This window comes from Ranitomeya imitator, chromosome 1 (genome assembly GCF_032444005.1).
Source record: "Ranitomeya imitator isolate aRanImi1 chromosome 1, aRanImi1.pri, whole genome shotgun sequence".
NCBI lineage: Eukaryota > Metazoa > Chordata > Amphibia > Anura > Dendrobatidae > Ranitomeya > Ranitomeya imitator.
In genome coordinates this window covers 7,073,174-7,217,352 of record NC_091282.1, presented here as the reverse complement: position 1 = coordinate 7,217,352, position 144,179 = coordinate 7,073,174, and the positions used below count along the sequence as shown (strand labels likewise).

The window sequence follows — 144,179 nt, the reverse complement described above, 5'->3', positions numbered from 1 at the left end:
TGGGGCAACATAGTCTCATCAGGGTCTGATTCTTGATCATTACCCTGCGAGGGCAATGTTGTGGTCTGAGTCAAAGGACCAGCATAGTAGTCTGGCTGTGGCTGTGCATCAGTGCACTCCATGTCAGATTCAACTTGTAATGGGCATGGCCTGTTAACTGTTTCACTTTCTAAGCCAGGAACGGTATGTGTAAAGAGCTCCATGGAGTAACCCGTTGTGTCACCTGCTGCATCCTTCTCTGTTGTTGTTTTTGCTGAAGAGGACAAGGAAGCGACTTGTCCCTGACCGTGAACATCCACTAACGACGTGCTGCTTTTACATTTACCAGTTTCAAAAGAGGAGGCAAAAGAGCTAGAGGCTGAGTCAGCAAGATAAGCCAAAACTTGCTCTTGCTGCTCCAGCTTTAAAAGCGGTTTTCCTACTCCCAGAAAAGGGAGCGTTCGAGGCCTTGTGTAGCCAGACAACGAACCTGGCTCCACAGCTCCAGAATTAGGTGCAATATTTTTTTCCCACGACCACCTGATGCTCCACTACCACTACCATCATTACCAGATGACAATGAACGCCCACGGCCACGACCTCTTCCACCAGACTTCCTCATTGTTTTAAAAACTTAACCAAAGTAACGGTATTTGTTACTGACAAACAACTTACAAGGTGAACTCTAACTTCAGTATGATTTAGATATCCCTTTACAGGTGGGTGAGACCGCAAGGAAAATCAGGCACAATGTTACACACTCTGTTTTCGGTGGCACCAAATGAGAGAGATGCCACACACGCAGGACTGTCACTCAAGCACAAATGTCAATATTGATCTCCCACTTTTTTTTTTTTTTTTTCAGGGAGAATTTAGAAACCAAATAAAAAAAATTGATTTTTTCAGGGAGAATTTAGAAACCAAATAAAAAAATAAAAAAAATAGGCTTTCTATGGCCTACTATTTGAGAGACAGAGATGGCACACCCAGGAGTCAGGAATGGCACACAAGCAGAAAGGCCAATATTAATCTCCCACTGATTTTTTTTTTATTTTTTCAGGGAGAATTTAGAAACCAAATTAAAAAAAAAATTGGCTTTCTATGGCCCACTATTTGAGAGAGAGAGATGGCACACCCAGGAGTCAAGACTGGCACACAAGCAGAAAGGCCAATATTAATCTCCCACTGATTTTTTTTTATTTTTTCAGGGAGAATTTAGAAACCAAATAAAAAAATAAAAAAAAAAGGCTTTCTATGGCCCACTATTTGAGAGACAGAGATGGCACACCCAGGAGTCAGGAGTGGCACACAAGCAGAAAGGCCAATATTAATCTCCCACTGATTTTTTTTTATTTTTTCAGGGAGACTTTAGAAACCAAATTAAAAAAAATGATTTTTTCAGGGAGAATTTAGAAAGCAAATAAAAAAAAAATAGGCTTTCTATGGCCCACTATTTGAGAGAGAGAGATGGCACACCCAGGAGTCAAGACTGGCACACAAGCAGAAAGGCCAATATTAATCTCCCACTGATTTTTTTAAATTTTTTCAGGGAGAATTTAGAAACCAAATAAAAAAAATAGATTTTTTCAGGGAGAATTTAGAAACTAAATTAAAAAAAATAGGCTTTCTATGGCCCACTATTTGAGAGAAAGAGATGGCACACCCAGGAGTCAAGACTGGCACACAAGCAGAAAGGCCAATATTAATCTCCCACTGATTTTTTTTTATTTTTTCAGGGAGACTTTAGAAACCAAATTAAAAAAAATGATTTTTTCAGGGAGAATTTAGAAAGCAAATAAAAAAAAAATAGGCTTTCTATGGCCCACTATTTGAGAGAGAGAGATGGCACACCCAGGAGTCAAGACTGGCACACAAGCAGAAAGGCCAATATTAATCTCCCACTGATTTTTTTAAATTTTTTCAGGGAGAATTTAGAAACCAAATAAAAAAAATAGATTTTTTCAGGGAGAATTTAGAAACTAAATTAAAAAAAATAGGCTTTCTATGGCCCACTATTTGAGAGAAAGAGATGGCACACCCAGGAGTCAAGACTGGCACACAAGCAGAAAGGCCAATATTAATCTCCCACTGATTTTTTTTAATTTTTTCAGGGAGAATTTAGAAACCAAATAAAAAAAATAAAAAAAATTGGCTTTCTATGGCCCACTATTTGAGAGAGAGATGGCACACTCAGGACTGGCACACAAGCCCAAAGGCCAATATTAATCTCCCACTGTTTTTTTTTTTTCAGGGAGAATTTATAAACACCCCCCCAAAAAAACAGATAAATAAAAAGGCTTTCTATGGCCCACTATGTGAGATGGCACACACAGGGATGGCACTCTAGCAGAAATGCCAATCTTAATCTTCCACAACTTATTTTTTTAGGGAGAATTAAAAAAAAAAAAAAAAAAAAAACAGGGACTGTCCTACAATTACTGTCTCCCTGCAGTAATCTCAGCCAGGTATGGCAGGCAGCAATAAGGAGTGGACTGATGCACAAATTAAATAAAAAGTGTGGACAAACAAACAAGAAAGCTGTGCAGAAAGGAAGGAACAAGAGGATTTGTGCTTTGAAAAAAGCAGTTGGTTTGCACAGCGGCGTACACACAGCAATGCAGCTATCAGGGAGCCTTCTAGGGCAGCCCAATGAGCTACAGAGCTGAGGAAAAAAAAAAAATGTAGCTTCCACTGTCCCTGCACACCGAAGGTGGTGTTGGGCAGTGGAAATCGCTACAGCACAAGCGGTTTGGTGGTTAATGGACCCTGCCTAACGCTATCCCTGCTTCTGACAAAGCGGCAGCAACCTCTCTATGCTCAGATCAGCAGCAGTAAGATGGCGGTCGGCGGGAACGCCCCTTTATAGCCCCTGTGACGCCGCAGACAGCAAGCCAATCACTGCAATGCCCTTCTCTAAGATGGTGGGGACCAGGACCTATGTCATCACGCTGCCCACACTCTGCGTTTACCTTCATTAGCTGAGAAATGGCGCTTTTCGCGTCATTGAAACGCGACTTTGGCGCGAAAGTCGCGTACCGCATGGCCGACCCCGCACAGGGGTCGGATCGGGTTTCATGAAACCCGACTTTGCCAAAAGTCGGCGACTTTTGAAAATGAACGACCCGTTTCGCTCAACCCTAGTGACGGGCAGTCCGCAGATACTGATGATGGAGGAGACAGGCGGTCACCAGATACTGATGATGGAGGTGACAGGCGGTCACCAGATACTGATGATGGAGGTGACAGGCGGTCACCAGATACTGATGATGGAGGGGACGGGCGGTCACCAGATACTGATGATGGAGGTGACAGGCGGTCACCAGATACTGATGATGGAGGTGACAGGCGGTCACCAGATACTGATGATGGAGGGGACGGGCGGTCACCAGATACTGATGATGGAGGAGACGGGCGGTCACCAGATACTGATGATGGAGGTGACAGGCGGTCACCAGATACTGATGATGGAGGTGACAGGCGGTCACCAGATACTGATGATGGAGGGGACGGGCGGTCACCAGATACTGATGATGGAGGTGACAGGCGGTCACCAGATACTGATGATGGAGGTGACAGGCGGTCACCAGATACTGATGATGGAGGGGACGGGCGGTCACCAGATACTGATGATGGAGGGGACGGGCGGTCACCAGATACTGATGATGGAGGTGACAGGCGGTCACCAGATACTGATGATGGAGGAGACGGGCGGTCACCAGATACTGATGATGGAGGTGACAGGCGGTCACCAGATACTGATGATGGAGGAGACGGGCGGTCACCAGATACTGATGATGGAGGAGACGGGCGGTCACCAGATACTGATGATGGAGGAGACGGGCGGTCACCAGATACTGATGATGGAGGAGACGGGCGGTCACCAGATACTGATGATGGAGGTGACGGGCGGTCACTAGATACTGATGACGGAGGAGACAGGCGGTCACCAGATACTGATGATGGAGGAGACGGGCGGTCACCAGATACTGATGATGGAGGAGACGGGCGGTCACCAGATACTGATGATGGAGGAGACGGGCGGTCACCAGATACTGATGATGGAGGAGACGGGCGGTCACCAGATACTGATGATGGAGGAGACGGGCAGTCACCAGATACTGATGATGGAGGTGACGGGCGGTCACCAGATACTGATGATGGAGGCGACAGGCGGTCACCAGATACTGATGATGGAGGAGACGGGCGGTCACCAGATACTGATGATGGAGGTGACAGGCGGTCACCAGATACTGATGATGGAGGAGACGGGCAGTCACCAGATACTGATGATGGAGGTGACGGGCGGTCACCAGATACTGATGATGGAGGCGACAGGCGGTCACCAGATACTGATGATGGAGGAGACGGGCGGTCACCAGATACTGATGATGGAGGAGACGGGCGGTCACCAGATACTGATGATGGAGGTGACGGGCGGTCACCAGATACTGATGATGGAGGAGACGGGCGGTCACCAGATACTGATGATGGAGGAGACGGGCGGTCACTAGATACTGATGATGGAGGAGACGGGCGGTCACCAGATACTGATGATGGAGGAGATGGGCGGTCACCAGATACTGATGATGGAGGAGACGGGCGGTCACCAGATACTGATGATGGAGGAGATGGGCGGTCACCAGATACTGATGATGGAGGAGACGGGCGGTCACCAGATACTGATGATGGAGGAGACGGGCGATCACCAGATACTGATGATGGAGGAGACAGGCGGTCACCAGATACTGATGATGGAGGAGACGGGCGATCACCAGATACTGATGATGGAGGAGACGGGCGGTCACCAGATACTGATGATGGAGGAGACGGGCGATCACCAGATACTGATGATGGAGGAGACGGGCGGTCACCAGATACTGATGATGGAGGAGACGGGCGGTCACTAGATACTGATGATGGAGGAGACGGGCGGTCACTAGATACTGATGATGGAGGAGACGGGCGGTCACTAGATACTGATGATGGAGGAGACAGGCGGTCACCAGATACTGATGATGGAGGTGATGGGCGGTCACCAGATACTGATGATGGAGGAGATGGGCGGTCACCAGATACTGATGATGGAGGTGACAGGCGGTCACTAGATACTGATGATGGAGGGGACGGGCGGTCACCAGATACTGATGATGGAGGAGACGGGCGGTCACCAGATACTGATGATGGAGGCGACGGGCAGTCACCAGATACTGATGATGGAGGTGATGGGCAGTCACCAGATACTGATGATGGAGGAGACGGGCGGTCACCAGATACTGATGATGGAGGGGACGGGCGATCACCAGATACTGATGATGGAGGGGACGGGCGGTCACCAGATACTGATGATGGAGGTGATGGGCGGTCCCCAGATACTGATGATGGAGGTGACGGGCGGTCACCAGATACTGATGATGGAGGAGACGGGCGGTCACCAGATACTGATGATGGAGGTGACGGGCGGTCACCAGATACTGATGATGGAGGAGACGGGCGGTCACCAGATACTGATGATGGAGGTGACGGGCGGTCACCAGATACTGATGATGGAGGAGACGGGCGGTCACCAGATACTGATGATGGAGGAGACGGGCGGTCACCAGATACTGATGATGGAGGTGACGGGCGGTCACCAGATACTGATGATGGAGGAGACAGGCGGTCACTAGATACTGATGATGGAGGTGATGGACGGTCACCAGATACTGATGATGGAGGAGACGGGCAGTCACCATATACTGATGATGGAGGAGACGGGCGGCCACCAGATACTGATGATGGAGACGGGCGGTCACCAGATACTGATGATGGAGGAGACGGGCGGTCACCAGATACTGATGATGGAGGGGACGGGCTGTCACCAGATACTGATGATGGAGGAGACGGGCGGTCACCAGATACTGATGATGGAGGAGACGGGCGGTCACTAGATACTGATGATGGAGGTGACGGGCGGTCACCAGATACTGATGATGGAGGGGACGGGCTGTCACCAGATACTGATGATGGAGGGGACGGGCTGTCACCAGATACTGATGATGGAGGAGACGGGCAGTCACCAGATACTGATGATGGAGGAGACGGGCGGTCACTAGATACTGATGATGGAGGTGACGGGCGGTCACTAGATACTGATGATGGAGGTGATGGGCGGTCACCAGATACTGATGAAGGAGGAGACGGGCTGTCACCAGATACTGATGATGGAGGTGACAGGCGGTCACTAGATACTGATGATGGAGGGGACGGGCGGTCACCAGATACTGATGATGGAGGAGACGGGCGGTCACCAGATACTGATGATGGAGGCGACGGGCGGTCACCAGATACTGATGATGGAGGTGATGGACGGTCACCAGATACTGATGATGGAGGAGACGGGCAGTCACCAGATACTGATGATGGAGATGATGGGCGGTCACCAGATACTGATGATGGAGGAGACGGGCGGTCACCAGATACTGATGATGGAGGAGACGGGCAGTCACCAGATACTGATGATGGAGGTGATGGACGGTCACCAGATACTGATGATGGAGGTGACGGGCGGTCACCAGATACTGATGATGGAGGTGACGGGCGGTCACCAGATACTGATGATGGAGGTGACAGGTGGTCACCAGATACTGATGATGGAGGTGATGGGTGGTCACCAGATACTGATGATGGAGGTGACAGGTGGTCACCAGATACTGATGATGGAGGAGACGGGCGGTCACCAGATACTGATGATGGAGGTGATGGACGGTCACCAGATACTGATGATGGAGGAGACGGGCGGTCACCAGATACTGATGATGGAGGTGATGGACGGTCACCAGATACTGATGATGGAGGTGATGGACGGTCACCAGATACTGATGATGGAGGTGACGGGCGGTCACCAGATACTGATGATGGAGGTGACAGGTGGTCACCAGATACTGATGATGGAGGAGACGGGCGGTCACCAGATACTGATGATGGAGGTGATGGACGGTCACCAGATACTGATGATGGAGGAGACGGGCGGTCACCAGATACTGATGATGGAGGTGATGGACGGTCACCAGATACTGATGATGGAGGTGACGGGCGGTCACCAGATACTGATGATGGAGGTGACGGGCGGTCACCAGATACTGATGATGGAGGTGACAGGTGGTCACCAGATACTGATGATGGAGGTGATGGGTGGTCACTAGATACTGATTATGGAGATGACGGGCGATCACCAGATACTGATGATGGAGGAGACGGGCGGTCAGCAGATACTGATGATGGAGGTGATGGGCGGTCACCAGATACTGATGATGGAGGTGACAGGTGGTCACCAGATACTGATGATGGAGGAGACGAGCGGTCACCAGATACTGATGATGGAGGAGACGGGCGGTCAGCAGATACTGATGATGGAGGCGACGGGCGGTCACCAGATACTGATGATGGAGGTGATGGACGGTCACCAGATACTGATGATGGAGATGATGGGCAGTCATTAGATTCTGACGGGATTTACCTTTCTCTTCTCCATTCTCTTTGTATTCTGTTAATTGATATAAATAATCTATGAATTCTTCTGTTTTTTAAGTCATTTTTACGTTGCAGCATTTGTTCCACACCTGCTGAAGACTTTTGCACAGAGCTGTATATGACCATAAAGATAGAAGAGGAACAACTTTCAGTGGGTTTTTTGCTCAGACGATTACCAGCATTACTATTTTTTCACACTTATTTGCATTTCAACTTTCAGTAAAAGTTATTGAAACAAGATTTATTGTGTGAGCGGCCGTCGGGGGAGGGGTGGGTGGATCATTTTCCTGTAGCACGCTGTCATACATTAGTGTTCTTACATCTCACTACAGCGTTGGTTTTCAGTATTTGATAGAAATGAGTTCACCTGCTTGCACTTTTTTTTCCTGAGATATTGTACTGCATTCCCCTCACCGCTGTCCTCGCCGCTACTCACCGCCACGAGTCCTCGCATCTTCTGATCCCTTGCGGCTGGTGTGGGAATTTTCAGTCCTCCGCTCTGCTGTACTTTCCGAAGTCATGGCATCCGAGAGGCTTTCATGACCGCACAACATATTCCGTGACCTTGGCACGGACCCACACAGAACCCTGCCGGGTGCCATTACATCCAAAAACTATAAGAGGACTGACGATTCCATTGCGTGCGTCGCTGGATCGGTAGATGCGGCAATGACCAGACAAGTCACAGGTGAATAGGATGATTTTTTTTTAGATTTTTTTAACCTTTTGATGGCTGGTTATGGTTCAGAAGAACGGCTGATGCAGGTTGCCATTTTTCTGAGTCTGTGGGGAAGCAAATTACAAAAATATGCTGTGAAGAGACGGGCGTCAGCGGGGGCCCTAGTCCGCTAGCCGAAAACACATGGACCAGGGGTCATCCCACCGAACGCCTGCTCTCCTTTAACGCTACTCAAACAACACAGGGTGAGGGTAGAACAGTGAGGCAATGCTTTATTGAATCACAAAACATGCAAATGACACATAGAACAGTCCCAGGCCAGTACCCCAAGATGGCGCACATTACAGTCCCAGCCTTCCGCTGACCCCCCTGGATAAGAGCAGCTCTTACTTCAGAGCTTCCAGGGCTTCTCTGAATATCTCCATGGAGCCAGGTGACCGGTAAGTCCCAATTCTGGCTTTTTCCAAATGTACCCATGGGGCTCAGGTGACCGGTGGGTCCAAACCCTGACTACTCCAAGCGTTTCCATGGTTCAGTGATGGTCGATGGAGCAGATCTGTATTCCTTCAGCCAGAGCCATAATCCCCTAAGCCGCCTGTTGAATGTCAAATCTGGGGTATTTTTGGTTTTGCATTTTCATTTTTTGCTCCCCTTTTTCCCAGAGCCGTAACTTTTTATTTTTCAGTCAATATGGCCATGTGAGGGCTTGTTCTTTGCGGGACGAGTTGTACTTTTGCTTGACATCATTGGTTTTACCATATTGTGTACTGGAAAATGGGAAAATAAAAATCCAAGTGTGGTGAAATTGCCAAAAAAAGTACAATTCCACAATAGTTTTTTTATTTGCTTTTTGACTAGGTTCACTAAATTCTAAAACTGAGCTGCTATTATGATTCTCCAGGTCATTACAAGTTCATAGACACCAAACATGTCTAGGTTGTTTTTTATCTAAATGGTGAAAAAAAATTCCACATCTTGTTAAAAAATATTGTGCCTTTTTCTGATACCTGTAGCGCCTCAATTTTTTGTGATCTGGGGTTGGGTGAGGGCTTATTTTTTGAGTGCAGAGCTGACGTTTTTAATGATACCATTCTGGTGCAGATACGTTCTTTAGATCGCCCATTATTTCATTTAATGCAATGTAGCGGCGACAAAAAAAAACAGAATTCTAGCATTTTTAAGTGATTGGGTTAATTTTTTTCATTGATCGGGCAATTCTGAATGCGGTGATACTAAATATGTGTATGTTTGATTTTTTTTATTGCTTTATTTTGAATGGGGCGAAAGGGGGTGCTTTGATATTTTGTTTTTTTATATTTTGAAAACATTTTTTGTTACGTTTATCATGCTTCAATAGTTTCCATGGGAGACTAGAATCTGCTATAACCGGATCACCTCTGCTACATACAGGCGATGATCAGATCGCCTGTATGTAGCAGAATAGCTGACTTGCTATGAGTGCCGGCCACCGGGCGGCGCTCATAGCAATCCTGCAGTGACAATCATAGAGGTCTGCTGGAGACCTTTGGTTGTCATGCCAACTTATTGGTGACTCGTGCGCAGATGGGCGGGATTATCAGCACAATTGCTGTAAGTGCGTGTTAAATGCCGCTGTCAGAGTTTGACTGCAGCATTTAATGGATTAACAGATGCTGGTTATGCTTTTCCTCCGGAGGCTGTTAGAGGCACATGTCAGCTGTTCAAAACAGCTGACATGTGCCAGAAAGATGTGGGCTCAGCACCGGAGCCCACATCAAAGGGAAGGTGTCCGACATTGGCGTACTACTATACCTGATGTCGGAAAGGGGTTAATCTATTTGCATAGTTCTTCCCTCTCAGCAAGCTATCTGGCCTAGACAATGTGTAGTCAACATATCAGCAAACATCACTGTTCAGTTACCCTGCGTCTCTGTCATCCAGGATAACAGCACAATATGTTACATGAAATGGAAACTTATAAGTCAATATTACATGAACAGTCTATAACTTTAAGGGTAGTTTAATTTTAACATTGAGAGATAGAATGTCCAATATTAATCCAGAGAATCGCATTGTATTAATTATATAAATGTATTTGCATTTTGCAGTGAGAAATAAGTATTTGATCCCCTACCATCCATTAAGAGTTCTGGCTCCTACAGGCAAGTTAGACTCCTAATCAACTCGTTACCTGCATTATAGACAGCTGTCTTACATAGTCACCTTTATAAAAGACTCCTGTCCACAGACTGAATCAGTCAGACTCTAACCTCTACAACATGGGCAAGACCAAAGAGCTTTATATGGGACAAGATCCTAGACCTGCACAAAGCTGGAATGGGCTACAGAACCATAAGTAAGACGCTGGGAGAGAAGCAGACAACTGTTGGTGCAATAGTAAGGAAAAGGAAGAAATAGAAAATGACTGTCAATCGACATCGATCTGGGGCACCATGGAAAATCTCACCTCGTGGGGTATCCGTGATCATGAGGAAGGTGAGAGATCAGCCTAAAACTACACCGGGGAACTTGTTAATGATCTCAAGGCAGCTGGGACCACAGTCACCAAGAAAATCATTGGTAACACATTACGCCGTAAAGGTGTAAAACCCTGCAGCGCTGGAGTCCTGGGTTCAAATCCCACCAAGGACATCTGCAAGTAGTTTGTATGTTCTCCCCGTGTTTGCGTGGGTTTCCTCCGGATACTCCAGTTTCCTCCCACACTCCAAAGACATACTGACAGGGAATGTAGATTGCGTGAGTGATATATCACTTCTAGAGTTGTGTAACCGTTTCAATAAAATCTGTGTTTTATCAGCAGGAGATTATCACCAGAGGACTTGCTGCCTTCTGCCATGTAGTCCTCTTGCTTTTTGCAGCCCTCTCCTCCCTCACTTCTGATTGGCAGCCTTCTGCCTCTGCACAGCGTACACAGAAATCTGCCAATCAGTGGTGCAGATGGGTTTACACAGTGCTCAGCATTCCGAGCTCTGCTACATCTGCAGCAGAGAAAATAGTGATTTTATCATAACTGCTGCACCCTGTAAACTAAGTGACACATCGCAGGAATCAGGGTCTCTGACCCAACATCATGTTGCTGTCAGATGGGTTAGCAAAAACCTGTTGCCAGATTCTCTTTAATGACGGGGAGTGATGAGTAAGATGCACCTATTTCATTCAGAGGCCTCCGCGCTCCTTGTCCCTAGAGTCAGAGTCTGGAGGACATTTCTGGCACAAGTTACGTCACTCCAGTAGCGTAACCGCTGAAGACTTTGCTGTGTAGATGTTACTCCTTTCCGTGATGGGACCGGTGACTTTTTCAGAGCATTTTACAACAGAATTCAGGTGAAATATTTTGATGGTCGGCGCCATGGTCCTGGCTGGCTTAGAGGTCTGTTTTCTTCCAGCAATGCAGCCGGTGGCCGGTTCCTCTGGCCGTGGATCCTACAGCACGAACCCAGTGACTGGTTCTGTGTTGTAATCGCAGAGGATCTCATGAGAGGACTCCCTGAGACTGAGGTCCATCATCGTCCCGTGCCACCTGCCCCACCACTACAAACCCTCCGTAACCAAGTAGAAGGTTCTGCTCCATGTGAGGAAGGAAGTGGCTGAGATCTAATTCCACCGTCTGGCCTCCTGCGCCCTCCACGAGCCGCGGTTTGTAGCTTCAGTGCCCCCATCAACCGTTGACAAAACAGGAACATGTGAGAAAATACATTTCATGGTAAATAAGGTGATAAACTAAGAAGGAGGAAGATAGCATAAAGGGGCACAGCCGCCTCCGTACTCAGAGATGTCTGCAGCACTGGGTATATGGAATATTACCGCTATGAAATGAAGGGTCTTACCAATGCATGAAAGCCCACCAGCCATGACAGGGCGACCGCTCGCTGACAGGACCTAATATTTAAAATCTAATATTTAATATCTAATGTAACGGACCGGTAGGATCCAGTACTGATTACACACAGCCTGAGACGGATATGCGGGGGTCAGTCAGCACTTGTTATCAGAAGGAGCCAGAAGAAAGCAGCATCTGATTAATCCTACTCCTGCTCTGAGAAGAAGCACTTCACCTTATTTTAAATGGTGTTCATTTCTTTGCAGTACAGGGGTTAATCAGCCATTTTGGAGCTCCGGGAGTCTGAGCTCTTAGCTGAGCTCGGTTACCCACTCCTATCCACTTTATAATCTGGGTCCTGACTGACATGCAGTGTCAGAGATAGCGTTTGCTGCATGGCTGGGAGGAGAGGTGCTTATATGAGGAGTTTGGAGGACTAACTGTGACTGTTGCATGGTTTGTAAGTATGGTAATTCCCTTCCCTCCTCTTAATTTGTTTTTTCTTCATCCTCTACTCCCAGATGCTTTCCTTTGTTACATGTGAGTGAATATTTGTATGCCTGGCATTTTCAGTTGCCCTTGTACGTGTTGCCTTGTTCATCTGGTTGGTGTACTGCGGTGCACAGTAGCGCCCCCTCTTCCCTGGGTGGGGAAAGGGTACAGACAGAGGGTGGATACAGGAGATAAGGCAAGGTTCATGGCCCTGGTATCTTCACCTTCAGAAGTATCTTGGGGAATAGGGTGAGCTAGGGCACCCCCTAGAGTTAGGAACAGGGTAGGAGCCCCTGGTCTTGGGTCACCTGACATCCGAGTCGTGACACTTGCATTCTATGTGAGCGAACCCCAACTGTAAAGTTCGGGGTTAGTACCGGACTCCTAGCATCCGTGCACGGACCCCAAACACAGACTTTTTCCCGGAAGTCCGTCAAAATGTTTGAGTTTGCCTACCGAATAAAGCTTGTTGAAAGGCTGCTTCACAACCAATCAACAATTTTAGGCTGTAGGCACTTTTGGAGCCATCACAGCCATGACAAGTACTGGTATGGCTGTGAGTGGCCGACGCACCATGTGACCTTGTCTGTATAAAGGCCTGGTCACGGGTTGTGACGCAATTCTGTTTCACTTGCATTGTCAGTGTGGTCCTCTGTGCTATATAAGCCTCATGCTCTGTGCTCCAAAAATCTGTTCCTGTATGCCTTAGCAGAGCCTATTACATACAGAAAATATTATAGCCGAAGTCGGATCCTGTGTATCTGGCCTGCATTTTAATCAATTTTGGGTGGAGGTACAGTACCTGGCCGAGGCCCCAAGCAGCTGACAGAGCTGGCCGACGCCGGCACCGGGAGCAGGTAATCAGCGGGGGGATCCCAGTGTCGCACCCTTCACCCTTCCTCTGCTAAGGATAAGTCACCAATATAAAAGTCCTGGACGACTGCTTCAATATATTTGATGATTAACAGTTAATGAAATTAGCAAAAACCATTTCCTCCACGAGCACCGACTGCGGTTAACCCCTAAGGCCGGGGTTACACTTGCGTGAGTCTCTTGCATCAATACCCGGCACTGCCACCGGCACTCGGGACCTGAAGGTTCAGCTGCATAGAAATACAGGTGTAATGACCAGGCCGAACGTTCCCTGCATAGAAATACAGGTGTAATGACCAGGCCGAACGTTCCCTGCATAGAAATACAGGTGTAATGACCAGGCCGAACGTTCCCTGCATAGAAATACAGGTGTAATGACCAGGCCGAACGTTCCCTGCATAGAAATACAGGTGTAATGACCAGGCTGAACGTTCTCTGCATAGAAATACAGGTGTATGACCAGGCTGAACGTTCCCTGCATAGAAATACAGGTGTAATGACCAGGCCGAACGTTCCCTGCATAGAAATACAGGTGTAATGACCAGGCCGAACGTTCCCTGCATAGAAATACAGGTGTAATGACCAGGCCGAACGTTCCCTGCATAGAAATACAGGTGTAATGACCAGGCTGAACGTTCTCTGCATAGAAATACAGGTGTATGACCAGGCTGAACGTTCCCTGCATAGAAATACAGGTGTAATGACCAGGCCGAACGTTCTCTGCATAGAAATACAGGTGTAATGACCAGGCCGAACGTTCCCTGCATAGAAATACAGGTGTAATGACCAGGCCGAACGTTCCCTGCATAGAAATACAGGTGTAATGACCAGGCCGAACGTTCCCTGCATAGAAATACAGGTGTAATGACCAGGCCGAACGTTCCCTGCATAGAAATACAGGTGTAATGACCAGGCTGAACGTTCTCTGCATAGAAATACAGGTGTATGACCAGGCCGAACGTTCCCTGCATAGAAATACAGGTGTAATGACCAGGCCGAACGTTCTCTGCATAGAAATACAGGTGTAATGACCAGGCCGAACGTTCCCTGCATAGAAATACAGGTGTAATGACCAGGCCAAACGTTCCCTGCATAGAAATACAGGTGTAATGACCAGGCCGAACGTTCCCTGCATAGAAATACAGGTGTAATGACCAGGCCGAACGTTCCCTGCATAGAAATACAGGTGTAATGACCAGGCTGAACGTTCTCTGCATAGAAATACAGGTGTATGACCAGGCTGAACGTTCCCTGCATAGAAATACAGGTGTAATGACCAGGCCGAACGTTCCCTGCATAGAAATACAGGTGTAATGACCAGGCCGAACGTTCCCTGCATAGAAATACAGGTGTAATGACCAGGCCGAACGTTCCCTGCATAGAAATACAGGTGTAATGACCAGGCCAAACGTTCCCTGCATAGAAATACAGGTGTAATGACCAGGCCAAACGTTCCCTGCATAGAAATACAGGTGTAATGACCAGGCTGAACGTTCTCTGCATAGAAATACAGGTGTATGACCAGGCTGAACGTTCCCTGCATAGAAATACAGTTGTAATGACCAGGCCGAACGTTCCCTGCATAGAAATACAGGTGTAATGACCAGACTGAACGTTCCCTGCATAGAAATACAGGTGTAATGACCAGGCTGAACGTTCCCTGCATAGAAATACAGGTGTAATGTCCAGGCTGAACGTTCTCTATATAGAAATACAGGTGTAATGACCAGGCTGAACGTTCTCTATATAGAAATACAGGTGTAATGACCAGGCTGAACGTTCCCTGCATAGAAATACAGGTGTATGATCAGGCTGAATGTTCTCTATATAGAAATACAGGTGTAATGACCAGGCTGAACGTTCCCTGCATAGAAATACAGGTGTAATGACCAGGCTGAACGTTCCCTGCATAGAAATACAGGTGTAATGACCAGGCTGAACGTTCTCTGCATAGAAATACAGGTGTAATGACCAGGCCGAACGTTCCCTGCATAGAAATACAGGTGTAATGACCAGGCTGAACGTTCTCTGCATAGAAATACAGGTGTATGACCAGGCTGAACATTCCCTGCATAGAAATACAGGTGTAATGACCAGGCCGAACGTTCCCTGCATAGAAATACAGGTGTAATGACCAGGCTGAACGTTCTCTATATAGAAATACAGGTGTAATGATCAGGCTGAACGTTCTCTATATAGAAATACAGGTGTAATGACCAGGCTGAACGTTCCCTGCATAGAAATACAGGTGTATGATCAGGCTGAATGTTCTCTATATAGAAATACAGGTGTAATGACCAGGCTGAACGTTCCCTGCATAGAAATACAGGTGTAATGACCAGGCTGAACGTTCCCTGCATAGAAATACAGGTGTAATGACCAGGCTGAACGTTCTCTGCATAGAAATACAGGTGTAATGACCAGGCCGAACGTTCCCTGCATAGAAATACAGGTGTAATGACCAGGCCGAACGTTCCCTGCATAGAAATACAGGTGTAATGACCAGGCTGAACGTTCCCTGCATAGATATACAGGTGTAATGACCAGGCTGAACGTTCTCTGCATAGAAATACAGGTGTATGACCAGGCTGAACGTTCCCTGCATAGAAATACAGGTGTAATGACCAGGCCGAACGTTCCCTGCATAGAAATACAGGTGTAATGACCAGGCTGAACGTTCCCTGCTATCCCCCCCACTCGGTGTCCACAGCCGAAGGAATTATGGCACACACCGGTCTCAGGGATACTGGAAATATAACTTGGAACAAATAAGGATCAGTCTCTCATGGATGGTCCACGGCAATTACAGTCACACTGAGATGCTGAGATGTGATTGGGGTCTGGAGCTTTGAGCGCTGGACAGAGTCTTTTGGTAGTTTACAGAAGGAGGTAGATGCAGCAATTAGAGGTTACAGACCTGTGCTTGGGGTTAACTCCACAGTGTGTCACGGCACGGGCACAAATACTTATAGGTGAATGTAAAAACTGAGGTGATTCCAGTCAAAAAGACTTTAGAATGATGTCTGTACAGGTAAGAGAGGGAACCCGGGCTCTTAGGCCTGCACCAGATCTTGTAGTGAAAACGGCCTCCACGTGTGTTCTGCTCTCCCTCAGACTAAAGAACATTCTAGACTTGCCTGGAAAACAGCTCCTCTTACTGACCATGTGACTAGGAGCTGGCCAATAGGACACCGGATTCACATCTCAGATCCTTACAAAACAATAATTATGAGTCATTGTACACTGTCACCATCAGGTGGCGCCAGATCACAGCAAATGAGAAATGCATTGCGTCTAAAATGGAGGTGACTATAAGTGGAGAATTACAGCTCATAAATGCAGTGGATAATATAGAGGGGCAGTGAGAGAGTGAGCTGCAGTGTACAGAAGCTACTCGCAATCCAGGATTACTTAAAGGGAAGGACACACTGTGGACTGGGTCACTACATACATGCTTCCCCTCTGAAGATAAGCCGTCCTCGGCGACAGCACAAATGGAGGACTAAAGAAGGAAATATGCAGGTAACATAAAGCAACACCAAGGCAAGCATACCCAGATATATGGGAGAACAATATGCAATAAACAACTGCAAAACATGAAGGTGTAAGAGCCTGTGTGGAATAGAGTTTCTTTCCGCAATATGCCATATTGTTCGGACTATAACACACACAGGTTTTAAAGGAGGAAATTAGGAAAAAAAATTGTACTTAATATCCCCCATCCCGCTTTACATGGCTCCCTCATCCCCATTCTGATACATATGGCCCCTCATCCCTATGCTGGTGTGCATGGCCCCATCCTGTTCCTGGTATGATTGGCTCCATCTTGTTCCTGGTATATTGGCCCCATCCTGCTCCTGGTATGATTGGCCCCATCCTGTTCCTGGTAGATTGGCCCCATCCTGTTCCTGGTATGATTGGCCTCATCCTGTTCCTGGTATGATTGGCCCCATCCTGTTCCTGGTATGATTGGCTCCATCTTGTTCCTGGTATATTGGCCCCATCCTGTTCCTGGTAGAGTGGCCCCATCCTGTTCCTGGTATGATTGGCCCCATCCTGTTCCTGTTATGAATGGCCCCATCCCGTTCCTGATATGATTGGCCCCATCCTGTTCCTGGTATGATTGTCCTTATCCTGTTCCTGGTATGATTGTCCTCATCCTGTTCCTGGTATCATTGGCCCCATCCTGTTCCTGGTATGATTGGCCCCATCCTGTTCCTGGTATGATTGGTGTCATCCTTATCCTTGTATGATTGGTCCCATCCTGTTCCTGGTATGATTGGCCTCATCCTGCTCCTGGTATAATTGGCCCCATCCTGTTCCTGGTATGATTGGCCTCATCCTGTTCCTGGTATGATTGGCTCCATCCTGTTCCTGGTATGATTGGCCCAATCCTGTTCATGGTATAGTGGCCCCATCCTGTTCCTGGTATGATTGGCCCCATACTATTCCTGGTATGATTGGCCCCATCCTGTTCCTGGTATGATTGGCCCCATCCTGTTCCTGGTATGATTGGCCCCATCCTGTTCCTGGTATAGTGGCCCCATCCTGTTCCTGGTATGAGTGGCCTCATCCTGTTCCTTGTATGATTGGCCCCATCCTGTTCCTGGTATGATTGGCCTCATCCTGTTTCTGGTATGATTGGCCTCATCCTGTTCCTGGTATGATTGGCCTCATCCTATTCCTGGTATGATTGGCCCCATCCTGTTCCTGGTATGATTGGTCTCATCCTTATCCTGGTATGATTTGCCCCATCCTGTTCCTCTTATGATTGGCCTCATCCTGTTCCTGGTATGCTTGGCCTCATCCAGTTCCTGGTATGATTGGCCCCATCCTGTTCCTGGTATGATTGGCCCCATCCTGTTCCTGGTATGATTGGCCCCATCCTGTTCCTGGTATGATTGGCCCCATCCTGTTCCTGGTATGATTGGCCCCATCCTGTTCCTGGTATGATTGGCTCCATTCTGTTCCTGGTATGATTGGCCCCATCCTCCTGATCCTGGTATGATTGGTCCCATCCTGTTCCTGGTATAGTGGCCCCATCCTGTTCCTGGTATAGTGGCCCCATTTTGCTCCTTGTATGATTGGCCTCATCCTGTTCCTTTTATGATTGGCCTCATCCTGTTCCTGGTATGATTGGTCCCATCCTGTTCCTGGTATGATTGGCCCCATCCTGTTCCTGGTATGATTGGTCCCATCCTGTTCCTGGTATGATTGGCCCCATCCTGTTCCTGGTATGATTGGCCTCATCCTATTCCTGGTATGATTGGCCCTCATCCTGCTCCTGGTATGATTGGCCTCATCCTGTTCCTGGTATGATTGGCCCCATCCTGCTCCTGGTATGATTGGCCCCATCCTGTTCCTGGTATGATTGGCCTCATCCTGTTCCTGGTATGATTGGCCCTCATCCTGTTCCTGGTATGATTGGCCCCATCATTTCCTGGTATGATTGGTTTCATCCTGTTCCTGGTATGATTGGCCCCATTCTGTTCCAGGTATGATTGGTCCCATCCTGTTCCTGGTATGATTGCCCTCATCCTGTTCCTGGTATGATTGGCCCCATCATTTCCTGGTGTGATTGGTCCCATCCTGTTCCTGGTATGATTGGTCCCATTCTGTTCCTGGTATGATTGGCCCCATCCTGTTCCTGGTATGATTGGTCCAATTCTGATCCTGGTATGATTGGCCCCATCATTTCCTGGTATGATTGGCCCCATCCTGTTCCTGGTATGATTGGTCCCATCCTGTTCCTGGTATGATTGGTCCCATTCTGTTCCTGGTATGATTGGCCCCATCATTTCCTGGTATGATTGGCCCCATCCTGTTCCTGGTATGATTGGCCCCATTCTGTTCCTGGTATGATTGGCCCCATCCTGTTCCTGGTATGATTGGTCCCATTCTGTTCCTGGTATGATTGGCCCCATCATTTCCTGGTATGATTGGCCCCATCCTGTTCCTGGTATGATTGGCCTCATCCTGTTCCTGGTATGATTGGCCCTCATCCTGTTCCTGGTATGATTGGCCTCATCCTGTTCCTGGTATGATTGGTCTCATCCTGTTCCTGGTATCATTGGCCCCATCCTGTTCCTGGTATGATTGGCCTCATCCTGTTCCTGGTATGATTGGCCCTCATCCTGTTCCTGATATGATTGGTCCCATCATTTCCTGGTATGATTGGCCCCATCCTGTTCCTGGTATGATTGGCCCCATCATTTCCTGGTATGATTTGCCCCATCCTGTTCCTGGTATGATTGGCCCCATTCTGTTCCTGGTATGATTGGCCCCATCCTGCTCCTGGTATGATTGGTCCCATTCTGTTCCTGGTATGATTGGCCCCATCATTTCCTGGTATGATTGGCCCCATCCTGTTCCTGGTATGATTGGCCTCATCCTGTTCCTGGTATGATTGGCCCTCATCCTGTTCCTGGTATGATTGGCCCTCATCCTGTTCCTGGTATGATTGGTCCCATTCTGTTCCTGGTATGATTGGTCTCATCCTGTTCCTGGTATGATTGCCCTCGTCCTGTTCCTGGTATGATTGGCCCCATCATTTCCTGGTATGATTGGTCCCATCCTGTTCCTGGTATGATTGGTCCCATTCTGTTCCTGGTATGATTGGCCCCATCCTGTTCCTGGTATGATTGGTCCCATTCTGTTCCTGGTATGATTGGCCCCATCATTTCCTGGTATGTTTGGCCCCATCCTGTTCCTGGTATGATTGGTCCCATCCTGTTCCTGGTATGATTGGTCCCATTCTGTTCCTGGTATGATTGGCCCCATCATTTCCTGATATGATTGGCCCCATCCTGTTCCTGGTATGATTGGCCCCATCCTGTTCCTGGTATGATTGGTCCCATTCTGTTCCTGGTATGATTGGCCCCATCATTTCCTGATATGATTGGCCCCATCCTGTTCCTGGTATGATTGGCCCCATCCTGTTCCTGGTATGATTGGTCCCATTCTGTTCCTGGTATGATTGGCCCCATCATTTCCTGGTATGTTTGGCCCCATCCTGTTCCTGGTATGATTGGTCCCATCCTGTTCCTGGTATGATTGGTCCCATTCTGTTCCTGGTATGATTGGCCCCATCATTTCCTGATATGATTGGCCCCATCCTGTTCCTGGTATGATTGGCCCCATTCTGTTCCTGGTATGATTGGCCCCATCCTGTTCCTGGTATGATTGGTCCCATTCTGTTCCTGGTATGATTGGCCCCATCATTTCCTGGTTTGATTGGCCCCATCCTGTTCCTGGTATGATTGGCCTCATCCTGTTCCTGGTATGATTGGCCCTCATCCTGTTCCTGATATGATTGGTCCCATCATTTCCTGGTATGATTGGCCCCATCCTGTTCCTGGTATGATTGGCCCCATCATTTCCTGGTATGATTGGCCCCATCCTGTTCCTGGTATGATTGGCCCCATTCTGTTCCTGGTATGATTGGCCCCATCTTGTTCCTGGTATGATTGGTCCCATTCTGTTCCTGGTATGATTGGCCCCATCATTTCCTGGTATGATTGGCCCCATCCTGTTCCTGGTATGATTGGCCTCATCCTGATCCTGGTATGATTGGCCCTCATCCAGTTCCTGGTATGATTGGCCTCATCCTGTTCCTGGTATGATTGGTTTCATCCTGTTCCTGGTATGATTGGCCCCATCCTGTTCCTGGTATGATTGGCCTCATCCTGTTCCTGGTATGATTGGCCCTCATCCTGTTCCTGGTATGATTGGCCTCATCCTGTTCCTGGTATGATTGGCCCCATCATTTCCTGGTATGATTTGCCCCATCCTGTTCCTATTATGATTGGCCTCATCCTGTTCCTGGTATGATTGGCCCTCATCCGGTTCCTGGTATGATTGGTCCCATCATTTACTGGTATGATTGGCCCCATCCTGCTCCTGGTATGATTGGCCCCATCCTGTTCCTGGTATGATTTGCCCCATCCTGTTCCTGGTATAATTGGCTCCATCCTGTTCCTGGTATGATTGGCCCCATCCCGTTCCTGGTATGATTGGCTCCATCCCGTTCCTGGTATGATTGCCTTCATCCTGTTCCTGGTATGATTGGTCCCATCATTTCCTGATATGATTGGCCCCATCCTGCTCCTGGTATGATTGGCCCTCATCCTGTTCCTGGTATGATTGGTCCCATCATTTCCTGATATGATTGGCCCCATCCTGCTCCTGGTATGATTGCCTCCATTCTGTTCCTGGTATGATTGGCCCCATCCTGTTCCTGGTATGATTGGTCCCATCCTGTTCCTGTTATGATTGGTCCCATCCTGTTCCTGGTATGATTGGCCTCATCCTGTTCCTGATATGATTGGCCCCATCCTGTTCCTGGTATGATTGGCCTCATCCTGTTCCTGGTATGATTGGCCTCATCCTGTTCCTGGTATGATTGGCCTCATCCTGTTCCTGGTATGATTGGCCTCATCCTGTTCCTGATATGATTGGCTCCATCCTGTTCCTGGTATGATTGGCCTCATCCTGTTCCCGGTATGATTGGCCCCATCCTGTTCCTGGTATGATTGGCCCCATCGTGTTCCTGGTATGATTGGCCTCATCCTGTTCCTGGTATGATTGGCCCCATCCTGTTCCTGGTATGATTGGCCTCATCCTTATCCTGGTATGATTGGACCCACCTGTTCCTTGTATGATTGGCCTCATCCTGTTCCTGGTATGATTGGCCCCATCCTGTTCCTGGTATGATTGGTCTCATCCTTATCCTGGTATGATTTGCCCCATCCTGTTCCTGTTATGATTGGCCTCATCCTGTTCCTGGTATGATTGCCACCATCCTGTTCCTGGTATGATTGGCCCCATCATTTCCTGGTATGATTGGCCCCATCCTGTTCCTGGTATAATTGGCCCTCATCCTGTTCCTGGTATGATTGTCCCCATTATTTCCTGGTATGATTGGCCCCATCATTTCCTGGTATGATTGGCCCCATCATTTCCTGGTATGATTGGGCCCATCCTGTTCCTGGTATAGTGGCTCCATCCTGTTCCTGGTATGATTGGCCCCATCCTGTTCCTGGTATGATTGGCCCCATCCTGTTCCTGGTATAGTGGCCCCATCCTGTTCCTGGTATGATTGGCCCCATCTTGTTCCTGGTATGATTGGCCCCATCCTGTTCCTGGTATGATTGCCCTCATCCTGTTCCTGGTATGATTGGCCCCATCATTTCCTGGTATGATTGGCCCCATCCTGTTCCTGGTATAATTGGCCCTCATCCTGTTCCTGGTATGATTGGCCCCATTATTTCCTGGTATGATTGGCTACATCATTTCCTGGTATGATTGGCCCCATTATTTCCTGGTATGATTGGCCCCATCATTTCCTGGTATGATTGGCCCCATCATTTCCTGGTATGATTGGCCCCATCCTGTTCCTGGTATAGTGGCCCCATTCTGTTCCTGGTATGATTGGCCCCATCCTGTTCCTGGTATGATTGGCCCCATCCTGTTCCTGGTATAGTGGCCCCATCCTGTTCCTGGTATGATTGGCCCCATCCTGTTCCTGGTATGATTGGCCCCATCCTGTTCCTGGTATAGTGGCCCCATCCTGTTCCTGGTATGATTGGCCTCATCCTGTTCCTGGTATTATTGGCCCCATCCTGTTCCTGGTATGATTGGCCCCATCCTGTTCCTGGTATGATTGGCCCCACCCTGCTCCTGGTATAGTGGCTCCATCCTGTTCCTGGTATGATTGGCCCCATCCTGTTCTTGGTATGATTGGCCCCATCCTGCTCCTGGTATGACTGGCCTCATCCTGTTCCTGGTATGATTGGCCCCATCCTGTTCCTGGTATGATTGGCCTCATCCTGTTCCTGGTATGATTGGCCTCATCCTGTTCCTGGTATGATTGGCCTCATCCTGTTCCTGGTATGATTGGCCCCATCCTGTTCCTGGTATGATTGGTCTCATCCTTATCCTGGTATGATTTGCCCCATCCTGTTCCTCTTATGATTGGCCTCATCCTGTTCCTGGTTTGATTGGCCTCATCCTGTTCCTGGTATGATTGGCCCCATCCTGTTCCTGGTATGATTGGCCCCATCCTGTTCCTGGTATGATTGGCCCCATCCTATTCCTGGTATGATTGGCCCCATCCTGTTCCTGGTATGATTGGCCCCATCCTGTTCCTGGTATGATTGGTCCCATCCTGCTCCTGGTATGATTGGCTCCATTCTGTTCCTGGTATGATTGGCCCCATCCTGTTCCTGGTATGATTGGTCCCATCCTGTTCCTGGTATAGTGGCCCCATCCTGTTCCTGGTATAGTGACCCCATCTTGCTCCTGGTATGATTGGCCTCATCCTGTTCCTGGTATGATTGGCCTCATCCTGTTCCTGGTATGATTGGTCCCATCCTGTTCCTGGTATGATTGGCCTCATCCTGTTCCTGGTATGATTGGCCCCATCCTGTTCCTGGTATAAGTGGCCCCATTCTGTTCCTGGTATGATTGGCCCCATCCTGTTCCTGGTATGATTGGTCCCATCCTGTTCCTGGTATAGTGGCCCCATCCTGCTCCTGGTATTATTGGCCTCATCCTGTTCCAGGTATGATTGGCCTCATCCTGTTTCTGGTATGATTGGTCCCATCCTGTTCCTGGTATGATTGGCCTCATCCTGTTCCTGGTATGATTGGCCCCATCCTGTTCCTGGTATGATTGGCCTCATCCTGTTCCTGGTATGATTGGCCCTCATCCTGTTCCTGGTATGATTGGCCCCATCATTTCCTGGTATGATTGGTCTCATCCTGTTCCTGGTATGATTGGCCCCATTCTGTTCCTGGTATGATTGGTCCCATCCTGTTCCTGGTATGATTGGTCCCATTCTGTTCCTGGTATGATTGGCCCCATCATTTCCTGGTATGATTGGCCTCATCCTGTTCCTGGTATGATTGGCCCTCATCCTGTTGCTGGTATGATTGGCCCCATCATTTCCTGGTATGATTGGTCCCATCCTGTTCCTGGTATGATTGGTCCCATTCTGTTCCTGTTATGATTGTCCCCATCCTGTTCCTGGTATGATTGGTCCCATTCTGTTCCTGGTATGATTGGCCCCATCATTTCCTGGTATGATTGACCCCATCCTGTTCCTGGTATGATTGGTCTCATCCTGTTCCTGGTATGATTGGCCCCATTCTGTTCCTGGTATGATTGGTCCCATCCTGTTCCTGGTATGATTAGTCCCATTCTGTTCCTGGTATGATTGGCCCCATCATTTCCTGGTATGATTGACCCCATCCTGTTCCTGGTATGATTGGTCTCATCCTGTTCCTGGTATGATTGGCCCCATTCTGTTCCTGGTATGATTGGTCCCATCCTGTTCCTGGTATGATTGGTCCCATTCTGTTCCTGGTATGATTGGCCCCATCATTTCCTGGTATGATTGGCCCCATCCTGTTCCTGGTATGATTGGCCCCAATCTGTTCCTGGTATGATTGGCCCCATCCTGTTCCTGGTATGATTGGTCCCATTCTGTTCCTGGTATGATTGGCCCCATCATTTCCTGGTATGATTGGCCCTCATCCTGTTCCTGGTATGATTGGCCTCATCCTGTTCCTGGTATGATTGGCCCTCATCCTGTTCCTGGTATGATTGGCCTCATCCTGTTCCTGGTATGATTGGTCTCATCCTGTTCCTGGTATGATTGGCCCCATCCTGTTCCTGGTATGATTGGCCTCATCCTGTTCCTGGTATGATTGGCCCTCATCCTGTTCCTGATATGATTGGTCCCATCATTTCCTGGTATGATTGTCCCCATCCTGCTCCTGGTATGAATGGCCCCATCCTGTTCCTGGTATGTTTGGCCCCATCTTGTTCCTGGTATAATTGGCTCCATCCTGTTCCTGGTATGATTGGCCCCATCCTGTTCCTGGTATAATTGGCTCCATCCCGTTCCTGGTATGATTGCCCTCATCCTGTTCCTGGTATGATTGGTCCCATCAGTTCCTGATATGATTGGCCCCATACTGCTCCTGGTATGATTGGCCCTCATCCTGTTCCTGGTATGATTGGTCCCATCATTTCCTGATATGATTGGCTCCATCCCGTTCCTGGTATGATTGCCCTCATCCTGTTCCTGGTATGATTGGTCCCATCATTTCCTGATATGATTGGCCCCATCCTGCTCCTGGTATGATTGGCCCCATCCTGTTCCTGGTATGATTGGCCCCATCATTTCCTGGTATGATTTGCCCCATCCTGTTCCTGTTATGATTGGCCTCATCCTGTTCCTGGTATGATTGGCCCTCATCCTGTTCCTGGTATGATTGGCCCCATCATTTCCTGGTATGATTTGCCCCATCCTGTTCCTGTTATGATTGGCCCCATCCTGCTCCTGGTATAGTGGCCCCATCCTTCTCCTGGTATGATTGGCCCAATCCTGTTCCTGGTATAATTGGCTCCATCCTGTTCCTGGTATGATTGGCCCCATCCTGTTCCTGGTATAATTGGCTCCATCCTGTTCCTGGTATGATTGCCCTCATCCTGTTCCTGGTATGATTGGTCCCATCATTTCCTGATATGATTGGCTCCATCCTGCTCCTGGTATGATTGGCCCCATCCTGTTCCTGGTATGATTGGTCCCATCATTTCCTGATATGATTGGCCCCATCCTGCTCCTGGTATAATTGCCTCCATTCTGTTCCTGGTATGACTGTCCCCATCCTGTTCCTGGTATGATTGGCCTCATCCTGTTCCTGGTATGATTGGTCCCATCATTTCCTGATATGATTGGCCCCATTCTGTTCCTGGTATGATTGGCCCCATCCTTTTCCTGGTATGATTGGTCCCATCATTTCCTGATATGATTGGCCCCATCCTGCTCCTGGTATGATTGCCTCCATTCTGTTCCTGGTATGATTGGCCCCATTCTGTTCCTGGTATGATTGGCCTCATTCTGTTCCTGGTATGATTGGCCCCATCCTGTTCCTGGTATGATTGGTCCCATCCTGTTCCTGGTATAGTGGCCCCATTTTGCTCCTGGTATGATTGGCCCCATCCTGTTCCTGGTATGATTGGTCCCATCATTTCCTGACATGATTGGCCCCATCCTGCTCCTGGTATGATTGCCTCCATTCTGTTCCTGGTATGATTGGCCCCATTCTGTTCCTGGTATGATTGGTCCCATCCTGTTCCTGTTATGATTGGTCCCATCCTGTTCCTGGTATGATTGGCCTCATCCTGTTCCTGATATGATTGGCCCCATCCTGTTCCTGGTATGATTGGCCTCATCCTGTTCCTGGTATGATTGGCCTCATCCTGTTCCTGGTATGATTGGCCTCATCCTGTTCCCAGTATGATTGGCCCCATCCTTTTCCTGGTATGATTGGCCCCATCCTGTTCCTGGTATGATTGGCCTCATCCTGTTCCTGGTATGATTGGCCTCATCCTTATCCTGGTATGATTGGCCCCATCCTGTTCCTGGTATGACTGGCTTCATCCTGTTCCTGGTATGATTGGCCCCATCCTGTTACTGGTATGATTGGTCTAATCCTTATCCTGGTATGATTTGCCCCATCCTGTTCCTGTTATGATTGGCCTCATCCTGTTCCTGGTATGATTGGCCCCATCATTTCCTCGTATGATTGGCCCCATCCTGTTCCTGGTATAATTGGCCCTCATCCTGTTCCTGGTATGATTGGCCCCATTATTTCCTGGTATGATTGGCCCCATCATTTCCTGGTATGATTGGCCCCATCATTTCCTGGTATGATTGGCCCCATCCTGTTCCTGGCATGATTGGCCTCATCCTGTTCCTGGTATGATTGGCCCCATCCTGTTCCTGGTATGATTGGCCCCCTCCTGTTCCTGGTATGATTGGCCCCATCCTGTTCCTGGTATGATTGGCCCCATCCTGTTCCTGGTATGATTGGCCCCATCCTGTTCCTGGTATAGTGGCCCCATCCTGTTCCTGGTATGATTGGCCCCATCTTGTTCCTGGTATGATTGGCCCCATCCTGTTCCTGGTATGATTGCCCTCATCCTGTTCCTGGTATGATTGGCCCCATCATTTCCTGGTATGATTGGCCCCATCCTGTTCCTGGTATAATTGGCCCTCATCCTGTTCCTGGTATGATTGGCCCCATTATTTCCTGGTATGATTGGCCCCATCATTTCCTGGTATGATTGGCCCCATCATTTCCTGGTATGATTGGCCCCATCCTGTTCCTGGTATAGTGGCCCCATTCTGTTCCTGGTATGATTGGCCCCATCCTGTTCCTGGTATGATTGGCCTCATCCTGTTCCTGGTATAGTGGCCCCATCCTGTTCCTGGTATGATTGGCCCCATCCTGTTCCTGGTATGATTGGCCCCATCCTGTTCCTGGTATAGTGGCCCCATCCTGTTCCTGGTATGATTGGCCTCATCCTGTTCCTGGTATTATTGGCCCCATCCTGTTCCTGGTATGATTGGCCCCATCCTGTTCCTGGTATGATTGGCCCCACCCTGCTCCTGGTATAGTGGCTCCATCCTGTTCCTGGTATGATTGGCCCCATCCTGTTCTTGGTATGATTGGCCCCATCCTGCTCCTGGTATGACTGGCCTCATCCTGTTCCTGGTATGATTGGCCCCATCCTGTTCCTGGTATGATTTGCCCCATCCTGTTCCTGTTATGATTGGCCTCATCCTGTTCCTGGTATGATTGGCCCCATCATTTCCTCGTATGATTGGCCTCATCCTGTTCCTGGTATAATTGGCCCTCATCCTGTTCCTGGTATGATTGGCCCCATTATTTCCTGGTATGATTGGCCCCATCATTTCCTGGTATGATTGGCCCCATCATTTCCTGGTATGATTGGCCCCATCCTGTTCCTGGTATGATTGGCCTCATCCTGTTCCTGGTATGATTGGCCCCATCCTGTTCCTGGTATGATTGGCCCCATCCTGTTCCTGGTATGATTGGCCCCATCCTGTTCCTGGTATGATTGGCCCCATCCTGTTCCTGGTATGATTGGCCCCATCCTGTTCCTGGTATAGTGGCCCCATCCTGTTCCTGGTATGATTGGCCCCATCTTGTTCCTGGTATGATTGGCCCCATCCTGTTCCTGGTATGATTGCCCTCATCCTGTTCCTGGTATGATTGGCCCCATCATTTCCTGGTATGATTGGCCCCATCCTGCTCCTGGTATGACTGGCCTCATCCTGTTCCTGGTATGATTGGCCCCATCCTGTTCCTAGTATGATTAGCCTCATCCTGTTCCTGGTATGATTGGCCTCATCCTGTTCCTGGTATGATTGGCCTCATCCTGTTCCTGGTATGATTAGCCCCATCCTGTTCCTGGTATGATTGGTCTCATCCTTATCCTGGTATGATTTGCCCCATCCTGTTCCTCTTATGATTGGCCTCATCCTGTTCCTGGTTTGATTGGCCTCATCCTGTTCCTGGTATGATTGGCCCCATCCTGTTCCTGGTATGATTGGCCCCATCCTGTTCCGGGTATGATTGGCCCCATCCTATTCCTGGTATGATTGGCCCCATCCTGTTCCTGGTATGATTGGCCCCATCCTGTTCCTGGTATGATTGGCCCCATCCTATTCCTGGTATGATTGGCCCCATCCTATTCCTGGTATGATTGGCCCCATCCTGTTCCTGGTATGATTGGTCCCATCCTGCTCCTGGTATGATTGGCTCCATTCTGTTCCTGTTATGATTGTCCCCATCCTGTTCCTGGTATGATTGGTCTCATCCTGTTCCTGGTATAGTGGCCCCATCCTGTTTCTGGTATAGTGACCCCATCTTGCTCCTGGTATGATTGGCCTCATCCTGTTCCTGGTATGATTGGCCTCATCCTGTTCCTGGTATGATTGGTCCCATCCTGTTCCTGGTATGATTGGCCTCATCCTGTTCCTGGAATGATTGGCCCCATCCTGTTCCTGGTATAAGTGGCTTCATTCTGTTTCTTGTATGATTGGCCCCATCCTGTTCCTGGTATGATTGGTCCCATCCTGTTCCTGGTATAGTGGCCCCATCCTGCTCCTGGTATTATTGGCCTCATCCTGTTCCAGGTATGATTGGCCTCATCCTGTTTCTGGTATGATTGGTCCCATCCTGTTCCTGGTATGATTGGCCTCATCCTGTTCCTGGTATGATTGGCCCCATCCTGTTCCTGGTATGATTGGCCTCATCCTGTTCCTGGTATGATTGGCCCTCATCCTGTTCCTGGTATGATTGGCCCCGTCATTTCCTGGTATGATTGGTCTCCTCCTGTTCCTGGTATGATTGGCCCCATTCTGTTCCTGGTATGATTGGTCCCATCCTGTTCCTGGTATGATTGCCCTCATCCTGTTCCTGGTATGATTGGCCCCATCATTTCCTGGTATGATTGGTCCCATCCTGTTCCTGGTATGATTGGTCCCATTCTGTTCCTGGTATGATTGTCCCCATCCTGTTCCTGGTATGATTGGTCCCATTCTGTTCCTGGTATGATTGGCCCCATCATTTCCTGGTATGATTGACCCCATCCTGTTCCTGGTATGATTGGTCTCATCCTGTTCCTGGTATGATTGGCCCCATTCTGTTCCTGGTATGATTGGTCCCATCCTGTTCCTGGTATGATTGGTCCCATTCTGTTCCTGGTATGATTGGCCCCATCATTTCCTGGTATGATTGGCCCCATCCTGTTCCTGGTATGATTGGTCCCATCCTGTTCCTGGTATGATTGGTCCCATTCTGTTCCTGGTATGATTGGCCCCATCATTTCCTGGTATGATTGGCCCCATCCTGTTCCTGGTATGATTGGCCCCATTCTGTTCCTGGTATGATTGGCCCCATCCTGTTCCTAGTATGATTGGTCCCATTCTGTTCCTGGTATAGTGGCCCCATCCTGTTCCTGGTATAGTGACCCCATCTTGCTCCTGGTATGATTGGCCTCATCCTGTTCCTGGTATGATTGGCCTCATCCTGTTCCTGGTATGATTGGTCCCATCCTGTTCCTGGTATGATTGGCCTCATCCTGTTCCTGGTATGATTGGCCCCATCCTGTTCCTGGTATAAGTGGCCCCATTCTGTTCCTGGTATGATTGGCCCCATCCTGTTCCTGGTATGATTGGTCCCATCCTGTTCCTGGTATAGTGGCCCCATCCTGCTCCTGGTATTATTGGCCTCATCCTGTTCCAGGTATGATTGGCCTCATCCTGTTTCTGGTATGATTGGTCCCATCCTGTTCCTGGTATGATAGGCCTCATCCTGTTCCTGGTATGATTGGCCCCATCCTGTTCCTGGTATGATTGGCCTCATCCTGTTCCTGGTATGATTGGCCCTCATCCTGTTCCTGGTATGATTGGCCCCATCATTTCCTGGTATGATTGGTCTCATCCTGTTCCTGGTATGATTGGCCCCATTCTGTTCCTGGTATGATTGGTCCCATCCTGTTCCTGGTATGAGTGCCCTCATCCTGTTCCTGTTATGATTGGCCCCATCATTTCCTGGTATGATTGGTCCCATCCTGTTCCTGGTATGATTGGTCCCATTCTGTTCCTGGTATGATTGTCCCCATCCTGTTCCTGGTATGATTGGTCCCATTCTGTTCCTGGTATGATTGGCCCCATCATTTCCTGGTATGATTGACCCCATCCTGTTCCTGGTATGATTTGTCTCATCCTGTTCCTGGTATGATTGGCCCCATTCTGTTCCTGGTATGATTGGTCCCATCCTGTTCCTGGTATGATTGGTCCCATTCTGTTCCTGGTATGATTGGCCCCATCATTTCCTGGTATGATTGGCCCCATCCTGTTCCTGGTATGATTGGTCCCATCCTGTTCCTGGTATGATTGGTCCCATTCTGTTCCTGGTATGATTGGTCTCATCCTTATCCTGGTATGATTGGCCCCATCCTGTTCCTGGTATGATTGGCCTCATCCTGTTCCTGGTATGATTGGCCCTCATCCTGTTCCTGATATGATTGGTCCCATCATTTCCAGGTATGATTGGCCCCATCCTGTTCCTGGTATGATTGGCCCCATCATTTCCTGGTATGATTTGCCCCATCCTGTTCCTGGTATGATTGGCCCCATTCTGTTCTTGGTATGATTGGCCCCATCCTGTTCCTGATATGATTGGTCCCATTCTGTTCCTGGTATGATTGGCCCCATCATTTCCTGGTATGATTGGCCCCATCCTGTTCCTGGAATGATTGGACTCATCCTGTTCCTGGTATGATTGGCCCTCATCCTGTTCCTGGTATGATTGGTCCCATTCTGTTCCTGGTATGATTGGTCTCATCCTGTTCCTGGTATGATTGCCCTCATCCTGTTCCTGGTATGATTGGCCCCATCATTTCCTGGTATGATTGGTCCCATCCTGTTCCTGGTATGATTGGTCCCATTCTGTTCCTGGTATGATTGGCCCCATCCTGTTACTGGTATGATTGGTCCCATTCTGTTCCTGGTATGATTGGCCCCATCATTTCCTGGTGTGATTGGCCCCATCCTGTTCCTGGTATGATTGGTCCCATTCTGTTCCTGGTATGATTGGCCCCATCCTGTTCCTGGTATGATTGGTCCCATTTTGTTCCTGGTATGATTGGCCCCATCATTTCCTGGTATGATTGGCCCCATCCTGTTCCTGGTATGATTGGCCTCATCCTGTTCCTGGTATGATAGGCCCTCATCCTGTTCCTGGTATGATTGGCCTCATCCTGTTCCTGGTATGATTGGTCTCATCCTGTTCCTGGTATGATTGGCCCCATCCTGTTCCTGGTATGATTGGCCTCATCCTGTTCCTGGTATGATTGGCCCTCATCCTGTTCCTGATATGATTGGTCCCATCATTTCCTGGTATGATTGGCCCCATCCTGTTCCTGGTATGATTGGCCCCATCCTGTTCCTGGTATGATTGGCCCCATTCTGTTCCTGGTATGATTGGCCCCATCCTGTTCCTGGTATGATTGGTCCCATTCTGTTCCTGGTATGATTGGCCCCATCATTTCCTGGTATGATTGGCCCTCATCCTGTTCATGGTATGATTGGCCTCATCCTGTTCCTGGTATGATTGGCCCTCATCCTGTTCCTGGTATGATTGGCCTCATCCTGTTCCTGGTATGATTGGTCTCATCCTGTTCCTGGTATGATTGGCCCCATCCTGTTCCTGGTATGATTGGCCTCATCCTGTTCCTGGTATGATTGGCCCTCATCCTGTTCCTGATATGATTGGTCCCATCATTTCCTGGTATGATTGTCCCCATCCTGCTCCTGGTATGATTGGCCCCATCCTGTTCCTGGTATGTTTGGCCCCATCTTGTTCCTGGTGTAATTGGCTCCATCCTGTTCCTGGTATGATTGGCCCCATCCTGTTCCTGGTATAATTGGCTCCATCCCGTTCCTGGTATGATTGCCCTCATCCTGTTCCTGGTATGATTGGTCCCATCATTTCCTGATATGATTGGCTCCATCCTGCTCCTGGTATGATTGGCCCCATCCTGTTCCTGGTATGATTGGCCCCATCATTTCCTGATATGATTGGCTCCATCCCGTTCCTGGTATGATTGCCCTCATCCTGTTCCTGGTATGATTGGTCCCATCATTTCCTGATATGATTGGCTCCATCCTGCTCCTGGTATGATTGGCCCTCATCCTGTTCCTGGTATGATTGGTCCCATCATTTCCTGATATGATTGGCTCCATCCCGTTCCTGGTATGATTGCCCTCATCCTGTTCCTGGTATGATTGGTCCCATCATTTCCTGATATGATTGGCCCCATCCTGCTCCTGGTATGATTGGCCCCATCCTGTTCCTGGTATGATTGGCCCCATCATTTCCTGGTATGATTTGCCCCATCCTGTTCCTGTTATGATTGGCCTCATCCTGTTCCTGGTATGATTGGCCCTCATCCTGTTCCTGGTATGATTGGCCCCATCATTTCCTGGTATGATTTGCCCCATCCTGTTCCTGTTATGATTGGCCCCATCCTGCTCCTGGTATAGTGGCCCCATCCTTCTCCTGGTATGATTGGCCCAATCCTGTTCCTGGTACAATTGGCTCCATCCTGTTCCTGGTATGATTGGCCCCATCCTGTTCCTGGTATAATTGGCTCCATCCTGTTCCTGGTATGATTGCCCTCATCCTGTTCCTGGTATGATTGGTCCCATCATTTCCTGATATGATTGGCCCCATCCTGCTCCTGGTATGATTGGCCCCATCCTGTTCCTGGTATGATTGGTCCCATCATTTCCTGATATGATTGGCCCCATCCTGCTCCTGGTATGATTGGCCTCATCCTGTTCCTGGTATGATTGGTCCCATCATTTCCTGATATGATTGGCCCCATTCTGTTCCTGGTATGATTGGCCCCATCCTTTTCCTGGTATGATTGGTCCCATCATTTCCTGATATGATTGGCCCCATCCTGCTCCTGGTATGATTGCCTCCATTCTGTTCCTGGTATGATTGGCCCCATTCTGTTCCTGGTATGATTGGCCCCATCCTGTTCCTGGTATGATTGGTCCCATCCTGTTCCTGGTATAGTGGCCCCATTTTGCTCCTGGTATGATTGGCCTCATCCTGTTCCTGGTATGATTGGCCCCATCCTGTTCCTGGTATGATTGGTCCCATCATTTCCTGATATGATTGGCCCCATCCTGCTCCTGGTATGATTGCCTCCATTCTGTTCCTGTTATGATTGGCCCCATTCTGTTCCTGGTATGATTGGTCCCATCCTGTTCCTGTTATGATTGGTCCCATCCTGTTCCTGGTATGATTGGCCTCATCCTGTTCCTGATATGATTGGCCCCATCCTGTTCCTGGTATGATTGGCCTCATCCTGTTCCTGGTATGATTGGCCTCATCCTGTTCCTGGTATGATTGGCCTCATCCTGTTCCCGGTATGATTGGCCCCATCCTGTTCCTGATATGATTGGCCCCATCCTTTTCCTGGTATGATTGGCCCCATCCTGTTCCTGGTATGATTGGCCTCATCCTGTTCCTGGTATGATTGGCCCCATCCTGTTCCTGGTATGATTGGTCTAATCCTTATCCTGGTATGATTTGCCCCATCCTGTTCCTGTTATGATTGGCCTCATCCTGTTCCTGGTATGATTGGCCCTCATCCTGTTCCTGGTATGATTGGCCCCATCATTTCCTGGTATGATTTGCCCCATCCTGTTCCTGTTATGATTGGCCCCATCCTGCTCCTGGTATAGTGGCCCCATCCTTCTCCTGGTATGATTGGCCCAATCCTGTTCCTGGTACAATTGGCTCCATCCTGTTCCTGGTATGATTGGCCCCATCCTGTTCCTGGTATAATTGGCTCCATCCTGTTCCTGGTATGATTGCCCTCATCCTGTTCCTGGTATGATTGGTCCCATCATTTCCTGATATGATTGGCCCCATCCTGCTCCTGGTATGATTGGCCCCATCCTGTTCCTGGTATGATTGGTCCCATCATTTCCTGATATGATTGGCCCCATCCTGCTCCTGGTATGATTGGCCTCATCCTGTTCCTGGTATGATTGGTCCCATCATTTCCTGATATGATTGGCCCCATTCTGTTCCTGGTATGATTGGCCCCATCCTTTTCCTGGTATGATTGGTCCCATCATTTCCTGATATGATTGGCCCCATCCTGCTCCTGGTATGATTGCCTCCATTCTGTTCCTGGTATGATTGGCCCCATTCTGTTCCTTTATATGATTGGCCCCATTCTGTTCCTGGTATGATTGGCCCCATCCTGTTCCTGGTATGATTGGCCCCATCCTGTTCCTGGTATCATTGGTCCCATCCTGTTCCTGGTATAGTGGCCCCATTTTGCTCCTGGTATGATTGGCCTCATCCTGTTCCTGGTATGATTGGCCCCATCCTGTTCCTGGTATGATTGGTCCCATCATTTCCTGATATGATTGGCCCCATCCTGCTCCTGGTATGATTGCCTCCATTCTGTTCCTGTTATGATTGGCCCCATTCTGTTCCTGGTATGATTGGTCCCATCCTGTTCCTGTTATGATTGGTCCCATCCTGTTCCTGGTATGATTGGCCTCATCCTGTTCCTGATATGTTTGGCCCCATCCTGTTCCTGGTATGATTGGCCTCATCCTGTTCCTGGTATGATTGGCCTCATCCTGTTCCTGGTATGATTGGCCTCATCCTGTTCCCGGTATGATTGGCCCCATCCTGTTCCTGATATGATTGGCCCCATCCTGTTCCTGGTATGATTGGCCTCATCCTGTTCCCGGTATGATTGGCCCCATCCTGTTCCTGATATGATTGGCCCCATCCTGTTCCTGGTATGATTGGCCTCATCCTGTTCCTGGTATGATTGGCCTCATCCTTATCCTGGTATGATTGGCCCCATCCTGTTCCTGGTATGATTGGCCTCATCCTGTTCCTGGTATGATTGGCCCCATCCTGTTCCTGGTATGATTGGTCTAATCCTTATCCTGGTATGATTTGCCCCGTCCTGTTCCTGTTATGATTGGCCTCATCCTGTTCCTGGTATGATTGGCCCCATCCTGTTCCTGGTATAATTGGCCCTCATCCTGTTCCTGGTATGATTGGCCCCATTATTTCCTGGTATGATTGGCCCCATCATTTCCTGGTATGATTGGCCCCATCATTTCCTGGTATGATTGGACCCATCCTGTTCCTGGTATGATTGGCCTCATCCTGTTCCTGGTATGATTGGCCCCATCCTGTTCCTGGTATGATTGGCCCCATCCTGTTCCTGGTATGATTGGCCCCATCCTGTTCCTGGTATGATTGGCCCCATCCTGTTCCTGGTATGATTGGCCCCATCCTGTTCCTGGTATGATTGGCCTCATCCTGTTCCTGGTATGATTGGCCCCATCCTGTTCCTGGTATGATTGGCCCCATCCTGTTCCTGGTATGATTGGCCCCATCCTGTTCCTGGTATGATTGGCCCCATCCTGTTCCTGGTATGATTGGCCCCATCCTGTTCCTGGTATGATTGGCCTCATCCTGTTCCTGGTATGATTGGCCCCATCCTGTTCCTGGTATGATTGGCCCCATCCTGTTCCTGGTATAATTGGCCCATCCTGTTCCTGGTATGATTGGCCCCATCATTTCCTGGTATGATTGGCTCCATCCTGTTCCTGGTATGATTGGCTCCATCCTGTTCCTGGTATGATTGGCCCCATCCTGTTCCTGGTATGATTGGTCCCATCCCGTTCCTGGTATGATTGGTCCCATCCAGTTCCTGGTATAATTGGCTCCATCCAGTTCCTGGTATAATTGGCTCCTCCATCCTGTTCCTGGTATGATTGGCCCCATCCTGTTCCTGGTATGATTGGCCCCATCCTTTTCCTGGTATATTGGCCCCATCCTGTTCCTGGTATGATTGGCTCCATCCTGTTCCTGGTGGGTTGCTGCCAGTAGGGTGGTGGTAGCTAGTCTCCCGGGGGGCTATGGGCAAGTATGTTGCAAGAGGACGTCGTAGTAAGGACGATATATAAGATCAAGATTACCTGCTGAAGGTGTGGTGTCCAGGGTGATAGAGCGGCGCATCTGGACCACATAGTAGAGGCCAGTGTTTTCTGATGATAGATTGGACTTTTGGCATCAGAGGATGATATGTGTGTAGGTGTGGTGTCCAGGGTGATAGAGTGGCGCATCCGCGTCCTGCTAGGTGTGCGGCTGTCTGATCTGTGCCTGGAAGCCAACAGCGGCGTTTTAAATGATCCCATATCGCCGGACCGGAAGTGCGTCGCCGGGACCGGAAGTGACGTATTGTTGCAGAGAAGGTTATACTGCGCATGTCTGGTACATGTGTACATATCATCCCCTGATGCCAAAAGTCCAATCTATCATCAGAAAACACTGGCCTCTACTATCTAGGGCATACCGCAGAGTAGATTGCTTTACCTCACCAGTTCTCATGTGCAACAGGAGGGCTCCCAACATCAGGGATAAGTTGGTACGTGCTGACATTGGCAGTCTACGTCCAACCATGACTCAAAGCTTCCTGACCACTCGTAGACAGGGCACCTTTCCCTGTCTAAGCTGTGCCTCATGGTCCAATGTTAATAAATCGGACAATGTCACTCATCCTAGGACGGGTAAATCATTTCCTATTCATGGTTACCATACCTGTAACTCCAATTTCGTAGTGTACTTAATAAAATGTCCATGCGGGCTCCTATACATTGGGGAAACGACTCAACATGTCAGAGAGAGAATCGCGAGCCACAAATCGACCATTCGGTGCGGTAAAACCTGGCTTCCCATGCCAGACCACTTCATTAAATTGAAACACACTGTGGCACAACTCAAATACCAGGTGATCGAACACGTACCCAGGCCTAGGAGAGGAGGCAATCACATCAGACTTCTAAAAACTAGGGAGGCCTACTGGATCCATAAACTAGATACCCTGGCCCCTAGAGGTCTTAACAGAGAGATTGACTGGTTAATATGATCCTAACAACTTTACCATTTATTTTGCAGACTCGCTAAACACTATTCCCTATAGGTGAGTTGTCCTTATTTACTATAGATAGTCATATTATTTTATTTTCTTCCTGGTCCCATTGATATCTTCACCTGCCCCACCAATATATCAGGGTTCCAGGGCAGTTTACTATGGGTAGCTTATATACCTCACTCACCATGCTTCCCTGTTTGCCCATTTTGATTTGCCACCATTTTTATGGCTGTTTATTATTGCTCCTCCCCCGGCCCCAGCACGTCCGTCGCCATGATTACCGTGCATACGCAGTATACCCTTCCCAGTAACGATACGTCATTTGTGGCCGTTTATTATTGCTCCTTCCCCTGCCCCAGCATGTCCGTCGCTTTGGTTTCACAACCAGACATGCGCAGTATAACCTTCTCTGCAACGATACGTCACTTCTGGTCCCGGTAAGAAACTTCAGGTCCAGCGATATGGGATCATTTAAAACGCCGCTGTTGGCTTCCAGGCACAGATCAGACAGCCGCACACCGAGCAAGACGCGGATGCGCCGCTATATCACCCTGGACACCACACCTTCAGCAGGTAATCTTGATCTTATATATCGTCCTTACTACGACGTCCTCTTGCAACATACTTGCCCATAGCCCCCCGGGAGACTAGCTACCACCACCCTACTGGCAGCAACCCATCTGATGTGCCCCTATCACTGCACTATTTTACACTACCGCAGCCTAATATCTTATGGCCATTTCCTACCTCTGTGTCCCTGCGTCCACATTTCAGCCATCCTGGATGGAGCTATCTATTGCATTATCACCATACCATGCAGCTCCCCTTTTCCTAGACTTACTAATTGTGTTTGCTTACGTCCCTGATAATATCCCCATTATCCATTACAGTTTCGGTTACCCTAAGTCTAAGGGTCCTACATCCTCTACCTTCTACTTTGGCATCTCCTACCAAGGTAATACTGGCCTGTCATATGTCTTTCTACTACATTATATTGTATCTAATTCTAGTATAATGCTACAACTAGTACTGGCAGCCCCGTCTCTTTTTGATGCAATTTTATTCTTGTTGGAAACCATACTTATGCTACCATGCTAAATCCTGTTACCTTATATTCCTTTGTACATAATGTATATAATGTATATATGATTCAGTGTCTTATACGTTGTTTTTTTGTCTTCACTAGTAACCCCATGACTAAAGGTACCGTCACACATAACGATATCGTTAACGATATTGTTGCTTTTTGTGATGTAGCAACGATATCATTAAGGAAATCGTTATGTGTGACAGCGACCAACCATCAGGCCCCTGCTGTGATGTCGTTGGTCGCTGAGGAAAGTCGCTGAATCGGCGTGTGTGACACCGATCCAGCGATGTCCTCATTGGTAACCAGGGTAAACATCGGGTAACTAAACGCAGGGCCGCGCTTAGTAACCCGATGTTTACCCTGGTTACCAGCGTAAAAGTAAAAAAAACAAACACTACATACTTACCTTCCGCTGTCTGTCCCCGGCGCTCTGCTTCTCTGCTCTCCTCCTGCATCCTGTGTCAGCGCCGGCCAGCCGGGAAGCACAGCGGTGACGTCACTACTCTGCTTTCCAGCTGACCGGCGCTGACAGTGCAGAGGAAAGCACAGCGCCGGAGGACAGACAGCGGAATGTAAGTATGTACTGTTTTTTTTTTACATTTACAATGGTAACCAGGGTAAACATCAGGTTACTAAGCGCGGCCCTGCGCTTAGTAACCCGATGTTTACCCTGGTTACCGGGGACCTCGGGATCATTGGTCACTGGAGAGCTGTCTGTGTGACAGCTCTCCAGCGACCAAACAGCGACGCTGCAGCGATCGACATCGTTGTCAGTATCGCTGCAGCGTCACTGAGTGTGACGGTACCTTAAGACCCAGGAGGGTCGAAACGTTGGGTTGTTGTATCTTACTTTATCTCTACACTGCTTGTGGTTTATTTTTTCTGTCTGAAACAACTTTTGGAATAAACGTGTGAATACACGTCTGCAAACCAGCATTTAAGAGTGTGCGGTGAATTTCTATTCTTTATGGAGTGAAGCTTTACTATTCTGCACATGTGATCTGCCCCATTCATGTGAATGAAGATCCTGCGCAGTCTGACATCTTCTATTTCTTTATCTTTTGCACATAGGAGCTGTTGTCAGGCAGGATCCTCAGTCATACGGGCCATGGGGACCCCAAGGGATAGATATCCTATGGATCAGATTTATTATAATAATTTTTTATTTATATCAGGCAAACATATTCTGCAGCACTTTACAGACATAATCATCACAATCTAAATTCCCTATCAGTATGTGTTTGGAATGTGGGAGGAAACCGGAGAATCCGGAGGAAACCCACGCAAACTCCTTGCAGATGTTGTCCTTGGTGGGATTTGAACGGCTGCTGTGCTAACCATTGAGCCACCGTGATTTATCCTGTGACAGGACTTTTATTACTAGTTAATGGAGACATTTTATAGCCTATATACAGGTGCTGGTCTTCATCGTTGTATCTACAGCTGGAGGTGACACCGGTGTGCGCAGCACGTAGCGCGGGGGCGGGACGCGGTCATTTACTGGATGCTTTTGTTCCTGACTGTGTTCTCAAGCAGTAATATTCTGTGCCTGACAGGATCAGATACGGGAGATCATAGCCAGAGGCATACGTCCTTATTGTCGTCAGGACGAGATTCTTTTCGCAGACGCACCTTCTCTCTTCTGAACATTTCTCATACATTAAGCCTCTTTTGCTAATTTTCCAACAATTTCCATTTTGGATCCTGAAAAACAAAGTAAAAAGTATAAAGTACAAGAAAGATGTTGATGTGAATGTGTCTCAGACTCTTCGCACCTCATGGCACCGTGATACGAGCCTCGAACCGGCCACTAACTGCTCCTCTTATTCTTACTACTTCCAATATGGACGAATATGAAATTCAGGTCCTCCTGTGACCATCAAACAGCTACTTGGTGATCCAAACCAATCCATCCCTCGCCGGTGATACATCCTTTCCTCTCTACTTCCTCCTTCCTTCTTGTTTCTCTCATTTTACCCTTTTCTGCTCTCTTCTGTACGGCTTCTTGATTCTTCTCCCTCCCGTCTTATCACAGCTCTTCCTCTCTTCTTCCCTCTTTGTCCTTTCTTCTCCTCTCGTTCTCTACTCTTGGCTCCACTGTCTCATGTTATTTCTGCCTTTCTTCTCATTTCCTCTATCTTCTTTCTCATTTCCTCTTTGATGTTCATCTCCTCTCCTCATTTCATCTTCTCTCCTTTCCACCTTTCTTACATCCTGTCCCCTTCTTCTTGTCTCTCCTCTTACTTTCCTTTCTTTCTTTGTATCTCCTCTTTTCCTCTCCTCTCTAATGTTAGTCTCTCGTTGTTCCCTTGTCTTTCCTTCTATCTCCATCTTCTTTTCTCTTTTTCTCTCTTCTCCTTTCTTCTCTTCTATGATGTCCCCTCTTTACCTCTTGTCTTTCTCATCTTGATTTCCTCTCCCTTTGCTCTCAGTCATCTCTAGTTTTGCCCTTACGTAGGTCACCTATGGCTGGTTAGAGATTCATCTCCTGGGGAACGCTCCAGGAAACCTCTCAGTATTGGAGTTACTGCCTAGTGAAGTCCATGCATGGCGATGCCGTGATGACATGGTGGCCGAGGGTCCTAGTAATGTGCACAGTAAAGCTTTTCATAGACTGATGTCTCATTACATTGTCTGACTTACCAGTACTGTTCTGGCCATTCCCAACTCCAGAAATTCTCTGACCATCTATATTCCTTCCCGACCCAGAAATCGTCTGTTTTATTAGACAGAAATTCCTGAAATGAGTCATAAAAGGAACAGTGTTATTCCTGGAATCAGAACCTCCGCACACCACATGGATGGCTACTTGGTGGATGTGTGATGGTTCAGAGGCCAAGGGATGACCGGCCTGCTGGTGGAGAAGTAGTGGAGACATTCTAACATCACGTCACATGGACCAGAAGTAAGACCCTCACCAGACCCCCGGGCTTTACCTGAAGCGTCAGATCATTCCATAGGATGACAATAAGGTTGGCGCCTCTGTTTTTACAAAACTCAACACAATCCATCCATTTTCCTTTTACATCTGTGAGGAGGACACATTTACTACCAACCAGAATCCAACCTTCTGGGCAAATATCTGCAAAGTATAGAAATATGGATGCCATCAGTCCACTATGAAAATACAGATGTCAGATGCAGAGATGGAGAATTACCAAGGTAAAAATGCCCGTGGTGCTGAACTTAGAGACACCGTTATGTTTCATAATCATTAGTTCACATGGAAATACGAAACTGTCATTTATCTTATTGGAGAAATCTGCTTCGCTCTTCCCCTGGATATCGATAGTTAACTCTAAGCTTATAGGTAAAATAGGTCAAATCCACATCGGTAAAGACGGACTTTCCCATTACTGAGAGGGGAGATGATGGTTGGTGCTCTGAAACTTGTATGCAGAGTAGAGGGGGAAGGAAAAGGGAGGAGATAGAAGACAAAGACATGGAGGGTGAGGAGCAAGAGGTAGTCAGAGGCATGGAGGGTGAGGAGCAAGAGGTAGTCAGAGGCATGGAGGGTGAGGAGCAAGAGGTAGACACAGACATGGAGAGTGAGGAGCAAGAGGTAGACACAGACATGGAGAGTGAGGAGCAAGAAGTAGACAGATACATGGAGAGTGAGGAGCAAGAGGTAGACACAGACATGGAGGGTGAGGAGCAAGAGGTAGACACAGACATGGAGGGTGAGGAGCAAGAGGTAGACACAGACATGGAGGGTGAGGAGCAAGAGGTAGACACAGACATGGAGGGTGAGGAGCAAGAGGTAGACACAGACATGGAGGGTGAGGAGCAAGAGGTAGACACAGACATGGACGGTGAGGAGCAAGAGGTAGACACAGACATGGACGGTGAGGAGCAAGAGGTAGACACAGACATGGAGGGTGAGGAGCAAGAGGTAGACATAGACATGGAGGGTGAGGAGCAAGAGGTAGACACAGACATGGAGGGTGAGGAGCAAGAGGTAGACACAGACATGGAGGATGAGGAGCAAGAGGTAGACACAGACATGGAGGGTGAGGAGCAAGAGGTAGACACAGACATGGAGGGTGAGGAGCAAGAGGTAGACACAGACATGGAGGGTGAGGAGCAAGAGGTAGACACAGACATGGAGGGTGAGGAGCAAGAGGTAGACACAGACATGGAGGGTGAGGAGCAAGAGGTAGACACAGACATGGAGGGTGAGGAGCAAGAGGTAGACACAGACATGGAGGGTGAGGAGCAAGAGGTAGACACAGACATGGAGGGTGAGGAGCAAGAGGTAGACACAGACATGGAGGGTGAGGAGCAAGAGGTAGACACAGACATGGAGGGTGAGGAGCAAGAGGTAGACACAGACATGGAGGGTGAGGAGCAAGAGGTAGACACAGACATGGAGGGTGAGGAGCAAGAGGTAGACACAGACATGGAGGGTGAGGAGCAAGAGGTAGACACAGACATGGAGGGTGAGGAGCAAGAGGTAGACACAGACATGGAGGGTGAGGAGCAAGAGGTAGACACAGACATGGAGGATGAGGAGCAAGAGGTAGACACAGACATGGAGGGTGAGGAGCAAGAGGTAGACACAGACATGGAGGGTGAGGAGCAAGAGGTAGACACAGACATGGAGGGTGAGGAGCAAGAGGTAGACACAGACATGGAGGGTGAGGAGCAAGAGGTAGACACAGACATGGAGAGTGAGGAGCAAGAGGTAGACACAGACATGGAGGGTGAGGAGCAAGAGGTAGACACAGACATGGAGGGTGAGGAGCAAGAGGTAGACACAGACATGGAGGGTGAGGAGCAAGAGGTAGACACAGACATGGAGGATGAGGAGCAAGAGGTAGACACAGACATGGAGGGTGAGGAGCAAGAGGTAGACACAGACATGGAGGGTGAGGAGCAAGAGGTAGACACAGACATGGAGGGTGAGGAGCAAGAGGTAGACACAGACATGGAGGATGAGGAGCAAGAGGTAGACACAGACATGGAGGGTGAGGAGCAAGAGGTAGACACAGACATGGAGGGTGAGGAGCAAGAGGTAGACACAGACATGGAGGGTGAGGAGCAAGAGGTAGACACAGACATGGAGGGTGAGGAGCAAGAGGCAGACACAGACATGGAGGGTGAGGAGCAAGAGGCAGACACAGACATGGAGGATGAGGAGCAAGAGGTAGACACAGACATGGAGGGTGAGGAGCAAGAGGTAGACACAGACATGGAGGGTGAGGAGCAAGAGGTAGACACAGACATGGAGGGTGAGGAGCAAGAGGTAGACACAGACATGGAGAGTGAGGAGCAAGAAGTAGACAGAGACATGGAGAGTGAGGAGCAAGAGGTAGACACAGACATGGAGGGTGAGGAGCAAGAGGTAGACACAGACATGGAGGGTGAGGAGCAAGAGGTAGACACAGACATGGAGGGTGAGGAGCAAGAGGTAGACACAGACATGGAGGGTGAGGAGCAAGAGGTAGACACAGACATGGAGGGTGAGGAGCAAGAAGTAGACACAGACATGGAGAGTGAGGAGCAAGAGGTAGACACAGACATGGAGAGTGAGGAGCAAGAAGTAGACAGAGACATGGAGGGTGAGGAGCAAGAAGTAGTCAGAGGCATGGAGTGTGAGGAGCAAGAGGTAGACACAGACATGGAGGGTGAGGAGCAAGAGGTAGACACAGACATGGAGGGTGAGGAGCAAGAGGTAGACACAGACATGGAGAGTGAGGAGCAAGAAGTAGACAGAGACATGGAGAGTGAGGAGCAAGAGGTAGACACAGACATGGAGGGTGAGGAGCAAGAGGTAGACACAGACATGGAGGGTGAGGAGCAAGAGGTAGACACAGACATGGAGGGTGAGGAGCAAGAGGTAGACACAGACATGGAGGGTGAGGAGCAAGAGGTAGACACAGACATGGAGGGTGAGGAGCAAGAAGTAGACACAGACATGGAGAGTGAGGAGCAAGAGGTAGACACAGACATGGAGAGTGAGGAGCAAGAAGTAGACAGAGACATGGAGGGTGAGGAGCAAGAAGTAGTCAGAGGCATGGAGTGTGAGGAGCAAGAGGTAGACACAGACATGGAGGGTGAGGAGCAAGAGGTAGACACAGACATGGAGGGTGAGGAGCAAGAGGTAGACACAGACATGGAGGGTGAGGAGCAAGAGGTAGACACAGACATGGAGGGTGAGGAGCAAGAGGTAGACACAGACATGGAGGGTGAGGAGCAAGAGGTAGACACAGACATGGAGGGTGAGGAGCAAGAGGTAGACACAGACATGGAGGGTGAGGAGCAAGAGGTAGACACAGACATGGAGGATGAGGAGCAAGAGGTAGACACAGACATGGAGGGTGAGGAGCAAGAGGTAGACACAGACATGGAGGGTGAGGAGCAAGAGGTAGACACAGACATGGAGGGTGAGGAGCAAGAGGTAGACACAGACATGGAGAGTGAGGAGCAAGAAGTAGACAGAGACATGGAGAGTGAGGAGCAAGAGGTAGACACAGACATGGAGGGTGAGGAGCAAGAGGTAGACACAGACATGGAGGGTGAGGAGCAAGAGGTAGACACAGACATGGAGGGTGAGGAGCAAGAGGTAGACACAGACATGGAGGGTGAGGAGCAAGAGGTAGACACAGACATGGAGGGTGAGGAGCAAGAAGTAGACACAGACATGGAGAGTGAGGAGCAAGAGGTAGACACAGACATGGAGAGTGAGGAGCAAGAAGTAGACAGAGACATGGAGGGTGAGGAGCAAGAAGTAGTCAGAGGCATGGAGTGTGAGGAGCAAGAGGTAGACACAGACATGGAGGGTGAGGTGCAAGAGGTAGACACAGACATGGAGGGTGAGGAGCAAGAAGTAGACAGAGACATGGAGAGTGAGGAGCAAGAAGTAGACAGAGACATGGAGAGTGAGGAGCAAGAGGTAGTCAGAGGCATGGAGGGTGAGGAGCAAGAGGTAGACACAGACATGGAGAGTGAGGAGCAAGAGGTAGACACAGACATGGAGAGTGAGGAGCATGAAGTAGACAGAGACATGGAGGGTGAGGAGCAAGAAGTAGTCAGAGGCATGGAGGGTGAGGAGCAAGAGGTAGACACAGACATGGAGGGTGAGGAGCAAGAGGTAGACACAGACATGGAGGGTGAGGAGCAAGAAGTAGACAGAGACATGGAGAGTGAGGAGCAAGAGGTAGACAGAGACATGGAGAGTGATGAGCAAGAGGTAGACAGAGACATGGAGGGTGAGGAGCAAGAGGTAGTCAGAAACATTGAGGGGGAGGAGCAAGAGGTAGACACAGACATGGAGAGTGAGGAGCAAGGGGTAGACAGAGACATGGAGGGTGAGGAGCAAGGGGTAGACAGAGACATGGAGGGTGAGGAGTAAGAGGTAGACACAGACATGGAGATTGAAGAGCAAGAGGTAGACACAGACATGGAGGGTGAGGAGCAAGAGGTAGACACAGACATGGAGGGTGAGGAGCAAGAGGTAGACACAGACATGGAGGGTGAGGAGCAAGAGGTAGACACAGACATGGAGGGTGAGGAGCAAGAGGTAGAAACAGACATGGAGGGTGAGGAGCAAGAGGTAGACACAGACATGGAGGGTAAGGAGTAAGAGGTAGACACAGACATGGAGGGTGAGGAGCAAGAGGTAGACACAGACATGGAGGGTGAGGAGCAAGAGGTAGACACAGACATGGAGGGTGAGGAGCAAGAGGTAGACACAGACATGGAGGGTGAGGAGCAAGAGGTAGACACAGACAGGGAGGGTGAGGAGCAAGAAGTAGACACAGACATGGAGGGTGAGGAGCAAGAGGTAGACACAGACATGGAGGGTGAGGAGCAAGAGGAAGACACAGACATGGAGGGTGAGGAGCAAGAGGTAGACACAGACATGGAGGGTGAGGAGCAAGAAGTAGACAGAGACATGGAGAGTGAGGAGCAAGAGGTAGACAGAGACATGGAGGGTGAGGAGCAAGAGGTAGACAGACATGGAGGATGAGGAACAAGAGGTAGACAGAGACATGGAGAGTGAGGAGCAAGAGGTAGACACAGACATTGAGGGTGAGGAGCAAGAGGTAGACAGAGACATGGAGAGTGAGGAGCAAGAGGTAGACCGAGACATTGAGAGTGAGGAGCAAGATGTAGACAGAGACATTGAGGGTGAGGAGCAAGAGGTAGACAGAGACATGGAGGATGAGGAACAAGAGGTAGACAGAGACATGGAGAGTGAGGAGCAACAGGTAGACAGACATGGAGGGTGAGGAGCAAGAGGTAGACAGAGACATGGTGAATGAGGAGCAAGAGGTAGACAGAGACATAGAGGGTGAGGAGCAAGAGGTAGACACAGACATGGAGGGTGAGGAGTAAGAAGTAGACAGAGACATGGAGGATGTGGAGCAAGAGGTTGACAGACATCGAGAGTGAGGAGCAAGGTGTAGACAGAAACATTGAGGGTGAGGAGCAAGAGGTAGACAGAGACATAGAGAGTGAGGAGCAAGGGGTAGACGGAGACATAGAGAATGAGGAGAAAGAGGTAGACAGAGACATGGAGGATGAGGAACAAGAGGTAGACAGAGACATGGAGAGTGAGGAGCAAAAGGTAGACGGAGACATTGAGGGTGAGGAGCAAGAGGTAGACCGAGACATGGAGGGTGAGGAGCAAGAGGTAGACGGAGACATGGAGAATGAGGAGCAAGAGGTAGACAGAGACATGGAGGGTGAGGAGCAAGAGGTAGACAGAGACATGGTGAGGAGCAAGGGGTAGACAGAAACATTGAGGGTGAGGAGCAAGAGGTAGACAGAGACATAGAGAGTGAGGAGCAAGAGGTAGACAGAGACATGGAGGGTGAGGAGCAAGAGGTAGACAGAGTCATGGAGGGTGAGGAGCAATGGGTAGACAGAAACATTGAGGGTGAGGAGCAAGAGGTAGACAGAGACATGGAGAGTGAGGAGCAAGGGGTAGACAGAAACATTGAGGGTGAGGAGTAAGAGGAAGACAGAGACATGGAGGGTGAGGAGCAAGAGGTAGTCAGAGACATGGAGGGTGAGGAGCAAGAGGAAGACAGATACATGGAGGGTGAGGAGCAACAGGTAGACAGAAACATTGAGGATGAGGAGCAAGAGGTAGACAGAGACATGGAGAGTGAGGAGCAAGAGGTAGACAGAGACATGGAGGGTGAGGAGCAAGAGGTAGACAGACATGGAGAGTGAGGAGCAAGGGGTAGACAGAATCATGGAGAGTGAGGAGCAATGGGTAGACAGAAACATTGAGGGTGAGGAGCAAGAGGAAGACAGAGACATGGAGAGTGATGAGCAAGGGGTAGACAGAAACATTGAGGGTGAGGAGCATGAGGTAGACAGAGACATGGAGAGTGAGGAGCAAGAGGTAGACAGAGACATGGAGGGTGAGAAGCAAGAGGTAGACAGAATCATGGAGAGTGAGGAGCAATGGGTAGACAGAAACATTGAGGGTGAGGAGCAAGAGGAAGACAGAGACATGGAGAGTGATGAGCAAGGGGTAGACAGAAACATTGAGGGTGAGGAGCATGAGGTAGACAGAGACATGGAGAGTGAGGGGCAAGAGGTAGACACAGACATGGAGGGTGAGGAGCAAGAGGTAGTCAGAGACATGGAGGGTGAGGAGCAAGAGGTAGACAGAGACATGGAGGGTGAGGAGCAACAGGTAGACAGAGATATGGAGGGTGAGGAGCAACAGCTAGACAGACATTGAGGGTGAGGAGCAAGAGGTAGGTAGAAACATTGAGGGTGAGGAGCAAGAGGTAGACAGAAACATTGAAGGTGAGGAGCAAGAGGTAGACAGAAACATTGAGAGTGAGGAGCATGAGGTAGACAGAAACATTCAGGGTGAGGAGCAAGAGGCAGACAGACATAGAGGGAGAGGAGCAAGAGGTAGACAGAGACATTGAGGGTGAGGAGCAAGAGGCAGACAGACATGGAGGGAGAGGAATTAGAGACAGACATATACAAGAGGGATTGCTATAGACAGACACACACACAAAGGAAAGGAGTTAGAGGCAGATATCTTGAGAATGAATTAACAGTCCAGGGGCCGAAAGAAGGGAAATTCTGTGATCGTAAATAATAAAAAAGTTTTGTATTTTCATATGTACTATTAATTTCAGAAAAAAATAAAAAAAACAATGGCCATTTTTTAATAGATTGGGGTCCTACTATGGCGGTCGCTGGGACTCGGCAGTGGCTTCTATATTCTGATCCCAATCTTCACTAACAACCTCAAGTTCCTATTGGGACACGTGTTGCCGCAGCCGATGAAGGTATAACATCTGCAGTTATGGCATCAGTGTGAACTAGTCCTTAACAACCAGGAGGTTTTCGCCCTAAATGACCAGATAGGATTTTGGAGCATTTGACTATTTAATAAATAACTTATTTAGATGTAAATTGTACACTTTTATTCACATCATAATGACGTGTTAGAACGGCTTTTTTCATTTGTCTTGAAATTTACAAGAGATTTGTGAAAATTGTCTGAAAAAAATCCCAACTCAGCTGTCAAAATCTACAATCAGAAGTCTTTATAGTTTCTGAACTAGCCAAATGTAATGAGGCCCCGGGGCCCGGAAGCGTTACTACTGAGTATTACCAGACTTTGAACCCATCAACTCACCATTCTTCACCAAAGGGTTTAACATTGCTGCCACAAAGGATAGGATCCTAATGTTCCAAGTGACTATGTTCACTATCTCAAAACCAGAAACAGCCCACCTCTCCATCACATGTAGGCCTGCTTATCTCCAAGCTGAGGTACATAATCATAGACTACGTCTGAGGCCGGGATCACATCACATAGTAACATAGTAACATAGTAACATAGTTAGTAAGGCCGAAAAAAGACATTTGTCCATCCAGTTCAGCCTATATTCCATCATAATAAATCCCCAGATCTACGTCCTTCTACAGAACCTAATAATTGTATGATACAATATTGTTCTGCTCCAGGAAGACATCCAGGCCTCTCTTGAACCCCTCGACTGAGTTCACCATCACCACCTCCTCAGGCAAGCAATTCCAGATTCTCACTGCCCTAACAGTAAAGAATCCTCTTCTATTTTGGTGGAAAAACCTTCTCTCCTCCAGACGCAAAGAATGCCCCCTTGTGCCCGTCACCTTCCTTGGTATAAACAGATCCTCAGCGAGATATTTGTATTGTCCCCTTATATACTTATACATGGTTATTAGATCGCCCCTCAGTCGTCTTTTTTCTAGACTAAATAATCCTAATTTCGCTAATCTATCTGGGTATTGTAGTTCTCCCATCCCCTTTATTAATTTTGTTGCCCTCCTTTGTACTCTCTCTAGTTCCATTATATCCTTCCTGAGCACCGGTGCCCAAAACTGGACACAGTACTCCATGTGCGGTCTAACTAGGGATTTGTACAGAGGCAGTATAATGCTCTCATCATGTGTATCCAGACCTCTTTTAATGCACCCCATGATCCTGTTTGCCTTGGCAGCTGCTGCCTGGCACTGGCTGCTCCAGGTAAGTTTATCATTAACTAGGATCCCCAAGTCCTTCTCCCTGTCAGATTTACCCAGTGGTTTCCCGTTCAGTGTGTAATGGTGATATTGATTCCTTCTTCCCATGTGTATAACCTTACATTTATCATTGTTAAACCTCATCTGCCACCTTTCAGCCCAAGTTTCCAACTTATCCAGATCCATCTGTAGCAGAATACTATCTTCTCTTGTATTAACTGCTTTACATAGTTTTGTATCATCTGCAAATATCGATATTTTACTGTGTAAACCTTCTACTAGATCATTAATGAATATGTTGAAGAGAACAGGTCCCAATACCGACCCCTGCGGTACCCCACTGGTCACAGCGACCCAGTTAGAGACTATACCATTTATAACCACCCTCTGCTTTCTATCACTAAGCCAGTTACTAACCCATTTACACACAATTTACACATCTATCTTCCAATTGATGATTCAAACGTACCCCCTAAAGGAACCATTGACTTTGGTCAGGCAAAATCTAAAATCTGAATCTTTGGACTTTGCTTGACTTCTTGCCTGGAGGCATCCATCTTTTTACCCGAGGAGCCACAGGCTGGAGATAAGCAGGCAATAATTAAAAACGTATCTGTGACTTGTGACAATCAGATTTTCCAGTGTGATGGAGTTTTTGAGGTCATGTGGTGAGGTGGACTTTTTTTTAGAATTGCTCTAGTGTGCCGAAGTTTTAGGGTTGCTCTAGGGTGGTGCAATTTTGTGAAAAGCTTAGATGTTGGGGAGTTTTTGGAGATGCTCCAGTGTAGGAGAGTTTTGGAAGACACTTTGATGTTTAGTTTTTGGAGATTCTCTGACGTAGTGGAGATTTTGGATTTATGCATGATGCCCCATCATCTGCCATGTCGTCAGGTACATCTTCACTCTAGAGTTGGTGTCTCGCCCACCCCATACCTCATTCCCTCTGACTTATCTTTGCTTGCTCTTCGCTCATCTTCTTCTCCGCTCTTTCCAGCTCCATCTGAGTTCTGTTTGTTATGGTTCTCTGGGCCTGCAGCTCGTCTTCGGTTCGTTGTAATGAGGAGGCGAGCCTCTCTGTCTCCTCCGTCAGCTGCTTGACTGTTTGCTCAGTAGTTTGCAGGTCTCTCTGAAGAGTGGTCAGGACGTGCTCTCTACTCTGCACATTCTGTATTAGACTTCTGTTTATTGCTTGGTGACTTGTAGAAAGAGCCTGGAGTTCGCTGGACACGTGGAGGTCTGTAGGAGAAATACGAGTGCCAAAATAATCATAACTTATCAAATCACCGCTGATCTCACCATGATGTCCTACACTCCAGCCTTCGAGGGGGAGTAACAGAGGAATAGCACCATAGAAAGTTATAAGAAAACTTTAGACAAATGACCCTCTTATTCCATAAGATTGGATGGGGTGAGGGATCACTAGAACTTAGAGATCTCATGGAAAAAACTGCAACGTCCATTTCTGTAGACTCACAGAAAGCTGCAGGAACATGGGTGGTCCTTGATAGTTACTCCTTGCTCTTGTACCATATGGGATGGCGGCTCAAAATCCAAAGACCACCAAAAACAGCGCTGTACAGATGTGTCCTAGTGTGAATGTTGCCTATCACGACTGGTGTTGGGTGAGCTCCCAACCGCCCCTTCACTCCAACACATAAGTCTGAAATGCTTCATTGGATTTCGCAGAAAATTCTGTGAATTTTACTCACATTTTATTGTCCTTTCGATGGTAATTGTGGAAAGTATAAGACTGAGCATCAGGAACAGAAGAGCCAAGTGCGGAGACCAACGTCTGAACCCTAAATAACAGAGAAGGTTACTGGACGCTGAGGACAGAGATGGGTCACATTGTGTTATGCAGTAATGTCAGGAGCAGAGCGGAGGGAATTCCACCCGGAAGACTCGCTCCTCAGTACTGTTGGGTTATGTGCCCACCATCGGGGAGAGCAGCGTTTTGGATGCAGCTCATTTGTGCAGCACTCTACGTTCCAATCACAGTGGATGGATCTATAGAGATCCCACGCTCACTGTGATTCTATTTAACGCTACGTAAACGCACCCGTGATGCGGGTTTATGCATGTCAATCTCTGTAGAAGTGGATGTTGACCGTTGAGTGTCATTACATGTGGTGGATCCGCATCTACTGACAAACAAGGGCATCAATTAGAAAGCATCAGCACTGCATCCAATGCGCTGCTATTCCTTATCGTGGGGATGTAGCCTTAGATTATGGCTGTACAATCTACTATCTGCGATGCCATCTTGTGCCACCCACAACACAGACTTGTCTATGACCCAAATGGCTTAGAGCAGCTGTCAAAAGACACCAACACCCTACAAAAGTCAGTCATTACATGACTATCCATCCTCTCCTCCCAGCACTGATCCTTGATGTCAATGCTGGTCATATGTGGGCCCCCCATGGAACCACGAGCAATGCAGGAGCTGGGACAGGGAAGCACTAATGGTGCCGCTGATATTAGTAATGATGGGCACCATGTAGCATGCAGTTATAGTGATCAGTCTCTGGTAATGTCACCCTCGGATGGTGACCCTTCTGGTAGAGTCACTCTGGTGGTGTCAGCCTACACTGGTGTCACCTTCTGGTGGTGATATCTTTGATGGTGTCACTCTTCCGGTGTCACTTTCTGGTCTTGTCACACTCTGCTACGGTAGCAGCCCCTCTATTTATGGCCCCTCTGGTGGTGACATTCTCTAGTGATAGCCTCTCTGGTAATACAAGTGAAAGGTCAACGTGTGCACAACCTTAAAGTGGTGCATGGGTAGGTTCCCAAACCAATGGATAAAATAATAACAAAACCCAGCACTCAACTTTGTTGTGAGAAGAAGATTGGATGTTTTATTATATCCCAATGCACAACTCAAACGTTTCGGTCACACATAAGACCTTCGTCAGTGACTGTAAAGTATATATCAAGACAATACATCAAGATAGGATACAAAAATCATAAATAATAAATAAACAAAGTCTATACAACATAGACATGAACAACCGTGCATGTTTATGGCAAAAGAAAATTTTTTTTTATCTATAGTGCGTATATGATAGCAGAGAGCTGTAGGACTATAGTGGCACAGTAAGTGAGAAGAAAAATATAGAGAGATACATACCAAGAAATTGGGATGTAGATAAATACTGGTGGCTATATGCGCTGTCTAAAATAGAGGTAAATACATAGAAAAACCGGTTAGACCCGGTGGTGTAAGGAATAAAAGCCGGTGGGAAGCATATCAATAAGGCCTACCAATGATATCCAGAGTACAGCGTCAATCTAAGTGAGAGTCTCCTAATGCAGCCGAAAAGAAGGGGGGATAAATAAGGCAGTGATATAGGTGCCAAAATCGGTGCCATAGTGGATCCGAGAAGGTACAATGTCCCCAATAGTATACCTTGTAGATAGCTGACTCCGCGGTGTCCACCGCTGTTAGGGTAAGGAAACTGAGAGGATGGGGCATTTTAACCCTTGAGGGCGGGAGAACTGCCGGAAGTGACAATGTGAGCTACGTAGCGTCGGAGCCCATAATGGGGCGGAAGTGACGCGCTGAGTTCAACAGTGCAAACCGCACTGTGAGAGAACGCCGGGCGAGCGGGCAGGAGCCGGGTATGACGAACCGGAAGTGGGGCACCGGACATCACGTAGAGGAGTCCTGTCACCATATTGGATGAGGCAGGGCTACACTATGTGTGATCGCTATATATGGAGAAAGAATAGACAGCCGTACTGTGAGAAAATGCAGGAGCCGGATATGACGAACCGGAAGTGGGGCACCGGACGTCACGTAGAGGAGTCCCGTCACCATATTGGATGAGGCAGGGCTACACTATGTGTGATCGCTATATATGGAGAAAGAATAGACAGCTGTACTGTGAGAAAATGCAGGAGCCGGGTATGACGAACCGGAAGTGGGGCACCGGACGTCACGTAGAGGAGTCCCGTCGCCATATTGGATGAGGCAGGGCTACACTATGTGTGATCGCTATATATGGAGAAAGAATAGACAGCCGTACTGTGAGAAAATGCAGGAGCCGGATATGACGAACCGGAAGTGGGGCACCGGACGTCACGTAGAGGAGTCCTGTCGCCATATTGGATGAGGCAGGGCTACACTATGTGTGATCGCTATATATGGAGAAAGAATAGACAGCTGTACTGTGAGAAAATGCAGGAGCCGGGTATGACGAACCGGAAGTGGGGCACCGGACGTCACGTAGAGGAGTCCCGTCGCCATATTGGATGAGGCAGGGCTACACTATGTGTGATCGCTATATATGGAGAAAGAATAGACAGCCGTACTGTGAGAAAATGCAGGAGCCGGGTATGACGAACCGGAAGTGGGGCACCGGACGTCACGTAGAGGAGTCCCGTCGCCATATTGGATGAGGCAGGGCTACACTATGTGTGATCGCTATATATGGAGAAAGAATAGACAGCCGTACTGTGAGAAAATGCAGGAGCCGGATATGACGAACCGGAAGTGGGGCACCGGACGTCACGTAGAGGAGTCCTGTCACCATATTGGATGAGGCAGGGCTACGCTATGTGTGATCGCTATATATGGAGAAAGAATAGACAGCCGTACTGTGAGAAAATGCAGGAGCCGGATATGACGAACCGGAAGTGGGGCACCGGACGTCACGTAGAGGAGTCCTGTCGCCATATTGGATGAGGCAGGGCTACACTATGTGTGATCGCTATATATGGAGAAAGAATAGACAGCCGTACTGTGAGAAAATGCAGGAGCCGGGTATGACGAACCGGAAGTGGGGCACCGGACGTCATGTAGAGGAGTCCCGTCGCCATATTGGATGAGGCAGGGCTACACTATGTGTGATCGCTATATATGGAGAAAGAATAGACAGCCGTACTGTGAGAAAATGCAGGAGCCGGATATGACGAACCGGAAGTGGGGCACCGGACGTCACGTAGAGGAGTCCCGTCGCCATATTGGATGAGGCAGGGCTACACTATGTGTGATCGCTATATATGGAGAAAGAATAGACAGCCGTACTGTGAGAAAATGCAGGAGCCGGGTATGACGAACCGGAAGTGGGGCACCGGACGTCACGTAGAGGAGTCCCGTCACCATATTGGATGAGGCAGGGCTACACTATGTGTGATCGCTATATATGGAGAAAGAATAGACAGCCGTACTGTGAGAAAATGCAGGAGCCGGATATGACGAACCGGAAGTGGGGCACCGGACGTCATGTAGAGGAGTCCTGTCGCCATATTGGATGAGGCAGGGCTACACTATGTGTGATCGCTATATATGGAGAAAGAATAGACAGCCGTACTGTGAGAAAATGCAGGAGCCGGATATGACGAACCGGAAGTGGGGCACCGGACGTCATGTAGAGGAGTCCCGTCGCCATATTGGATGAGGCAGGGCTACGCTATGTGTGATCGCTATATATGGAGAAAGAATAGACAGCCGTACTGTGAGAAAATGCAGGAGCCGGATATGACGAACCGGAAGTGGGGCACCGGACGTCACGTAGAGGAGTCCCGTCGCCATATTGGATGAGGCAGGGCTACACTATGTGTGATCGCTATATATGGAGAAAGAATAGACAGCCGTACTGTGAGAAAATGCAGGAGCCGGGTATGACGAACCGGAAGTGGGGCACTGGACGTCACGTAGAGGAGTCCTGTCGCCATATTGGATGAGGCAGGGCTACGCTATGTGTGATCGCTATATATGGAGAAAGAATAGACAGCCGTACTGTGAGAAAATGCAGGAGCCGGATATGACGAACCGGAAGTGGGGCACCGGACGTCACGTAGAGGAGTCCCGTCACCATATTGGATGAGGCAGGGCTACGCTATGTGTGATCGCTATATATGGAGAAAGAATAGACAGCCGTACTGTGAGAAAATGCAGGAGCCGGATATGACGAACCGGAAGTGGGGCACCGGACGTCACGTAGAGGAGTCCCGTCGCCATATTGGATGAGGCAGGGCTACGCTATGTGTGATCGCGATATATGGAGAAAGAATAGACAGCCGTACTGTGAGAAAATGCAGGAGCCGGATATGACGAACCGGAAGTGGGGCACCGGACGTCACGTAGAGGAGTCCCGTCACCATATTGGATGAGGCAGGGCTACGCTATGTGTGATCGCTATATATGGAGAAAGAATAGACAGCCGTACTGTGAGAAAATGCAGGAGCCGGGTATGACGAACCGGAAGTGGGGCACCGGACGTCACGTAGAGGAGTCCCGTCACCATATTGGATGAGGCAGGGCTACACTATGTGTGATCGCTATATATGGAGAAAGAATAGACAGCCGTACTGTGAGAAAATGCAGGAGCCGGGTATGACGAACCGGAAGTGGGGCACCGGACATCACGTAGAGGAGTCCTGTCGCCATATTGGATGAGGCAGGGCTACACTATGTGTGATCGCTATATATGGAGAAAGAATAGACAGCCGTACTGTGAGAAAATGCAGGAGCCGGATATGACGAACCGGAAGTGGGGCACCGGACGTCACGTAGAGGAGTCCTGTCGCCATATTGGATGAGGCAGGGCTACGCTATGTGTGATCGCTATATATGGAGAAAGAATAGACAGCCGTACTCTGAGAAAATGCAGGAGCCGGATATGACGAACCGGAAGTGGGGCACCGGACGTCACGTAGAGGAGTCCCGTCGCCATATTGGATGAGGCAGGGCTACGCTATGTGTGATCGCTATATATGGAGAAAGAATAGACAGCCGTACTGTGAGAAAATGCAGGAGCCGGATATGACGAACCGGAAGTGGGGCACCGGACGTCACGTAGAGGAGTCCCGTCGCCATATTGGATGAGGCAGGGCTACGCTATGTGTGATCGCTATATATGGAGAAAGAATAGACAGCCGTACTGTGAGAAAATGCAGGAGCCGGATATGACGAACCGGAAGTGGGGCACCGGACGTCACGTAGAGGAGTCCCGTCACCATATTGGATGAGGCAGGGCTACACTATGTGTGATCGCTATATATGGAGAAAGAATAGACAGCCGTACTGTGAGAAAATGCAGGAGCCGGGTATGACGAACCGGAAGTGGGGCACCGGACGTCATGTAGAGGAGTCCCGTCGCCATATTGGATGAGGCAGGGCTACACTATGTGTGATCGCTATATATGGAGAAAGAATAGACAGCCGTACTGTGAGAAAATGCAGGAGCCGGATATGACGAACCGGAAGTGGGGCACCGGACGTCACGTAGAGGAGTCCCGTCACCATATTGGATGAGGCAGGGCTACGCTATGTGTGATCGCTATATATGGAGAAAGAATAGACAGCCGTACTGTGAGAAAATGCAGGAGCCGGGTATGACGAACCGGAAGTGGGGCACCGGACATCACGTAGAGGAGTCCTGTCGCCATATTGGATGAGGCAGGGCTACACTATGTGTGATCGCTATATATGGAGAAAGAATAGACAGCCGTACTGTGAGAAAATGCAGGAGCCGGATATGACGAACCGGAAGTGGGGCACCGGACGTCACGTAGAGGAGTCCCGTCACCATATTGGATGAGGCAGGGCTACGCTATGTGTGATCGCTATATATGGAGAAAGAATAGACAGCCGTACTGTGAGAAAATGCAGGAGCCGGATATGACGAACCGGAAGTGGGGCACCGGACGTCACGTAGAGGAGTCCCGTCGCCATATTGGATGAGGCAGGGCTACACTATGTGTGATCGCTATATATGGAGAAAGAATAGACAGCCGTACTGTGAGAAAATGCAGGAGCCGGGTATGACGAACCGGAAGTGGGGCACCGGACGTCATGTAGAGGAGTCCCGTCGCCATATTGGATGAGGCAGGGCTACGCTATGTGTGATCGCTATATATGGAGAAAGAATAGACAGCCGTACTGTGAGAAAATGCAGGAGCCGGATATGATGAACCGGAAGTGGGGCACCGGACGTCACGTAGAGGAGTCCCGTCGCCATATTGGATGAGGCAGGGCTACACTATGTGTGATCGCTATATATGGAGAAAGAATAGACAGCCGTACTGTGAGAAAATGCAGGAGCCGGATATGACGAACCAGAAGTGGGGCACCGGACGTCACGTAGAGGAGTCCCGTCGCCATATTGGATGAGGCAGGGCTACACTATGTGTGATCGCTATATATGGAGAAAGAATAGACAGCCGTACTGTGAGAAAATGCAGGAGCCGGATATGACGAACCAGAAGTGGGGCACCGGACGTCACGTAGAGGAGTCCCGTCACCATATTGGATGAGGCAGGGCTACACTATGTGTGATCGCTATATATGGAGAAAGAATAGACAGCCGTACTGTGAGAAAATGCAGGAGCCGGATATGACGAACCGGAAGTGGGGCACCGGACGTCACGTAGAGGAGTCCTGTCGCCATATTGGATGAGGCAGGGCTACACTATGTGTGATCGCTATATATGGAGAAAGAATAGACAGCCGTACTGTGAGAAAATGCAGGAGCCGGATATGACGAACCGGAAGTGGGGCACCGGACGTCACGTAGAGGAGTCCCGTCACCATATTGGATGAGGCAGGGCTACACTATGTGTGATCGCTATATATGGAGAAAGAATAGACAGCCGTACTGTGAGAAAATGCAGGAGCCGGGTATAACGAACCGGAAGTGGGGCACCGGACGTCACGTAGAGGAGTCCTGTCACCATATTGGATGAGGCAGGGCTACACTATGTGTGATCGCTATATATGGAGAAAGAATAGACAGCCGTACTGTGAGAAAATGCAGGAGCCGGATATGACGAACCGGAAGTGGGGCACCGGACGTCACGTAGAGGAGTCCCGTCGCCATATTGAATGAGGCAGGGCTACGCTATGTGTGATCGCTATATATGGAGAAAGAATAGACAGCCGTACTGTGAGAAAATGCAGGAGCCGGGTATGACGAATCGGAAGTGGGGCACCAGACGTCACGTAGAGGAGTCCTGTCGCCATATTGGATGAGGCAGGGCTACACTATGTGTGATCGCTATATATGGAGAAAGAATAGACAGCCGTACTGTGAGAAAATGCAGGAGCCGGATATGACGAACCGGAAGTGGGGCACCGGACGTCACGTAGAGGAGTCCCGTCGCCATATTGAATGAGGCAGGGCTACGCTATGTGTGATCGCTATATATGGAGAAAGAATAGACAGCCGTACTGTGAGAAAATGCAGGAGCCGGATATGACGAACCGGAAGTGGGGCACCGGACGTCATGTAGAGGAGTCCCGTCGCCATATTGGATGAGGCAGGGCTACACTATGTGTGATCGCTATATATGGAGAAAGAATAGACAGCCGTACTGTGAGAAAATGCAGGAGCCGGATATGACGAACCGGAAGTGGGGCACCGGACGTCATGTAGAGGAGTCCCGTCGCCATATTGGATGAGGCAGGGCTACGCTATGTGTGATCGCTATATATGGAGAAAGAATAGACAGCCGTACTGTGAGAAAATGCAGGAGCCGGATATGACGAACCGGAAGTGGGGCACCGGACGTCATGTAGAGGAGTCCTGTCACCATATTGGATGAGGCAGGGCTACGCTATGTGTGATCGCTATATATGGAGAAAGAATAGACAGCCGTACTGTGAGAAAATGCAGGAGCCGGATATGACGAACCGGAAGTGGGGCACCGGACGTCACGTAGAGGAGTCCCGTCGCCATATTGGATGAGGCAGGGCTACGCTATGTGTGATCGCTATATATGGAGAAAGAATAGACAGCCGTACTGTGAGAAAATGCAGGAGCCGGATATGACGAACCGGAAGTGGGGCACCGGACGTCATGTAGAGGAGTCCCGTCACCATATTGGATGAGGCAGGGCTACGCTATGTGTGATCGCTATATATGGAGAAAGAATAGACAGCCGTACTGTGAGAAAATGCAGGAGCCGGGTATGACGAACCGGAAGTGGGGCACCGGACGTCATGTAGAGGAGTCCCGTCGCCATATTGGATGAGGCAGGGCTACGCTATGTGTGATCGCTATATATGGAGAAAGAATAGACAGCCGTACTGTGAGAAAATGCAGGAGCCGGATATGACGAACCGGAAGTGGGGCACCGGACGTCACGTAGAGGAGTCCTGTCGCCATATTGGATGAGGCAGGGCTACACTATGTGTGATCGCTATATATGGAGAAAGAATAGACAGCCGTACTGTGAGAAAATGCAGGAGCCGGATATGACGAACCGGAAGTGGGGCACCGGACGTCATGTAGAGGAGTCCCGTCACCATATTGGATGAGGCAGGGCTACACTATGTGTGATCGCTATATATGGAGAAAGAATAGACAGCCGTACTGTGAGAAAATGCAGGAGCCGGATATGACGAACCGGAAGTGGGGCACCGGACGTCACGTAGAGGAGTCCCGTCGCCATATTGGATGAGGCAGGGCTACACTATGTGTGATCGCTATATATGGAGAAAGAATAGACAGCCGTACTGTGAGAAAATGCAGGAGCCGGATATGACGAACCGGAAGTGGGGCACCGGACGTCATGTAGAGGAGTCCCGTCGCCATATTGGATGAGGCAGGGCTACGCTATGTGTGATCGCTATATATGGAGAAAGAATAGACAGCCGTACTGTGAGAAAATGCAGGAGCCGGATATGACGAACCGGAAGTGGGGCACCGGACGTCACGTAGAGGAGTCCCGTCGCCATATTGGATGAGGCAGGGCTACGCTATGTGTGATCGCTATATATGGAGAAAGAATAGACAGCCGTACTGTGAGAAAATGCAGGAGCCGGATATGACGAACCGGAAGTGGGGCACCGGACGTCATGTAGAGGAGTCCCGTCACCATATTGGATGAGGCAGGGCTACGCTATGTGTTATCGCTATATATGGAGAAAGAATAGACAGCCGTACTGTGAGAAAATGCAGGAGCCGGATATGACGAACCGGAAGTGGGGCACCGGACGTCACGTAGAGGAGTCCCGTCACCATATTGGATGAGGCAGGGCTACACTATGTGTGATCGCTATATATGGAGAAAGAATAGACAGCCGTACTGTGAGAAAATGCAGGAGCCGGATATGACGAACCGGAAGTGGGGCACCGGACGTCACGTAGAGGAGTCCTGTCGCCATATTGGATGAGGCAGGGCTACACTATGTGTGATCGCTATATATGGAGAAAGAATAGACAGCCGTACTGTGAGAAAATGCAGGAGCCGGGTATGACGAATCGGAAGTGGGGCACCGGACGTCACGTAGAGGAGTCCTGTCGCCATATTGGATGAGGCAGGGCTACACTATGTGTGATCGCTATATATGGAGAAAGAATAGACAGCCGTACTGTGAGAAAATGCAGGAGCCGGATATGACGAACCGGAAGTGGGGCACCGGACGTCACGTAGAGGAGTCCTGTCGCCATATTGGATGAGGCAGGGCTACACTATGTGTGATCGCTATATATGGAGAAAGAATAGACAGCCGTACTGTGAGAAAATGCAGGAGCCGGGTATGACGAACCGGAAGTGGGGCACCGGACGTCATGTAGAGGAGTCCCGTCACCATATTGGATGAGGCAGGGCTACACTATGTGTGATCGCTATATATGGAGAAAGAATAGACAGCCGTACTGTGAGAAAATGCAGGAGCCGGATATGACGAACCGGAAGTGGGGCACCGGACGTCATGTAGAGGAGTCCTGTCACCATATTGGATGAGGCAGGGCTACACTATGTGTGATCGCTATATATAGAGAAAGAATAGACAGCCGTACTGTGAGAAAATGCAGGAGCCGGATATGACGAATCGGAAGTGGGGCACCGGACGTCACGTAGAGGAGTCCTGTCACCATATTGGATGAGGCAGGGCTACACTATGTGTGATCGCTATATATGGAGAAAGAATAGACAGCCGTACTGTGAGAAAATGCAGGAGCCGGGTATGACGAACCGGAAGTGGGGCACCGGACGTCACGTAGAGGAGTCCTGTCACCATATTGGATGAGGCAGGGCTACACTATGTGTGATCGCTATATATGGAGAAAGAATAGACAGCCGTACTGTGAGAAAATGCAGGAGCCGGATATGACGAATCGGAAGTGGGGCACCGGACGTCACGTAGAGGAGTCCTGTCACCATATTGGATGAGGCAGGGCTACACTATGTGTGATCGCTATATATGGAGAAAGAATAGACAGCCGTACTGTGAGAAAATGCAGGAGCCGGATATGACGAACCGGAAGTGGGGCACCGGACGTCACGTAGAGGAGTCCCGTCACCATATTGGATGAGGCAGGGCTACACTATGTGTGATCGCTATATATGGAGAAAGAATAGACAGCCGTACTGTGAGAAAATGCAGGAGCCGGATATGACGAACCGGAAGTGGGGCACCGGACGTCACGTAGAGGAGTCCTGTCACCATATTGAATGAGGCAGGGCTACACTATGTGTGATCGCTATATATGGAGAAAGAATAGACAGCCGTACTGTGAGAAAATGCAGGAGCCGGATATGACGAACCGGAAGTGGGGCACCGGACGTCATGTAGAGGAGTCCCGTCACCATATTGGATGAGGCAGGGCTACGCTATGTGTGATCGCTATATATGGAGAAAGAATAGACAGCCGTACTGTGAGAAAATGCAGGAGCCGGATATGACGAACCGGAAGTGGGGCACCGGACGTCATGTAGAGGAGTCCCGTCGCCATATTGGATGAGGCAGGGCTACACTATGTGTGATCGCTATATATGGAGAAAGAATAGACAGCCGTACTGTGAGAAAATGCAGGAGCCGGATATGACGAACCGGAAGTGGGGCACCGGACGTCACGTAGAGGAGTCCTGTCGCCATATTGGATGAGGCAGGGCTACACTATGTGTGATCGCTATATATGGAGAAAGAATAGACAGCCGTACTGTGAGAAAATGCAGGAGCCGGGTATGACGAATCGGAAGTGGGGCACCGGACGTCACGTAGAGGAGTCCTGTCGCCATATTGGATGAGGCAGGGCTACACTATGTGTGATCGCTATATATAGAGAAAGAATAGACAGCCGTACTGTGAGAAAATGCAGGAGCCGGATATGACGAATCGGAAGTGGGGCACCGGACGTCACGTAGAGGAGTCCTGTCACCATATTGGATGAGGCAGGGCTACACTATGTGTGATCGCTATATATGGAGAAAGAATAGACAGCTGTACTGTGAGAAAATGCAGGAGCCGGATATGACGAACCGGAAGTGGGGCACCGGACGTCACGTAGAGGAGTCCCGTCACCATATTGGATGAGGCAGGGCTACACTATGTGTGATCGCTATATATGGAGAAAGAATAGACAGCCGTACTGTGAGAAAATGCAGGAGCCGGATATGACGAATCGGAAGTGGGGCACCGGACGTCATGTAGAGGAGTCCCGTCGCCATATTGGATGAGGCAGGGCTACACTATGTGTGATCGCTATATATGGAGAAAGAATAGACAGCCGTACTGTGAGAAAATGCAGGAGCCGGATATGACGAACCGGAAGTGGGGCACCGGACGTCACGTAGAGGAGTCCCGTCACCATATTGGATGAGGCAGGGCTACACTATGTGTGATCGCTATATATGGAGAAAGAATAGACAGCCGTACTGTGAGAAAATGCAGGAGCCGGATATGACGAACCGGAAGTGGGGCACCGGACGTCACGTAGAGGAGTCCCGTCGCCATATTGGATGAGGCAGGGCTACACTATGTGTGATCGCTATATATGGAGAAAGAATAGACAGCCGTACTGTGAGAAAATGCAGGAGCCGGATATGACGAACCGGAAGTGGGGCACCGGACGTCACGTAGAGGAGTCCTGTCGCCATATTGGATGAGGCAGGGCTACACTATGTGTGATCGCTATATATGGAGAAAGAATAGACAGCCGTACTGTGAGAAAATGCAGGAGCCGGATATGACGAACCGGAAGTGGGGCACCGGACGTCACGTAGAGGAGTCCTGTCACCATATTGGATGAGGCAGGGCTACACTATGTGTGATCGCTATATATGGAGAAAGAATAGACAGCCGTACTGTGAGAAAATGCAGGAGCCGGGTATGACGAACCGGAAGTGGGGCACCGGACGTCACGTAGAGGAGTCCTGTCACCATATTGGATGAGGCAGGGCTACACTATGTGTGATCGCTATATATGGAGAAAGAATAGACAGCCGTACTGTGAGAAAATGCAGGAGCCGGATATGACGAATCGGAAGTGGGGCACCGGACGTCACGTAGAGGAGTCCCGTCACCATATTGGATGAGGCAGGGCTACACTATGTGTGATCGCTATATATGGAGAAAGAATAGACAGCCGTACTGTGAGAAAATGCAGGAGCCGGATATGACGAATCGGAAGTGGGGCACCGGACGTCACGTAGAGGAGTCCTGTCACCATATTGGATGAGGCAGGGCTACACTATGTGTGATCGCTATATATGGAGAAAGAATAGACAGCCGTACTGTGAGAAAATGCAGGAGCCGGGTATGACGAACCGGAAGTGGGGCACCGGACGTCACGTAGAGGAGTCCCGTCACCATATTGGATGAGGCAGGGCTACACTATGTGTGATCGCTATATATGGAGAAAGAATAGACAGCCGTACTGTGAGAAAATGCAGGAGCCGGATATGACGAACCGGAAGTGGGGCACCGGACGTCACGTAGAGGAGTCCTGTCACCATATTGAATGAGGCAGGGCTACACTATGTGTGATCGCTATATATGGAGAAAGAATAGACAGCCGTACTGTGAGAAAATGCAGGAGCCAGGTATGACGAACCGGAAGTGGGGCACCGGACGTCACGTAGAGGAGTCCTGTCGCCATATTGGATGAGGCAGGGCTACACTATGTGTGATCGCTATATATGGAGAAAGAATAGACAGCCGTACTGTGAGAAAATGCAGGAGCCGGGTATGACGAATCGGAAGTGGGGCACCGGACGTCACGTAGAGGAGTCCCGTCGCCATATTGAATGAGGCAGGGCTACGCTATGTGTGATCGCTATATATGGAGAAAGAATAGACAGCCGTACTGTGAGAAAATGCAGGAGCCGGATATGACGAATCGGAAGTGGGGCACCGGACGTCACGTAGAGGAGTCCCGTCACCATATTGGATGAGGCAGGGCTACGCTATGTGTGATCGCTATATATGGAGAAAGAATAGACAGCCGTACTGTGAGAAAATGCAGGAGCCGGATATGACGAACCGGAAGTGGGGCACCGGACGTCACGTAGAGGAGTCCTGTCGCCATATTGGATGAGGCAGGGCTACGCTATGTGTGATCGCTATATATGGAGAAAGAATAGACAGCCGTACTGTGAGAAAATGCAGGAGCCGGATATGACGAACCGGAAGTGGGGCACCGGACGTCACGTAGAGGAGTCCCGTCGCCATATTGGATGAGGCAGGGCTACACTATGTGTGATCGCTATATATGGAGAAAGAATAGACAGCTGTACTGTGAGAAAATGCAGGAGCCGGGTATGACGAATCGGAAGTGGGGCACCGGACGTCACGTAGAGGAGTCCCGTCGCCATATTGAATGAGGCAGGGCTACGCTATGTGTGATCGCTATATATGGAGAAAGAATAGACAGCCGTACTGTGAGAAAATGCAGGAGCCGGATATGACGAATCGGAAGTGGGGCACCGGACGTCACGTAGAGGAGTCCTGTCGCCATATTGGATGAGGCAGGGCTACGCTATGTGTGATCGCTATATATGGAGAAAGAATAGACAGCCGTACTGTGAGAAAATGCAGGAGCCGGATATGACGAACCGGAAGTGGGGCACCGGACGTCACGTAGAGGAGTCCCGTCGCCATATTGAATGAGGCAGGGCTACACTATGTGTGATCGCTATATATGGAGAAAGAATAGACAGCCGTACTGTGAGAAAATGCAGGAGCCGGATATGACGAACCGGAAGTGGGGCACCGGACGTCATGTAGAGGAGTCCCGTCGCCATATTGGATGAGGCAGGGCTACGCTATGTGTGATCGCTATATATGGAGAAAGAATAGACAGCCGTACTGTGAGAAAATGCAGGAGCCGGATATGACGAATCGGAAGTGGGGCACCGGACGTCACGTAGAGGAGTCCTGTCACCATATTGGATGAGGCAGGGCTACGCTATGTGTGATCGCTATATATGGAGAAAGAATAGACAGCCGTACTGTGAGAAAATGCAGGAGCCGGGTATGACGAACCGGAAGTGGGGCACCGGACGTCATGTAGAGGAGTCCTGTCGCCATATTGGATGAGGCAGGGCTACACTATGTGTGATCGCTATATATGGAGAAAGAATAGACAGCCGTACTGTGAGAAAATGCAGGAGCCGGATATGACGAATCGGAAGTGGGGCACCGGACGTCACGTAGAGGAGTCCTGTCACCATATTGGATGAGGCAGGGCTACGCTATGTGTGATCGCTATATATGGAGAAAGAATAGACAGCCGTACTGTGAGAAAATGCAGGAGCCGGGTATGACGAATCGGAAGTGGGGCACCGGACGTCACGTAGAGGAGTCCTGTCGCCATATTGGATGAGGCAGGGCTACGCTATGTGTGATCGCTATATATGGAGAAAGAATAGACAGCCGTACTGTGATAAAATGCAGGAGCCGGATATGACGAATCGGAAGTGGGGCACCGGACGTCACGTAGAGGAGTCCTGTCACCATATTGGATGAGGCAGGGCTACGCTATGTGTGATCGCTATATATGGAGAAAGAATAGACAGCCGTACTGTGAGAAAATGCAGGAGCCGGATATGACGAACCAGAAGTGGGGCACCGGACGTCACGTAGAGGAGTCCCGTCACCATATTGGATGAGGCAGGGCTACACTATGTGTGATCGCTATATATGGAGAAAGAATAGACAGCCGTACTGTGAGAAAATGCAGGAGCCGGATATGACGAACCAGAAGTGGGGCACCGGACGTCACGTAGAGGAGTCCCGTCACCATATTGAATGAGGCAGGGCTACACTATGTGTGATCGCTATATATGGAGAAAGAATAGACAGCCGTACTGTGAGAAAATGCAGGAGCCGGATATGACGAACCGGAAGTGGGGCACCGGACGTCACGTAGAGGAGTCCCGTCACCATATTGGATGAGGCAGGGCTACGCTATGTGTGATCGCTATATATGGAGAAAGAATAGACAGCCGTACTGTGAGAAAATGCAGGAGCCGGGTATGACGAATCGGAAGTGGGGCACCAGACGTCATGTAGAGGAGTCCCGTCGCCATATTGGATGAGGCAGGGCTACGCTATGTGTGATCGCTATATATGGAGAAAGAATAGACAGCCGTACTGTGAGAAAATGCAGGAGCCGGATATGACGAACCGGAAGTGGGGCACCGGACGTCATGTAGAGGAGTCCTGTCGCCATATTGGATGAGGCAGGGCTACGCTATGTGTGATCGCTATATATGGAGAAAGAATAGACAGCCGTACTGTGAGAAAATGCAGGAGCCGGATATGACGAACCGGAAGTGGGGCACCGGACGTCATGTAGAGGAGTCCTGTCGCCATATTGGATGAGGCAGGGCTACGCTATGTGTGATCGCTATATATGGAGAAAGAATAGACAGCCGTACTGTGAGAAAATGCAGGAGCCGGATATGACGAACCGGAAGTGGGGCACCGGACGTCATGTAGAGGAGTCCTGTCGCCATATTGGATGAGGCAGGGCTACGCTATGTGTGATCGCTATATATGGAGAAAGAATAGACAGCCGTACTGTGAGAAAATGCAGGAGCCGGGTATGACGAACCGGAAGTGGGGCACCGGACGTCACGTAGAGGAGTCCCGTCGCCATATTGGATGAGGCAGGGCTACGCTATGTGTGATCGCTATATATGGAGAAAGAATAGACAGCCGTACTGTGAGAAAATGCAGGAGCCGGATATGACGAACCGGAAGTGGGGCACCGGACGTCATGTAGAGGAGTCCTGTCGCCATATTGGATGAGGCAGGGCTACGCTATGTGTGATCGCTATATATGGAGAAAGAATAGACAGCCGTACTGTGAGAAAATGCAGGAGCCGGGTATGACGAACCGGAAGTGGGGCACCGGACGTCATGTAGAGGAGTCCCGTCGCCATATTGGATGAGGCAGGGCTACGCTATGTGTGATCGCTATATATGGAGAAAGAATAGACAGCCGTACTGTGAGAAAATGCAGGAGCCGGATATGACGAACCGGAAGTGGGGCACCGGACGTCACGTAGAGGAGTCCCGTCACCATATTGGATGAGGCAGGGCTACGCTATGTGTGATCGCTATATATGGAGAAAGAATAGACAGCCGTACTGTGAGAAAATGCAGGAGCCGGGTATGACGAACCGGAAGTGGGGCACCGGACGTCACGTAGAGGAGTCCCGTCGCCATATTGGATGAGGCAGGGCTACACTATGTGTGATCGCTATATATGGAGAAAGAATAGACAGCCGTACTGTGAGAAAATGCAGGAGCCGGATATGACGAACCGGAAGTGGGGCACCGGACGTCACGTAGAGGAGTCCTGTCGCCATATTGGATGAGGCAGGGCTACACTATGTGTGATCGCTGTATATGGAGAAAGAATAGACAGCCGTACTGTGAGAAAATGCAGGAGCCGGATATGACGAACCGGAAGTGGGGCACCGGACGTCACGTAGAGGAGTCCCGTCGCCATATTGGATGAGGCAGGGCTACGCTATGTGTGATCGCTATATATGGAGAAAGAATAGACAGCCGTACTGTGAGAAAATGCAGGAGCTGGATATGACGAATCGGAAGTGGGGCACCGGACGTCACGTAGAGGAGTCCCGTCACCATATTGGATGAGGCAGGGCTACACTATGTGTGATCGCTATATATGGAGAAAGAATAGACAGCCATACTGTGAGAAAATGCAGGAGCCGGATATGACGAATCGGAAGTGGGGCACCGGACGTCACGTAGAGGAGTCCTGTCACCATATTGGATGAGGCAGGGCTACGCTATGTGTGATCGCTATATATGGAGAAAGAATAGACAGCCGTACTGTGAGAAAATGCAGGAGCCGGATATGACGAACCGGAAGTGGGGCACCGGACGTCACGTAGAGGAGTCCCGTCGCCATATTGGATGAGGCAGGGCTACGCTATGTGTGATCGCTATATATGGAGAAAGAATAGACAGCCGTACTGTGAGAAAATGCAGGAGCCGGATATGACGAACCGGAAGTGGGGCACCGGACGTCACGTAGAGGAGTCCCGTCGCCATATTGGATGAGGCAGGGCTACGCTATGTGTGATCGCTATATATGGAGAAAGAATAGACAGCCGTACTGTGAGAAAATGCAGGAGCCGGATATGACGAACCGGAAGTGGGGCACCGGACGTCACGTAGAGGAGTCCCGTCACCATATTGGATGAGGCAGGGCTACACTATGTGTGATCGCTATATATGGAGAAAGAATAGACAGCCGTACTGTGAGAAAATGCAGGAGCCGGATATGACGAACCGGAAGTGGGGCACCGGACGTCACGTAGAGGAGTCCCGTCGCCATATTGGATGAGGCAGGGCTACACTATGTGTGATCGCTATATATGGAGAAAGAATAGACAGCCGTACTGTGAGAAAATGCAGGAGCCGGATATGACGAACCGGAAGTGGGGCACCGGACGTCACGTAGAGGAGTCCCGTCGCCATATTGGATGAGGCAGGGCTACGCTATGTGTGATCGCTATATATGGAGAAAGAATAGACAGCCGTACTGTGAGAAAATGCAGGAGCCGGGTATGACGAACCGGAAGTGGGGCACCGGACGTCACGTAGAGGAGTCCTGTCGCCATATTGGATGAGGCAGGGCTACGCTATGTGTGATCGCTATATATGGAGAAAGAATAGACAGCCGTACTGTGAGAAAATGCAGGAGCCGGATATGACGAATCGGAAGTGGGGCACCGGACGTCACGTAGAGGAGTCCTGTCACCATATTGGATGAGGCAGGGCTACGCTATGTGTGATCGCTATATATGGAGAAAGAATAGACAGCCGTACTGTGAGAAAATGCAGGAGCCGGATATGACGAACCGGAAGTGGGGCACCGGACGTCATGTAGAGGAGTCCCGTCGCCATATTGGATGAGGCAGGGCTACGCTATGTGTGATCGCTATATATGGAGAAAGAATAGACAGCCGTACTGTGAGAAAATGCAGGAGCCGGATATGACGAACCGGAAGTGGGGCACCGGACGTCACGTAGAGGAGTCCCGTCACCATATTGGATGAGGCAGGGCTACACTATGTGTGATCGCTATATATGGAGAAAGAATAGACAGCCGTACTGTGAGAAAATGCAGGAGCCGGATATGACGAACCGGAAGTGGGGCACCGGACGTCACGTAGAGGAGTCCCGTCGCCATATTGGATGAGGCAGGGCTACACTATGTGTGATCGCTATATATGGAGAAAGAATAGACAGCCGTACTGTGAGAAAATGCAGGAGCCGGATATGACGAACCGGAAGTGGGGCACCGGACGTCATGTAGAGGAGTCCCGTCACCATATTGGATGAGGCAGGGCTACACTATGTGTGATCGCTATATATGGAGAAAGAATAGACAGCCGTACTGTGAGAAAATGCAGGAGCCGGATATGACGAACCGGAAGTGGGGCACCGGACGTCATGTAGAGGAGTCCCGTCACCATATTGGATGAGGCAGGGCTACACTATGTGTGATCGCTATATATGGAGAAAGAATAGACAGCCGTACTGTGAGAAAATGCAGGAGCCGGATATGACGAACCGGAAGTGGGGCACCGGACGTCATGTAGAGGAGTCCCGTCGCCATATTGGATGAGGCAGGGCTACGCTATGTGTGATCGCTATATATGGAGAAAGAATAGACAGCCGTACTGTGAGAAAATGCAGGAGCCGGATATGACGAACCGGAAGTGGGGCACCGGACGTCATGTAGAGGAGTCCCGTCATCATATTGGATGAGGCAGGGCTACACTATGTGTGATCGCTATATATGGAGAAAGAATAGACAGCCGTACTGTGAGAAAATGCAGGAGCCGGATATGACGAACCGGAAGTGGGGCACCGGACGTCACGTAGAGGAGTCCCGTCACCATATTGGATGAGGCAGGGCTACACTATGTGTGATCGCTATATATGGAGAAAGAATAGACAGCCGTACTGTGAGAAAATGCAGGAGCCGGATATGACGAACCGGAAGTGGGGCACCGGACGTCACGTAGAGGAGTCCTGTCACCATATTGAATGAGGCAGGGCTACGCTATGTGTGATCGCTATATATGGAGAAAGAATAGACAGCCGTACTGTGAGAAAATGCAGGAGCCGGATATGACGAACCGGAAGTGGGGCACCGGACGTCATGTAGAGGAGTCCCGTCACCATATTGGATGAGGCAGGGCTACACTATGTGTGATCGCTATATATGGAGAAAGAATAGACAGCCGTACTGTGAGAAAATGCAGGAGCTGGGTATGACGAACCGGAAGTGGGGCACCGGACGTCATGTAGAGGAGTCCCGTCGCCATATTGGATGAGGCAGGGCTACACTATGTGTGATCGCTATATATGGAGAAAGAATAGACAGCCGTACTGTGAGAAAATGCAGGAGCCGGATATGACGAACCGGAAGTGGGGCACCGGACGTCACGTAGAGGAGTCCCGTCACCATATTGGATGAGGCAGGGCTACACTATGTGTGATCGCTATATATGGAGAAAGAATAGACAGCCGTACTGTGAGAAAATGCAGGAGCTGGGTATGACGAACCGGAAGTGGGGCACCGGACGTCATGTAGAGGAGTCCCGTCGCCATATTGAATGAGGCAGGGCTACACTATGTGTGATCGCTATATATGGAGAAAGGATAGACAGCCGTACTGTGAGAAAATGCAGGAGCTGGGTATGACGAACCGGAAGTGGGGCACCGGACGTCACGTAGAGGAGTCCCGTCACCATATTGGATGAGGCAGGGCTACGCTATGTGTGATCGCTATATATGGAGAAAGGATAGACAGCCGTACTGTGAGAAAATGCAGGAGCCGGATATGACGAACCGGAAGTGGGGCACCGGACGTCACGTAGAGGAGTCCCGTCACCATATTGGATGAGGCAGGGCTACGCTATGTGTGATCGCTATATATGGAGAAAGAATAGACAGCCGTACTGTGAGAAAATGCAGGAGCCGGATATGACGAACCGGAAGTGGGGCACCGGACGTCACGTAGAGGAGTCCTGTCGCCATATTGGATGAGGCAGGGCTACGCTATGTGTGATCGCTATGTATAGAGAAAGAATAGACAGCCGTACTGTGAGAAAATGCAGGAGCCGGATATGACGAACCGGAAGTGGGGCACCGGACGTCATGTAGAGGAGTCCCGTCACCATATTGGATGAGGCAGGGCTACGCTATGTGTGATCGCTATATATGGAGAAAGAATAGACAGCCGTACTGTGAGAAAATGCAGGAGCCGGATATGACGAACCGGAAGTGGGGCACCGGACGTCACGTAGAGGAGTCCCGTCACCATATTGGATGAGGCAGGGCTACGCTATGTGTGATCGCTATATATGGAGAAAGAATAGACAGCCGTACTGTGAGAAAATGCAGGAGCTGGGTATGACGAACCGGAAGTGGGGCACCGGACGTCATGTAGAGGAGTCCCGTCGCCATATTGAATGAGGCAGGGCTACACTATGTGTGATCGCTATATATGGAGAAAGAATAGACAGCCGTACTGTGAGAAAATGCAGGAGCCGGGTATGACGAACCGGAAGTGGGGCACCGGACGTCACGTAGAGGAGTCCTGTCACCATATTGGATGAGGCAGGGCTACGCTATGTGTGATCGCTATATATGGAGAAAGAATAGACAGCCGTACTGTGATAAAATGCAGGAGCCGGATATGACGAACCGGAAGTGGGGCACCGGACGTCATGTAGAGGAGTCCCGTCGCCATATTGGATGAGGCAGGGCTACACTATGTGTGATCGCTATATATGGAGAAAGAATAGACAGCCGTACTGTGAGAAAATGCAGGAGCCGGATATGACGAACCGGAAGTGGGGCACCGGACGTCATGTAGAGGAGTCCCGTCGCCATATTGGATGAGGCAGGGCTACACTATGTGTGATCGCTATATATGGAGAAAGAATAGACAGCCGTACTGTGAGAAAATGCAGGAGCCGGATATGACGAACCGGAAGTGGGGCACCGGACGTCACGTAGAGGAGTCCCTTCACCATATTGGATGAGGCAGGGCTACGCTATGTGTGATCGCTATATATGGAGAAAGGATAGACAGCCGTACTGTGAGAAAATGCAGGAGCCGGATATGACGAACCGGAAGTGGGGCACCGGACGTCACGTAGAGGAGTCCCGTCGCCATATTGGATGAGGCAGGGCTACACTATGTGTGATCGCTATATATGGAGAAAGAATAGACAGCCGTACTGTGAGAAAATGCAGGAGCCGGATATGACGAACCGGAAGTGGGGCACCGGACGTCACGTAGAGGAGTCCTGTCGCCATATTGGATGAGGCAGGGCTACACTATGTGTGATCGCTATATATGGAGAAAGAATAGACAGCCGTACTGTGAGAAAATGCAGGAGCCGGATATGACGAACCGGAAGTGGGGCACCGGACGTCACGTAGAGGAGTCCCGTCGCCATATTGGATGAGGCAGGGCTACGCTATGTGTGATCGCTATATATGGAGAAAGAATAGACAGCCGTACTGTGAGAAAATGCAGGAGCCGGATATGACGAACCGGAAGTGGGGCACCGGACGTCATGTAGAGGAGTCCCGTCATCATATTGGATGAGGCAGGGCTACACTATGTGTGATCGCTATATATGGAGAAAGAATAGACAGCCGTACTGTGAGAAAATGCAGGAGCCGGGTATGACGAACCGGAAGTGGGGCACCGGACGTCATGTAGAGGAGTCCCGTCGCCATATTGGATGAGGCAGGGCTACGCTATGTGTGATCGCTATATATGGAGAAAGAATAGACAGCCGTACTGTGAGAAAATGCAGGAGCCGGATATGACGAACCGGAAGTGGGGCACCGGACGTCACGTAGAGGAGTCCCGTCGCCATATTGGATGAGGCAGGGCTACGCTATGTGTGATCGCTATATATGGAGAAAGAATAGACAGCCGTACTGTGAGAAAATGCAGGAGCCGGATATGACGAACCGGAAGTGGGGCACCGGACGTCACGTAGAGGAGTCCTGTCACCATATTGGATGAGGCAGGGCTACACTATGTGTGATCGCTATGTATGGAGAAAGAATAGACAGCCGTACTGTGAGAAAATGCAGGAGCCGGATATGACGAACCGGAAGTGGGGCACCGGACGTCATGTAGAGGAGTCCCGTCACCATATTGGATGAGGCAGGGCTACGCTATGTGTGATCGCTATATATGGAGAAAGAATAGACAGCTGTACTGTGAGAAAATGCAGGAGCCAGGTATGACGAACCGGAAGTGGGGCACCGGACGTCACGTAGAGGAGTCCCGTCGCCATATTGGATGAGGCAGGGCTACACTATGTGTGATCGCTATATATGGAGAAAGAATAGACAGCCGTACTGTGAGAAAATGCAGGAGCCGGATATGACGAACCGGAAGTGGGGCACCGGACGTCACGTAGAGGAGTCCCGTCACCATATTGGATGAGGCAGGGCTACGCTATGTGTGATCGCTATATATGGAGAAAGAATAGACAGCCGTACTGTGAGAAAATGCAGGAGCCGGGTATGACGAACCGGAAGTGGGGCACCGGACGTCACGTAGAGGAGTCCCGTCGCCATATTGGATGAGGCAGGGCTACGCTATGTGTGATCGCTATATATGGAGAAAGAATAGACAGCCGTACTGTGAGAAAATGCAGGAGCCGGATATGACGAACCGGAAGTGGGGCACCGGACGTCACGTAGAGGAGTCCTGTCACCATATTGGATGAGGCAGGGCTACGCTATGTGTGATCGCTATATATAGAGAAAGAATAGACAGCCGTACTGTGAGAAAATGCAGGAGCCGGGTATGACGAACCGGAAGTGGGGCACCGGACGTCACGTAGAGGAGTCCCGTCACCATATTGGATGAGGCAGGGCTACACTATGTGTGATCGCTATATATGGAGAAAGAATAGACAGCCGTACTGTGAGAAAATGCAGGAGCCGGATATGACGAACCGGAAGTGGGGCACCGGACGTCATGTAGAGGAGTCCCGTCACCATATTGGATGAGGCAGGGCTACACTATGTGTGATCGCTATATATGGAGAAAGAATAGACAGCCGTACTGTGAGAAAATGCAGGAGCCGGATATGACGAACCGGAAGTGGGGCACCGGACGTCACGTAGAGGAGTCCTGTCACCATATTGGATGAGGCAGGGCTACGCTATGTGTGATCGCTATATATGGAGAAAGAATAGACAGCCGTACTGTGAGAAAATGCAGGAGCCGGATATGACGAACCGGAAGTGGGGCACCGGACGTCACGTAGAGGAGTCCCTTCACCATATTGGATGAGGCAGGGCTACGCTATGTGTGATCGCTATATATGAAGAAAGAATAGACAGCCGTACTGTGAGAAAATGCAGGAGCCGGATATGACGAACCGGAAGTGGGGCACCGGACGTCACGTAGAGGAGTCCCGTCACCATATTGAATGAGGCAGGGCTACGCTATGTGTGATCGCTATATATGGAGAAAGAATAGACAGCCGTACTGTGAGAAAATGCAGGAGCCGGATATGACGAACCGGAAGTGGGGCACCGGACGTCACGTAGAGGAGTCCCGTCGCCATATTGGATGAGGCAGGGCTACGCTATGTGTGATCGCTATATATGGAGAAAGAATAGACAGCCGTACTGTGAGAAAATGCAGGAGCCGGATATGACGAACCGGAAGTGGGGCACCGGACGTCACGTAGAGGAGTCCCGTCGCCATATTGGATGAGGCAGGGCTACGCTATGTGTGATCGCTATATATGGAGAAAGAATAGACAGCCGTACTGTGAGAAAATGCAGGAGCCGGATATGACGAACCGGAAGTGGGGCACCGGACGTCATGTAGAGGAGTCCTGTCGCCATATTGGATGAGGCAGGGCTACGCTATGTGTGATCGCTATGTATAGAGAAAGAATAGACAGCCGTACTGTGAGAAAATGCAGGAGCCGGGTATGACGAACTGGAAGTGGGGCACCGGACGTCACGTAGAGGAGTCCCGTCACCATATTGGATGAGGCAGGGCTACGCTATGTGTGATCGCTATATATGGAGAAAGAATAGACAGCCGTACTGTGAGAAAATGCAGGAGCCGGATATGACGAACCGGAAGTGGGGCACCAGACGTCACGTAGAGGAGTCCCGTCACCATATTGGATGAGGCAGGGCTACGCTATGTGTGATCGCTATATATGGAGAATAAATAGACAGCCGTACTGTGAGAAAATGCAGGAGCCGGATATGACGAACCGGAAGTGGGGCACCGGACGTCATGTAGAGGAGTCCTGTCACCATATTGGATGAGGCAGGGCTACACTATGTGTGATCGCTATATATGGAGAAAGAATAGACAGCCGTACTGTGAGAAAATGCAGGAGCCGGATATGACGAACCGGAAGTGGGGCACCGGACGTCACGTAGAGGAGTCCTGTCACCATATTGGATGAGGCAGGGCTACACTATGTGTGATCGCTATATATGGAGAAAGAATAGACAGCCGTACTGTGAGAAAATGCAGGAGCCGGATATGACGAACCGGAAGTGGGGCACCAGACGTCACGTAGAGGAGTCCCGTCACCATATTGGATGAGGCAGGGCTACGCTATGTGTGATCGCTATATATGGAGAAAGAATAGACAGCCGTACTGTGAGAAAATGCAGGAGCCGGATATGACGAACCGGAAGTGGGGCACCGGACGTCATGTAGAGGAGTCCTGTCACCATATTGGATGAGGCAGGGCTACACTATGTGTGATCGCTATATATGGAGAAAGAATAGACAGCCGTACTGTGAGAAAATGCAGGAGCCGGATATGACGAACCGGAAGTGGGGCACCGGACGTCACGTAGAGGAGTCCTGTCACCATATTGGATGAGGCAGGGCTACGCTATGTGTGATCGCTATATATGGAGAAAGAATAGACAGCCGTACTGTGAGAAAATGCAGGAGCCGGGTATGACGAATCGGAAGTGGGGCACCGGACGTCACGTAGAGGAGTCCCGTCGCCATATTGGATGAGGCAGGGCTACACTATGTGTGATCGCTATATATGGAGAAAGAATAGACAGCCGTACTGTGAGAAAATGCAGGAGCCGGGTATGACGAACCGGAAGTGGGGCACCGGACGTCACGTAGAGGAGTCCCGTCACCATATTGGATGAGGCAGGGCTACGCTATGTGTGATCGCTATATATGGAGAAAGAATAGACAGCCGTACTGTGAGAAAATGCAGGAGCCGGATATGACGAACCGGAAGTGGGGCACCGGACGTCATGTAGAGGAGTCCCGTCACCATATTGGATGAGGCAGGGCTACACTATGTGTGATCGCTATATATGGAGAAAGAATAGACAGCCGTACTGTGAGAAAATGCAGGTACCGGATATGACGAACCGGAAGTGGGGCACCGGACGTCACGTAGAGGAGTCCCGTCACCATATTGGATGAGGCAGGGCTACACTATGTGTGATCGCTATATATGGAGAAAGAATAGACAGCCGTACTGTGAGAAAATGCAGGAGCCGGATATGACGAACCGGAAGTGGGGCACCGGACGTCATGTAGAGGAGTCCTGTCGCCATATTGGATGAGGCAGGGCTACACTATGTGTGATCGCTATATATGGAGAAAGAATAGACAGCCGTACTGTGAGAAAATGCAGGAGCTGGATATGACGAATCGGAAGTGGGGCACCGGACGTCATGTAGAGGAGTCCTGTCACCATATTGGATGAGGCAGGGCTACACTATGTGTGATCGCTATATATGGAGAAAGAATAGACAGCCGTACTGTGAGAAAATGCAGGAGCTGGATATGACGAATCGGAAGTGGGGCACCGGACGTCATGTAGAGGAGTCCTGTCACCATATTGGATGAGGCAGGGCTACACTATGTGTGATCGCTATATATGGAGAAAGAATAGACAGCCGTACTGTGAGAAAATGCAGGAGCCGGATATGACGAACCGGAAGTGGGGCACCGGACGTCACGTAGAGGAGTCCTGTCACCATATTGGATGAGGCAGGGCTACACTATGTGTGATCGCTATATATGGAGAAAGAATAGACAGCCGTACTGTGAGAAAATGCAGGAGCCGGGTATGACGAACCGGAAGTGGGGCACCGGACGTCACGTAGAGGAGTCCCGTCACCATATTGAATGAGGCAGGGCTACACTATGTGTGATCGCTATATATGGAGAAAGAATAGACAGCCGTACTGTGAGAAAATGCAGGAGCCGGATATGACGAACCGGAAGTGGGGCACCGGACGTCATGTAGAGGAGTCCCGTCACCATATTGAATGAGGCAGGGCTACACTATGTGTGATCGCTATATATGGAGAAAGAATAGACAGCCGTACTGTGAGAAAATGCAGGAGCCGGATATGACGAACCGGAAGTGGGGCACCGGACGTCACGTAGAGGAGTCCTGTCGCCATATTGGATGAGGCAGGGCTACACTATGTGTGATCGCTATATATGGAGAAAGAATAGACAGCCGTACTGTGAGAAAATGCAGGAGCCGGATATGACGAACCGGAAGTGGGGCACCGGACGTCACGTAGAGGAGTCCCGTCACCATATTGAATGAGGCAGGGCTACACTATGTGTGATCGCTATATATGGAGAAAGAATAGACAGCCGTACTGTGAGAAAATGCAGGAGCCGGATATGACGAACCGGAAGTGGGGCACCGGACGTCATGTAGAGGAGTCCCGTCACCATATTGGATGAGGCAGGGCTACACTATGTGTGATCGCTATATATGGAGAAAGAATAGACAGCCGTACTGTGAGAAAATGCAGGAGCCGGATATGACGAACCGGAAGTGGGGCACCGGACGTCACGTAGAGGAGTCCCGTCACCATATTGAATGAGGCAGGGCTACACTATGTGTGATCGCTATATATGGAATAAGAATAGACAGCCGTACTGTGAGAAAATGCAGGAGTCGGGTATGACGAACCGGAAGTGGGGCACCGGACGTCACGTAGAGGAGTCCCGTCGCCATATTGGATGAGGCAGGGCTACACTATGTGTGATCGCTATATATGGAGAAAGAATAGACAGCCGTACTGTGAGAAAATGCAGGAGCCGGATATGACGAACCGGAAGTGGGGCACCGGACGTCATGTAGAGGAGTCCCGTCGCCATATTGGATGAGGCAGGGCTACGCTATGTGTGATCGCTATATATGGAGAAAGAATAGACAGCCGTACTGTGAGAAAATGCAGGAGCCGGATATGACGAACCGGAAGTGGGGCACCGGACGTCACGTAGAAAAGTCCCGTCACCATATTGGATGAGGCAGGGCTACGCTATGTGTGATCGCTATATATAGAGAAAGAATAGACAGCCGTACTGTGAGAAAATGCAGGAGCCGGGTATGACGAACCGGAAGTGGGGCACCGGACGTCACGTAGAGGAGTCCCGTCGCCATATTGGATGAGGCAGGGCTACGCTATGTGTGATCGCTATATATGGAGAAAGAATAGACAGCCGTACTGTGAGAAAATGCAGGAGCCGGATATGACGAACCGGAAGTGGGGCACCGGACGTCACGTAGAGGAGTCCCGTCACCATATTGGATGAGGCAGGGCTACACTATGTGTGATCGCTATATATGGAGAAAGAATAGACAGCCGTACTGTGAGAAAATGCAGGAGCCGGATATGACGAACCGGAAGTGGGGCACCGGACGTCACGTAGAGGAGTCCCGTCACCATATTGAATGAGGCAGGGCTACACTATGTGTGATCGCTATATATGGAGAAAGAATAGACAGCCGTACTGTGAGAAAATGCAGGAGCCGGATATGACGAACCGGAAGTGGGGCACCGGACGTCACGTAGAGGAGTCCCGTCACTATATTGGATGAGGCAGGGCTACACTATGTGTGATCGCTATATATGGAGAAAGAATAGACAGCCGTACTGTGAGAAAATGCAGGAGCCGGGTATGACGAACCGGAAGTGGGGCACCGGACGTCATGTAGAGGAGTCCTGTCACCATATTGGATGAGGCAGGGCTACACTATGTGTGATCGCTATATATGGAGAAAGAATAGACAGCCGTACTGTGAGAAAATGCAGGAGCCGGATATGACGAACCGGAAGTGGGGCACCGGACGTCACGTAGAGGAGTCCCGTCACCATATTGGATGAGGCAGGGCTACACTATGTGTGATCGCTATATATGGAGAAAGAATAGACAGCCGTACTGTGAGAAAATGCAGGAGCCGGATATGACGAACCGGAAGTGGGGCACCGGACGTCACGTAGAGGAGTCCCGTCACCATATTGGATGAGGCAGGGCTACACTATGTGTGATCGCTATATATGGAGAAAGAATAGACAGCCGTACTGTGAGAAAATGCAGGAGCCGGATATGACGAACCGGAAGTGGGGCACCGGACGTCACGTAGAGGAGTCCCGTCACTATATTGGATGAGGCAGGGCTACACTATGTGTGATCGCTATATATGGAGAAAGAATAGACAGCCGTACTGTGAGAAAATGCAGGAGCCGGGTATGACGAACCGGAAGTGGGGCACCGGACGTCATGTAGAGGAGTCCTGTCGCCATATTGGATGAGGCAGGGCTACGCTATGTGTGATCGCTATATATGGAGAAAGAATAGACAGCCGTACTGTGAGAAAATGCAGGAGCCGGGTATGACGAACCGGAAGTGGGGCACCGGACGTCACGTAGAGGAGTCCCGTCACCATATTGGATGAGGCAGGGCTACACTATGTGTGATCGCTATATATGGAGAAAGAATAGACAGCCGTACTGTGAGAAAATGCAGGAGCCGGATATGACGAACCGGAAGTGGGGCACCGGACGTCACGTAGAGGAGTCCTGTCGCCATATTGGATGAGGCAGGGCTACGCTATGTGTGATCGCTATGTATGGAGAAAGAATAGACAGCCGTACTGTGAGAAAATGCAGGAGCCGGATATGACGAACCGGAAGTGGGGCACCGGACGTCACGTAGAGGAGTCCCGTCACCATATTGGATGAGGCAGGGCTACACTATGTGTGATCGCTATATATGGAGAAAGAATAGACAGCCGTACTGTGAGAAAATGCAGGAGCCGGGTATGACGAACCGGAAGTGGGGCACCGGACGTCACGTAGAGGAGTCCTGTCGCCATATTGGATGAGGCAGGGCTACGCTATGTGTGATCGCTATATATGGAGAAAGAATAGACAGCCGTACTGTGAGAAAATGCAGGAGCTGGATATGACGAACCGGAAGTGGGGCACCGGACGTCACGTAGAGGAGTCCCGTCGCCATATTGGATGAGGCAGGGCTACGCTATGTGTGATCACTATATATGGAGAAAGAATAGACAGCCGTACTGTGAGAAAATGCAGGAGCCGGATATGACGAACCGGAAGTGGGGCACCGGACGTCACGTAGAGGAGTCCCGTCGCCATATTGGATGAGGCAGGGCTACGCTATGTGTGATCGCTATATATGGAGAAAGAATAGACAGCCGTACTGTGAGAAAATGCAGGAGCCGGATATGACGAACCGGAAGTGGGGCACCGGACGTCACGTAGAGGAGTCCCGTCACCATATTGAATGAGGCAGGGCTACACTATGTGTGATCGCTATATATGGAGAAAGAATAGACAGCCGTACTGTGAGAAAATGCAGGAGCCGGATATGACGAACCGGAAGTGGGGCACCGGACGTCACGTAGAGGAGTCCTGTCACCATATTGGATGAGGCAGGGCTACACTATGTGTGATCGCTATATATGGAGAAAGAATAGACAGCCGTACTGTGAGAAAATGCAGGAGCCGGATATGACGAACCGGAAGTGGGGCACCGGACGTCATGTAGAGGAGTCCCGTCACCATATTGGATGAGGCAGGGCTACACTATGTGTGATCGCTATGTATAGAGAAAGAATAGACAGCCGTACTGTGAGAAAATGCAGGAGCCGGATATGACGAACCGGAAGTGGGGCACCGGACGTCACGTAGAGGAGTCCCGTCACCATATTGGATGAGGCAGGGCTACACTATGTGTGATCGCTATATATGGAGAAAGAATAGACAGCCGTAATGTGAGAAAATGCAGGAGCCGGATATGACGAACCGGAAGTGGGGCACCGGACGTCACGTAGAGGAGTCCCGTCACCATATTGGATGAGGCAGGGCTACGCTATGTGTGATCGCTATATATGGAGAAAGAATAGACAGCCGTACTGTGAGAAAATGCAGGAGCCGGGTATGACGAACCGGAAGTGGGGCACCGGACGTCACGTAGAGGAGTCCCGTCACCATATTGGATGAGGCAGGGCTACACTATGTGTGATCGCTATATATGGAGAAAGAATAGACAGCCGTACTGTGAGAAAATGCAGGAGCCGGATATGACGAACCGGAAGTGGGGCACCGGACGTCACGTAGAGGAGTCCCGTCACCATATTGGATGAGGCAGGGCTACACTATGTGTGATCGCTATATATGGAGAAAGAATAGACAGCCGTACTGTGAGAAAATGCAGGAGCCGGGTATGACGAACCGGAAGTGGGGCACCGGACGTCATGTAGAGGAGTCCCGTCACCATATTGGATGAGGCAGGGCTACACTATGTGTGATCGCTATATATGGAGAAAGAATAGACAGCCGTACTGTGAGAAAATGCAGGAGCCGGATATGACGAACCGGAAGTGGGGCACCGGACGTCACGTAGAGGAGTCCCGTCACCATATTGGATGAGGCAGGGCTACACTATGTGTGATCGCTATATATGGAGAAAGAATAGACAGCCGTACTGTGAGAAAATGCAGGAGCCGGATATGACGAACCGGAAGTGGGGCACCGGACGTCATGTAGAGGAGTCCCGTCACCATATTGGATGAGGCAGGGCTACACTATGTGTGATCGCTATATATGGAGAAAGAATAGACAGCCGTACTGTGAGAAAATGCAGGAGCCGGATATGACGAACCGGAAGTGGGGCACCGGACGTCATGTAGAGGAGTCCTGTCGCCATATTGGATGAGGCAGGGCTACGCTATGTGTGATCGCTATATATGGAGAAAGAATAGACAGCCGTACTGTGAGAAAATGCAGGAGCCGGATATGACGAACCGGAAGTGGGGCACCGGACGTCACGTAGAGGAGTCCCGTCACCATATTGGATGAGGCAGGGCTACACTATGTGTGATCGCTATATATGGAGAAAGAATAGACAGCCGTACTGTGAGAAAATGCAGGAGCCGGATATGACGAACCGGAAGTGGGGCACCGGACGTCATGTAGAGGAGTCCCGTCACCATATTGGATGAGGCAGGGCTACACTATGTGTGATCGCTATATATGGAGAAAGAATAGACAGCCGTACTGTGAGAAAATGCAGGAGCCGGATATGACGAACCGGAAGTGGGGCACCGGACGTCACGTAGAGGAGTCCCGTCACCATATTGGATGAGGCAGGGCTACACTATGTGTGATCGCTATATATGGAGAAAGAATAGACAGCCGTACTGTGAGAAAATGCAGGAGCCAGGTATGACGAACCGGAAGTGGGGCACCGGACGTCATGTAGAGGAGTCCCGTCACCATATTGGATGAGGCAGGGCTACGCTATGTGTGATCGCTATATATGGAGAAAGAATAGACAGCTGTACTGTGAGAAAATGCAGGAGCCGGGTATGACGAACCGGAAGTGGGGCACCGGACGTCATGTAGAGGAGTCCTGTCGCCATATTGGATGAGGCAGGGCTACGCTATGTGTGATCGCTATATATGGAGAAAGAATAGACAGCCGTACTGTGAGAAAATGCAGGAGCCGGATATGACGAACCGGAAGTGGGGCACCGGACGTCACGTAGAGGAGTCCTGTCACCATATTGGATGAGGCAGGGCTACACTATGTGTGATCGCTATATATGAAGAAAGAATAGACAGCCGTACTGTGAGAAAATGCAGGAGCCGGATATGACGAACCGGAAGTGGGGCACCGGACGTCAAGTAGAGGAGTCCCGTCGCCATATTGAATGAGGCAGGGCTACACTATGTGTGATCGCTATATATGGAGAAAGAATAGACAGCTGTACTGTGAGAAAATGCAGGAGCCGGATATGACGAACCGGAAGTGGGGCACCGGACGTCACGTAGAGGAGTCCTGTCGCCATATTGGATGAGGCAGGGCTACACTATGTGTGATCGCTATATATGGAGAAAGAATAGACAGCCGTACTGTGAGAAAATGCAGGAGCCGGATATGACGAACCGGAAGTGGGGCACCGGACGTCACGTAGAGGAGTCCTGTCGCCATATTGGATGAGGCAGGGCTACGCTATGTGTGATCGCTATATATGGAGAAAGAATAGACAGCCGTACTGTGAGAAAATGCAGGAGCCGGATATGACGAACCGGAAGTGGGGCACCGGACGTCACGTAGAGGAGTCCCGTCACCATATTGGATGAGGCAGGGCTACGCTATGTGTGATCGCTATATATGGAGAAAGAATAGACAGCCGTACTGTGAGAAAATGCAGGAGCCGGGTATGACGAACCGGAAGTGGGGCACCGGACGTCACGTAGAGGAGTCCCGTCACCATATTGGATGAGGCAGGGCTACGCTATGTGTGATCGCTATATATGGAGAAAGAATAGACAGCTGTACTGTGAGAAAATGCAGGAGCCGGGTATGACGAACCGGAAGTGGGGCACCGGACGTCACGTAGAGGAGTCCTGTCGCCATATTGGATGAGGCAGGGCTACACTATGTGTGATCGCTATATATGGAGAAAGAATAGACAGCCGTACTGTGAGAAAATGCAGGAGCCGGATATGACGAACCGGAAGTGGGGCACCGGACGTCACGTAGAGGAGTCCCGTCACCATATTGGATGAGGCAGGGCTACGCTATGTGTGATCGCTATATATGGAGAAAGAATAGACAGCCGTACTGTGAGAAAATGCAGGAGCCGGATATGACGAACCGGAAGTGGGGCACCGGACGTCACGTAGAGGAGTCCCGTCACCATATTGGATGAGGCAGGGCTACACTATGTGTGATCGCTATATATGGAGAAAGAATAGACAGCCGTACTGTGAGAAAATGCAGGAGCCGGGTATGACGAACCGGAAGTGGGGCACCGGACGTCACGTAGAGGAGTCCCGTCACCATATTGGATGAGGCAGGGCTACGCTATGTGTGATCGCTATATATGGAGAAAGAATAGACAGCTGTACTGTGAGAAAATGCAGGAGCCGGGTATGACGAACCGGAAGTGGGGCACCGGACGTCACGTAGAGGAGTCCTGTCGCCATATTGGATGAGGCAGGGCTACACTATGTGTGATCGCTATATATGGAGAAAGAATAGACAGCCGTACTGTGAGAAAATGCAGGAGCCGGATATGACGAACCGGAAGTGGGGCACCGGACGTCACGTAGAGGAGTCCCGTCACCATATTGGATGAGGCAGGGCTACACTATGTGTGATCGCTATATATGGAGAAAGAATAGACAGCCGTACTGTGAGAAAATGCAGGAGCCGGGTATGACGAACCGGAAGTGGGGCACCGGACGTCACGTAGAGGAGTCCCGTCACCATATTGGATGAGGCAGGGCTACGCTATGTGTGATCGCTATATATGGAGAAAGAATAGACAGCTGTACTGTGAGAAAATGCAGGAGCCGGGTATGACGAACCGGAAGTGGGGCACCGGACGTCACGTAGAGGAGTCCTGTCGCCATATTGGATGAGGCAGGGCTACACTATGTGTGATCGCTATATATGGAGAAAGAATAGACAGCCGTACTGTGAGAAAATGCAGGAGCCGGATATGACGAACCGGAAGTGGGGCACCGGACGTCACGTAGAGGAGTCCCGTCACCATATTGGATGAGGCAGGGCTACACTATGTGTGATCGCTATATATGGAGAAAGAATAGACAGCCGTACTGTGAGAAAATGCAGGAGCCGGATATGACGAACCGGAAGTGGGGCACCGGACGTCATGTAGAGGAGTCCCGTCGCCATATTGGATGAGGCAGGGCTACGCTATGTGTGATCGCTATATATGGAGAAAGAATAGACAGCCGTACTGTGAGAAAATGCAGGAGCCGGATATGACGAACCGGAAGTGGGGCACCGGACGTCACGTAGAGGAGTCCTGTCGCCATATTGGATGAGGCAGGGCTACACTATGTGTGATCGCTATATATGGAGAATAAATAGACAGCCGTACTGTGAGAAAATGCAGGAGCCAGGTATGACGAACCGGAAGTGGGGCACCAGACGTCATGTAGAGGAGTCCCGTCGCCATATTGGATGAGGCAGGGCTACGCTATGTGTGATCGCTATATATGGAGAAAGAATAGACAGCCGTACTGTGAGAAAATGCAGGAGCCGGATATGACGAACCGGAAGTGGGGCACCGGACGTCACGTAGAGGAGTCCTGTCGCCATATTGGATGAGGCAGGGCTACACTATGTGTGATCGCTATATATGGAGAAAGAATAGACAGCCATACTGTGAGAAAATGCAGGAGCCGGATATGACGAACCGGAAGTGGGGCACCGGACGTCACGTAGAGGAGTCCCGTCGCCATATTGGATGAGGCAGGGCTACGCTATGTGTGATCGCTATATATGGAGAAAGAATAGACAGCCATACTGTGAGAAAATGCAGGAGCCGGATATGACGAACCGGAAGTGGGGCACCGGACGTCATGTAGAGGAGTCCTGTCACCATATTGGATGAGGCAGGGCTACGCTATGTGTGATCGCTATATATGGAGAAAGAATAGACAGCCGTACTGTGAGAAAATGCAGGAGCCGGATATGACGAACCGGAAGTGGGGCACCGGACGTCACGTAGAGGAGTCCCGTCACCATATTGGATGAGGCAGGGCTACGCTATGTGTGATCGCTATATATGGAGAAAGAATAGACAGCCGTACTGTGATAAAATGCAGGAGCCGGATATGACGAACCGGAAGTGGGGCACCGGACGTCATGTAGAGGAGTCCCGTCACCATATTGAATGAGGCAGGGCTACACTATGTGTGATCGCTATATATGGAGAAAGAATAGACAGCCGTACTGTGAGAAAATGCAGGAGCCGGATATGACGAACCGGAAGTGGGGCACCGGACGTCATGTAGAGGAGTCCTGTCACCATATTGGATGAGGCAGGGCTACACTATGTGTGATCGCTATATATGGAGAAAGAATAGACAGCCGTACTGTGAGAAAATGCAGGAGCCGGATATGACGAACCGGAAGTGGGGCACCGGACGTCACGTAGAGGAGTCCTGTCACCATATTGGATGAGGCAGGGCTACACTATGTGTGATCGCTATATATGGAGAAAGAATAGACAGCCGTACTGTGAGAAAATGCAGGAGCCGGATATGACGAACCGGAAGTGGGGCACCGGACGTCATGTAGAGGAGTCCTGTCACCATATTGGATGAGGCAGGGCTACACTATGTGTGATCGCTATATATGGAGAAAGAATAGACAGCCGTACTGTGAGAAAATGCAGGAGCCGGATATGACGAACCGGAAGTGGGGCACCGGACGTCACGTAGAGGAGTCCTGTCGCCATATTGGATGAGGCAGGGCTACACTATGTGTGATCGCTATATATGGAGAAAGAATAGACAGCCGTACTGTGAGAAAATGCAGGAGCCGGATATGACGAACCGGAAGTGGGGCACCGGACGTCACGTAGAGGAGTCCTGTCGCCATATTGGATGAGGCAGGGCTACACTATGTGTGATCGCTATATATGGAGAAAGAATAGACAGCCGTACTGTGAGAAAATGCAGGAGCCGGATATGACGAACCGGAAGTGGGGCACCGGACGTCACGTAGAGGAGTCCTGTCGCCATATTGAATGAGGCAGGGCTACACTATGTGTGATCGCTATATATGGAGAAAGAATAGACAGCCGTACTGTGAGAAAATGCAGGAGCCGGATATGACGAATCAGAAGTGGGGCACCGGACGTCACGTAGAGGAGTCCTGTCGCCATATTGGATGAGGCAGGGCTACGCTATGTGTGATCGCTATATATGGAGAAAGAATAGACAGCCGTACTGTGAGAAAATGCAGGAGCCGGATATGACGAATCAGAAGTGGGGCACCGGACGTCACGTAGAGGAGTCCCGTCACCATATTGGATGAGGCAGGGCTACGCTATGTGTGATCGCTATATATGGAGAAAGAATAGACAGCCGTACTGTGAGAAAATGCAGGAGCCGGATATGACGAACCGGAAGTGGGGCACCGGACGTCATGTAGACGAGTCCTGTCACCATATTGAATGAGGCAGGGCTACACTATGTGTGATCGCTATATATGGAGAAAGAATAGACAGCCGTACTGTGAGAAAATGCAGGAGCCGGGTATGACGAATCGGAAGTGGGGCACCGGACGTCACGTAGAGGAGTCCCGTCGCCATATTGAATGAGGCAGGGCTACGCTATGTGTGATCGCTATATATGGAGAAAGAATAGACAGCCGTACTGTGAGAAAATGCAGGAGCCGGGTATGACGAACCGGAAGTGGGGCACCGGACGTCACGTAGAGGAGTCCTGTCACCATATTGAATGAGGCAGGGCTACGCTATGTGTGATCGCTATATATGGAGAAAGAATAGACAGCCGTACTGTGAGAAAATGCAGGAGCCGGATATGACGAACCGGAAGTGGGGCACCGGACGTCACGTAGAGGAGTCCCGTCGCCATATTGAATGAGGCAGGGCTACGCTATGTGTGATCGCTATATATGGAGAAAGAATAGACAGCCGTACTGTGAGAAAATGCAGGAGCCGGATATGACGAATCAGAAGTGGGGCACCGGACGTCACGTAGAGGAGTCCTGTCACCATATTGGATGAGGCAGGGCTACGCTATGTGTGATCGCTATATATGGAGAAAGAATAGACAGCCGTACTGTGAGAAAATGCAGGAGCCGGATATGACGAACCGGAAGTGGGGCACCGGACGTCACGTAGAGGAGTCCTGTCGCCATATTGGATGAGGCAGGGCTACGCTATGTGTGATCGCTATATATGGAGAAAGAATAGACAGCCGTACTGTGAGAAAATGCAGGAGCCGGGTATGACGAACCGGAAGTGGGGCACCGGACGTCACGTAGAGGAGTCCTGTCACCATATTGGATGAGGCAGGGCTAAACTATGTGTGATCGCTATATATGGAGAAAGAATAGACAGCCGTACTGTGAGAAAATGCAGGAGCCGGATATGACGAATCGGAAGTGGGGCACCGGACGTCACGTAGAGGAGTCCTGTCACCATATTGGATGAGGCAGGGCTACACTATGTGTGATCGCTATATATGGAGAAAGAATAGACAGCCGTACTGTGAGAAAATGCAGGAGCCGGATATGACGAACCGGAAGTGGGGCACCGGACGTCACGTAGAAGAGTCCCGTCACCATATTGGATGAGGCAGGGCTACACTATGTGTGATCGCTATATATGGAGAAAGAATAGACAGCCGTACTGTGAGAAAATGCAGGAGCCGGGTATGACGAACCGGAAGTGGGGCACCGGACGTCACGTAGAGGAGTCCCGTCACCATATTGGATGAGGCAGGGCTACACTATGTGTGATCGCTATATATGGAGAAAGGATAGACAGCCGTACTGTGAGAAAATGCAGGAGCCGGATATGACGAACCGGAAGTGGGGCACCGGACATCACGTAGAGGAGTCCTGTCGCCATATTGGATGAGGCAGGGCTACGCTATGTGTGATCGCTATATATGGAGAAAGAATAGACAGCCGTACTGTGAGAAAATGCAGGAGCCGGATATGACGAACCGGAAGTGGGGCACCGGACGTCATGTAGAGGAGTCCTGTCACCATATTGGATGAGGCAGGGCTACACTATGTGTGATCGCTATATATGGAGAAAGAATAGACAGCCGTACTGTGAGAAAATGCAGGAGCCGGATATGACGAACCGGAAGTGGGGCACCGGACGTCACGTAGAGGAGTCCCGTCACCATATTGGATGAGGCAGGGCTACACTATGTGTGATCGCTATATATGGAGAAAGAATAGACAGCCGTACTGTGAGAAAATGCAGGAGCCGGATATGACGAACCGGAAGTGGGGCACCAGACGTCACGTAGAGGAGTCCTGTCACCATATTGGATGAGGCAGGGCTACACTATGTGTGATCGCTATATATGGAGAAAGAATAGACAGCCGTACTGTGAGAAAATGCAGGAGCCGGATATGACGAACCGGAAGTGGGGCACCGGACGTCACGTAGAGGAGTCCCGTCGCCATATTGGATGAGGCAGGGCTACGCTATGTGTGATCGCTATATATGGAGAAAGAATAGACAGCCGTACTGTGAGAAAATGCAGGAGCCGGGTATGACGAACCGGAAGTGGGGCACCGGACGTCACGTAGAGGAGTCCTGTCACCATATTGGATGAGGCAGGGCTACACTATGTGTGATCGCTATATATGGAGAAAGAATAGACAGCCGTACTGTGAGAAAATGCAGGAGCCGGATATGACGAACCGGAAGTGGGGCACCGGACGTCACGTAGAGGAGTCCCGTCGCCATATTGGATGAGGCAGGGCTACGCTATGTGTGATCGCTATATATGGAGAAAGAATAGACAGCCGTACTGTGAGAAAATGCAGGAGCCGGGTATGACGAACCGGAAGTGGGGCACCGGACGTCACGTAGAGGAGTCCCGTCGCCATATTGGATGAGGCAGGGCTACGCTATGTGTGATCGCTATATATGGAGAAAGAATAGACAGCCGTACTGTGAGAAAATGCAGGAGCCGGATATGACGAACCGGAAGTGGGGCACCGGACGTCATGTAGAGGAGTCCCGTCGCCATATTGGATGAGGCAGGGCTACACTATGTGTGATCGCTATATATGGAGAAAGAATAGACAGCCGTACTGTGAGAAAATGCAGGAGCCGGATATGACGAACCGGAAGTGGGGCACCGGACGTCATGTAGAGGAGTCCCGTCGCCATATTGGATGAGGCAGGGCTACACTATGTGTGATCGCTATATATGGAGAAAGAATAGACAGCCGTACTGTGAGAAAATGCAGGAGCCGGATATGACGAACCGGAAGTGGGGCACCGGACGTCACGTAGAGGAGTCCCGTCGCCATATTGGATGAGGCAGGGCTACACTATGTGTGATCGCTATATATGGAGAAAGAATAGACAGCCGTACTGTGAGAAAATGCAGGAGCCGGATATGACGGACCGGAAGTGGGGCACCGGACGTCATGTAGAGGAGTCCCGTCGCCATATTGGATGAGGCAGGGCTACACTATGTGTGATCGCTATATATGGAGAAAGAATAGACAGCCGTACTGTGAGAAAATGCAGGAGCCGGATATGACGAACCGGAAGTGGGGCACCGGACGTCACGTAGAGGAGTCCCGTCACCATATTGGATGAGGCAGGGCTACACTATGTGTGATCGCTATATATGGAGAAAGAATAGACAGCCGTACTGTGAGAAAATGCAGGAGCCGGGTATGACGAACCGGAAGTGGGGCACCAGACGTCATGTAGAGGAGTCCCGTCACCATATTGGATGAGGCAGGGCTACACTATGTGTGATCGCTATATATGGAGAAAGAATAGACAGCCGTACTGTGAGAAAATGCAGGAGCCGGATATGACGAACCGGAAGTGGGGCACCGGACGTCATGTAGAGGAGTCCCGTCACCATATTGGATGAGGCAGGGCTACGCTATGTGTGATCGCTATATATGGAGAAAGAATAGACATCCGTACTGTGAGAAAATGCAGGAGCCGGATATGACGAACCGGAAGTGGGGCACCGGACGTCACGTAGAGGAGTCCTGTCACCATATTGAATGAGGCAGGGCTACGCTATGTGTGATCGCTATATATGGAGAAAGAATAGACAGCCGTACTGTGAGAAAATGCAGGAGCCGGATATGACGAACCGGAAGTGGGGCACCGGACGTCACGTAGAGGAGTCCCGTCACCATATTGGATGAGGCAGGGCTACGCTATGTGTGATCGCTATATATGGAGAAAGAATAGACAGCTGTACTGTGAGAAAATGCAGGAGCCGGATATGACGAACCGGAAGTGGGGCACCGGACGTCACGTAGAGGAGTCCCGTCACCATATTGGATGAGGCAGGGCTACGCTATGTGTGATCGCTATATATGGAGAAAGAATAGACAGCCGTACTGTGAGAAAATGCAGGAGCCGGATATGACGAACCGGAAGTGGGGCACCGGACGTCACGTAGAGGAGTCCCGTCGCCATATTCGATGAGGCAGGGCTACACTATGTGTGATCGCTATATATGGAGAAAGAATAGACAGCCGTACTGTGAGAAAATGCAGGAGCCGGATATGACGAACCGGAAGTGGGGCACCGGACGTCACGTAGAGGAGTCCCGTCGCCATATTGGATGAGGCAGGGCTACACTATGTGTGATCGCTATATATGGAGAAAGAATAGACAGCCGTACTGTGAGAAAATGCAGGAGCCGGGTATGACGAACCGGAAGTGGGGCACCGGACGTCACGTAGAGGAGTCCCGTCACCATATTGGATGAGGCAGGGCTACGCTATGTGTGATCGCTATATATGGAGAAAGAATAGACAGCCGTACTGTGAGAAAATGCAGGAGCCGGATATGACGAACCGGAAGTGGGGCACCGGACGTCACGTAGAGGAGTCCCGTCGCCATATTGGATGAGGCAGGGCTACGCTATGTGTGATCGCTATATATGGAGAAAGAATAGACAGCCGTACTGTGAGAAAATGCAGGAGCCGGGTATGATAAACCGGAAGTGGGGCACCGGACGTCACGTAGAGGAGTCCCGTCACCATATTGGATGAGGCAGGGCTACACTATGTGTGATCGCTATATATGGAGAAAGAATAGACAGCCGTACTGTGAGAAAATGCAGGAGCCGGGTATGACGAACCGGAAGTGGGGCACCGGACGTCACGTAGAGGAGTCCCGTCACCATATTGGATGAGGCAGGGCTACGCTATGTGTGATCGCTATATATGGAGAAAGAATAGACAGCCGTACTGTGAGAAAATGCAGGAGCCGGGTATGACGAACCGGAAGTGGGGCACCGGACGTCACGTAGAGGAGTCCCGTCGCCATATTGGATGAGGCAGGGCTACGCTATGTGTGATCGCTATATATGGAGAAAGAATAGACAGCCGTACTGTGAGAAAATGCAGGAGCCGGATATGACGAACCGGAAGTGGGGCACCGGACGTCATGTAGAGGAGTCCTGTCGCCATATTGGATGAGGCAGGGCTACACTATGTGTGATTGCTATATATGGAGAAAGAATAGACAGCCGTACTGTGAGAAAATGCAGCAGCCGGATATGACGAACCGGAAGTGGGGCACCGGACGTCATGTAGAGGAGTCCTGTCGCCATATTGGATGAGGCAGGGCTACACTATGTGTGATCGCTATATATGGAGAAAGAATAGACAGCCGTACTGTGAGAAAATGCAGGAGCCGGGTATGACGAACCGGAAGTGGGGCACCGGACGTCACGTAGAGGAGTCCTGTCGCCATATTGGATGAGGCAGGGCAACACTATGTGTGATCGCTATATATGGAGAAAGAATAGACAGCCGTACTGTGAGAAAATGCAGGAGCCGGGTATGATGAACCGGAAGTGGGGCACCGGATGTCATGTAGAGGAGTCCTGTCGCCATATTGGATGAGGCAGGGCTACGCTATGTGTGATCGCTATATATGGAGAAAGAATAGACAGCCGTACTGTGAGAAAATGCAGGAGCCGGATATGACGAACCGGAAGTGGGGCACCGGACGTCACGTAGAGGAGTCCCGTCACCATATTGGATGAGGCAGGGCTACGCTATGTGTGATCGCTATATATGGAGAAAGAATAGACAGCCGTACTGTGAGAAAATGCAGGAGCCGGATATGACGAATCGGAAGTGGGGCACCGGACGTCATGTAGAGGAGTCCCGTCACCATATTGGATGAGGCAGGGCTACGCTATGTGTGATCGCTATATATGGAGAAACAATAGACAGCCGTACTGTGAGAAAATGCAGGAGCCGGATATGACGAACCGGAAGTGGGGCACCGGACATCACGTAGAGGAGTCCCGTCGCCATATTGGATGAGGCAGGGCTACACTATGTGTGATCGCTATATATGGAGAAAGAATAGACAGCCGTACTGTGAGAAAATGCAGGAGCCGGATATGACGAACCGGAAGTGGGGCACCGGACGTCACGTAGAGGAGTCCCGTCACCATATTGGATGAGGCAGGGCTACGCTATGTGTGATCGCTATATATGGAGAAAGAATAGACAGCCGTACTGTGAGAAAATGCAGGAGCCGGATATGACGAACCGGAAGTGGGGCACCGGACGTCACGTAGAGGAGTCCCGTCACCATATTGGATGAGGCAGGGCTACGCTATGTGTGATCGCTATATATGGAGAAAGAATAGACAGCCGTACTGTGAGAAAATGCAGGAGCCGGATATGACGAACCGGAAGTGGGGCACCGGACGTCACGTAGAGGAGTCCCGTCACCATATTGGATGAGGCAGGGCTACACTATGTGTGATCGCTATATATGGAGAAAGAATAGACAGCCGTACTGTGAGAAAATGCAGGAGCCGGATATGACGAACCGGAAGTGGGGCACCGGACGTCATGTAGAGGAGTCCTGTCGCCATATTGGATGAGGCAGGGCTACGCTATGTGTGATCGCTATATATGGAGAAAGAATAGACAGCCGTACTGTGAGAAAATGCAGGAGCCGGGTATGACGAACCGGAAGTGGGGCACCGGACGTCACGTAGAGGAGTCCCGTCACCATATTGGATGAGGCAGGGCTACGCTATGTGTGATCGCTATATATGGAGAAAGAATAGACAGCCGTACTGTGAGAAAATGCAGGAGCCGGATATGACGAACCGGAAGTGGGGCACCGGACGTCACGTAGAGGAGTCCCGTCACCATATTGGATGAGGCAGGGCTACGCTATGTGTGATCGCTATATATGGAGAAAGAATAGACAGCCGTACTGTGAGAAAATGCAGGAGCCGGATATGACGAACCGGAAGTGGGGCACCGGACGTCACGTAGAGGAGTCCCGTCACCATATTGGATGAGGCAGGGCTACGCTATGTGTGATCGCTATATATGGAGAAAGAATAGACAGCCGTACTGTGAGAAAATGCAGGAGCCGGATATGACGAACCGGAAGTGGGGCACCGGACGTCATGTAGAGGAGTCCTGTCGCCATATTGGATGAGGCAGGGCTACGCTATGTGTGATCGCTATATATGGAGAAAGAATAGACAGCCGTACTGTGAGAAAATGCAGGAGCCGGGTATGACGAACCGGAAGTGGGGCACCGGACGTCATGTAGAGGAGTCCCGTCACCATATTGGATGAGGCAGGGCTACGCTATGTGTGATCGCTATATATGGAGAAAGAATAGACAGCCGTACTGTGAGAAAATGCAGGAGCCGGGTATGACGAACCGGAAGTGGGGCACCGGACGTCACGTAGAGGAGTCCCGTCACCATATTGGATGAGGCAGGGCTACGCTATGTGTGATCGCTATATATGGAGAAAGAATAGACAGCCGTACTGTGAGAAAATGCAGGAGCCGGATATGACGAACCGGAAGTGGGGCACCGGACGTCACGTAGAGGAGTCCCGTCACCATATTGGATGAGGCAGGGCTACGCTATGTGTGATCGCTATATATGGAGAAAGAATAGACAGCCGTACTGTGAGAAAATGCAGGAGCCGGATATGACGAACCGGAAGTGGGGCACCGGACGTCACGTAGAGGAGTCCCGTCACCATATTGGATGAGGCAGGGCTACGCTATGTGTGATCGCTATATATGGAGAAAGAATAGACAGCCGTACTGTGAGAAAATGCAGGAGCCGGATATGACGAACCGGAAGTGGGGCACCGGACGTCACGTAGAGGAGTCCTGTCACCATATTGGATGAGGCAGGGCTACACTATGTGTGATCGCTATATATGGAGAAAGAATAGACAGCCGTACTGTGAGAAAATGCAGGAGCCGGGTATGACGAACCGGAAGTGGGGCACCGGACGTCACGTAGAGGAGTCCTGTCACCATATTGGATGAGGCAGGGCTACGCTATGTGTGATCGCTATATATGGAGAAAGAATAGACAGCCGTACTGTGAGAAAATGCAGGAGCCGGGTATGACGAACCGGAAGTGGGGCACCGGACGTCACGTAGAGGAGTCCTGTCACCATATTGGATGAGGCAGGGCTACGCTATGTGTGATCGCTATATATGGAGAAAGAATAGACAGCCGTACTGTGAGAAAATGCAGGAGCCGGATATGACGAACCGGAAGTGGGGCACCGGACGTCACGTAGAGGAGTCCCGTCACCATATTGGATGAGGCAGGGCTACACTATGTGTGATCGCTATATATGGAGAAAGAATAGACAGCCGTACTGTGAGAAAATGCAGGAGCCGGATATGACGAACCGGAAGTGGGGCACCGGACGTCACGTAGAGGAGTCCTGTCACCATATTGGATGAGGCAGGGCTACGCTATGTGTGATCGCTATATATGGAGAAAGAATAGACAGCCGTACTGTGAGAAAATGCAGGAGCCGGATATGACGAACCGGAAGTGGGGCACCGGACGTCACGTAGAGGAGTCCTGTCGCCATATTGGATGAGGCAGGGCTACACTATGTGTGATCGCTATATATGGAGAAAGAATAGACAGCCGTACTGTGAGAAAATGCAGGAGCCGGATATGACGAACCGGAAGTGGGGCACCGGACGTCACGTAGAGGAGTCCTGTCGCCATATTGGATGAGGCAGGGCTACACTATGTGTGATCGCTATATATGGAGAAAGAATAGACAGCCGTACTGTGAGAAAATGCAGGAGCCGGATATGACGAACCGGAAGTGGGGCACCGGACGTCATGTAGAGGAGTCCTGTCGCCATATTGGATGAGGCAGGGCTACACTATGTGTGATCGCTATATATGGAGAAAGAATAGACAGCCGTACTGTGAGAAAATGCAGGAGCCGGGTATGACGAACCGGAAGTGGGGCACCGGACGTCATGTAGAGGAGTCCTGTCGCCATATTGGATGAGGCAGGGCTACACTATGTGTGATCGCTATATATGGAGAAAGAATAGACAGCCGTACTGTGAGAAAATGCAGGAGCCGGATATGACGAACCGGAAGTGGGGCACCGGACGTCATGTAGAGGAGTCCTGTCGCCATATTGGATGAGGCAGGGCTACACTATGTGTGATCGCTATATATGGAGAAAGAATAGACAGCCGTACTGTGAGAAAATGCAGGAGCCGGATATGACGAACCGGAAGTGGGGCACCGGACGTCATGTAGAGGAGTCCTGTCGCCATATTGGATGAGGCAGGGCTACACTATGTGTGATCGCTATATATGGAGAAAGAATAGACAGCCGTACTGTGAGAAAATGCAGGAGCCGGATATGACGAACCGGAAGTGGGGCACCGGACGTCACGTAGAGGAGTCCTGTCGCCATATTGGATGAGGCAGGGCTACGCTATGTGTGATCGCTATATATGGAGAAAGAATAGACAGCCGTACTGTGAGAAAATGCAGGAGCCGGATATGACGAACCGGAAGTGGGGCACCGGACGTCACGTAGAGGAGTCCTGTCACCATATTGGATGAGGCAGGGCTACGCTATGTGTGATCGCTATATATGGAGAAAGAATAGACAGCCGTACTGTGAGAAAATGCAGGAGCCGGATATGACGAACCGGAAGTGGGGCACCGGACGTCACGTAGAGGAGTCCCGTCACCATATTGGATGAGGCAGGGCTACACTATGTGTGATCGCTATATATGGAGAAAGAATAGACAGCCGTACTGTGAGAAAATGCAGGAGCCGGATATGACGAACCGGACGTGGGGCACCGGACGTCACGTAGAGGAGTCCCGTCACCATATTGGATGAGGCAGGGCTACACTATGTGTGATCGCTATATATGGAGAAAGAATAGACAGCCGTACTGTGAGAAAATGCAGGAGCCGGATATGACGAACCGGAAGTGGGGCACCGGACGTCAAGTAGAGGAGTCCCGTCGCCATATTGAATGAGGCAGGGCTACACTATGTGTGATCGCTATATATGGAGAAAGAATAGACAGCCGTACTGTGAGAAAATGCAGGAGCCGGATATGACGAACCGGAAGTGGGGCACCGGACGTCACGTAGAGGAGTCCTGTCACCATATTGGATGAGGCAGGGCTACACTATGTGTGATCGCTATATATGGAGAAAGAATAGACAGCCGTACTGTGAGAAAATGCAGGAGCCGGGTATGACGAACCGGAAGTGGGGCACCGGACGTCATGTAGAGGAGTCCCGTCGCCATATTGAATGAGGCAGGGCTACACTATGTGTGATCGCTATGTATGGAAAAGGAATAGACTACCCCACCATGTGATGTGGAGAGGGTATACGAGCTGGATATGATGTCCCAGAGAAGGGACACCGGGTATCTATGATGTAAATAAATTAAAGGCACAGTATGTAAATAAATGTGGGTAAACCCCATATAGGATGGAAGCGCTTAATATAGCATAGAGAAATGAAGGGAGGAGAGGGGAGGAAGAAAGCCATTATGGCAAATACATGGTCATAGATTGTGTTGATAGCAAATAGATAGGAATGGACTGATGTTCCAAAGGGTAGAGGAACGTGGCTATGAGTGACCGACTGAAATAAAAAAAGAAGAAAAGAAGAAAAAAAGGAAGAAAAAGAGGATGATGAGGGTGGGCGTGACCCATTCGGAGCACAGTGATAACCAGTGGATAGGGTGGTGCTCGTGATCCGTAGTGCCGATAAATCAGTACAGGCGACTCTAAAAAGATAGAAAAGAACAAATTAGTGATCATATATAGCAACAACTGTTAAACAAACGCCATAAGCTCATAATCACGGTTGAGACCTTTGGGAGCCAACGTCTCCAAAGTATGTATCCAGAACGCCTCTTTTTTGTGTAGTGAAGCAACTCTATCACCACCCCTCCTCGGAGGCGGGACACTATCAATGACCTGGTATCGTAGTTGAGAAACGGAATGACCCAATGTATGAAAATGGTGTGGGATCGGCAGGAGTAGGTTTTTGCACCGAATTGTGGATTTGTGCTTTGAGATCCTATCTCTTACTGACTGTGTGGTCTCTCCCACGTATAATAGCCCACATGGGCACTTGATGAGGTATACAACGTAAGATGACTCACATGTAAAGAAATGATTGATCTTAAAGGTTTTGCCTGATCTGGGATGTTGGAACGTATTTCCCTTAAGTACGTTATGGCACTGTGCACAATGAAGGCATGGAAAGGTGCCAGTCTTGGGGCGTGATAGGAAAGTTTGTCTCCGCTGATCCCCTGTCCCGATATCGGCTCTGACTAGTGTTGAGCATTCCGATACCGCAAGTATCGGGTATCGGCCGATACTTGCGGTATCGGAATTCCGATACCGAGATCCGATACTTTTGTGATATCGGGTATCGGTATCGGATCCATAGGGATGTGTAAAATAAAGAATTAAAATAAAAAATATTGATATATTCACCTCTCCGGCGGCCCCTGGACATCACGCTGCTAACCGGCAGGCTTCTTTGTTTAAAATGCGCGCGTTTAGGACCTGCGAATGACGTCGTGGCTTCTGATTGGTCGCGTGCCGCTCATGTGACCGCCACGCGACCAATCAGAAGGCGCGACGTCATTCTCATTCACTAAACTCCTAATTCTAGGAATTGAGGACCTGCGAATGACGTCACGGCTTCTGATTGGTCGCGTGGCGGTCACATGGGCGGCACGCGACCAATCAGAAGCCGGGACGTCATTCGCAGGTCCTAAACGCGCGCATTTTAAACAAAGAAGCCTGCCGGTTAGCAGCGTGATGTCCAGGGGCCGCCGGAGAGGTGAGCATATCAATATTTTTAATTTTAATTCTTTATTTTACACATTAATATGGATCCCAGGGCCTGAAGGAGAGTTTCCTCTCCTTCAGACCCTGGGAACCATCAGCATACCTTCCATACCTTCCGATACTTGGTGTCCCATTGACTTGTATTGGTATCGGATATCGGTATCGGCGATATCCGATATTTTTCGGGTATCGGCCGATACTATCCGATACTGATACTTTCAAGTATCGGACGGTATCGCTCAACACTAGCTCTGACTAAATTGTCCCTCAAATTGGGTGGCCGTCTAAAGCATGGCAGGAATGGTGTCCTGAATTCGGGAATATCTGGATGTGCTGTTGACAGAAGGTGCCTTATGGAGGATGGAAGAGAAGGGATGATATGAATGTACAAAGGGAATGCGTTTGCCCTGATCTCTGACAGGGGACCTAGGTGGAGGGTCCCGGGATTGTGCTAGGACTGTGGGTGGATAACCCCTCTCTAAGAATTTAGTGGTCATATTTTGGAGTCGTTCATCACATAAGTCTTTATCTGGAACTATACGTTTTACTCGTTGAAACTGTGAAATTGGTATGGAACGTTTGGTTGATGGTGGGTGGAAGCTGCGATAATGTAGCAAGCTGTTTCTGTCGGTGGATTTGGAAAAGAGGTCTGTAGTTAGAACGCCTGTTGGATCCTTGATCACCATGGTGTCCAAGAAATTGATAGAATGTAAATCGTGGCTAATAGTGAACTTGATACCTGGCCAGGCTCCATTGAGGAACAGAAAAAATTCCTGCAGGGACTCCAATGTGCCATCCCAGATGCAAAAAATGTCATCTATGAAGCGCTTCCATACGGAGACGTTTTGGATAAATAGAGGATGTCCATAGATGATAGAAGTTTCGAATTCCGCCATATATGTGTTAGCATACGGGGGTGCCACATTGGAGCCCATTGCGGTACCCCACTTCTGGAGGTAGAAGGTGTCCTGAAAAAGGAAAAAGTTATTATATAGAACAATAGTCAGTAACTCGACACATAAATCAATCTGATCATTGGTAAGACCTGCTGTAGTCAAGCAATGATGTACTGCGTTGATGCCATTGAGATGGGGAATGGACGTGTAAGGATCCTTGACATCTAACGTGACCAAAAGGGTGTTCGTGGGTACCCTATGTAACTCCCTAATACACTGCAGGAACTCCCCTGTATCCAAGATGAAGGAGGGGGATGTCTGTGTGATAGGGGTTAAGATTTTTTCAAGATATATTGAGAGTGGAGACAAAATGGAGTCGGTAGAAGCGACGATTGGTCTACCCGGTGGGTTAGACAAATCTTTATGTATCTTAGGTAAAGTGTAAAACACTGGTGTGATAGGATTGTTTTTTCTGACAAAATCACAAGTTTTGGTATCGATAATACCTAAAGTAGAGTACTTGGTTATCACAGCTTCTATTTTATTCCTAATCTCCGAAGTGGGGTTCCTTGAGAGTTGGTCATAGACCGATGTGTCACTGAGCTGACGGTGTATTTCCGTGATATACTGGGCCTTGGCCATTACTACGAGTGCACCCTCCTTATCAGCTGGTTTAATAACTAGGGTGGGGTCCCGTTGTAGTGTTGTCAGTGCCTGATGTTCTGCAGGAGTGAGGTTAGAAGGGTAGTGTAACCTACCTTTCTCTATATCATCACGTAAGGTGTGGAAGGAACCCTGAACAAAGCCAATAAAGGTCTCCACTGCATGAGACCCTTGTGGAGGACGAAAGGAACTCTTATTGCGTAACCCCAATGTCGTGATTGACATGGGGTTAGTACATGCAGCTGGTGGAGCAATAGGGGAGGTAGCAAAGTGGGCTTTAAGTCTTAATAACCGAAAAAAACGGCGACAGGACTCCTCTACATGACGTCCGGTGCCCCACTTCCGGTTCGTCATACCCGGCTCCTGCCCGCTCGCCCGGCGTTCTCTCACAGTGCGGTTTGCACTGTTGAACTCAGCGCGTCACTTCCGCCCCATTATGGGCTCCGACGCTACGTAGCTCACATTGTCACTTCCGGCAGTTCTCCCGCCCTCAAGGGTTAAAATGCCCCATCCTCTCAGTTTCCTTACCCTAACAGCGGTGGACACCGCGGAGTCAGCTATCTACAAGGTATACTATTGGGGACATTGTACCTTCTCGGATCCACTATGGCACCGATTTTGGCACCTATATCACTGCCTTATTTATCCCCCCTTCTTTTCGGCTGCATTAGGAGACTCTCACTTAGATTGACGCTGTACTCTGGATATCATTGGTAGGCCTTATTGATATGCTTCCCACCGGCTTTTATTCCTTACACCACCGGGTCTAACCGGTTTTTCTATGTATTTACCTCTATTTTAGACAGCGCATATAGCCACCAGTATTTATCTACATCCCAATTTCTTGGTATGTATCTCTCTATATTTTTCTTCTCACTTACTGTGCCACTATAGTCCTACAGCTCTCTGCTATCATATACGCACTATAGATAAAAAAAAATTTCTTTTGCCATAAACATGCACGGTTGTTCATGTCTATGTTGTATAGACTTTGTTTATTTATTATTTATGATTTTTGTATCCTATCTTGATGTATTGTCTTGATATATACTTTACAGTCACTGACGAAGGTCTTATGTATGACCGAAACGTTTGAGTTGTGCATTGGGATATAATAAAACATCCAATCTTCTTCTCACAACAAAGTTGAGTGCTGGGTTTTGTTATTATTTTAGCCTCTCTGGTAATGTCACCCTCTGCCCTCGGCTAGTGTCACCCTATGGGGTGTCATTTTCTGAAAAGTGTCACCCTCAGGTGGTGATATCTTTGGTTACACTCTCTACTGGTGTCACTTTCAGGCAATGTCACTCTCTCGTTGTGTCACACTCTGATAGTAGCCCCTCTATTTATGGCCCCAATGGTGGTGACATTGTCTAGTGGTAGCCTCTCTGGTAATGTCACCCTCTGCCCTCGGTAGCAACATTTTCTGGAGGTTTTACATTCTGAAAGGTGTCACCCTCAGGTGGTGATGTCTTTGATGGTGTCACTCCCAGGCAATGTCACTCTCTGGTCACGTCACACACTGATAGCAGCCCCTCTATTTATGGCCCCTCTGCTTTTGATGTAACACCCCAGGTAACCGGTTGTTACAGTGATGTCATGCCTGGAGTCAAGGAGGATTCCCTTTAACAGGTAATACATCTGCATGCAACACATTCTGAATCCAGGCCAGAAGGGGGAGCTGTGAATCCAGGCTAAACAAGGGAGCTTCCCCCTGATATAGGTATTCTGGTCTGGAGGAGGAGTTAGGGAGTTGATCCAGTTAGCTGGAGTGTGGAGAAAGTGGGGCTGTGCAACCACGTGTGGTGCTGCAGCTCCAGGACAAAAGAGAACAAGAAGGGTTGCAGTGATAGCAAGTGTGAGAGGGGAGAAGCAAAGGAGAATCAAAGAGTTCGGAGGGGAACTGTGACCGGACACCCTCTGAGCTGAAGTGCAGAAACCGGGCACCGGGAGCCCGAGACTGTGTCGCACTCCACGTCCAACAGCAGAACCGGAAGGACAGAAGAGTAGGTGTAGCAGTAAACAGAGAGCCCGAGTCGTGATAGAGACCCTGTAAAAAGGCTTGCATTGCCCACCATACGGGTACTGTTCCAGGACAGGAGAGAGAGGACCTTGTAAGGGAGCCACAGGCAGCAAAGCCTCACAAAAGAGCACTAGAGGGAAGGCTTACAATCCTCACCTGGGAAAGGGATCCACCATTACCTCCAGGCCAGCTGGACCACATCACTTCCTGTTGCTGGTACCCTGGACTGTGGCTTACTACAACCAGTAAATCAGGTAAAGAGATTGTAACCCTGTGTCCGCTGTTTATTTCCGGCACCACACCATCTTTACCCAAACACACCTGGAGCCCTGGGGACCCAGCTTCACCTGTGGGAAGCGATACCATCTTTGCTGCAGTACTATCACCCCCAGAGGACCCCTTTAAGCAGTGTCGGTTGCCCTTGACCAAGTACGACAGGTGGCATCACAAACTTTTATTACTTTACAAATCCTAAGACTATCCCTTTTACTTGGGTACACAGGGCCAAGGACCAGGTCGCCACCACCGTGTGCACCCCTTTAATAACGACCTGACCCGGTACCGAGTATCCCCAGGCCCTGGCGGGCGTTCCAGTGACATTCTCTACTGGCCGCCCCTCTGGTAATGTCACTCTCTGGTATTGTGATCCTCTGCTTGATGTCACTGTCTGGCGGTGGTCCCGATGGTGCCGTCATACAGATATTGTTAATTGATATATTGCCCATTTACGCAGCATAGAGAGATTTTTGAACCTTGATGCTCACGATTCATGATGCTGCCTGTTAGAAGGGGATGCCATCTTCCACTAGGAGACACTTCGGGGACTTTTTTCTCTCTTGGTGGCTTATCAACATTTTCATAGGTGTCATCCAAGGAATGGCTGTCTCTCTCATGTGGGGTCTCTGTAACACAGGAGGGAATTGATCACATAAAGGGGCTCAGCTCCATCTGGTGTTTACTGTGATGGACAGAGGAAAATGAAGCCACCAAACTCATACCAGCCAATGATGGTATATCAGACTGTATTCATCCGTATGGGAACCTATGTGACCGTATAGTTTATATAGTTTTTAGGATTGAAGGTAGAAAGAAGTCCATCAAGTTCAACTTACTGCCTTCAGGCCACGTTCACACGCTCAGTATTTGGTCAGTATTTTACATCAGTATTTGTAGCCTAAACCAGGAGTGGGTGATAATACAGAAGTGGTGATGAGTTTCTATTATTCTTTTCCGCTATTTGTTCCACTCCTGGTTTTGCCTTACAAATACTGATGTATAATACTGACATAATGGTGACCGTATGACCTGTGGCCTGACACATTGATTTAGAGGAAATAAACCCCCCAAAAGGCAGAGATTAATAGCCCCATATTAGGGGAAAAATTCCTTCTGACTCCACATGCAACAATCAGACAAGTTCCCCAGATCAACGTCCATCACAGACTCAGAGACCATAACCAGAGTCTCACTGCTCTTACAGTAAAGAATCCATAGTCTCACTGCTCTTACAGTAAAGAATCCAGAGTCTCACTGCTTTTACAGTAAAGAATCCAGAGTCTCACTGCTCTTACAGTAAAGAATCCAGAGTCTCGCTGCTCTTACAGTAAAGAATCCAGAGTCTCACTGCTTTTACAGTAAAAAATCCATAGTCTCAATGCTTTTACAGTAAAGAATCCAGAGTCTCACAGCTCTTACAGTGAAGAATCCGCACCCTCACTGCTCTTACAGTAAAGAATCCAGAGTCTCACTGCTCTTACAGTAAAGAATCCATAGTCTCACTGCTGCCACAGTAAAGAATCCATAGATTCACTGCTCTTACAGTAAAGAATCCAGAGTCTCACTACTGTCACAGTAAAGAATCTAGAGTCTCACTGCTCTTACAATAAAGAATCCATAGTTTCACTGCTCTTACAATAAAGAATCCAGAGTCTCACTGCTCTTACAGTGAAGAATCCACAGCCTCACTGCTCTTACAGTAAAGAATCCATAGTCTCACTGCTCTTACAGTAAAGAATCCAGGTCTCACTGCTCTTACAGTAAAGAATACATAGTCTCACTGCTGTCACAGTAAAGAATCCATAGTCTCACTGCTCTTACAGTAAAGAATCCAGAGTCTCACTACTGTCACAGTAAAGAATCTAGAGTCTCACTGCTCTTACAGTAAAGAATCCAGAGTCTCATTGCTCTTACAATAAAGAATCCATAGTCTCACTGCTGTCACAGTAAAAAATCCATAGATTCACTGCTTTTACAGTAAAGAATCCAGAGTCTCACTGCTCTTACAGTAAAGAATCCATAGTCTCACTGCCCTTACAATAAAGAACCCAGAGTCTCACTGCTCTTACAGTAAAGAATCCATTGTCTCACTGCTGTCACAGTAAAGATTCCATAGTCTCACTGCTCTTAGAGTAAAGAATCCATAGTCTCACTGCTCTTACAGTAAATAATCCATAGTCTCACTGCTCTTACAGTAAAGAATCCATAGTCTCACTGCTGTCACAGTAAAAAATCCAAAGTATCACTACTCTTACAGTAAATAATCCATAGTCTCACTGCTCTTACAGTAAAGAATCCATAGTCTCACTGCTGTCACAGTAAAGATTTTATAGTGTCACTGCTCTTACAGTAAAGAATCCATAGTCTCACTGCTGTACAGTAAAGAATCCATAGTCTCACTGCTCTTACAGTAAAGAATCCATAGTCTCACTGCTGTCACAGTAAAGAATCCAATCTCTCTTGGTGGCTTATCAACATTTTCATAGGTGTCATCCAAGGAATGGCTGTCTCTCTCATGTGGGGTCTCTGTAACACAGGAGGGAATTGATCACATAAAGGGGCTCAGCTCCATCTGGTGTTTACTGTGATGGACAGAGGAAAATGAAGCCACCAAACTCATACCAGCCAATGATGGTATATCAGACTGTATTCATCCGTATGGGAACCTATGTGACTGTATAGTTTATATAGTTTTTAGGATTGAAGGTAGAAAGAAGTCCATCAAGTTCAACTTACTGCCTTCAGGCCACGTTCACACGCTCAGTATTTGGTCAGTATTTTACATCAGTATTTGTAGCCTAAACCAGGAGTGGGTGATAATACAGAAGTGGTGATTAGTTTCTATTATTCTTTTCCGCTATTTGTTCCACTCCTGGTTTTGCCTTACAAATACTGATGTATAATACTGACATAATGGTGACCGTATGACCTGTGGCCTGACACATTGATTTAGAGGAAATAAAAACCCCAAAAGGCAGAGATTAATAGCCCCATATTAGGGGAAAAATTCCTTCTGACTCCACAAGCAACAATCAGACAAGTTCCCCAGATCAACGTCCATCACAGACTCAGAGACCATAACCAGAGTCTCACTGCTCTTACAGTAAAGAATCCATAGTCTCACTGCTCTTACAGTAAAGAATCCAGAGTCTCACTGCTCTTACAGTAAAGAATCCAGAGTCTCACTGCTCTCACAGTAAAGAATCCAGAGTCTCGCTGCTCTTACAGTAAAGAATCCAGAGTCTCACTGCTTTTACAGTAAAAAATCCATAGTCTCAATGCTTTTACAGTAAAGAATCCAGAGTCTCACAGCTCTTACAGTGAAGAATCCACACCCTCACTGCTCTTACAGTAAAGAATCCAGAGTCTCACTGCTCTTACAGTAAAGAATCCATAGTCTCACTGCTGCCACAGTAAAGAATCCATAGATTCACTGCTCTTACAGTAAATAATCCAGAGTCTCACTGCTCTTACAGTAAATAATCCATAGTTTCACTGCTCTTACAATAAAGAATCCAGAGTCTCACTGCTCTTACAGTGAAGAATCCACAGCCTCACTGCTCTTACAGTAAAGAATCCATAGTCTAACTGCTCTTACAGTAAAGAATCCATAGTCTCACTGCTCTTACAGTAAAGAATCCAGGTCTCACTGCTCTTACAGTAAAGAATACATAGTCTCACTGCTGTCACAGTAAAGAATCCATAGTCTCACTGCTCTTACAGTAAAGAATCCAGAGTCTCACTACTGTCACAGTAAATAATCTAGAGTCTCACTGCTCTTACAGTAAAGAATCCAGAGTCTCATTGCTCTTACAATAAAGAATCCATAGTCTCACTGCTGTCACAGTAAAGAATCCATAGATTCACTGCTTTTACAGTAAAGAATCCAGAGTCTCACTGCTCTTACAGTAAAGAATCAATAGTCTCACTGCCCTTACAATAAAGAACCCAGAGTCTCACTGCTCTTACAGTAAAGAATCCATTGTCTCACTGCTGTCACAGTAAAGATTCCATAGTCTCACTGCTCTTAGAGTAAAGAATCCATAGTCTCACTGCTTTTACAGTAAATAATCCATAGTCTCACTGCTCTTACAGTAAAGAATCCATAGTCTCACTGCTGTCACAGTAAAAAATCCAAAGTATCACTACTCTTACAGTAAATAATCCATAGTCTCACTGCTCTTACAGTAAAGAATCCATAGTCTCCCTGCTGTCACAGTAAAGAATCCAAAGTATCACTACTCTTACAGTAAAGAATCCATAGTCTCACTGCTGTACAGTAAAGAATCCATAGTCTCACTGCTCTTACAGTAAAGAATCCATAGTCTCACTTCTGTCACAGTAAAGAATCCAATCTCTCTTGGTGGCTTATCAACATTTTCATAGGTGTCATCCAAGGAATGGCTGTCTCTCTCATGTGGGGTCTCTGTAACACAGGAGGGAATTGATCACATAAAGGGGCTCAGCTCCATCTGGTGTTTACTGTGATGGACAGAGGAAAATGAAGCCACCAAACTCATACCAGCCAATGATGGTATATCAGACTGTATTCATCCGTATGGGAACCTATGTGACCGTATAGTTTATATAGTTTTTAGGATTGAAGGTAGAAAGAAGTCCATCAAGTTCAACTTACTGCCTTCAGGCCACGTTCACACGCTCAGTATTTGGTCAGTATTTTACATCAGTATTGATTGTAGCCTAAACCAGGAGTGGGTGATAATACAGAAGTGGTGATGAGTTTCTATTATTCTTTTCCGCTATTTGTTCCACTCCTGGTTTTGCCTTACAAATACTGATGTATAATACTGACATAATGATGACCGTATGACCTGTGGCCTGACGCATTGATTTAGAGGAAATAAAAACCCCAAAAGGCAGAGATTAATAGCCCCATATTAGGGGAAAAATTCCTTCTGACTCCACAAGCAACAATCAGACAAGTTCCCCAGATCAAAGTCCATCACAGACTCAGAAACCATAACCAGAGTCTCACTGCTCTTACAGTAAAGAATCCATAGTCTCACTGCTCTTACAGTAAAGAATCCAGAGTCTCACTGCTCTTATAGTAAAGAATCCAGAGTCTCACTGCTCTTACAGTAAAGAATCCAGAGTCTCACTGCTCTTACAGTAAAGAATCCAGAGTCTCACTGCTCTTACAGTAAAGAATCCAGAGTCTCACTGCTCTTACAGTAAAGAATCCAGAGTCTCACTGCTCTTACAGTAAAGAATCCAGAGTCTCACTGCTATTACAGTAAAGAATCCATAGTCTCACTGCTGTCACAGTAAAGATTCCATAGTGTCACTGCTCTTTCAGTAAAGAATCCATAGTCTCACTGCTGTACAGTAAAGAATCCATTGTCTCACTGCTCTTACAGCAAAGAATCCATAGTCTCACTACTGTCACAGTAAAGAATCCAGAGTCTCACTGCTCTTACAGTAAAGAATCCATAGTCTCACTGCTGTCACAATAAAGAATCCAGAGTCTCACTGCTCTTACAGTAAAGAATCCATAGCGTCACTGCTGTCACATTAACAGGTAACTTTGACATAGTGGGAATAACCGAGACATGGTTAGATGAAAGCTATGACTGGGCAGTTAACTTACAGGGTTACAGTCTGTTTAGAAAGGATCGTAAAAATCGGAGAGGAGGAGGGGTTTGTCTCTATGTAAAGTCTTGTCTAAAGTCCACTTTAAGGGAGGATATTAGCGAAGGAAATGAGGATGTCGAGTCCATATGGGTTGAAATTCATGGAGGGAAAAATGGTAACAAAATTCTCATTGGGGTCTGTTACAAACCCCCAAATATAACAGAAACCATGGAAAGTCTACTTCTAAAGCAGATAGATGAAGCTGCAACCCATAATGAGGTCCTGGTTATGGGGGACTTTAACTACCCGGATATTAACTGGGAAACAGAAACCTGTGAAACCCATAAAGGCAACAGGTTTCTGCTAATAACCAAGAAAAATTATCTTTCACAATTGGTGCAGAATCCAACCAGAGGAGCAGCACTTTTAGACCTAATACTATCTAATAGACCTGACAGAATAACAAATCTGCAGGTGGTCGGGCATTTAGGAAATAGCGACCACAATATTGTGCAGTTTCACCTGTCTTTCACTAGGGGGACTTGTCAGGGAGTCACAAAAACATTGAACTTTAGGAAGGCAAAGTTTGAACAGCTTAGAGATGCCCTTAATCTGGTAGACTGGGACAATATCCTCAGAAATGAGAATACAGATAATAAATGGGAAATGTTTAAGAACATCCTAAATAGGCAGTGTAAGCGGTTTATACCTTGTGGGAATAAAAGGACTAGAAATAGGAAAAACCCAATGTGGCTAAACAAAGAAGTAAGACAGGCAATTAACAGTAAAAAGAAAGCATTTGCACTACTAAAGCAGGATGGCACCATTGAAGCTCTAAAAAACTATAGGGAGAAAAATACTTTATCTAAAAAACTAATTAAAGCTGCCAAAAAGGAAACAGAGAAGCACATTGCTAAGGAGAGTAAAACTAATCCCAAACTGTTCTTCAACTATATCAATAGTAAAAGAATAAAAACTGAAAATGTAGGCCCCTTAAAAAATAGTGAGGAAAGAATGGTTGTAGATGACGAGGAAAAAGCTAACATATTAAACACCTTCTTCTCCACGGTATTCACGGTGGAAAATGAAATGCTAGGTGAAATCCCAAGAAACAATGAAAACCCTATATTAAGGGTCACCAATCTAACCCAAGAAGAGGTGCGAAACCGGCTAAATAAGATTAAAATAGATAAATCTCCGGGTCCGGATGGCATACACCCACGAGTACTAAGAGAACTAAGTAATGTAATGGATAAACCATTATTTCTTATTTTTAGTGACTCTATAGCGACAGGGTCTGTTCCGCAGGATTGGCGCATAGCAAATGTGGTGCCAATATTCAAAAAGGGCTCTAAAAGTGAACCTGGAAATTATAGGCCAGTAAGTCTAACCTCTATTGTTGGTAAAATATTTGAAGGGTTTCTGAGGGATGTTATTCTGGATTATCTCAATGAGAATAACTGTGTAACTCCATATCAGCATGGGTTTATGAGAAATCGCTCCTGTCAAACCAATCTAATCAGTTTTTATGAAGAGGTAAGCTATAGGCTGGACCACGGTGAGTCATTGGACGTGGTATATCTCGATTTTTCCAAAGCGTTTGATACCGTGCCGCACAAGAGGTTGGTACACAAAATGAGAATGCTTGGTCTGGGGGAAAATGTGTGTAAATGGGTTAGTAACTGGCTTAGTGATAGAAAGCAGAGGGTGGTTATAAATGGTATAGTCTCTAACTGGGTCGCTGTGATCAGTGGGGTACCGCAGGGGTCAGTATTGGGACCTGTTCTCTTCAACATATTCATTAATGATCTGGTAGAAGGTTTACACAGTAAAATATCGATATTTGCAGATGATACAAAACTATGTAAAGCAGTTAATACAAGAGAAGATAGTATTCTGCTACAGATGGATCTGGATAAGTTGGAAACTTGGGCTGAAAGGTGGCAGATGAGGTTTAACAATGATAAATGTAAGGTTATACACATGGGAAGAGGGAATCAATATCACCATTACACACTGAACGGGAAACCACTGGGTAAATCTGACAGGGAGAAGGACTTGGGGATCCTAGTTAATGATAAACTTACCTGGAGCAGCCAGTGCCAGGCAGCAGCTGCCAAGGCAAACAGGATCATGGGGTGCATTAAAAGAGGTCTGGATACACATGATGAGAGCATTATACTGCCTCTGTACAAATCCCTAGTTAGACCGCACATGGAGTACTGTGTCCAGTTTTGGGCACCGGTGCTCAGGAAGGATATAATGGAACTAGAGAGAGTACAAAGGAGGGCAACAAAATTAATAAAGGGGATGGGAGAACTACAATACCCAGATAGATTAGCGAAATTAGGATTATTTAGTCTAGAAAAAAGACGACTGAGGGGCGATCTAATAACCATGTATAAGTATATAAGGGGACAATACAAATATCTCGCTGAGGATCTGTTTATACCAAGGAAGGTGACGGGCACAAGGGGGCATTCTTTGCGTCTGGAGGAGAGAAGGTTTTTCCACCAACATAGAAGAGGATTCTTTACTGTTAGGGCAGTGAGAATCTGGAATTGCTTGCCTGAGGAGGTGGTGATGGCGAACTCAGTCGAGGGGTTCAAGAGAGGCCTGGATGTCTTCCTGGAGCAGAACAATATTGTATCATACAATTATTAGGTTCTGTAGAAGGACGTAGATCTGGGGATTTATTATGATGGAATATAGGCTGAACTGGATGGACAAATGTCTTTTTTCGGCCTTACTAACTATGTTACTATGTTACATTAAAGATTCCATAGTCTCACTGCTCTTACAATAAAGAATCCGCAGTCTCACTGCTCTTACAGTAAAGAATAGCCATATGTGATTATGATTTTATCTTCTTTCTTCTAGACGTTGTGGATTCCTCTTTGTCACCGCCGTAAGTTTACGTGTAAACCAGTCATTATGCAGATCTCTGTATTGTCAATGTAATAAGATGGCTCCTAAGCTTCTGCTTTTCCAAACTGAATAACCCCAAGTTTAGTAACCCGTCTTCTGCAGTCTCCCATTCCCTTAATAACCTTGGTTGCTCTTCTCTGCACCCACTTTAGCTCTGCTCTGTCCTTATACGCGGGGCTCAGTACAGTACACAGTATATAAGTGGGTCCTCAATGGTGCCTTGTGCAGAGACAAAACTATGTTCTCGTCATCTCGGATATGATCTAGCATACCTCTGCCTTTTTTAGCAAATCCCATTATTTTATTTTCCTTTGTAGCAGCTGCCTGACACTGGGCACTAAATGTGAGTTTGTCACCCACCCATACACCCAGGTCTTTTGCAGTGATAGTTTTGCCCAGTGTTTTACAATTTAGCACATAAATGTACATTTTATGTCCTCTGCCCAGGTGCATGTCTTTACATTTATCTTCGTTAAAATTCAATTGCCATTTCTCACCCTAAACTCCAATTTACATAATTCCTCCTTAATATTAAATTGCCCTCCTCTGTGTAAATTACCCTGCAGAGTTTAGCATCACCTGCAAATATTGAAATTCTGCTCTGTATGCCTCTTACAACATCATTGACAAATATGTTAAAAAGAAGAGGGCCCAATACTGACCCCCCGTGGAATCCTTCTGATAAAAAGTATGTGTAATTGGGTTCACAACTGGTTATTATTAGAGATGATAGGTCATCTCTAATAATAACCAGTTGTGAACCCAATTACACATACTTTTCACTTGTCCGATTGCTCTTTTTTCTATACCAACCTTTTATGTGCTTCTGTATAACAGATCTGTGAAAAGTTCATATAGACAGTATACAAAGTGCTCCCCTGCTCCAGTCTGGACCTTACCTCCTCATAGAAGCCGATCACAGGACCGATCCCTCATAAACCCACGTGATGTTGGGTCATCAGGGTATTCTCAGTGAGATCTTCCAGGATAGTGTCTCTAAGGAAACCCTCAAGGATGGTAACACAGTAGAGGTTACTCTTACCGGCCTGTAATTTCCAGTCTCCGATTATGTCCCTTTTCGAATATTGGCACCACATTGATTCTTCAGTTTAGACCCTGTTATTATGTGATCCTTAACCCCTAAACTACCGCTGATACGCCTTTTAACGGTGACAGTTAAGGGTACTTATTCCTGAGCGCCACTTTTTAGTGGTGCTGAGAAATTTGTATATGGTGCCCTCCAGCATTGGAAAATCTCCGTGGTCTCGGCTACCAGGGGTATCTAAGACTCTGGAGAACAGGATTCGGGTCGGTTTTTACTGTCTCCAGTCACATTATCACAAAAAAAATTAGATTTTCCATTAATTTCACTCTCCTCGGATATGATCTAGCATACTAGATACTAGAGGAGAGAGAAATGGTGTCCCCCGAGCCCCCCCGGTACCTGCACCATCCCCAGACCCTCCTGCTCCATCCCGCAGCCCTCCACGTCATCTTCCTGGAAGAAAATAGTGGGCGCATGTGCAGTGCTCCTCCCTCTTTCTTCTCTCCTCCCTCTTGTATTATTTCCTCGCCTCCTCACTCTTTTATTATTTCCTTCCCTCCTCCGTCTTGTTTTATTTCCTCACATCCTCCCTCTTGTATTGTTTCCTTCTCTTCTCCCTCTTGTATTCTATCATTGTCTCCACCCTCTTGTATTATTTCCTCGTCTCCTCCCTCTTGTGTTATTTCCTCATCTCCAGCCTCTGGTATTTTTCCTTGCCTCCCTCTTGTATTGTTTCATTGCCTCCTCCCTCTTGTATTATTTCCTTCTCTCCTCCATCTTGTATTATTTCATCGCCTCTTCCCTCTTGTATTATTTCCTCTTCTCCTCCTTCTTGTATTATTTCCTCTTCTCCTCCTTCTTGTATTATTTCCTCTTCTCCTCCCTCTTATATTATTTCCTTATCTCCTCCCTCTTGTATTATTTCCTCATCTCCTCCCTCTTGTACTATTTCCTCCCGCCCTCCCTCTTATAATATTTCCTCATCTCCTCCCTCTTATATTATTTCCTCACCTCCTCCCTCTTGTATTATTTCCTCGTCTCCTCCTTCTTGTATTATTTCCTCACCTCCTCCCTCTTGTATTATTTCCTCATATCCTCCCTCTTGTATTATTTCCTCATCTCCTCCCTCTTGTATTATTTCCTCGTCTCCTCCCTCTTGTATTATTTCCTCGTCTCCTCCCTCTTGTATTATTTCATAACCTCCTCCCTTGTGTATTATTTCCTCATCTCCTCCCTCTTGTACTATTTCCTCCCGTCCTCCCTCTTATATTATTTCCTCACCTCCTCCCTCTTGTACTATTTCCTCCCGTCCTCCCTCTTATATTATTTCCTCATCTCCTCCCTCTTATATTATTTCCTTATCTCCTCCCTCTTGTATTATTTCCTTATCTCCTCCCTCTTGTATTATTTCCTCATCTCCTCCTTCTTGTATTATTTCCTCACCTCCTCCCTCTTGTATTATTTCCTTATCTCCTCCCTCTTGTATTATTTCCTTATCTCCTCCCTCTTGTATTATTTCCCCATCTCCTCCCTCTTGTATTGTTTCTTTGTGTCCTCCCTCTTGTATGACTTCATTGTCTCTATATATTGTGCGCAGGTCATATTGAGGATGATTATAATAGTCTTCTGTGGAGAAACTGGGTCAGTGGGTGCTCTCGTCCGCTGGCCCGGCTGCCTTTAGCAAGACTGCATGGACCACGACTCGCCAGGATAATGGTAGATGTTACGTCAGAGCTCCCAGGGTCGATACTCCACCTGTGTTGCACACGCAGAGAGGAGGTAACAACAAGCGTAGGGAGATATCCAATAGCAGTGCTGTGTTCTTTCAGCTGGGTCCGATGCACCCTCAGCTGAGATCCTAAAGAGTCGCACCAACTCTACAAGTCTCTTTTAGGCTAGGTTCAGATTGCGTTAGTGCAATCCGTTTAGCGCCTAGCGCTAGCGGATTGCGCTAACGCAATGTGTTTTAAAGGGGTCGCGTTAAACGTCCCCGCTCTCGCAGATCTCCGATCTGCGAGAGCGGGGAACGGACTGCGGGTGCGCCTCGGACGCTGCAAGCAGCGTCCGCGGCACGACACAAAACACCGGCACATCGCTAGTGCGTGCTGAAAATGGCACGCGCTAGTGATGCTCGTCCCCATTGCTGTTAATGGGCGCGCTAACGGACGCGTTGCACGGCGTTAATTTCGCCGTGCAACGCTGTCCATTAGCGCGGTCCCATTAACGCAATGGGAACCTAGCCTAATACTGGAGGCATGTGATCTAGTTTTAGATTTACCCAGTGTCCTTCAGTCCAACATCAAGATAAGGTAAACAATGGTGATGTGATCATGTAGCACTACTTGACCATTCAATCTATTTGCACAGTCTTTCCCTCTCTGCTTTAGAAGTCACCAAGCTGGTTTCAGATTTCAATGCACAATTAGCGTATCAGCATACATCAATAAACAAAGCTTGACACACCCTATGTACAGTCACTATTACAGACTTACACAGTGTGTTAGATAGTATATCAGTTTGCAAGTTGGTCTTCTTGACCCACCAGACATAAACACTTAAATCCACAAGCCAATATACAGATAAAAAGTAAATTATTTTGGTTTGTAAAAACATGGTTGTCTGGGAAATTAAGATACAATCTGGTTTCTTCACATCTTCCATTTGTTTTGTACTTTTATACTCCGGACTTTGTCATATTTTATGGCATAAGATCATGTCAATTCTCCTTCCTTCTGTTCAGTGTCCTTGTAGCCCCTCCACTAAACATGTTATTACAGGAGAGGTGAATTCATTATTTTGTGACCAGTATTCCCCAAGTGCCCCCCGACCCGCACATCTATTGATTATTCTTTGGTCTAGTGTTATATTTTTTGCCACTTCCATGAGATTTGGAGACTTGCACAATCCAGTGTGTAATTATTCTTCCTCACTCCCTTACCTCCACAGTATGTGACTGTATGTGACTTGTACCTGACCGTTTCGTGTCTGTATGACGACATATACTGTAATATTGTATCCAATTGTGTGATTGTGACAACGGTACAAGGTCGTGTCTGACTGGATCGAAGTCTGTAGATTGTAGAGATGCTGATAAAAAAAATAAAATAACTCACCGGAATGTTCCTTCTCCTTTTGCAGGACTTCAACAAATCTCAGGTCGGCGTAAGTCACATCGTGGGCCATATCTGTCCTGATCACCGGCTGCATGAAAAGAGGAAGGAAAGTAACAAACATGTTATTATAATGAGGCTAGAAACATGGAACAGAAAATAATAAGAGAAAATGACAGGAAATGCAAAATACCAGAAACCACCATCTAGGAAACTTAATGAAAGAGGAAGAATTAGAAGAACTTCTCACCATTTTTGCTACTATCGTTATGTAAACATCAAAAGACAAAAACTTTTTTGTAATGAAACCTAACCGAAAAAAATGATTTTTAGACAAAAAAAATGTGTTTAAAAAAGACACAAAGATAAAAATGTGCAAAAATAGAATTTCAAACAATGTTATCGAAGATAAAAAATGTATAAAAAACACAAACACTATACGAGTAAAATAGAAAAGTAAACAGTCACTATAATCAGCCTCCAGGATTTAATCTGGGGGCCCCGATATATCTAATAACACCCAGACATCATCCTACAGGAGCAATTTTAGCACCTTCATGCTACGGCCCACAGGACAACCCGGGCTCCACTGTGTTTTTGGATAAAACCTGCTAAAAAATGAATCTTAAACCATCTGGTTAATGTCCAAAAGTAAAAATGCTTTATTAGTTTATGCAACATTACGTCAGAATGTAAAACATTAATACTAGGGTTGAGCGAAACGGGTCGTTCATTTTTAAAAGTCGCCGACTTTTGGCAAAGTCGAGTTTCATGAAACCCGACCCGATCCCTGTGCGGGGTCGGCCATGCGGTACGCGACTTTCGCGCCAAAGTCGTGTTTCAATGACGCGAAAAGCGCCATTTCTCAGCCAATGAAGGTAAACGCAGAGTGTGGGCAGCGTGATGACATAGGTCCTGGTCCCCACCATCTTAGAGAAGGGCATTGCAGTGATTGGCTTGCTGTCTGCGGCGTCACAGGGGCTATAAAGGGGAGTTCCCGCCGACCGCCATCTTACTGCTGCTGATCTGAGCTTAGGGAGAGGTTGCTGCCGCTTCGTCAGAAGCAGGGATAGCGTTAGGCAGGGTCCATTAACCACAAAACCGCTTGTGCTGTAGCGATTTCCACTGCCCAACACCACCTTTTGTTTGCAGGGACAGTGGAACCTACTTTATTTTTTTTCCTCAGCGCTGTGGCTCATTGGGCTGCCCTAGAAGGCTCCTGATAGCTGCATTGCTGTGTGTACGCCGCTGTGCAAACCAACTGCTTTTTTCAAAGCACAAATCCTCTTGTTCCTTCCTTTCTGCACAGCTATCTTGTTTGTTTGTCCACACTTTTTATTTAAATTGTGCATCAGTCCACTCCTTATTGCTGCCTGCCATACCTGGCTGAGATTACTGCAGGGAGATAGTAATTGAAGGACACTCCCTGTTTTTTTTTTTTGTGGGAGATTAAGATTGACATTTCTGCTAGAGTGCCATCCCTGTCTGTGCCATCTCTCACTCAGTGGGCCATAGAAAGCCTATTTATTTTTTTGCTTGATTTGGGTTCTAAATTCTACCTGAAAAAATCACTACATCAATCAGTGGGAGAAAAATATTGGCCTCACGGCTTGTGTGCCACTCCTTACTCCTGTGTGCATCATCACTCAGTGGGCCATAGAAAGCCTATTTTTTTTTTTTTTTGCTTTATTTGGGTTCTAAATTCAACCTGAAAAAATCAATAAATCAATCAGTGGGAGATTAATATTGGCCTTTGGGCTTGTGTGCCAGTCCTAAGCGTGCCATCTCTCTCTCTCAGATAGTGGGCCATAGAAAGCCTATTTATTATTTTTTTTATTGGGTTTATAAATTTTCCCTGGAACAAAAAAAAAAAAAGTGGGAGATTAATATTGGCCTCTGGGCTTGTGTGCCAGTCCTGAGCGTGCCATCTCTCTCACAAATAGTGGGCCATAGAAAGCCTATTTATGTTTTTTTTTTTGGTTTTATAAATTCTCCCTGAAAAAAAAAAGGGAGATTAATATTGGCCTTTGGGCTTGTGTGCCAGTCCTAAGCGTGCCATCTCTCTCTGTCTCTCAGATAGTGGGCCATAGAAAGCCTATTTATTTATTTTTTTATTGGGTTTATAAATTTTCCCTGAAAAAAAATAAAAAGTGGGAGATTAATATTGGCCTCTGGGCTTGTGTGCCACTCCTGACTCCTGTGTGCGTCATCTCTCACTCAGTGGGCCGTAGAAAGCCTTTTTTTTGTTTTATTTGTTTTCTAAATTCTCCCTGAAAAAATCATTTTATTTTATTTGGTTTCTAAATTCTTCCTGAAAAAATCATTTTATTCTATTTTTTTTTTCCTAAAGTCTCCCTGAAAAAAACAAAAAAAACAAATCAGTGGGAGATTAATATTGCCCTTTCTGCTTGTGTGCCAGTCTTGACTCCTGGGTGTGCCATCTCTCTCTCTCTCTCTCCAATTGTGGGCCATAGAAAGCCTATTATTTTTTTAGCTTGATTTAGGTTCCAAAATCTACCTGAAAAAATCCCTACATCAATCAGTGGGAGATAAATATTGGCCTCTGGGCTTGTGTGCCACTCCTGACTCCTGTGTGCGTCATCTCTCACTCAGTGGGCCATAGAAAGCCTTTTTTTGTTTTATTTGTTTTCTAAATTCTCCCTGAAAAAATCATTTTATTTTATTTGGTTTCTAAATTCTTCCTGAAAAAATCATTTTATTCTATTATTTTTTTTTCCTAAAGTCTCCCTGAAAAAAAAAAAAAAAACAAATCAGTGGGAGATTAATATTGCCCTTTCTGCTTGTGTGCCAGTCTTGACTCCTGGGTGTGCCATCTCTCTCTCTCTCTCCAATTGTGGGCCATAGAAAGACTATTATTTTTTTAGCTTGATTTGGGTTCCAAAATCTACCTGAAAAAATCACTACATCAATCAGTGGGAGATAAATATTGGCCTCTGGGCTTGTGTGCCACTCCTGACTCCTGTGTGCGTCATCTCTCACTCAGTGGGCCGTAGAAAGCCTTTTTTTGTTTTATTTGTTTTCTAAATTCTCCCTGAAAAAATCATTTTATTTTATTTGGTTTCTAAATTCTTCCTGAAAAAATCATTTTATTCTATTTTTTTTTTCCTAAAGTCTCCCTGAAAAAAAAAAAAAAAACAAATCAGTGGGAGATTAATATTTACATTTGTGCTTCAGTGACAGTCCTGCGTGTGTGGCATCTCTCTCATTTGTTGCCACCAACAACAGAGTGTGTAACATTGTGCCTGATTTTCGTTGTGGTCTCACTCACCTGTAAAGGGGTAGCTAAATCATACTGAAGTTATAGCTCACCGTGTAAGTTGTGTGACAGCAACAAATACCGTTAGTTTGTTTACGTTTTTAAAACAATGAGGAAGTCTGGTGGAAGAGGTCGTGGCCGGGGGCGTTCATTGTCAGCTGGTAATGAGGGTAGTGGTAGTGGTGGAGCATCAGCTGGTCGTGGGAAAAAAAATATTGCACCTAAGTCTGGAGCTGTGGAGCCAGGTTCGTCGTCTGGCTACACAATGCCTCGAACGCTCCCTTTTCTGGGAGTAGGAAAACCGCTTTTAAAGCCGGAGCAGCAAGAGCAAGTTTTGGCTTATCTTGCTGACTCAGCCTCTAGCTCTTTTGCCTCCTCTCGTGAAACTGGTAAATGTCAAAGCAGCGCGTCGTTAGTGGATGTTCACGGTCAGGGACAAGTCGCTTCCTTGTCCTCTTCAGCAAAAACAACAACAGAGAAGAATGCAGCAGGCGACACAACGGGTTACTCCATGGAGCTCTTTACACATACCGTCCCTGGCTTAGAAAGTGAAGCAGTTAACAGTCCATGCCCATTACAAGTTGAATCTGACATGGAGTGCACTGATGCACAGCCACAGCCAGACTACTATGCTGGTCCTCTGACTCAGACCACAACATTGCCCTCGCAGGGTAATGATCAAGAATCAGACCCTGATGAGACTATGTTGCCCCATCACGAACGCTATACCACCGAACGACACGGTGACACAGACGAAGTTGCACACGAGCTACAAGAAGAGATAATAGATGACCCAGTTCTTGACCCCGATTGGCAGCCATTGGGGGAACAGGGTGCAGGCGGCAGCAGTTCTGAAGCGGAGGAGGAGGGGCCGCAGCAGGCATCAACATCGCAACAGGTTCCATCTGCCGGGCCCGTATCTTGCCCAAAACGCGTGGCAAAGCCAAAACCTGTTGGAGGACAGCGTGGCCATCCGGTTAAAGCTCAGTCTGCAATGCCTGAAAAAGTATCCGATGCTAGAAAGAGTGCAGTCTGGCATTTTTTTACACAACATCCAATTGATCAGCGCAAAGTCATCTGTCAAAAATGTTCAACTACCTTAAGCAGAGGACAGAATCTGACAAGTCTCAATACAAGTTGCATGCATACATAGTAACATAGTAACTTGGTAACATAGTTAGTAAGGCCGAAAAAAGACATTTGTCCATCCAGTTCAGCCTATATTCCAGCATAATAAATCCCCAGATCTACGTCCTTCTACAGAACCTAATAATTGTATGATACAATATTGTTCTGCTCCAGGAAGACATCTAGGCTTCTCTTGAACCCCTCGACTGAGTTCGCCATCACCACCTCCTCAGGCAAGCAATTCCAGATTCTCACTGCCCTAACAGTAAAGAATCCTCTTCTATGTTGGTGGAAAAACCTTCTCTCCTCCAGACGCAAAGAATGCCCCCTTGTGCCCGTCACCTTCCTTGGTATAAACAGATCCTCAGCGAGATATTTGTATTGTCCCCTTATATACTTATACATGGTTATTAGATCGCCCCTCAGTCGTCTTTTTTCTAGACTAAATAATCCTAATTTCGCTAATCTATCTGGGTATTGTAGTTCTCCCATCCCCTTTATTGATTTTGTTGCCCTCCTTTGTACTCTCTCTAGTTCCATTATATCCTTCATGAGCACCGGTGCCCAAAACTGGACACAGTACTCCATGTGCGGTCTAACTAGGGATTTGTACAGAGGCAGTATAATGCTCTCATCATGTGTATCCAGACCTCTTTTAATGCACCCCATGATCCTGTTTGCCTTGGCAGCTGCTGCCTGGCACTGGCTGCCCCAGGTAAGTTTATCATTAACTAGGATCCCCAAGTCCTTCTCCATGTCAGATTTACCCAGTGGTTTCCCGTTCAGTGTGTAATGGTGATATTGATTCCTTCTTCCCATGTGTATAACCTTACATTTATCATTGTTAAACCTCATCTGCCACCTTTCAGCCCAAGTTTCCAACTTATCCAGATCCATCTGTAGCAGAATACTATCTTCTCTTGTATTAACTGCTTTACATAGTTTTGTATCATCTGCAAATATCGATATTTTACTGTGTAAACCTTCTAGCAGATCATTAATGAATATGTTGAAGAGAACAGGTCCCAATACCGACCCCTGCGGTCCCCACTGGTCACAGCGACCCAGTTAGAGACTATACCATTTATAACCACCCTCTGCTTTCTATCACTTAGCCAGTTACTAACCCATTTACACACATTTTCCCCCAGACCAAGCATTCTCATTTTGTGTACCAACCTCTTGTGCGGCACGGTATCAAATGCTTTGGAAAAATCGAGATATACCACGTCCAATGACTCACCGTGGTCCAGCCTATAGCTTACCTCTTCATAAAAACTGATTAGATTGGTTTGACAGGAGCGATTTCTCATAAACCCATGCTGATATGGAGTTAAACAGTTATTCTCATTGAGATAATCCAGAATAACATCCCTCAGAAACCCTTCAAATATTTTACCAACAATAGAGGTTAGACTTACTGGCCTATAATTTCCAGGTTCACTTTTAGAGCCCTTTTTGAATATTGGCACCACATTTGCTATGCGCCAGTCCTGCGGAACAGACCCTGTCGCTATAGAGTCACTAAAAATAAGAAATAATGGTTTATCTATTACATTACTTAGTTCTCTTAGTACTCGTGGGTGTATGCCATCCGGACCCGGAGATTTATCTATTTTAATCTTATTTAGCCGGTTTCGCACCTCTTCTTGGGTTAGATTGGTGACCCTTAATATAGGGTTTTCATTGTTTCTTGGGATTTCACCTAGCATTTCATTTTCCACCGTGAATACCGTGGAGAAGAAGGTGTTTAATATGTTAGCTTTTTCCTCGTCATCTACAACCATTCTTTCCTCACTACTTTTTAAGGGGCCTACATTTTCAGTTTTTATTCTTTTACTATTGATATAGTTGAAGAACAGTTTGGGATTAGTTTTAAACATTTAACCACCATAGACATTTAACCACCATGCATTTGCAAGCCTGGACTAACTACCAAACGTCCCTTAAGGTTGTAGCACCCTCGGCCAATGAAGCTAGTCATCAACGCAACATCCCTTCCGGCAGTGTAGGGCCACCATTTTCCGCACCACCTGCAGTATCTGTGCAGGTTTCTTTGCCAGGCCAAAGCAGTCAGGGTCAGGGAATCACCAGTTTCGTAGTAGGAAACACTGCATCTAGGGCACCGGCGGCAACAATACCATCTCCCACCGTCTCTCAGTCTGTCATGTCCACCGGCACCCCCGCTAGTTCCACGATCTCCAGCTCTCCAGTCCAGCTCACCCTACATGAGACTATGGTTAGAAAAAGGAAGTACTTAGCCTCGCATCCGCGTACACAGGGTTTGAACGCACACATAGCTAGACTAATCTCGTTAGAGATGATGCCCTACCGGTTAGTTGAAAGCGAAGCTTTCAAAGCCCTGATGGACTACGCTGTACCACGCTACGAGCTACCCAGTCGACACTTTTTTTCCAGAAAAGCCATCCCAGCCCTCCACCAGCATGTTAACCCCTTCAAGACCCAGCCTATTTTGACCTTAAAGACCTTGCCGTTTTTTGCAATTCTGACCAGTGTCCCTTTATGAGGTAATAACTCAGGAACGCTTCAACGGATCCTAGCGGTTCTGAGATTGTTTTTTCGTGACATATTGGGCTTCATGTTAGTGGTAAATTTAGGTCAATAAATTCTGCATTTATTTGTGATAAACACGGAAATTTGGCGAAAATTTTGAAAATTTCGCAATTTTCACATTTTGAATTTTTATTCTGTTAAACCAGAGAGATATGTGACACAAAATAGTTAATAAATAACATTTCCCACATGTTTACTTTACATCAGCACAATTTTGGAAACAAAATTTTTTTTTGTTAGGAAGTTATAAGGGTTGAAATTCGACCAGCGATTTGTCATTTTTACAACGAAATTTACAAAACCATTTTTTTTAGGGACCACCTCACATTTGAAGTCAGTTTGAGGGGTCTATATGGCTGAAAATACCCAAAAGTGACACCATTCTAAAAACTGCACCCCTCAAGGTACTCAAAACCACATTCAAGAAGTTTATTAACTCTTCAGGTGCTTCACAGCAGCAGAAGCAACATGGAAGGAAAAAATGAACATTTAACTTTTTAGTCACAAAAATTATCTTTTAGCAACAATTTTTTTATTTTCCCAATGGTAAAAGGAGAAACTGAACCACGAAAGTTGTTGTCCAATTTGTCCTGAGTACGCTGATACCTCATATGTGGGGGTAAACCACTGTTTTGGCGCACGGCAGGGCTTGGAAGGGAAGGAGCGCCATTTGACTTTTTGAATCAAAAATTGGCTCCACTCTTTAGCGGACACCATGTCACGTTTGGAGAGCCCCCGTGTGCCTAAAAATTGGAGCTCCCCCACAAGTGACCCCATTTTGGAAACTAGACGCCCAAAGGAACTTATCTAGATGCATAGTGAGCACTTTGAACCCCCAGGTGCTTCACAAATTGATCCGTAAAAATGAAAAAGTACTTTTTTTTCACAAAAAAATTCTTTTAGCCTCAATTTTTTCATTTTCACATGGGCAACAGGATAAAATGGATCCTAAAATGTGTTGGGCAATTTCTCCTGAGTACACCGATACCTCACATGTGGGGGTAAACCACTGTTTGGGCACATGGTAAGGCTCGGAAGGGAAGGAGCGCCATTTGACTTTTTGAATGAAAAATTATTTCCATCGTTAGCGGACACCATGTCGCGTTTGGAGAGCTCCTGTGTGCCTAAACATTGGCGCTCCCCCACAAGTGACCCCATTTTGGAAACTAGACCCCCCAAGGAACTAATTTAGATGCCTAGTGAGCACTTTAAACCCTCAGGTGCTTCACAAATTGATCTGTAAAAATGAAAAAGTAATTTTTTTTCACAAAAAAATTCTTTTCGCCTCAATTTTTTCATTTTCACATGGGCAGTAGGATAAAATGGATCATAAAATTTGTTGGGCAATTTCTCCCGAGTACGCCGATACCTCATATGTGGGGGTAAACCACTGTTTGGGCACTCGGCAGGGCTCGGAAGAGAAGGCGCGCCATTTGACTTTTTGAATGGAAAATTAGCTCCAATTGTTAGCGGACACCATGTCGCGTTTGGAGAGCCCCTGTGTGCCTAAACATTGGAGCTCCCGCACAAGTGACCCCATTTTGGAAACTAGACCCCCCAAGGAACTTATCTAGATGCATATTGAGCACTTTAAACCCCCAGGTGCTTCACAGAAGTTTATAACGCAGAGCCATGAAAATAAAAAATAATTTTTCTTTCCTCAAAAATGATTTTTTAGCCTGGAATTTCCTATTTTGCCAAGGATAATAGGAGAAATTGGACGCCAAATATTGTTGTCCAGTTTGTCCTGAGTACGCTGATACCCCATATGTGGGGGTAAACCACTGTTTGGGCGCACGGCAGGGCTCGGAAGGGATGGCACGCCATTTGGCTTTTTAAATGGAAAATTAGCTCCAATCATTAGCGGACACCATGTCACGTTTGGAGAGCCCCTGTGTGCCTAAACATTGGAGATCCCCCAGAAATGACACCATTTTAGAAACTAGACCCCCAAAGGAACTAATCTAGATGTGTGGTGAGGACTTTGAACCCCCAAGTGCTTCACAGAAGTTTATAACGCAGAGCCATGAAAATAAAAAAAAAAATTATTTTCTCAAAAATGATCTTTTAGCCTGCAATTTTTTATTTTCCCAAGGGTAACAGGAGAAATTTGACCCCAAAAGTTGTTGTCCAGTTTCTCCTGAGTACGCTGATACCCCATATGTGGGGGTAAATCACTGTTTGGGCACATGCCGGGGCTCGGAAGTGAAGTAGTGACGTTTTGAAATGCAGACTTTGATGGAATGCTCTGTGGGCATCACGTTGCGTTTGCAGAGCCCCTGATGTGGCTTAACAGTAGAAACCCCCCACAAGTGACCCCATTTTGGAAACTAGACCCCCAAAGGAACTTATCTAGATGTGTGGTGAGCACTTTGAACCCCCAAGTGCTTCATAGAAGTTTATAATGCAGAGCCGTGAAAATAATAAATACGTTTTCTTTCCTCAAAAATAATTATTTAGCCCAGAATTTTTTAATTTTCCCAAGGGTAACAGGAGAAATTTGACCCCAATATTTGTTGTCCAGTTTCTCCTGAGTACGGTGATACCCCATATGTGGGGGTAAACTACTGTTTGGGCACATGCCGGGGCTTGGAATTGAAGTAGTGACGTTTTGAAATGCAGACTTTGATGGAATGCTCTGCGGGCGTCACGTTGCGTTTGCAGAGCCCCTGATGTGCCTAAACAGTAGAAACCCCCCACAAGTGACCCCATTTTGGAAACTAGACCCTGAAAGGAACTTATCTAGATGTGTGGTGAGCACTTTGAACCCCCAAGTGCTTCATAGAAGTTTATAATGCAGAGCCGTGAAAATAATAAATACGTTTTCTTTCCTCAAAAATAATTATTTAGCCCAGAATTTTTTATTTTCCCAAGGGTTACAGGAGAAATTGGACCCCAAAAGTTGTTGTCCAGTTTCTCCTGAGTATGCTGATACCCCATATGTGGGGGTAAACCACTGTTTGGGCACACGTCGGGGCTCAGAAGGGAAGTAGTGACTTTTGAAATGCAGACTTTGATGGAATGGTCTGCGGGTGTCACGTTGCGTTTGCAGAGCCCCTGGTGTGCCTAAACAGTAGAAACCCCCCACAAGTGACCCCATTTTAGAAACTAGACCCCCCAAGGAACTTATCTAGATATGTGGTGAGCACTTTGAACCCCCAAGTGCTTCACAGACGTTTACAACGCAGAGCCGTGAAAATAAAAAATCATTTTTCTTTCCTCAAAAATTATGTTTTAGCAAGCATTTTTTTAGATTCACAAGGGTAACAGGAGAAATTGGACCCCAGTAATTGTTGCGCAGTTTGTCCTGAGTATGCTGGTACCCCATATGTGGGGGTAAACCACTGTTTGGGCACACGTCAGGGCTCGGAAGTGAGGGAGCACCATTTGACTTTTTGAATACGAGATTGGCTGGAATCAATGGTGGCGCCATGTTGCGTTTGGAGACCCCTGATGTGCCTAAACAGTGGTAACCCCTCAATTCTAACTCCAACACTAACCCCAACACACCCCTAACCCTAATCCCAACTGTAGCCATAACCCTAATCACAACCCTAACCCCAACACACCCCTAACCACAACACTAACCCCAACACACCCCTAACCCTAACCACAACCCTAATTCCAACCCTAACCCTAAGGCTATGTGCCCACGTTGCGGATTCGTGTGAGATATTTCCACACCATTTTTGAAAAATCCGCGGGTAAAAGGCACTGTGTTTTACCTGCGGATTTTCCGCGGATTTCCAGTGTTTTTTGTGCGGATTTCACCTGCGGATTCCTATTGAGGAACAGGTGTAAAACGCTGCGGAATCCGCACAAAGAATTGACATGCTGCGGAAAATACAACGCAGCGTTTCCGCACGGTATTTTCTGCACCATGGGCACAGCGGATTTGGTTTCCATATGTTTACATGGTACTGTAAACCTGATGGAACTCTGCTGCGGATCCGCAGCCAAATCCGCACCGTGTGCACATAGCCTAATTCTAAAGGTATGTGCACACGCTGCGGAAAACGCTGCGGATCCGCAGCAGTTTCCCATGAGTTTACAGTTCAATGTAAACCTACGGGAAACAAAAATCACTGTACACATGCTGCAGAAAAACTGCACGGAAACGCAGCGGTTTACATTCCGCAGCATGTCACTTCTTTGTGCGGATTCCGCAGCGGTTTTACAACTGCTCCAATAGAAAATCGTAATTGTAAAACCGCAGTGAAATGCGCATAAAAACGCGGTAAATCCGCCATAAATCCGCAGCGGTTTAGCACTGCGGATTTATCAAATCCGCAGCGGAAAAATCCGCAGAGGACCAGAATACGTGTGCACATTCCTAACCCTAACCCTACCCCTAACCCTACCCCTAACCCTAGCCCTAACCCTACCCCTAACCCTACCCCTAACCCTAACCCTACCCCTAACCCTAACCCTACCCCTACCCCTAGCCCTACCCCTAACCCTAGCCCTAACCCTACCCCTAACCCTACCCTAACATTAGTGGAAAAAAAAAAATTTCTTTATTTTTTTATTGTCCCTACCTATGGGGGTGACAAAGGGGGGGGGTCATTTATTATTTTTTTTATTTTGATCACTGAGATAGATTATATCTCAGTGATCAAAATGCACTTTGGAACGAATCTGCCGGCCGGCAGATTCGGCGGGCGCACTGCGCATGCGCCCGCCATTTTGGAAGATGGCGGCGCCCGGGAGAAGACGGACGGGACCACGGCTGGATCGGTAAGTATGATAGGGTGGGGGGGGGACCACGGGGGGGGGGACCACGGGGGGGGGGATCGGAGCACGGGGGGGGGAATCGGAGCGCGGGAGGGGTGGAACGGAGCGCGGGGGGCGTGGAACGGAGCACGGGGGGGCTGGAATGGAGCACGGGGGGGTGGAACGGAGCACGGGGGGGGGTGGATCGGAGTGCAGGGGGGGTGATTGGAGCACGGGGGGGTGATTGGAGCACGGGGGGAGCGGACACGAGCACGGGGGGGAGCGGAGCACAGGACGGAGGGGAGCCGGAGCAGTGTACCGGCCAGATCGGGGGGGTGGGGGGGCGATCGGAGGGGTGGGGTGGGGGCACATTAGTATTTCCAGCCATGGCCGATGATATTTCAGCATCGGCCATGGCTGGATTGTAATATTTCACCCGTTATAATGGGTGAAATATTACAAATCGCTCTGATTGGCAGTTTCACTTTCAACAGCCAATCAGAGCGATCGTAGCCACGAGGGGGTGAAGCCACCCCCCCTGGGCTAAACTACCACTCCCCCTGTCCCTGCAGATCGGGTGAAATGGGAGTTAACCCTTTCACCCGATCTGCAGGGACGCGATCTTTCCATGACGCCGCATAGGCGTCATGGGTCGGAATGGCACCGACTTTCATGACGCCTACGTGGCGTCATGGGTCGGGAAGGGGTTAAAGAGCGCATCGTCCATGCACTCAGGCAATCTGTGAGCACAAAGGTGCACCTGACAACAGATGCATGGACCAGTAGGCATGGCCAGGGACGTTACGTGTCCATCACGGCACACTGGTTAAATGTGGTGGATGCAGGGTCCACAGGGGACAGCAAGTTTGGGACAGTTCTGCCTAGCCCACGGTCTAGGAAACAATTGGCTGTAGCCGTTCGCACCCCCTCCTCCTCCTCTTCGTCCTCCTGCAGAAGCGAGAGCTCGTCCACAGACCGCAGTCGCACAACCACTCCATCCGCAGCTGCCACTGTTGCACACCAGGTCTCCCATTATGGGGCAGCTACTGGCAAACGTCAGCAGGCTGTATTGGCTATGAAGTGTTTGGGCGACAACAGACACACCGCGGAAGTTCTGTCCGAGTTCTTGCAGAAAGAAACGCAGTCGTGGCTGGGCACTGTAGATCTTGAGGCAGGCAAGGTAGTGAGTGATAACGGAAGGAATTTCATGGCTGCCATCTCCCATTCCCAACTGAAACACATTCCTTGCCTGGCTCACACCTTAAACCTGGTGGTGCAGTGCTTCCTGAAAAGTTATCCGGGGTTATCCGACCTGCTCCTCAAAGTGCGTGGACTTTGCTCACATATCCGCCGTTCGCCCGTACACTCCAGCCGTATGCAGACCTATCAGCGGTCTTTGAACCTTCCCCAGCATCGCCTAATCATAGACGTTGCAACAAGGTGGAACTCAACACTGCACATGCTTCAGAGACTGTGCCAACAGAGGCGTGCTGTTATGTTTTTGTGGGAGGATACACATACACGGGCAGGCAGCAGGATGGCAGACATGGAGTTGTCAGGTGTGCAGTGGTCGAAGATTCAAGACATGTGTCAAGTCCTTCAGTGTTTTGAGGAATGCACACGGCTGGTTAGTGCAGACAACGCCATAATAAGCATGAGCATCCCCCTAATGCGTCTGCTGATGCAAAGTTTGACGCACATAAAGGATCAGGCGTCTGCAGCTGAGGAAGAGGAAAGCCTTGATGACAGTCAGCCATTGTCTGGCCAGGGCAGTGTACAGGACGAGGTAGCGGGCGAAGAGGAGGAGGAGGACGAGGAGGATGATGGGGATGATTATATTTTTAATGAGGAAGCTTTTCCGGGGCCACTGGAAATTGGTGGCGCGGCAAGGCCGGGTTCTGGTTTTTGGAGGGACACAAGTGACGTGGATTTGCCTGAAACTGCCCCTCAACCAAGCACAACCGCAGATTTGAGAACTGGAACTTTGGCCCACATGGCGGATTATGCCTTACGTATCCTCAAAAGGGACACACGCATAACAAAAATGATGAATGATGACGATTACTGGTTGGCCTGCCTCCTTGATCCTCGCTATAAAGGCAAATTGCAAAATATAATGCCACATGAGAACTTGGAACTAATATTAGCAACCAAACAATCAACTCTTGTTGACCGTTTGCTTCTGGCATTCCCTGCACACAGCGCCCGTGATCGTTCTCACACGAGCTGCAGGGACCAGCAGACCAGAGGTGTTAGAGGGGCAGAAATCAGAAGTGGCGTTGGCCAGAGGGGTTTTCTGACCAGGTTGTGGAGTGATTTTGCTATGACCGCAGACAGGACAGGTACTGCAGCATCAATTCAAAGTGACAGGAGACAACATTTGTCCAGTATGGTTACAAACTATTTTTCATCCCTTATCGATGTTCTCCCTCAACCATCATTCCCATTTGATTACTGGGCTTCAAAATTAGACACCTGGCCAGAATTGGCAGAATATGCATTGCAGGAGCTTGCTTGCCCGGCAGCTAGTGTCCTATCAGAAAGAGTATTCAGTGCTGCAGGTTCAATACTAACAGAAAAAAGGACTCGTCTGGCTAAAATGTAGATGATCTAACCTTCATTAAAATGAACCACAACTGGATTTCGAAATCTTTTGCCCCACCTTGCCCGGCTGACACCTAGCTTTCCTATGAAAAGGTCTTGCCTGTGGACTATTCTGAATGCCTTTTCCAATCTCGTAATTTTCTGCACCTGATTGTCCAGCATACGACATGTTTACACCTCACTAAATGGCCAAACTCCCCACACGGGGCCGTGGTATCGACACTTGGCGACAGCACCCGTGAGAGTGCTGTTTGTCTGAAGAGGTGGGTGTGCCCGCTTTTGGTCGACGGCACTGCCACTGGGTCCCTCCTAGTACAATAAAGTGTCTCTGGCGGTGGTGGTGCGCACCCAACGTCAGACACACCGTTGTAATATGAGGGGCCCTGGGCCTGTACCGCCGGCCACAAGACAGTTTCCCCCCCCCAGCTCAAACAGTGCTCTACCACTTGCAAAATTATCTTACAGCTCCACCAATGTTTAGTCTATGCGCTGATATCCTTCAATGCCTGCCACTGACAATACCATTGTATTGACATTTTTGTTATGTTAGGCCTTCGAAGCCTGTCTGCGGTCCCTCCTTCCACTAGGCCTCTACTGACCACACCACTGCTGCCAGTGTACCCCTGGAACCAATTTAAAATTGCCTACAGCCATGTGTTATTATTTTAGGCCTTCGATGCCTGTCTGCGGTCACTCCTTCCACTAGGCCTCCACTGACCATTGTACTGCTGCCCGTGTACCCCTGGAACCAATTTAAAATTGCCTACAGCCATGTGTTATTATTTTAGGCCTTCGATGCCTGTCTGCGGTCACTCCTTCCACTAGGCCTCCACTGACCACACCACTGCTGCCCGTGTACCCCTGTAACCAATTTAAAATTGCCTACAGCCATGTGTTATTATTTTAGGCCTTCGATGCCTGTCTGCGGTCACTCCTTCCACTAGGCCTCCACTGACCACACCACTGCTGCCCGTGTACCCCTGGAACCAATTTAAAATTGCCTACAGCCATGTGTTATTATTTTAGGCCTTCGATGCCTGTCTGCGGTCACTCCTTCCACTAGGTCTCCACTGACCACACCACTGCTGCCCGTGTACCCCTGGAACCAATTTAAAATTGCCTACAGCCATGTGTTATTATTTTAGGCCTTCGATGCCTGTCTGTGGTCACTCCTTCCACTAGGCCTCCACTGACCACACCACTGCTGCCCGTGTACCCCTGGAACCAATTTAAAATTGCCTACAGCCATGTGTTATTATTTTAGGCCTTCGATGCCTGTCTGCGGTCACTCCTTCCACTAGGCCTCCACTGACCACACCACTGCTGCCCGTGTACCCCTGGAACCAATTTAAAATTGCCTACAGCCATGTGTTATTATTTTAGGCCTTCGATGCCTGTCTGCGGTCACTCCTTCCACTAGGCCTCCACTGACCACACCACTGCTGCCCGTGTACCCCTGGAACCAATTTAAAATTGCCTACAGCCATGTGTTATTATTTTAGGCCTTTGATGCCTGTCTGCGGTCACTCCTTCCACTAGGCCTCCACTGACCACACCACTGCTGCCCGTGTACCCCTGGAACCAATTTATAATTGCCTACAGCCAGCCCAATTTTTTTACTTTAGGCCTTCGATGCCTGTCTGCGGTCACTCCTTCCACTAGGCCTCCACTGACCACACCACTGCTGCCCGTGTACCCCTGGAACCAATTTAAAATTGCCTACAGCCATGTGTTATTATTTTAGGCCTTCGATGCCTGTCTGCGGTCACTCCTTACAATATGCCTCCACTGACCACACCACTGCTGCCCGTGTACCCCTGGAACCAATTTAAAATTGCCTACAGCCAGCCCAATTTTTTTTATTTTAGGCCTTCGATGCCTGTCTGCGGTCCGTTCTTTCTACTACTACTACACTGACCAGGCCACTGCTGCCCGTGTACCCCTGGAACCAATTTAAAATTGCCTACAGCCATATGTTATTATTTTAGGCCTTCGATGCCTGTCTGCGGTCACTCCTTCCACTAGGCCTCCACTGACCACACCACTGCTGCCCGTGTACCCCTGGAACCAATTTAAAATTGCCTACAGCCATGTGTTATTATTTTAGGCCTTCGATGCCTGTCTGCGGTCACTCCTTCCACTAGGCCTCCACTGACCACACCACTGCTGCCCGTGTACCCCTGGAACCAATTTAAAATTGCCTACAGCCATGTGTTATTATTTTAGGCCTTCGATGCCTGTCTGCGGTCACTCCTTACAATATGCCTCCACTGACCACACCACTGCTGCCCGTGTACCCCTGGAACCAATTTAAAATTGCCTACAGCCAGCCCAATTTTTTTATTTTAGGCCTTCGATGCCTGTCTGCGGTCCGTTCTTTCTACTACTACTACACTGACCAGGCCACTGCTGCCCGTGTTCCCCTGGAACCAATTTAAAATTGCCAACAGCAATGTGTTATTATGTTAGGGCTTCGATGCCTGTTTGCGGTCACTCCTTCCAATAGTTCTCCACTGACCAGACCAATGCTGGCCTTGTACCCCTGGAACCCAGCTGAAAGTGCATGTAGCCTCCTTTTTTTCTTTGTTTTATATTTAGAAAGCCCAGATGAACTACGCTGTGCAACGGTTCAAGCTACCCAGTCGACATTTCTTTTGCGAGAAACGCCATCCCAGCCCTCCACCGGCATGAAAAAGTCTGCATTGTCATAGCACTCAGGCAATCAAACAGTAGAAAGGTGCACCTGACAAGAGACGCATGGACCAGTAGGCATGTCCACAAAAAGTTACGTGTCCATTACGGCGCACTGGGTTAATGTGTTGGATGCATGGTCCACAGGGGACAGCCTACAAAGTCTGTCTGCAGTCCCTAATTCCAATTTTCCTCCGCTGACCACACCACTGCTGCCCGTGTACCCCTGGAACCAATTTTACAGTGTCTACAGCCTAATTTTGTTATGTTAGGCCTACTACGCCTGTCTGCGGTCCCTCCTTCCAATACTCGTCCACTGACCACACCACTGCTGCCCGTGGATCCCTGGAACTTATTTTTAATTGCATAGAGCATCCTTTTTTTAATAGTAGGCGTACAAAGTCTGTCTGCGGTCCACTATTGAAATTGTCCTCCACTGCCCAGAGCACTGCTGCTTGTGTACCCCTGTAACTTTTTTAAGCTGCAGTGAGCCACATTTTTGGGTTAAGTCCTACTACCTGTGTCTGTCTGCGCCACTCAATTCAGCTGTGTTCCTTTGAAAAAAGCTGAGCGTCAATAGTCTTGTTTTCAGCCTCTAGGAATTTTAAAACTGCATTGGGGGTACAACTTTGGTAGGGCCTACTAACGGTGTCTGCCTCCCCAAGGTGTGCCCCAGGTTTCCTCGCCATTGCTTCGATCTTAATGGTCTCGTTTAGTAGTTGTTGGAAACTACACTGCATTAGGCCTACAAATTGGGTATGGGGTGTAGAGAGATGGTGTGTTCCACTCCAAGGTGTTCTCCAGGTTGCCTTTCCTGAGCTTCGATCTTCCGGCTCTCGTTTAGTAGTTCTTGGAAACTACACTGCATTAGGCCTACAAATTGGGTATGGGGTGTAGAGAGATGGTGTGTTCCACTCCAAGGTGTTCTCCAGGTTGCCTTTCCTGAGCTTCGATCTTCCGGCTCTCGTTTAGTAGTTCTTGGAAACTACACTGCATTAAGCCTACAAATTGGGTATGGGGTGTAGAGAGATGGTGTGTTCCACTCCAAGGTGTTCTCCAGGTTGCCTTTCCTGAGCTTCGATCTTCCGGCTCTCGTTTAGTAGTTGTTGGAAACTACACTGCATTAGGCCTACAAATTGGGTATGGGGTGTAGAGAGATGGTGTGTTCCACTCCAAGGTGTTCTCCAGGTTGCCTTTCCTGAGCTTCGATCTTCCGGCTCTCGTTTAGTAGTTCTTGGAAACTACACTGCATTAGGCCTACAAATTGGGTATGGGGTGTAGAGAGATGGTCTGTTCCACTCCAAGGTGTTCTCCAGGTTGCCTTTCCTGAGCTTCGATCTTCCGGCTCTCGTTTAGTAGTTCTTGGAAACTACACTGCATTAGGCCTACAAATTGGGTATGGGGTGTAGAGAGATGGTGTGTTCCACTCCAAGGTGTTCTCCAGGTTGCCTTTCCTGAGCTTCGATCTTCCGGCTCTCGTTTAGTAGTTCTTGGAAACTACACTTCATTAGGCCTACAAATTGGGTATGGGGTGTAGAGAGATGGTGTGTTCCACTCCAAGGTGTTCTCCAGGTTGCCTTTCCTGAGCTTCGATCTTCCGGCTCTCGTTTAGTAGTTGTTAATGTTAGACTGCATTTGGCCTACTAGTTGGGTTGGGGCCTACTATCGGTGTCTGCCACTCCTTGCTGTTCTCCTCCACTGAACAAAGCTGTGCCGCCTGTTTACTACGGTTGCCAATTTTGAACTGCATTTCGACTACTTACTGATTTGGGCCTACTCTCTGTGTCAGCCTCTCATTCCAGTTGTCCTACACTGCAATGCCCCCTGGTTAGTCCTGTGTTACCAATTTTGAACTGCATTTAGCCCACTTTATTCTTTGGGCCTATATCTGTGTTTCCTCCTCATCCTGCCCATTGCCCAGCCAGTGATAGATGAGTCTGCTGGTACATTGACCCATAACGCAGAATTCCCCGTGCACGCTACACAGCAAGATTGTGACCCTGCTGAAAGTCAGGTTCCTCTTCCCGCATACCATACCACCTTACACGGGGACAAAGAGGAAGGTGCAGATGAAAGTGCAGGTTCCTTCATCAGGTGGGGGGAGGAATACTAGTTGGCGACGTCACTGGCACAGGGCCTCTCATAGTACGCAAAAGTGTTGCTGCCGGTGGGAGGCGCCCCCGCCGTGCAAACACACCGCTGTACTTTGAGGGGCCCTGTGCCAGTGCCAATGCCAACGATTGGGCCCCCCCTGCTTGCTCAGGTTCACAGCACTTGCAAAGTTGAAATACTTACCTCTCCCTGCTCCACTGCCGTGACGTGGTCCAGATTTACTGGGCCCACTAATTACTTGAACCAGCCCTACCCCCCACAACTTTAGCCAAATGACCCCCAATTTCAAATGCCTTCCAATTATTATAAGGTAAATTACGATTGACAAGCTTCATTAACAAGAATGGATGTTTTTGCCATTAAAATGGGCAGTGTAGGTGTTTTCCTGGCCTCCACTCACTGCCGACTATGCTCCCCCATTGACTTGCATTGGGTTTCGTGTTTCGGGCGATACCCGACTTTTCGCAATAATCGGCCGATTCCACTCGACTCGACTTCTAAGATAGTCGGGTTTCGCGAAACACGGCTCGACACTAAAAAGGTCAAGGTCGCTCAACCCTAATTAATACCACTTAGGATAAAAAGGAAATGACTGGACATAAAACAGGTTATAGCAAGTAGATATGACAAGAAGTACAAGCAGCAGCAAATCGTCATGAAATTCTGGACGGGAGCGATAGAGGTCCTACATTATCACCATCTCTGGGTGTCTCCAGTCTGGGGTCCGAATCATGAGCAGAAATCCCGGCCCTTTCACTGCTGTCACCGACGTGATTACCGGTCTGAGGAAAGATCACACTTGTACAAGTCATTAGGATCCGCTGGTGATCACTGATTAATGACCTCCCTGATGCACTCGATGGAGACAAGTCTGGAGACACTGCAGCTACAGACGCAGGCTTATACCATGCAGGCTGCTCACAGCAGTATGATGAGCATGTTTGTAACGGGGTCTGCCGTGCTGGGGTACCTCTTTCAGTACCACCCCGTGTTTCAGGAGGTCCACTCTGCTTTAGCTGGAGTTTGAATGAAGGACGCTGGCTGGAATTCCTTGGTTACATGGGTGCATATAAAAGATCACTGCTTATCCACGTATTTCCAGTATGACAACACTTTACTCACAGGACACAGAATATATCACACAGATACAGAGGGCAGGTCAATAGAAAAGCGGCAGGCCAGACATACATTACCATAGCCACAGGTGATCTGGTGGCCTAGGAGTAGCATGAGACGGACTCTGGAGAAGGTGGTCCCTGTACTGACCGCAAACCCTGAACCTAGCAGCGCAACTAGAAGTTGCCGTGGGGGTACCTAACACTCCCTAGACCCCTCGATAAAGCCTAAGATCTAACTTCCCCTAAAGACAGAAACAGGAAACCTATCTTGCCTCAGAGAAAATCCCCAAAGGATAGATAGCCCCCCACAAATATTGACTGTGAGAGGAGAGGGAAATAACATATGCAGATATGAAATCAGATTTTAGCATAGGAGGCCATACTAGCTAAAAAGAAAGAATAGAACAGAGTACTATGCGGTCAGTATTAAAACACTAGAAAATATCCACCACAGAAAATACAAATCACCACATCTGACTAAAGACATGGAGGGTATATCTGCATCTCCAGAGACACAGCTTGGCTGCAAAAAATCCTTCACAGACAAAGCTGGACAAGACAAAAACATAAATATACAGAAATATAAGGTCCACAGCAGGTGGACAGCAAAAACAAAGCCAGGACTTATCTTTGTAGAAAAGCACAGCAAACTGGAGAGACCAGCAGGGAAGTGAATCCTCCAAAAATAATGGACAACTGGCAGGGACTAAAGAGTCCTGCAAAGCTATATACCCCAATCAGTTTTGCAATTAGTAGATACACCTGTCCAATCCTGCAGTCCAGACACAACTGCATTACCCTCTACAACCACCGGAGGGAGCCCAAAAGCAGAATTCACAACAGTACCCCCCCTTGAGGAGGGGTCACCGAACCCTCACCCGAGCCCCCAGGCCGATCAGGATGAGCCTGATGAAAGGTACGAACCAAATCAGCAGCATGGACATCAGAGGCAGAAGCCCAAGAATTATCCTTCTGGCCATAACCCTTCCATTTGACAAGGTACTGAAGCTTCCGCCTCGAAAAACGAGAATCCAAAATCTTCTCAACAACATATTCCAACTCTCCATCGACCAACACAGGGGCCGGAGGATCAACAGAGGGAACAAAGGGCACCACATATTTCCGCAACAAAGATCTATGGAAAACATTATGGATAGCAAAAGAGGCCGGAAGTGCCAGGCGAAAGGACACCGGATTAATAATCTCAGAAATCCTATAAGGACCAATAAATCGAGGCTTAAATTTAGGGGAAGAAACCTTCATAGGAACATGACGGGAAGATAACCAAACCAGATCCCCAACCCGAAGCCGGGAACCAACACACCGACGACGGTTAGCAAAACGTTGAGCCTCCTCCTGAGACAGCACCAAATTGTCCACCACATGAGCCCAAATCTGCTGCAACCTGTCGACCAGAGAATCCACACCAGGAAGGTCAGAAGGCTCAACCTGCCCAGAAGAAAAACGAGGATGAAAACCAAAATTACAAAAAAAAGGCGAAACCAAAGTAGCTGAACTAGCCCGATTATTAAGGGCAAACTCGGCCAATGGCAAAAAAGCCACCCAATCATCCTGATCAGCAGACACACAGCATCTCAAATAGGTCTCCAAGGTCTGATTAGTTTGCTCAGTCTGGCCATTTGTCTGTGGATGAAATGCAGAAGAAAAAGACAAATCAATGCCCAGCTTAGCACAAAAGGCCCGCCAAAACCTAGAAACAAACTGGGAACCTCTGTCGGACACAATATTCTCCGGAATACCATGCAAACGTACCACATGCTGAAAAAACAACGGAACCAAATCTGAAGAGGAAGGCAATTTAGGCAAAGGCACTAAATGAACCATCTTAGAAAATCGGTCATAGACAACCCAGATAACCGACATCCTCTAGGAAACAGGAAGATCGGAAATAAAATCCATAGAAATATGTGTCCAGGGCCTCTTGGGGACCGATAATGGCAAAAGCAACCCACTAGCGCAGGAACAGCAAGGCTTAGCCCGCGCACAAATCCCACAGGACTGCACAAAAGAACGCACATCCCGCGACAAAGAAGGCCACCAAAAGGACCTACCAACCAAATCTCTGGTACCAAAAATCCCAGGATGGCCAGCCAACACAGAACAATGAACCTCAGAAATCACTTTACTAGTCCATCTATCAGGAACAAACAGTTTTCCCACTGGACAGCGGTCAGGTTTATTAGCCTGAAATTCCTGAAGAACCCGTCGTAAATCAGGGGAGATGGCAGAAAGAATCACCCCTTCCTTCAGAATGCCGACCGGCTCAAGAACCCCAGGGGAATCAGGAAAAACACTCCTAGAGAGGGCATCCGCCTTAACATTCTTAGTACCAGGAATGTACAAGACCACAAAATCAAAACGGGAGAAAAACAGGGACCATCGAGCCTGTCTAGGATTCAGCCGTTTGGCAGACTCGAGGTAAATCAGATTCTTATGATCGGTCAGGACCACAATACGGTGCTTGGCCCCCTCAAGCCAATGTCGCCACTCCTCAAATGCCCACTTCATAGCCAACAACTCCCGATTGCCGACATCATAATTGCGTTCCGCAGGCGAAAACTTCCAAGAAAAGAAGGCACACGGTTTCATCAAAGAACCATCAGAATTCCTCTGAGACAAAATGGCCCCTGCCCCAATCTCAGACGCGTCAACCTCAACCTGAAATGGAAGAGAAACATCTGGCTGACGCAACACAGGGGCAGAAGTAAATCGGCGTTTAAGCTCCTGAAAGGCAGAAACAGCCGCAGAGGACCAATTCGTCACATCAGCGCCTTTCTTTGTCAAATCGGTCAGAGGTTTAACTACACTGTAGAAGTTGGCAATGAAACGACGATAAAAATTAGCAAAGCCCAAGAATTTCTGAAGGCTCTTCACAGATGTGGGCTGAATCCAATCATGAATGGCCTGAACCTTAACCGGATCCATTTCTATAGATGAGGGAGAAAAAATGAAACCCAAAAAAGAAACCTTCTGCACTCCAAAGAGGCACTTTGACCCCTTCACAAACAAAGCATTATTACGGAGGATCTGAAATACCATCCTGACCTGTTTCACATGAGACTCCCAATCATTGGAAAAAATCAAAATATTATCCAAATATACAACCATGAATTTATCAAGATAACTCCGAAAGATATCATACATGAAGGATTGGATCACAGATGGAGCATTAGAGAGTCCGAATGGCTTCACAAGGTATTCAAAATGGCCTTCGGGCGTATTAAATGCAGTTTTCCATTCGTCACCCTGCTTGATACGAATAAGATTATATGCCCCTCGAAGGTCAATCTTAGTAAACCAGCTAGCCCCCTTAATCCTAGCAAACAAATCAGTAAGCAAAGGCAACGGGTATTGAAATTTGACCGTGATCTTATTCAAGAGGCGATAATCAATACAGGGTCTCAAGGAGCCATCCTTCTTGGCAACAAAAAAGAACCCCGCTCCCAATGGTGAAGAAGATGGCCGAATATGCCCCTTCTCCAAAGACTCCTTAATATAGCTCCGCATGGCAGCATGTTCTGGCACAGACAGGTTGAAAAGTCGGCCCTTAGGGAACTTACAACCTGGAATCAAGTCAATAGCACAATCACAGTCCCTATGCGGTGGAAGGGAACTGGATTTGGGCTCATCGAATACATCCTGGAAGTCTGACAAAAACTCAGGAATTTCAGAAGAGGGGGAAGAGGAAATTGACATCAAAGGAACATCATTATGAACCCCCTGACAACCCCAACTAGTCACAGACATGGATTTCCAATCTAACACCGGATTATGTAGCTGCAACCATGCAAAACCCAGCACAATATCATCATGCAAATTATGCAACACCAGAAAACGACAATCTTCCTGATGGGCTGGCGCCATGCGCATGGTCAGCTGTGTCCAAAACTGAGGTTTATTTTTAGCCAACGGTGTAGCATCAATGCCCCTCAAAGGAATAGGGTTCTGCAAAGGCTGCAAGGGGAAACCACAACGTCTGGCAAATTCTAAGTCCATTAAGTTCAGAGCGGCGCCTGAATCCACAAATGCCATGACAGAAAATGATGACAATGAGCAGATCAAGGTCACGGATAACAGAAATTTAGGTTGTACAGTACTAATGGTAACAGAACTAGCGATTCTCTTTGTACGCTTAGGGCAATCAGAAATAACATGAGCAGAATCGCCGCAGTAAAAACATAACCTATTCTGATGCCTGAATCTTTGACGTTCAGCACTAGACAAAATCCTATCACACTGCATAGGCTCAGGGCTCCGCTCAGAGGACAACGCCACAGTGTGCACAACTCTGCGCTCGCGCAAGCGCCGATCAATCTGAATGGCCAGAGACATAGAATCACTCAGACCAGCAGGCGTGGGGAACCCCACCATAACATCTTTAACGGATTCAGAAAGACCCTTTCTGAAAATTGCCGCCAAGGCATCCTCATTCCATTTAGTCAGTACAGACCATTTTCTAAATTTCAGGCAATACGATTCTGCCGCTTTTTGCCCTTGGCACAGGGCCAACAAGATTTTCTCACCCTGATCCACAGAATTAGGCTCATCATACAACAACCCCAATGCCTGAAAGAACGAATCAACATTAAGCAAAGCAGGATTGCCAGTTTCCAGGGAAAATGCCCAATCCTGTGGGTCTCCATGCAGCAGAGATATGATGATTTTAACCTGCTGAATAGGATCACCAGAAGACCGGGGTCTTAATGCAAAAAACAGTTTACAGTTATTTTTGAAACTCAAAAATTTGGATCTGTCACCAAAGAATAAATCAGGAGTGGGAATCTTAGGTTCTAAGGCAGGAGTCTGAACAATATAATCTGAAATACCTTGTACCCTAGCAGCAAGCTGATCCACCCGAGAAACTAATTCCTGAACATTCATGTTAATACAAGACTCCGTAGCCACCCAGAGATTAAGAGGGAGGAACAGGCTAAGGAAAAAAAAAATGGCTCAAAAGCTTCCCTCCCTTCTTCTGAGATGCAATTAACTCATTGTTGGCCAGTTGTACTGTTATGAACTGGTGGCCTAGGAGCAGCATGAGACGGACTCTGGAAAAGGTGGTCCCTGTACTGACCGCAAACCCTGAACCTAGCAGCGCAACTAGAAGTTGCCGTGGGGGGTACCTAACACTCCCTAGACCCCTCGACAAAGCCTAAGATCTAACTTCCCCTAAAGACAGAAACAGGAAACCTATCTTGCCTTAGAGAAAATCCCCAAAGAATAGATAGCCCCCCACAAATATTGACTGTGAGAGGAGAGGGAAATAACATACGCAGATATGAAATCAGATTTTAGCATAGGAGGCCATACTAGCTAAAAAGAAAGAATGGAACAGAGTACTATGCGGTCAGTATAAAAACACTAGAAAATATCCACTGCAGAAAATACGGATCACCACATCTGACTAAAGACATGGGGGGTATATCTGCATCTCCAGAGAAATAGCTAGACTGCAAAAAATCCTTCACAGACAAAGCTGGACAAGACAAAAACATAAATATGCACAGAAATATAAGGTCCACAACAGGTGGACAGCAAAAACAAAGCCAGGACTTATCTTTGTAGAAAAGCACAGCAAACTGGAGAGACCAGCAGGGAAGTGAATCCTCCAAAACAATGGACAACTGGAAGGGACTAAAGAGTCCTGCAAAGCTATATACCCCAATCAGTTTTGCAATTAGTAGATACACCTGTCCAATCCTGCAGTCCAGACACAACTGCATTACCCTCTACAACCACCGGAGGGAGCCCAAAAGCTGAATTCACAACACTGGTGTTGTTGTTGTGAAGACCTGAGGTTGTGGGCTGTAATAATCACCCAGGCAGGATAACGACGCAATTAGTTTTATTTCTTCCATCCACTGTCATACAGCAACTCCATTTAGATGGCCAAAATACAATGCCCTCAGTCCACAAGATTTCAGCCCAAGATCGGTAGCTCCACTGGCCCCGTACTAGATAATCAACTATCTCCCAACTTTTGCTTGGCCTACAGCTTTTGGCACCTCCCGCTGGTATAGTGTGCAGTCACAGCCTATGTTCCTCCAAAAGACGGATATCATGACCATGGCATGTGTATCCCACTCCAGCCAGAAACAACCTCCCCATTCCCTCATCAGTGACCCAAATACCACAAGCTTCCACCCCCGGAATTGAGCCCGGCCATAGGTCACCACCCGCGCAAAACTAAATGTGCATTGGTGGAGGTATTTTCCTCAGGCTGAGCTCCAGGAAATGCTCAGCACACAAATATATAAAACCCTACAGAAAAAAGATGCAAAAATAGAGGCCAAAATCTGATAATAGCAAAACTTTTGATAAAAAAAGATAAAAAAAATAGAGTGTAACTAAAGATGGCAGCAGAAAACTAATGTATACCAGAGGCAGATACAAGATACACACTATACAGCAAAAACAAGTAGAAACGTAAAGACAGAAGACTCAGGTTTAATGTATGTGCAGATCAAGATGAGTGTAAATCTCCATGATTACGTGTGTAGACAGTAGAATCAGCAGAGTCTGGTGATGATCTGCAGTAGTTCCAGTACATGTAAAATGTAGAGCCTAAGCTAATATATTGCTGCCAGTAAGTGTACTCAAAGATATTATGTAGAAGATGTAGAGCTGATCTGACACCTGTATAAAGTAAACCTGACCTCCTGCTGATGGGGTGCCAGGCCCCGACGCGCGTTTTGGCAGATTACCTTCCTCTGGGGCTAGCATCGCACCTTCAGGGAACTGTCTTTACACAGACTTATAGCCAACATTGCCTTGGTATATAAAACCCCGACATTGATTGGCACATG

At 48.4% G+C, this 144,179-nt stretch overlaps 1 protein-coding gene across 3 annotated transcripts; it reads right to left on the bottom strand.

Moving 5' to 3' along the window:
- Window positions 1-39,900: 39,900 nt before the first annotated feature.
- On the bottom strand, window positions 39,901-117,234 carry LOC138658143 (C-type lectin domain family 7 member A-like). 3 transcript variants are annotated; one of them, XM_069745679.1, is made up of 7 exons: window positions 117,139-117,234; window positions 104,949-105,086; window positions 52,020-52,109; window positions 51,263-51,546; window positions 41,757-41,909; window positions 41,464-41,558; window positions 39,901-40,524 (listed from the first exon to the last, which is right to left on the bottom strand). In XM_069745679.1, exons 1-7 carry the CDS (start codon window positions 117,230-117,232, stop codon window positions 40,314-40,316), a joined length of 1,065 nt encoding a protein of 354 aa, XP_069601780.1. In that variant the 5' UTR covers window positions 117,233-117,234; the 3' UTR covers window positions 39,901-40,313. The 3 variants fall into 3 exon arrangements, with proteins under 3 accessions (XP_069601780.1, XP_069601786.1, XP_069601791.1); XM_069745685.1 differs by having other exon boundaries at window positions 104,964-105,086; window positions 117,139-117,233; XM_069745690.1 differs by lacking the exon at window positions 104,949-105,086 and having other exon boundaries at window positions 117,139-117,233.
- Window positions 117,235-144,179: the final 26,945 nt, after the last annotated feature.

Excerpts from the sequence above, each read along its gene's own strand:
- LOC138658143 (XM_069745679.1), bottom strand. The coding sequence starts at position 117,232 with ATGCAGCCGGTGATCAGGACAGATATGGCCCACGATGTGACTTACGCC. Across the intron at positions 41,910-51,262 it reads TGAGCGAAGAGCAAGCAAAG|TTTGCAGATATTTGCCCAGA; the intron begins ATAAGTCAGAGG and ends ATATTTCTATAC. Across the intron at positions 40,525-41,463 it reads GAATGGCCAGAACAGTACTG|GATCCAAAATGGAAATTGTT; the intron begins GTAAGTCAGACA and ends TTTGTTTTTCAG.